This window comes from Myodes glareolus, chromosome 8, assembly GCF_982192425.1.
Source record: "Myodes glareolus chromosome 8, mMyoGla1.1, whole genome shotgun sequence".
NCBI lineage: Eukaryota > Metazoa > Chordata > Mammalia > Rodentia > Cricetidae > Myodes > Myodes glareolus.
Window position 1 is genome coordinate 109,768,350 of NC_142033.1, and position 119,861 is coordinate 109,888,210.

The 119,861-nt window shown below is 45.7% G+C and overlaps 5 protein-coding genes and 1 non-coding gene across 15 annotated transcripts in view; 3 read left to right on the plus strand and 3 right to left on the minus strand.

The window, feature by feature from the left end:
- Rab11b (RAB11B, member RAS oncogene family) overlaps window positions 1–2,764 on the plus strand; it is a 12,510-nt gene extending 9,746 nt beyond the window's left edge. For both annotated transcript variants that reach the window (XM_048430081.3, XM_048430082.3), the window contains exons 3-5: window positions 653–846; window positions 1,142–1,222; window positions 1,757–2,764. In XM_048430081.3, coding sequence (XP_048286038.1) covers window positions 653–846; window positions 1,142–1,222; window positions 1,757–1,902 — 421 coding nt within the window. In that variant the 3' untranslated portion in view covers window positions 1,903–2,764. The remainder of the gene's footprint in view (window positions 1–652; window positions 847–1,141; window positions 1,223–1,756) is intronic.
- Window positions 2,765–12,166: 9,402 nt separating this feature from the next.
- On the minus strand, window positions 12,167–12,269 carry LOC125397646 (U6 spliceosomal RNA). The gene has a single exon (XR_007231121.1). It is a non-coding gene; the product is annotated as a U6 spliceosomal RNA (small nuclear RNA).
- Window positions 12,270–17,733: 5,464 nt separating this feature from the next.
- Marchf2 (membrane associated ring-CH-type finger 2) lies at window positions 17,734–48,797 on the plus strand. Of its 5 annotated transcripts, XM_085692395.2 has the most exons (6): window positions 18,031–18,176; window positions 26,126–26,353; window positions 33,859–34,054; window positions 41,777–41,986; window positions 47,591–47,637; window positions 48,249–48,387. In XM_085692395.2, exons 1-5 carry the CDS (start codon window positions 18,157–18,159, stop codon window positions 47,615–47,617), a joined length of 681 nt encoding a protein of 226 aa, XP_085548521.2. In that variant the 5' UTR covers window positions 18,031–18,156; the 3' UTR covers window positions 47,618–47,637; window positions 48,249–48,387. The 5 variants fall into 5 exon arrangements, with proteins under 5 accessions (XP_048286026.3, XP_085548521.2, XP_048286024.3 ...); XM_048430069.3 differs by lacking the exons at window positions 18,031–18,176; window positions 47,591–47,637 and adding an exon at window positions 17,734–17,889 and having other exon boundaries at window positions 48,227–48,797; XM_048430067.3 differs by lacking the exon at window positions 47,591–47,637 and having other exon boundaries at window positions 18,035–18,176; window positions 48,227–48,797.
- Window positions 48,798–54,169: 5,372 nt separating this feature from the next.
- Hnrnpm (heterogeneous nuclear ribonucleoprotein M) lies at window positions 54,170–95,416 on the plus strand. Of its 3 annotated transcripts, XM_048430085.2 has the most exons (17): window positions 54,170–54,328; window positions 62,303–62,472; window positions 69,681–69,733; window positions 70,651–70,658; window positions 70,748–70,841; window positions 72,869–72,907; window positions 73,025–73,060; window positions 74,116–74,269; window positions 74,917–74,966; window positions 76,065–76,125; window positions 78,662–78,763; window positions 82,391–82,435; window positions 82,858–82,935; window positions 88,926–88,979; window positions 91,162–91,964; window positions 92,775–92,826; window positions 94,994–95,416. In XM_048430085.2, exons 1-17 carry the CDS (start codon window positions 54,216–54,218, stop codon window positions 95,155–95,157), a joined length of 2,076 nt encoding a protein of 691 aa, XP_048286042.1. In that variant the 5' UTR covers window positions 54,170–54,215; the 3' UTR covers window positions 95,158–95,416. The 3 variants fall into 3 exon arrangements, with proteins under 3 accessions (XP_048286042.1, XP_048286040.1, XP_085548520.1); XM_048430083.2 differs by having other exon boundaries at window positions 72,869–73,060; XM_085692394.2 differs by lacking the exons at window positions 54,170–54,328; window positions 62,303–62,472; window positions 69,681–69,733; window positions 88,926–88,979 and having other exon boundaries at window positions 70,640–70,658; window positions 72,869–73,060.
- A 584-nt stretch (window positions 95,417–96,000) lies between these two features.
- Window positions 96,001–103,307, minus strand: Pram1 (PML-RARA regulated adaptor molecule 1). The gene is made up of 10 exons (XM_048430089.3): window positions 103,217–103,307; window positions 99,610–101,113; window positions 99,467–99,527; window positions 99,317–99,393; window positions 96,956–97,013; window positions 96,755–96,860; window positions 96,468–96,630; window positions 96,353–96,386; window positions 96,241–96,275; window positions 96,001–96,159 (listed from the first exon to the last, which is right to left on the minus strand). Exons 1-10 carry the CDS (start codon window positions 103,217–103,219, stop codon window positions 96,122–96,124), a joined length of 2,079 nt encoding a protein of 692 aa, XP_048286046.1. The 5' UTR covers window positions 103,220–103,307; the 3' UTR covers window positions 96,001–96,121.
- A 6,198-nt stretch (window positions 103,308–109,505) lies between these two features.
- Window positions 109,506–112,844, minus strand: Znf414 (zinc finger protein 414). 3 transcript variants are annotated; one of them, XM_048430102.3, is made up of 7 exons: window positions 112,727–112,844; window positions 111,888–112,119; window positions 111,477–111,584; window positions 111,258–111,363; window positions 110,463–110,797; window positions 110,334–110,384; window positions 109,506–109,916 (listed from the first exon to the last, which is right to left on the minus strand). In XM_048430102.3, exons 1-7 carry the CDS (start codon window positions 112,727–112,729, stop codon window positions 109,588–109,590), a joined length of 1,164 nt encoding a protein of 387 aa, XP_048286059.1. In that variant the 5' UTR covers window positions 112,730–112,844; the 3' UTR covers window positions 109,506–109,587. The 3 variants fall into 3 exon arrangements, with proteins under 3 accessions (XP_048286059.1, XP_048286058.1, XP_085548523.1); XM_048430101.3 differs by having other exon boundaries at window positions 111,837–112,119; XM_085692397.2 differs by lacking the exon at window positions 112,727–112,844 and adding an exon at window positions 112,247–112,590 and having other exon boundaries at window positions 111,837–112,119.
- Window positions 112,845–119,861: the final 7,017 nt, after the last annotated feature.

The window sequence follows — 119,861 nt, forward strand, 5'->3', positions numbered from 1 at the left end:
TGACATGGGAGCTTGTAAGGGTATGTAGAGGTTGGACTGGAGTGTGGAGACCTAGATCAGGAAACAGAAAGGTACCCCGAGAGCCATGGGACCCACAGGCAGACCAGCACCCGGCCTGGGGCATAACCTGGCACTGAGGTTTTTACTGGGTAGACAGAGTCTGGCTTAGGCCTTCCAGTCTAGTCCAGCCCTGCTCAGGCAGCCCACCTGCGTTCCTGTCCTGGCTTTAGTATCCATCTGCATCACTGTAGCCTCCCAGTCGCTGAGACCACTAGCCTGCCTCTTATGCACCCTTCGCCACTGGCTGTCCCCCTCCCTTGTTTGCTGTGCTTTGCATTCCCTTCACACTGTGGCCTCCTCGTTGTCCTTCATCTCCACAGGCTGAACATGGTCTGTCTGTACAGTGGGCCTTGACGCTTCCCCATAGCTGCTGTATACTCTCCTTCTGTTGGTGGCCTTGGAGTGTCTTCTAGCCCTGAGCCCCAAATTCCCTTCTCAGCCTCTCCCACTTGTGTAGGTCCTCCTTCAATGATATAATGGCTGCCTTTTGTCTGGGCCCTATGCTTAGACCAAGAGGCCACTGTCCCCCAGGGTTCCCATGAGGCTGCTGCTGCCCTCCAGGCTGAGGTTCATGCCTGCTCCTACTCTGCAGGTACTACCGTGGTGCCGTGGGTGCACTGCTGGTGTATGACATCGCCAAGCACCTGACGTATGAGAATGTGGAGCGCTGGCTGAAGGAGCTGCGGGATCATGCAGACAGCAACATCGTCATCATGCTGGTGGGCAACAAGAGTGATCTGCGCCACCTTCGGGCTGTGCCTACTGACGAGGCTCGTGCCTTTGCAGGTGAGCTTGTGGTGGACATGCCAGTCAGTGGGACTGTGCTCTGAAAACCAAATGGATTCAGAGAATTGTCTAGAAGTCGGGTACCCATCTCCTCCAGTGTTCAGGTTCGTGGTCATAGTGCCTTTGTTCAACTTTTGTCCTTTGTCCCTGAGCAGGTAAGTTAACCTCTTTGTCCCACCCACTGGCAGCATTCTTCTCATATGGGTTTAGGCAGATGGGCAGGTATAGTCCTGGAAAGGGGTGTGGGGAGAAGGCTGTGGGAGCCAGATCCAAGAGACAATTTTCTCTTTTCCAGAAAAGAACAACTTGTCTTTCATTGAGACCTCAGCCTTGGATTCCACCAATGTAGAGGAAGCGTTCAAGAACATCCTCACAGGTGGGCCCAGTGTCTGCTTGGGTATAAGGATGGTACCCAGTGTGTAGGTGCACTGTAAACCCAGTTCAGACCTTCCATGTCCCACAGAGTCCAGACATATTTAGCCCTTGCTGGCACGTGGACACAGAGGTCCTCACCCAAGTCCTTGTGATAGACCCTTCTGGGGCTTCAGGGGAAGGAAGGAACCAGTAGCCTGGGCTAGCTAGGACCAGTTCTGTGATTTGCCCCTGCCCACTTGGCTGTGCCAGGGAATCTCCAGGAGCCCAGCCCCCAACACTGTTTTACCGTGATTTGGTAGAGTCCTTCACAGCATGGTGGGAATTGTCTTTATTTCCTGTTGCTATGATGAAATACTCCAAGGTACTTGAAACAGCTGGTCCTGTTATCACAGTCAGAAGAGCTGCTCCTCAGCTCCCTTTCTCCATTGTACACAGTCGAGCATCCCCCCAGAGAATGGTCTAGCCTGTGTCCTACAGAGAGGTAAAGTGCCTTGGGCAGGCACACAACTTGCTCACTACGTCCTCCCTGTTGCAGAAATCTACCGCATTGTGTCACAGAAGCAAATTGCTGACCGTGCGGCCCATGATGAGTCCCCTGGCAACAACGTGGTGGACATCAGTGTGCCACCCACCACCGATGGACAGAAACCCAATAAGCTACAGTGCTGCCAGAACCTGTGACCACCCTGCGCCTCCACCCAGCGTGCGTGCACGTCCTTGGTCCTCGGCCAGCCCCTCCGTGTCCTCCCGCCCCCCCCCTTGTCCCTCTAGGACAGGCTGCTCCCACCGTCCTCCTGCCAGCCCCCTGGCCCAAGAGGAGCAGGAGTCAAGGGGCCTCTCCTGTCCTGCCTGCTTGAGAGAAGCTAGAAGTCCCTTGCTTATGTGCCTGCTCTTCGGTATTGTGGGCATCTTGACAGGGTGGGGAGGTTGGTAGGATGGACAGGGCTTTCCAGAGGTAAGGAAGATGAGTGGAAGGAGCCGGCTTCTCCTGTTTTCCGTGACAGACTCCAGGGATCACCTCCTTCCCTCTCTGGCCAGTTGACCCAGCTGGCCCTGCATCCCCACCCCAAACCCTCTCTAAGCTGATACCCGAAGAGCCAGGCATCGGGCTGGGCAGGTGGACACTCTGGGCTCTGCCTCCTGCCTACACCACCATAGCCAGCGCCAGCACGGCCTCCAGCATTCCCAGGCCTGCGCACTCCTGCTCCTGCCTGTAGATTTGTGCTGGGAGAAGACCACTACCCCCGCCCCCACCGCCTCTCTCCATCTTCCTCTGCACGCAGCGCTCTCCCCTGCCCGTTCCCCCTTCTCTGTCTCGTCTACCTGTCTGGTCAGGAACCTGTCTGCAAGTGAAGCAATATCTCCGTGTTTTGTATATACAACTGCTCTTGTAGCCTTTGGTTTTTGTTATTGTAGAGAAACACAGATTCTTTATACACTTTGTAAAATTTACGCAAACCCCAGCTCTCGAACTCTTATTCTCCCTGTAGCCCCTGCACTGTTGCCCGTTACTAAAATGTATAAGCCAACTTCTGTACAGAAACCTGCCACTCAGCCTCTGTCTTCTTTCTCTTCACCAGGTGGTGCACCTGAGCTGGGGCCCCTTGATAGGTTAGTCCCCGCTGAAGGCAGTGGGTAGGCCTGCTGAACTTGCATACTAGGCTATAAGATGAGGATCCTGGGCCCCAAGGAGGGGAAGGTGAGTCTTATGCAAATGGCTCCTATAGTATGGAGGAAGGAGACACTGGTGACCTAAAGTGGCAGCCTTAGTGTAGAACAGTTGAGGGAGAAATACCTGTCTCTCCCAAATAGCTTGTATCTAGGATTGCCAGGTGTGAGGGCGCCCCCTGGTGTGGATGGGAGGCATGAGCATGCCATGGCTTGCCATTTCCTCCTGCCAACAGTGCTCTCTCTCCTCTGGGTCCTCGCAAAGGTTTGCCTGGTAACTGGGTGATGTCAGGTTCCCTCCCCACATGGCTCTCTTTACTCAGAACTGACACTTGATGGGGCGGTGGAAGATGCCAATTACTTGCAAAATGAGTGGCTCTTGATTTTCACTGCTTCTTCCCAGGACCCATTTCCCTTGTCCCTCTGCCCCAAGACTACATAGTAACAAGATGAGCCCTCCACCCCTGGAGGAAACCTTACAAGCCGAGTGCAGCCGCTGTTCTAGAAGCCCTAGCCTCTGGATGAAGAGAACCTGGGGACACTTTCCCTCTTTATTCTAGATGAATGTAGCCTCCTTGCGCGGGGAGTGGGGGGATTACAGACACATCTCTCTCATCTAAGCTGGTCACAGTGGCTCACACTTGGGAGGTGAGGTAGCTGGAGATTCCGTTCAAGGTCAGCGTCAGCTACATGAGATCCTGTCCAAGAAAGAAAAAAGGAAAAACCAAAGAGCTCAAGGAAGTTGGGGTGAATCCCCAGGACATGTCCCAAGCCGCTGATGTGAGGTGCAGGCTTGAGCAGAAGCAAACAGGAGGTGGCACCGTGGCTGACTGGCCTTAGGTCTCACTGTGGCCTTAGGTCTCACCGTGGCCGCCAAGGTAAACAAACAGGAGGTGGCACCGTGGCTGACTGGCTTTAGGTCTCACCGTGGCCGCCAAGGTAAAGCCAAAGGCACTGGGAGAGTTTAAGCAATGATGCCTGGAACCTAGTCAGTGAAAGAACCAACTTAGAAAGTCCTCTGATCTCCACAACACATAACTATATTTTTACCAAAATAACCAAAATTAGTCATTGGGCTGGGTAGATGGCTCTGGGTAAAGGTGCTGCAGAGTATAGCTGTCAGCACTCAGTGGATCCCAGAACCCACTGAAGGCTGCAGTCACTAATGCAACCCTTTGGGAAAATGAGAGGCAGAGACGGGATACTCACAAGTTGATGGGCCAGCTTCTGCAGGGGTAAAACAAAGACACCCTGTCTCAAACTATGTGGAAAGTGAGGGCTGTCTCAAAAAGTTGTCCTTCAATCTCAGTCCTTAGGAGGATTTCTATATTTGCACACAAATCACCCATGTGCAGTGTACATATACACAAATGTACACGCATGCACCCATATGCAGTATGCACACACAAATGTACCAACATGCAGTGTACACACAAGGACATTAACACACTATTGTTGGTTGCAGGAAGTAGAGAAATCAAGGTAGAACTGGACTGGAAGCTTCCTGTGTAGCTTTCATAGTGCCAGAAGTTACGTAGGCTGCCAGGGGAGAACTGTCGTCGATAGCCCAGTCTCTGGACGCCGCATGCTACAGTACTAACATGTGAGATATGCCCTGCCGGCACCATAGTGTAGCATGGCTTTATGGGTAGCAATTACTCTCTGATTAAATCTAAAGCCCCTTCCACAGAAGGCAATACACACTTAGTTCTGTAAGCCTAGTGAGAAGCCTGCAGCTGGGGATGTTACAGCTCTCATAGGGTGTCCATGGCTGCGTTCTCACACACCTGCATTCGCTCTCTTCCTCACATTCTCTCTTTCTCTGTCTCTTTTTCACACACATAAACACACACACACAAATAAGATTAGAGCAGGGCTGGAGAGAGAGCTCAGTGGTTAAGAGCACCGACTCTTCTTCCAGAGGTCCTGAGTTCAATTCCCAGCAACCACACGGTGGCTCACAAGCATCTATAATGAGATCTGGTGCCCTCTTCTGGGGTACACATGCAGGCATAATACTGTGTATGTAATAAAAAAGTAAATCTTAAAAAAAATAAGATTAGAGCACATAAATATTTGTTGTTTGGTCAAGCTTTCAGCTGCTGTGACCAGTAGGGATTAGACTAGAATTGGATTCAGAACATCAGGGCTAAGTCTTAGCCAAACATAAGGTTGGATGTGTTACAGAATTGGTAAGTTTGTAACTTAGTCCCCTATGTCATGCTGCATCAACAGACTGGACAGAGTAGTACCAAGATAACACATGAGAGACAAAAACCTTGCCCACACACAACAAACGGAACACTCAAGAAAGCCCACAGACTTGGGAGGCAGAAGCAGGAGAATCTCTGTGAATATGAGGTCAGCCTGGTCTACGTAGCAAGTTCTAGGACAGTTAGGACTACATAGAAAAAAAATAAGAAAAAAATATAAAACCCAAGATATAAAATTGTGGGGAAGCAGGTGCAGTGCGAAGAATCCTGAGCCTTGTGGCATAGCACTCCTGAGCAGAGGTTTCTCCTCAGCTTACCAGCCTACTCATTCTCAGGAGTGTTTTCTCTTTGTTATTTTGTTTTGTTGTTGAACATTTATTATGTGTGTGCCTGTTTTGCCACATGTATGTCTATTTACCACATGTGTGCAGGCTGCACAGAAGCCAGAAGAGGGCATCAGATTACTCTAGAACTGGAATTACAGGTGATTGTAAGCTGCCATGTCAATGGCTGGGAATTGAACCTGGGTCCTTTGGTAGAGCAGCCAGTGTTCTTAAATAATGACCCATCTCCAACCTACTTTCCGCTTCTCCATAAACTTCCTTTCTCTTTTTCTTTATCTCTTTATATATGTAGAGTTTGCAGTGTGTTATGGTGTATGTCTGTATGTGTGTGCAGATGCACATACCTGTGGCGGTACGACAGGCAGGCAACAGGTGTCTTCAGTCACTCACTGTTTGATTTATTTAAGGCAGAATCTCTCTCTGAATCTGGAACTGGCATTTTTTTTTTATTTTAAAACTAGGTTGGCAGCCAGCAAGCCCAAGCAATCTCCCTCTCCTTACAGCTTTTAGTGCTGTATTTATTGACATGTGCAAGATGAGACCTGGTTTGTTACATGGATGATGGGATGCAAATTTTGGTCTTCATGCTTACACAGCAAGTGCTCTTAACCACTAAGCCATCTTCCAATCCCAGATTCTCTCAATTATTCACCATATTTCTAGGTGCAATTCTTTGTCCTGGACAGTAGACCCTGGAAACCTCAGTGGGTGTCCTCAAAACTCTGATCCATACCTGAAACAATGTTAGTGGTGCTGGGAAGTATGGGCTGCCTTGACGACATGGCAGCTTCATAAGATGGAGACCCACCTTGGCACACAGTGTCTCGCCTTGCGGGTCTTTCTGCCACATCACACAGTTGTTTCTCTTCCCATTGTGTGGGTTCCAGGGTTTAAACTGAAGTTACGAGGCTTGGTGGCAGGCACCCTTACCTGCTAGATCGTCTAACTAACCCTACTCTTGACAACAGCCTGCTCATAAGTCCTAATACAGCAAAACAAAATGATCTTAGATGGCCAGTGTGGCCAGGGGTTTGATCGTATGTGTGCTGAGAGAGGCCATTCTGAGACAGGGAGCCAGATTTCCTGCAGTCAGAGAAGAGAGATTCTGGGATAACTTCTGACGCTGGCCGGTTTGATGTCACCTTGACCCAAGCTAGAGCCAACTGAAAGGAGGGAACCTCAATTGAGAAAATGCTTCCATGAGACCCAGCTGTAAGGCATCAGCATTGCTGTGATAACTACTGTGTGCATTTGGTAACATCTGTGTGCATGCACATGCTGCAGTGCAGATGTGGAGGTCAGACCACAACTATGAGTCAGTTCTCTTCTTTCACCTTCAAAAGAGGCAAGTGGTGTGAGGCTTTCGGTTCTCCAGGCCTGCCCCCAGTGACGCTGCACCACATAAACCTACCCAGATAATGTCATCACCTGGAAATCCAACGTCCAAATATCAGCGCCTATGGGGGACATCATTTAAACCACTGCACATGAATTCCAGCAATGAAATTTGAGTAGTCAGATGTATTAGTTACTTTTCTTTTGCTGTGATAAAACACCATCACCAAGACAACTTACAGAAGGAAGAGTTTCTTGTGGATTTACAATTCTAGAATGCTAGGAATCCATCATAGCTAGGAACATGGTAACAGACAGGCAGGCATGTCATTGGAGCAGCAGCTGAGAGCCACATCCTGATCTACAGACAGGAAGCAACACACTGGAGTGTTGCTATAGGTTCTTGAGCGTCAAAGCCTGAACCTAGTGATACACCTCCTCAATAAGGTCTCGCCTTCTAATCCTTCCCAAACAGTTCCACCAACTGAGGCAGAAGTACAAGCCTGTGGGCACCACTGTCATTAAAACTACTACTACTACTCTGTGTGTGTGTGTTCATGTGTTACATGGCAGGGTGCCCCACGTAACCTGGCACCTTCCCTTTGCTGAGGGTTCTTAGCTCACACTGGCTGCCACCAAAGTCCAGGAGATGTGCATAGCACTGGACTCAAGCCTGGGTCTCTGTGCTCCTAACAGCTTACTATTCCGATTACTACAAACCAAATGGCATTTGAGGTCAAACTAGAAGTGGATCAGTGTAGCCAAGAAAAATATGCAGAACCTACAGGGAGGAAGGGAACTTTAAGGCAGGGATGGGCGCCTTTAACCAAGAAGAAAAGCTGCCTGTGAGCAGGAGGGAAAAGGCCTGGGGGAGGGGTAGAGGAAACACTTCGTTTAACAAAAATAATTTGTTAAATCAGTTTATCTTGAAATAGTGACAACAGCTGGCCACACCTGTACTTCCACAACGTCCATCTTTCTCACACTGGAGAAGTAGACAATACAGTGTCTGGGCTGCCACCTGTGACCAAGTGGGTGTCCAAGGGCCATGCCACCATCGGAGTGGCCTGCTCTCCACCAGGGGCAGTGGTGACATCCAGGCCTGGCTCCTGCTGAGGACCACATCTGGGTCTGTGTTGCCACCAGAGCCATGCTGATCTGAGTGGCCTGTGCTTCCACCTGGAACCATGGTGCCATCTGGCTCTGAGCTGCTGTGGAGGGCCATGTCTGGGTCGCTGGTCCTGATGCAGCTCCTGTCTGGGTTGATGTCTGTGGCCTGCCTTTCCACAGAGGTATAGTTTTTTGTTGTTGTTTTGTTTGTTTGTTTGTTTTTACTCTTTGGGGTCCTACCACTCGACTCCCAAATAAATACTTGGAGACTTATTCTTACTTATGAATGCCTGACTTTATCTTGACTTCTTTCTAGCCTGCTTTTTGTTGTTGTTCAAGACAGGGTTTCTCTGTGTAGCTTTGGAGCCTGTCCTGGAACTCACTCTGTAGACCAGACTGGCCTTGAACTCACAGAGATCCTCTGCCTCTCCCTCCTGAGTGCTGGGATTAAAGGCGTGCTCCACCACTACCCAGCCCTAGCCAGATTTTTTAATTTAATTGTCCTGTTTCTCTTCTTCATTTTGCCTCTGGGCTTCTTACCTTTCTTTATTCTATGTCTTCCTTCTTCCACTGTGGGTAACTGTGTGACTGGCCCCTGGTATCCTTTTCTCTTTCTTCTTTTCTCTATCCTATCTTTTTTCTCTGTCTCCCATTTATTCTCTCTGCCTGGCAGCTACCTATTTCTCTCTCCTGCTTAGCTATTGGCTGTCAGCTCTTTATTAGATTAATCAGGGGTTTTAGGTAGGCAAAGTAACACAGCTTTACAGAGTTAAAGAATGCCACACATCTTTGCAACATTAAACAGATATTCCACAGCATAAATGAATGTAGCACATCTTCAGCTAATATTCCACAACACAGGGGGCCGTAGGAACCGTGCATGATGAAATCAGAGGGCCATACTGAGCTGGCCCTGCCCTTCGATGTTCCTGGAAAAGCTGGCCCTGCCACTCGATAGACACTGCAGCGAGAGAGCTGATCCCGACCCTCGCAGAAGAGCTACCCACCTGCACCCCACAGCCTCTGCACTCAGGAGAGATGGGCAGAGCTGACCCTGAAGACATGGGCATGGGAGAACTGGCTCCGCCCCTTACCCGAGGGGAGCAGCCTCAGTGGCCCAGATTGACCAGTTCGCCTACTATTGAGGCCCACATCCAGGACCCAGGTTGGCCCACTTATCATGGACCCGACCCCATCTATGACCTGCTGGAGCACATGAAGGAACTGATCCTGTGGAAAAATAAGCACAGAATCTCTACAACTTCTGGTGGCCTCGGGATAGCCAAGAAGAGTTTTGGTGAGGGTCCAGTGATGATGGTGTACCAGAAACCAGAGGCCTTGAACCAGACCGATGACTCATTGCAATGAACATTTGCAAGTAAAGCTGCCTGGGCTAAAGGGAATACCGTGTGACGCCCCACAGCTCCCAGTGCCGCTAAGATGAATGAACAGGTGTCGGAGAAGTGGGAAAGAGGAGCAAAGAGAACTTTTATTTGTCTTTTTGTTTTGTTATGGTTTTAATTTTTTAAATTTTCTTTTGGGGTGGGTGTTGGAAGAGTGAAGGGAAGATATAGAGGACTAGGAAATGGGCGGGATTGGGGTGTGTGATGTGAAATTCCAAAAAAAATCAATAGAGAAATTATTTAAAAAACCATCACATTGCCCATCAAAATACCAGCAAAATTCTTCAAAGACCTCAAAAGAAGGGTACTCAACTTCATTTGGAAAAGCACATAACCCAGGATAGCCAAAACAGTCCTGTACAATAAAAGAACTTCTGGAGGCATCACAATCCCTGACTTCAAACTCTACTACAGAGCTACAGTACTGAAAACAGCCTGGTACTGGCATAAGAACAGACAGGAGGACCAATGGAACAGAATAGAAGACCCAGATATCAATCCACACATCTTTGAACACCTGATATTTGATAAAGAAGCAAAAAATATCAAATGGAAAAAAGAAAGCATATTTAACAAGTGGTGCTGGCATAACTGGATATCAACATGTAGAAAAATGAAAATAGACCCATATCTGTCACCATGCACAAAACTCAAGTCCAAATGGACCAAAGACCTCAACATAAAGCCAGCCACACTGAACCTTGTAGAAGAGAAAGTGGGAAGTACACTTGAATGCATTGGCACAGGAGACCACTTCCTAAATAGAACCCCAGCAGCATGGACACTGAGAGAAACAATAAATAAATGGGACCTCCTGAAACTGAAAAGCTTCTGTAAAGCAAAGGACATGGTCAATAAGACAAAACGACAGCCTACAGAATGGGAAAAGATCTTCACTAACCCCCACATCAGACAGAGTTCTGATCTCCACAATATACAAAGAACTCAAGAAATTTGACACCGAAAGATCACATAATCCAATAAAAAAATGGAGTACAGACCTAAACAGAGAACTCTCAACAGAGGAATCTAAAATGGCTGAAAGACACTAAAGAAAATGTTCAACATCCTTAGTCATCAGAGAAATGCAAATCAAAACAACTCTGAGATTCCATCTTACACCTGTAAGAATGGCCAAGATCAAAAACACTGATGACAACTTATGCTGGAGAGGTTGTGGGGAAAAGGGAACACTCCTCCATTGCTGGTGGGAATGTAACCTGGTACAGCCCCTTTGGATGTCAGTGTGACGATTTCTCAGAAAATTAGGAAACAACCTTCGTCAAGACCCAGTAATACCACTTTTGGGTATATATCCAAAGGATGCTCAATCGTGCCACAAGGACAAGTGCTCAACTATGTTCGTAGCAGCATTGTTTGTCATAGTCAGAACCCGGAAACAACGTAAATGCTCCGCGATTGAAGAATGGATAAGGAAAATGTGGTACATTTACACAATGGAGTACTACACAGCAGAAAAAAATAACGACAGCTTGAATTTTGCAGGAAAATGGATGAAATTAGAAAACATTATTTTGAGTGATGTAACCCAGACACAGAAAGACAATTATCACATGTACTCACTCATAGGTGGTTTTTAAACATAAAGCAAAGAAAGCCAGCCGACAAACCACAATTCCAGAGAACGTAGACAACAATGAGGACACTAAGAGAGACTTACATAGATCTAATCTACATGGGAAGTAGAAAAAGACAAGCTCTCCTGAGTAAATTGGGAGCATGGGGACCTTGGTTGAAGGTTGAGGAGAAGGGGAGAGGCAGGGAGGGGAACAGAGAAAAATGTGGAGCTCAATAAGAATCAATTAAAAAAAATGCCTGACAATCTAGCCCTTGGTACTGGCAGAGAAAGTACTGAAAAAACCCATCACATTATTATTAATTGTACATATGTGTATGTGTGTATGTGGACCTGTGGTGGTGACATGGTGCACATGTGGAGGCCAGGAGACAACTTTCAAGAGTCATTTTTTTCTATCTGCTGTGAATGCTGGGGATGATCTCATTAGGCTTGTTCATCAAAGGCTGTACCCACTGACCCATCTTACCAGTCCTTCGTTTTTTAGGGAAAGTAGGAGGCAGGGGAAGCTCACACTGTAACTCAGACTAGAGCAGAGAGCGGTCCTGTTGTCTCTCCTTCAAGGGTGCTTGGATTATAGGTGTATTCCACTGGCCTGGTTTCACATTTTTGTCAGATTCAAAAGAAGCTCTGGACAAATGGCTATCTGTGGTGCCTATGAGCATCCCCCCAAGTCCATGCTGGCCTCCAAGCTCTCTGTCAACATCACAGATGCCGGTTACAGTGTCCACGCGGGTCCCCAGGCTCTCTCAACATCACAGATACTGGTTACAGTGTCCGCACTGGTCCCCAGGCTCTCTCAACATCACAGATACCGGTTACAGTGTCCATGCTGGTCCCCAGGCTCTCTGTCAACATCACAGATAACGGTTACAGTGTCCATGCTGGCTAACTGGCTCTTCTCACTCTGCCTCCTACCCTAAACTACTCCGCTCATGGACTTCCCTCCCACAGCTTTTCACCTCCTACAGCCCTGCCATTTCAGCCATGCACTCCCTTGGTCCCTCTTCTGTTGTCCTTCTCGTTTGGTTCCTCTTTTCTTGCCCATCTTGGTCTCCTTTGCTCCCCCTTTCTTCTCTTTCTTTCACTGCCTTTCAGCTCTCTTCTCATGGCTAAGTCCAGTCTGTGGGCCATGTTCAATCTACTACTTTCTCTGCCTGTTCCAGACACTTCCAGATGCCTCTGGCTGTACTCGCTCTCATATATAAAATGCAATCCTTCCCCTCAGCGGTGCTTGGCAGAGGGCAATGCCCTCAGTTTAGACAGTTTTTCCTTTTCAATATGGAATGCTTAATGAGTTTTCAGATCATCCTTGCTTGCAGGGGCCATCTTCTCTGTCTCGTTCTAATTTTAGTACAAGTACTGCTGAAACAAGAAACAGATCTGTGTGTGTGTGTGTGTGTGTGTGTGTGCGCGCGCGCGCATGTGCTGATGTGCCCTCCAGTCCTCATTTGAGGACAAGGACACCAGAGAACAACAACGTGGGGGTGTCCTGCTCTGTCACTCTTGTTCTGGAGGCAGGGTCTCTCACTGAACCTGGAAAAAGTCTGGCAGTCAGCAAGTGTGAGAGATCCTTTCATCTCCGCCCCGTTCCAGTGCTCCATTCCAGTGCTGAGGTTACAGACAGACACTATTATATGTGTTTACGTGGGTGCCTGGGTTCTTAGCCTATGCAGCAAGTGTTCTTAGCCACGGGTCATTTCCTAATGCCATATTTCAAATTTTTAACTTTTTTTTTTATTTTATGTGTATGAATGTTTTACCAACATGTATGTCTGTGCTCCACATGCATGCCTGGTGCCCACAGAGACTAGAATTATATTTAGACTGTGATGAGCTGCTGTGTGGATGCTGGGAATCCAACTTGAGTCCTCTGGAAGAGCAGCCAGTGCTCTTACCTGCCGAGCCATCTCTCCAAACCCCCACTTCCATTTTGATTTCTAAATAGTATTTGCCAGAGGCAGGGTGTACAAATCATCCTGAAACACCTTGCCGGGCCAGTAAGTAGGCAAGAGGGAATCAGAACACTTCTAGGAGCTATCCTAGCAGGACTGTGGATTCACAATACTTGATACAGAGAGGCACTGTGCTCTTCAGCTCACTAAGCCAGGATGGCCTTGAACTCACAGGCCTCCTCCCTCTACTTCTGGAGTGCCTGGGTGACAGCCACGTTCCACCACATCCAGTTTATGTGATGCTAGGGATGGACACAGGGTCATCACTTTTTTCTTTTCTTTATTTTTTCCTTTGTTTGAGACAGGGTCTCATGTAGCTCAGACTGACCTTTATTGTGTAGTCAAGGATGACCTTGAGGTTTTTATCTTCCTGCATCTATCTCCCAAATGTTAGGAATACCTGTGTACACCATAATGCCCAGTTCATACATATAGTGCAAAAGGTAGACCCCAAGGCTTGGCATGTGCTAGGCAAGCACTCTTATCACCTGAGCTACATCCTCATTTCCTCATCTTTTCTTTGCAAAATTAGTATGATTTGTTTTGTATGTCTCTGTCTCTGTCTTTGTCTCTCCCCCCCCCCCCTTAGTCCTAGCTGACCTGGAGCTCCCTGTAGACCGAGCTGGCCTTGGCTGGCCTTGGCTTTGCAGAAAGCAGTCTGCCTCTGTCTCCCCATTGGTGGGATTAAGAGCATGCATCACCATGCATGGCCCCAAAATGAATATATTTAATGAACTTGAGGGAATGGGAGCTTGAAGCTAAGCATTCAAAAAAAGATATACAAAGCTGGCATTATATACATATATAAAAAGATATAGTCTCTTTCCTGCTGCTTTTTTGGAGAATTGGGCTGGTCCTTGCCTTTCTTCCTCTTGCGCGCGCACACACACACACATACAATTGATAAATAAGTGTAATTTATAAATTTATAAATAAAGAAAGGATGTGAGTCTCTAAGACCATGTTTTCTTCCAGCCCTAAATTAAAAATAATGTCTTTGTGGGGCTGGAGTTAAGAGCACTTTCTGCTCTTGTACAGGACTCAGGTTAGATTCCCAGAACCCAAAGGGTAGCTCTCACAACGTTTCTAACCCTAGCTTCAGGGAATCTAATGTCTTCTGGATTCTACATCACTGCACGCACATGGCGTCCATGCATATACACAGGCAAAACTCTCATATAAAAATAATCTTAAAAAATTAAAATTGTCTCTGTCACAGAGCAGAGACAATGAAACAAGGCATCTAGCTTTTGGCTCAGATCTTCTGCGTCCCAGAAAAAGACCCCTGCACCCATATCACAGCTAAACTTACATTTGATCTAGGCTTTTCTCACAGATTTCTGTAAGGGGCTATACTCATGGTGAAGAGAAATTAGACCTCAAAATTGGCCAAAATACAAAAGGAAAATATTTTTAAAGACAGGGTCTGTAGTCTAGGTTGAACTTGAACCTGATCTATGGGTGAGGATGACTTTGAACTCCTGATTCTCTGCCTCAACTTTCCAAGTGATGGGACACTGACATTGGATACCATTCCCATAGCCCCTCACTGGGGGATTCTACACCTTGAACTTTATCACCTACCCCTACCTTTAAAAGATATCATCCAAACTTTGAAAGGGTTTTGGGAATTATATGATAGTACAAGGTTAACGTCAATTTTCTGATCTTGAAGGTTGTTTGCTGATTATATGGAAAAGTATTCTAATATTTAGGAAATGGCTGAGCCTGATAGCACCTAACTGCATTAGTGTGTAGGAGGCTGAGGCAAGAGAATTACCATAACTCAAGAGCAGCCTAGATTACATAGCAAGAGCCAGTCTCAAAAAACCCAAAGCAGGGCTGGGGCTGTAGCTCAGTGGGTTAGAGTACTCACCTAGCATGCATAAAGCCTGAGGCTCCATCTCCATCAGCAGAACCGGTGATATGATGCACGCCTGTCATCCCAGCCTGGGAGACATGAGATTCTGTCTCAGAAAAAGCAAACGAAACAACAAAACAAGAATAAAGAAGCTAATGTACAGCCCCACGAGGGCAATGTGTGTATCGTGGTAGACCAAGTGTATATTCAGAGAGGTAGAGGCAAGGGGACCGTAGTGAGGCAGAACGGGAAGGATTACATAATTACCTTGAATCAGTTATCCTTGGAGACAGTGAATAATGGCCAGAGTGGTGTCAAAGGCTGAGCAAGCGTTGTTCAGCAGATGTCCTTTCCAGTGTCCTCTGCAATCACTGTTGTTATGGTTGTTATGAGGCGTGGGTGAGTGAAGTGAGTGAAATACCCTCTTTTACAATTTCTAGATTTGTTTTTCTTTTCTTTTCTTTCTTTTCTTTGCTTTTCTTTCTTTCTTTTTTTTGGTTTTTGAGACAAGGTTTCCCTGTAGCTTTGGAGCCTGTCCTGGAACTAGCTCTTGTAGACCAGGCTGGCCTCGAACTCACAGAGATCCGCCTGCCTCTGCCTCAAGTGCTGGCAGTAAAAGCTGCTCCACCACACACAACCGGCATTTTAAACTCCTTTTTACCATTGTTGCTGAAACTGAACGGAAGTGCCTCCACATTGTTTCTGACAGCATTCATACTCAAGAAAAGTTACTAAAGCCAGGCCTGGTGACTCCTGCCAGCCGTGCTCACACTGGGAAACAGGAGTTCAAGGTCCTTGGCTGCATAGCCAGTTCAGTTCAGGGCTTCTTGAGAGCCTGTATCAAAAATCAAACCAAACAAAAACAGCAACAAAACAGAACTTGGGAGAGTAGCTGAGCACCTTCTCAGCAAAACAGAGGTCTATCCAAAGTCCTGTAATAGTAATAAATAATGATAAAGTGGGGGTATGGGAGCACCTGCCTGTAATCTCACACTTGCCAGGGTAAGGCAGCCGCCCCTGGACTACATAGCAAGACCCTGTTTCTAACCAACAAAAAATGATTCAAAGAATTGCTAATGCTTGTCTTATAATATTCATATTAGTTAATAGATCCCTAGGCTCTTGAGCGGTGCCTGGACCAAAATAATGCTACCTTCTGAATTTTGATCTCTCAATCAAAATTGTTTCTCTTGATATGGTCTCTTGTAGTCCAGGTTGACCTCAAATTTCCTATGTAGTTAACAGGTGACCTTGAACCTCCTGAGTGCTGATATTATAGGCACGTACCGTCATAATCCAGATTATATGGTGCTGGGGATCAATTTTAGGGCTTTATTTATTTATTTATTTATTTATTTATTTATTTTCCGAGACAGGGTTTCTCTGTGGGCTGTCCTAAAACTTGCTCTGTAGACCAGGCTGGCTTCAAACTCAGAGAGGTCTGCCTGTTTCTGCCTCCCAAGTACTGGGATTAAAGGTGTGTGCCACCACCACCACATGGTTCAAATTCAGGACTTTGTGTATGCTAGGCAAGTTCTACTAAGTGTCGTAGTTTTATTTGCTTGTGTATGTGTGTCTGAGTGTGTCACTGTGTGTTCGAGCAGAACAAACAAGTGTGTTGCTGGGTAGTGGCGCATGCCATTAATCGCAGCACTGGCGGATCTCTGTGAGTTCAAGATCAGCCTACAAGAGCTAGTTTCAGACAGGCTCCAAAGCAACACAGAGAAACCCTGTCTCGAAAAACAACAACAACAAAAAGGTTGTATGCATGGGTATCTCTCTTCTCACCTTATTCTCTTAAGGCAGGGTCTTTTAGTGGAACTAGTACTAAAGCGACAGTCAGTAAAGCCCCAGTCACTCTCATGTCTACACCACCCATATCACTGGGGTTACAGGAGTTCTAGACCTCGTTCATTTCCTTCCTTCCTTCCTTCCTTCCTTCCTGTTTGTTTGTTTGTTTTGTTTTGTTTTGAGACACAGTTTCCCTGTGTGGCTTTGGTGCCTGTCCTGGAATGGAACTAGCTCTCTTAGACTAAACTTGCCTTGAATTTACAGAGATCTGTCTGCCTCTGTTTTCTGCATACTGAGATTAAAGGTGGGAGCCACCACTGCGGGGCCCATTCATCTCTTTTATGTGGATACTGGGAACTTGAATTCTAACAGATCCTCATGTTTGCTAGGCAAGAGCTCTTGCGCAGCGAGCCATCTCCACAGCTTTTTCTGCCATCTTTCTTTCCTTTTTTTTTTTTTTTTTTGTTTTTTGAGACAAGGCTTCTCTTTGTAAGCACCTTGGCTGTCCTGGGACACCCTCTGTAGACCAGGCTGGCCTCGAACTTGCAGATCCCCCTATCTTTGCCTCCCCGAGTGCTGGGATTAAAGGCATGCGCTAACGCTGCCTGGCTTCTTGCTTCTTTTTTTTTTTTTTTTTCTTAATGTATCTCTTGCATGAATTAGTGACTAAAGATGTGGTCTTTAGTCTCCTCCACAACACCCTAATCCTTCTGGGCTGGTTCTGTGATCAAACCGTCTCCCCTTACCCTAGGATTGGTAAGTGTGATCAGGATGAATGTCCAGTAAACACAAAACCCTTGATTCAATTCTAGCACTCCATAGCTCTGGAAAGGTGGAGGACAAAGGATCAGAGAGGCTCAAGGTCATCCTCCGCTACAAAATGAGTTCGAGACTAGCCCGAGTCACACAAGTCTTCAAAAGAGACTGAAAAAAAAAGCGTAAAGCAGTCACTTGGCAACAGTCAAGTTCAGTTCTGTCGCGGCGTTGTTTACTTAAGCGCGCCTTTGTTCTGCAGCAGGCGCAGGCAGCAAATCTACAGCCCCGGCTTGTGACGGGGAGGAGCCGGGATGAGGCGGGACCCCCTTCTGGGGGCGGAGCCAGAACGCGGCAGAGGCGGAGCCAGAAGCTGCGGCGCCGCTGGGCCTGGACCGCCCAGGACGTCCCCGTTGCTACAGGCCCCACCTCCTGGGCGGGACGTGAACTCTGACTGGCAGATGTGGCTGAGAGGCGGTCTCTATTGGTTCGCCGTGCTGTCCGCTCGGCGGGCGGTGTCCGGACGCAGGTGCCGGCCGGAGCGGAGCAAGCAGCTGCTGACTGGCCGGGCCGGGCCGGGACCCGGGCCAGGGAGAACCGAGGGGCCTGCGCGGTCGCCCGGCCCGGCCGCGAATCAGGTAGGCACGGAACAGCGGGTCAGGCCCGAGTGCGCAGGCGGGTCCACTGATCCCGGGTTCGAGGCCCCGCCTCAGTACTCGGGTGGGACAGCTCGGTCTGTACTCTTGGCCTCAGTCCTGCTCAGGACGCAGGCACCTCAGTTTTCATGACGAGGTTGGTGAGAGATCTCGGTGTCTCGGCACGCAGTAAGAACCTCCGTGAGCCTCGATTTTCCCATCTGTGAAAAGTGGGTCATCCCAGAACCAAGCTGATTTAGGAGATGGCTGATGAAAGCGCTTGGCATACAGTAGGTGGTCAATAAGTGGCTAATGTCACTCTGTAACCCTCTTCATAAGGATTCTGGCTGGGTAATAATTAACATGATAAAGAGTTGGGCGCTTCACAAAAAGCAACTCAGAGTGCACTGTACTGAAAATGTTGTTTTTCAAACGCTAGTCAGGGACTGCCAAGATGGCTCAGCTGGTCAAGGTGCTTGCCCGAGTTCTGCCTCGAGGTCTCATGGCCAAAGAAAAAACTGATTTCAGAAAGTTGTTGTTTGAACTCCATAGGCCCATCCTTGCATGAGTACACCCGCATGCGTGTGCACAAACACACACACAAAATAAATAGAATCGAAGACAGTTTTTAAAAACTCTGTAGTCAGAGTTTATGTGGTTAGTGGGAAACATACTGGGTGAAAATACTAAAAATAATTCCTCTCGTCCAAATGAGCAAATTGAGGCTCAGTGAAGTTAAGGCTGTTGCCCCAGGCCATACAGCAAACAAGATGCAGTGCTTCTGGGATTAAAATTTAGTTTCTGGACTGGGGATGTAGTTCAGTACTTTCCTAACATGTACTCGGCCCTGGGTTCAATCCTCAGTACTGACACACACACACACACACACACACCAAAATAAAAAAAGAGACAGATGGGCCCAGAAAAACAAATTAACTTGAATCAGGACATACAGCATCAGTGACAGAGCCAGGATAAAGTGCCTAGGTCATATGGCCCATGGTGGCACAAGTCAGTTTTCTCAGGAACTTTGGAGGCTGAGGCAGGAAGAGTTCAAGGCCTGACTGAGTTTCTTAGTACAACCCTGGTTTTGTTTAGTGCTTTTTTTGAAAAAACTTATTTTTAATTTTTATTTTATCTTATTTTTGAGACAAGGATTTACTATGTAGCCTTGTCCTGGAACTCTACATGGAGACTAGGCTAACTATGAATTAATAGAAATTCAACTGCCTATGCGTCCGAAGTGCTGGGACTAATTGTATGTGCCACAATGCCTAGCCATTTTGTAAATTTATGTATATGTTCCTGTATGAATTTATGTCTATTATGTAAGAGCCCTCAGAGGCCAGAAGAGGGTGTTGGATCCCCTGGAACTGGAATTACAGGCAGTTGTGAGCCACCTTGTAGGTACTGGGAACCAAAACCAAACTTGTCCTCTGCGAGGGCAGCAAGTGCTTTCAACTGCAGACGCATCTCACAAGCCCCACGAGACTTTAAAATATTTGTTCATTTATTTGTTTTGTTTATATATGAGTTTGCGAGCCCTCACCTGCCACGGCTCATGTAGAGATCACAAGACACCTTTTGGGAGTCAACTTTTTTTCTTCTCCTACCGTGTGGGTTCCGGGGATTAAACCCAGCTCCTCAGGCTTGGCGGTGGCAAGCCCTTTACCCAAGGAGCCATCTCACCAGTCTTTAAGATAAAATTTAAAAAAAAAAAATTCAAAGAAAGCCCTGGAAGATGGGCACGGTGGCACATGGCTACATTCTGTGCAGGCACGCAGGAGAGTGTGCAGGGCTGCTGCAAGTGAGTGCAGCCAGGCACAGGGCCAGAGAGTGAGTCTGTGAGTCTCTAGTTGGAGAAAAGATGCTGCAGTGTAGCTCAGTGACTTACTTAACATGTTTGATGTTCTGGGTTCAATCTCCGTCATTATGGGTGCGGGACTCATGAAGCTCATTACCTTTTCCTGAGAATCTATAGGCAGATTATGGTTGCTGAGGGAGGGAGAGACATTCTCTTCAGTGATGTGACCACGGGTAATGTCCCCACTCCTGAAGTAAACCCTTACCCATGCTCCTGTTGACTCACTTTTTTCCAAAAAAGTAAAGAATCTGAGTGTGACGATGCATGCCAGTCATCCCAGCACACAGGAGGCTGAGGCAGGAAAATCACCAGAAATTCAAGGCCAGTGTAATTGCTATGTAATGAAACGCTGTCTCAAAAGCAAAACAAAGGAACAAAAACTAGGGGTTTGGAGAGTTGGTTAAAAATACTTGCTAAACTGAACGATATGATTCAGACCTTTAATCCTAGCACTCATGAGTCCGAGGCAAGCTGATCGCTATGAGTTCGAGGCTAGCCTGGTCTACAGAGGGAGTTCCAGAACTGTTACAGAGAGAAGCCCTGTCTCAAAAAACAAACAAACAAACAAAAAAACCCTCAAACAACAAAAACAAAAAAGAACCCTTGCTGCTCTTGCAGAGAACCTGGGATAAGTTCCCAGGGCCTTCATGATGGCTAAGAGCAATGTGTAACTCCAGTTCTAGGGAATTCAGTTTCCTCTCCTCTTCAAGCACCTACTGGACACACATAGTGTACTTACGTGCATGCAGGCCAAAACTCATACATGTAAAATAAAATTAATAAAACAATTAATAAAATTAATAAATAAAATTAAACAAGTCAGCCACAACAGAAAAGACCTAGTATCTCTTGTAGACCAGACAACTCACTGTACAGTTTAAGTTCAAATCCTGGCTCTGCCTCTTGCTAGCCGTGTGACCTTCTGAACTTTGGCCTCTTCTGCAATCAGTGAGACTAATTACTGGGCTTATGGTTTTGTTGTGCAGACCTGACGATTAGCCCTAGAACTGTTTCCCCTCTGAGGGCAGGCTAGCCTCTGGGGCTCATCTAACTGATTCTTCTGATCTGTTTCAGAGTAGGAACTGAGCTATGACTGCAGCAATACCACGTGCGGTCACCGTGCTAGATCTGGGTCTGGGTGTGGGGACAGCGGGACAAATGCCTGGCACAGTCCCTCTTTCTAGAGTTCACTGAAGACAGGCGTCTCAGGTCCATTAACAGGGACCTCATGCCACACGGGTCTGAGATAGGTACTCCAAGGATGTGACCTTTGTTTGAAGTTCAAATGTGGGCAGGTAGCTTGGCAGTCTAATATTGTGTGTATTGTGTATTTTTGAGACAGGGTCTCCTATAGCCCAGGCTGGCCTCAAACTCAGTATATAGCTGAGAATGACCTTGAACTTCTAATTCTCCTGCATGCACACCCTGAGTGCTGGAGTGACAAGTGTGTACCCCATACTCATTTTTTTCTGTTTGTTTTTGGTTTTGTTTGTTGTTTTGTTTTTATTTTTTGAGACAGGGTTTCTCTGTAGCTTTTGGAGCCTGTCCTGGAACTAGCTTTTGTAGACCAGGCTGGCCTGGAACTCAACAGAGATCCGCCTGCCTCTGCCTCCCGAGTGCTGGGATTAAAGGCGTGCACCACCACTGTCCGGCCCATACTCAGTTTTGTAAGGCCATGGGGAGCAAAGCTAGTGCTCTGTGTATACTAGACAAGAACACTACCAACTGAGTCACAAACCCACCTTAGTATCCAGTGTTTAATACATTTTTGCTGATGTTACTTTTAAAAATTTATTACATTTTCTGTGTGTGTGCGCATGTGTGTATGAGTTTTCTTCCACCATGTGGGTTCTGGGAACAGAATTCAGGTCATCGGTGCCCTTATCTGCTGAGCTATTTACTTGCTAATTTTTGTTTTGATTTTTGAATCAAGGACTTTTGTAGCCCTACCTGATTTCCAGTTCTCTCTGTAGCCAAAATAAATGTGAACTCTTGATTCTCCTGCCTTGGTGTCTAGAGTGCTGAAATCACAGGCATGTGCTACCTTGCCCAGCATTGCTGTAACTATTTTGGCAATTTATGAACTGGTATGAGCAGATTTACTAGTATTGGTGGGTCTCCCCCAATAGCAGGCAGGATAGCAAACGACGATGGCTCTTATAATGTCTGTCATCTTCTAGCACTTGGAAGACAGAGGCAGAGGATCAGGAACTAGCTAGCCTGAGCTGTATAGTGAGACCCTGTCACCAAGAAGAGAGAGAGAGAGAGAGCAAGCGAGCATTGGGGTGTAGTTCAGCTGGTAGAGTGTTTGCCTAGTATACACAAAGCCCTGGGTTCCATCCCCAAAACTACATGTACCAAAAATGGTATTCCTGAAATGGCAGTGTTTGAAAGGTGAAGGAATGAAGATCAAGAGTTCAAGGTCAGGGCTGCAAGGATGGCTCAGCGTTAAGAGCACTGGCTGCTCTTCCAGAGGACCTGGATTCAATTCCCAGCAACCACATGGCAGCTCAGTTCCAGGGGGTCTGATGCCCTCTTCTTGCCTCACAGGTACCAAGCTGTACAGGTGGTTCGAAGATACACGTGCAGACAAAATGCCTATACACATAAAATAAAATACAGATAATAAAACTTAAAAACATTAAAAATGATAGTTCTTTCATTAGATAGTGAATTTTAGGCCCGCCTTGAAACCCTGTCTCAGAAAGAAAGAAAAGAAAGGATAAAAAGAAAAAGAATGGAAGGAAAGGGAGAAAAATATAAAACAAATCATCATAAGTCGAGGTGGACTTTTTTCAGCATGCATTCTCAGAGGGCCCAGCACTTCCCCACCGATCTCTCAACTGTATATTGAGGTTGACGGAACATGAGCGTCCACAACCAGGCCGGCCTGGCTGATGCCCTGTGTCTGTTATCTCTGGTTCTCAGCCTTCCTCCTGCCTGTGTCTGACTGGGTTGATACTTGCTTATCTGACCTACGATGGCTCAGCTGTGGAAGCCGAGGAGGTCACGCTAGATTTTCAGCTGAGCTCTTCAGGGAAGAGCTGATCTGTCAGCTGACTGGCTGGGTGGAAAAACTCAGTTCATAATTTACGTTCCACGTCTTTGGGTCTCCAGTGTTCACTGGAGGACTGGTAAGAGCTGACTTGGGGCCAGGGTGGCCCTATCAGTTGGACCTTAGAAATATTGTTAGGGTTGCTGTGGTCTCTGGGTTTCACTCTTTGAGACAAGAGTCCTGGGTGTTGGGCAGATTGAAACCAGTGATCTTTGGTTCTGGATTGATGTCTAAGGAGCCTTCTGTTACTTTCAGGGATTTCTCAGAAGAGTCAGGTGTGATGCAGAGCTGAGGCTTAAGTTTAAGGTCTGCCTGGGCTACCGAGCAAGCTCCAGGCAGAGTCAGCCTGGGCGGCCTGGTGATACTCTAGCTAAATTAAAACGTTGCTACAGGGTAGCGAGAAACCTCATAGAGGCCTGAGTTTGAGTCCCAAAGCCGACCTGGTAGGCGAGAACTGACGCTGGCACTCGGTGAGCATCTCCTCTCTCCTCCATAAAGGAATGTAGTATAAAATTAACAACAAAAAAATTGAAAATCAAAAAGGAAAAGTTTTAAAGTGTTGGGGGGTTGTGGGGAGCTGGAAGTATAGCTTGGTAGCAGGGCGATTGCCTGGTAAGGCTGTCTCTAAGTTCATGTCCTGCTATGAGAAAGGAAAAACATTCTTCGAGAAAGTCACCCAGATTGGAAAGCTGGAGAAGAGGACAGGACTGCGCAGGGTTCCCTTTGCCTCATCGGACCCGAGGCCGAGGGCAGAATTCCACCAAAGTCATGTAGAGCAGACTTCCGAATGGCTACCTGAGGTATTCAGTATTTCCTGCATCCTCTTCTTGGGAACTGAGGACAGAGCGACTGGTCTTCTGGAGACACAAACATGTGTCATTTCCTTGATGAATTGAGGTCTCTAAGAGTGCACAGTCTGACAGAGGCCATGAGTCACAAGGGGCCTGAGTGACTCACCATTCTGGTGCAGTGCAAAACATTAAGTTTCATGTTCTCTCTCTCTCTCTCTCTCTCTCTCTCTCTCTCTCTCTCTCTCTCTCTCCTCTCTCTCTCTCTCTCTCGTCCCAGGCCCTCACTGGATTCCAGGCAGGTATTCTACCTCTGAGTCATACTCTCAGCCTCTTTAGATGCATTCTGCTTTCATTGAAGACAGCTTAATATGTTTTTAGCCAGTGTCAAGGATTTGGTTTTAGCTAGAACAGCACAATTCTGGCTGTGGAAAAAACTGACCCGGCACCCAGTAGGTGTGCAGCTGCTTTCAGTTGCCTTTCCTATGTGACATGGAGGTTGATTTGCAGGATTTGGAAGTGGGGCCATGCCTGGCTTTTCCTGGAAGACTGAGAGAAAACCCAACCAAACCCTAGCTGTCCTCCAAGCCTGGGCTAAATTGTGTATGCCACCTTGTAAAGTTTTTAGTATTTAAAGTATTTTAGATGCAAACAGATTCAGAGAGGCAAGTCTTAGAGCCCTGGCCTGGTGTCATTTCTGTTGCACTGATAAAATACCACGACAAAAGCAATTTAGGGGGGAAGAAAGGATTTATTCTAGGTCACAATTCCAGGTTACAAGCCGTCATTTCAGGGAAGTCACAGCAGCAGGAGCTGGAGGGAATTTGTCTTATCACGTTTATAATCAGGAGCAGAGAGCCTGGAGTGCACCAGGCTGGTACCCAGCTCACTCGCCCTCTTCTTTCGGTTCAGTGTGTGACCCACTTACATTCAGGGTGGGTTCCCACCTCAGCTAACCAATTAAATACCTAGGGCTAGGGCGGTGGTGACACACACCTTTAATCCCAGCGCTTGGGAGGCAGAGCCAAGTGGATCTCTGTGAGTTTGAGGCCAGCCTGGTCTACATAGTTCCAGGACAGCCAGGTGTACACAGTGAAAGCATGTCTCAGAAAAACCCTAAATAAAGCTGGGTGGTGGTGGTGCATGCTTTTAATCCCAACACTTGGGAGGCAGAGGCAGGCAGATCTCTGTGAGTTCAAGGCCAGTCAGGTCTATATAGTAAGTTCTAGGACAGCCAGGTCTACACAGAGAAACTTCATCAAAAAAATAAATAAATAAAGAGTGAACGAGGAAAATACCTAGGTAAGAGGAACTCCAGATGATGACCTGAGATCAACTCCCAGGAGCTGTCCTCTGACCTCTACACACATGCTGTGGCACATGTATGCCCACATACATAAACATACACAAAACAAAATATAATTTAAAAAGAAAAAGAAATCACTCAAAAGCACAACCACAGCCCAATCTGTAGGCGGAGGCCGCTTGTTCGTTCCTGGCTTCTCAGACCCGAAATAATTACACAAAACTGTATTAATTAAAGCACTTCTTGGGCAATCACTTAAGTGTATTTCTAACTAGCTCTGATATCCTAAACTAACCTATCTCCATTAATCTGTGCATCACCACAAGGTCATGGCTGCTGGCAGAGCTTCAGTACATCTGTTTCCTGTGGTGGCTCCGTGGCTTCTTTCTGACTCCACCTACTCTCTCTCTATATTTCTTTTAGCCTGGCTATATTCTGTTAAGCCATTGGCTGAAAGCAGCTTCTTTATTAGGCAGTAAAAGCAACACATATACAGAAGGACTTCCCACATCATTTCACCTTTTATATTCAAATAGAAAGGAAGGTTTTAACTTTAACATAGTAAAATTCATATAACAAAACAAGTATTAAGCTAGAATTACAGTTACTATATTTACAATATTATAATAATATATAAATTTAATTGTAAATATATTTATATATTATTACAGTATTGTAAATATAGTAACAATCTAGTCTAGACAACTCCTCATGAGAGCCCCTTCCCAATACCACATCCCAACCTGGTCTAGACAACTCCTCATGAGAGCCCCTTTCCAGGTGATTCTTGATTGTGTCAGTTTGACAACAAATAACCATCACAACAAGATGGGGCTCGAGCCAGGCATAGTCTAAAATCTAGCACTCAGAAGGCTTAGACCTTAAGTTCCAGGCTAGCATGACTGGCTGCACAAATAGAAGGACTTTACACCCTCAGAGCCCACGTCAAGACGGGCGCCATGAGCCTTCCATGTAATCCCAGTCCTCGTACAGGACAGGAGAGTCTCTGGAAGCAGGGGGTCAGCTGGCCTAGTGTGTACAGCAGAAAACAGGAGACTCTTTCAAACAAGGTGTTCTCAGACCTCTGACCTCTACTCATGTCCCTTGGTGCACACTCACTTGCTCTCACACACACAAGCATACATACCTCAGAAAAGAAGAGGGAACCCAACAGTTATTGCGACTCACTAATTTTGCCTTTGATCTCTCTGCTGGCCTCCCTCCAGGCTCTTGGGACCATGGGCCTCAGGCCCTGAGGACAGGAGGCGCCTTGTGGCCATGACGACAGGTGACTGCTGCCACCTCCCTGGCTCCCTATGCGACTGCTCTGGCAGCCCTGCCTTCTCCAAGGTTGTGGAGGCCACAGGCCTTGGACCACCCCAGTATGTGGCACAGGTGACCTCAAGGGATGGCCGGCTGCTTTCAACTGTCATCCGGGCTTTGGACACACCGAGGTGAGTATTGATCATTAGTACCCTGACTTCTGTTCATTTCTCTCTGGGGTGAGTGATTGTCTCCTCGTCTGAGGTCAGGGGTCCTGTCACTGAGAGAGCCAAAGGGATGGACATGCCAGAGAAAAGAAGCCAAATACTGAGACGGAGAGATGGAGTTGGAGAGATGGCTCAGTGGTTAAAGACCACTTGCTGCTCTTGCAGAGGACCAGAGTTCAGTTCCCGCACCAACAATGGACAGTTCAGAGCTATCTGAAACTCCAGCTCCAGGGGAATCCTATACTCTCTTCTGGCTTCCTTGGGAACTCCCTCCTCACAGAGACAAACAAATAATAAAAAGAAATATGTATTTTTAAAAAGAGACCAAATAGTTGGGTGTGGCGGAACATGTCTGTAAATGGGGCGAGGGAGATGGGCCAGTTGATCAAATGTTTGCTATGTAAGCTTGAGGACCTGAGGGTCATCCCTGGAGTGGATGTTAAAAGCTGGGCATGGTAGCCTGTATTGTAATCCCAGACCGGAGCTCTCTCAGCCAGCCTACCTTAACTGGTGAGTGCTAGGCCAGCTCGAGATGATACTTTAAAAGACAAGGTGGCCATCCCCTGATGTTGACCTCTGGCCTTCACACACACACACACACACACACAGGAGCAGGGTTTTTTTTTTTTTTTTTTTTTGGTTTTTTCGAGACAGGGTTTCTCTGTGGCTGTCCTGGAACTAGCTCTTGTAGATCAGGCTGGTCTTGAACTCACAAAGATCTGCCTGTGCCTGTCTCTGCCTCCCGACTGCTGGGATTAAAGGCGTGTGCCACCACCGCCCAGCAGGAACAGGGTTTTTCTTTGGGGCCACCAACCAGCTTCCAAATCATGCCATGGAAACTTCTTTTTTTTTTTTAATATTTATTTAATATGTATACAATATTCAGTCTGCATGTATGCCTGAAAGCCAGAAGAGGGCACCAGACTTCATTACAGATGGTTGTGAGCCATCATGTGGTTGCTGGGAATTGAACTCAGGACCTTCGGAAGAGCAGGCAATGCTCTTAACCTCTGAGCCATCTCTCCAGCCCCTGCCATGGAAACTTCTTATCAGTTATGAATGCTCAACCTTATCTTATGCTTATCCTACTAGCTTTTATGACTCAGCCTGTTTCTGTTCATCTCTGTTTTACATTGGGGCTTGTTACCTTTCTGTCCTGTGTGTATCCTGCTTTCCCTTGTGTCTGGCTGTCTGGTCGCTGCCTGTCTTCTGGACCCAGGTGTGTCCCTCCTTTTCCCCCTCATTTTCTCCTCCTCCTTCTCCTCTCCTTTGCCTAGATTTCTTCTATTTATCCTCTCTGTGCAGCAGCTCTGCCTGTCCCTCTCCTGCCTAGCGATTGGCCAGTCAGCTTTTTATTAGATCAATCAGTTGCCTTAGCCAAGCAAGGTGAAACAGATGCGGCACATCTTTACATAAACAAATGCAGCAAAACAAATGTAGCACACAGTTAAAATAATATTCCGCAGCATAAACAAATGAAACACATTTTTACATAGTTAAATATTCCACAACAGGAACACATACACACACACATGCTCATACAAAGCGTGAGTGTGGAGACACAGAGAGAGGTGGGTCAATGGGACGTGCTGGCCAACTAGTCTAGCCACTGAGAGACCTTGGCTTAAAAACTAAGATGGCAGCCAGCTAGATGGCTCAGTGGGTGAAAGCCTGCATTAGATCCCTGTGGTGCCCATGATGGAAGGAGACAATCAAGTCCTGAAAGTCATCCTCTGACCTCCAGATGTGTGCATGGCACACACATCCCCACCTGTCCACTCACACACACACAATAAATAGATAAAATGCAATTTAAAAAACAAGGTAGGCATCCCTAGGCCAGCGGGAGACCCTGTCTGATAACACGGTGGGTGGCTCCTGAAGAGAGGCAGCCAAGGACTCCACAGGCATGTGCACACGCACACATGCTCACCGGCAACCATCCACATACCTTCCATAAGCATGTTGTAAATCCTAGTACTGACTGCTGAGGCCGTCCTGGTCTGCACAGCAGTGTCTTTCCTAACAATTACTAGTAAATGAACACACTGGGGCTGGGGATTTGTCTCAGTGGTCAAATGCTTGCTTGGTATGAGCAAAGCACTAAAATTCCAGATGACTGTAGAAAATCTGAAGATCAAATGTTGAAGGTTGTTTCGTGAACTTTTAAACAAATGCTAGCTTCCTCCCTCGTCCCGAGACAGGGCACCAATGTCAAAGTAAAAGTTCAATCCACCAAAGTCTAGCTGTGAGAACCAGTGAGTTTACTGGGGCTACTTAGAGAGCTGAGTGGGTGGTTACATAGAGGAACACGGGTACCCCAGAATAGCTGCATCAACAGAAAGTCTTGCCCAGAGTGGATGATGACTTCCCCATAGCACCATAGATAGAGTCCCCTTTCATGATCCTCTTCTGCACTGTATTGTCTAACACCTCTTAGACCACAAGATCACGTGTAACTGTGAAACTGATGGGATATAGTTAGCAGCGAGAAGTCCAGGGACCCTCCCACCCTGTCCTTATAGGAGGGAAGACCAACAGTCTTCAACAGGATCTTGAAGGTTGTTTGCAAATAGCTCCAGCTGCTCTGGTGAAGATGGTGAAAGCTATTGTGCCCTGAGTATAGGGCGTTGGAGAAGCCATGCAGGGAGCGAGGAGTGTGGAGAACAGTGCCTGGACTGAGACTCCTGGATACCTTCCTCTCCCTGAGTGACCAGATCTCTAAAACAGCCACCCCCTTCTGGTCAGATTGTTCTGAGAATATGGTGTTACGGTCCTCAGAATGTGGTGGGTTTTGCTGCCTCTGTTCAGAATGAAGGTATGTTCTAAGGAGCCCACTGTAACTGAAAGGATCATAAGCTGAAAATACTGCGCTGGCAAGATGGCTCAGTGTGTAAAGAACTGGCCATGTGTGCCTGACTACCCGAGTTCAACCCCTGGAACACATATAAAGGTAGAAAAAGGAACCAGTCACACCAAGTTGGGTGGGAGAGACAGGCAGATAGTGAGATCTTGTTGACTAGCATACCAGCTCAGTTGAAAATGCACACTTGGAGTTTAGAAAGAAACTCTGTAGAGGAAGACACCTGAGATGGTGATCTGACCTGCACATGTGTGTTCCCAGGCACATGTGTCTGTCTGTCTGTCTGTCTCTCTCTCTCTCTCTCTCTCACACACACACACACACAGTGGTTAAAGCTCCTCCAGGCCTTCATTCCTCCCCTTTCCTTCCCTTCCCTTTTCTCTTTCCTTTCCCCTCTTTCCTTCCTTTTTTTTCCCCCTTGAGATAGGGTTTCATGTAACCCATTCTGACCCCAAGCTTGTTATGTTTGGCTGGCCTTGAGCTCCTGGTTTTCCTAACTCTGCCTTCTAGTATTGGGACCACAGATGTGCGCCACATTGTGCTGTGTGCTTGAACTTTTCAGCATCTGTAAAGTGGAAGCAGGTGAGCAGTCCTCTGAGGCTCACTGGGAGAGTGAGATGACTGAAGCCCAGCGTTGCACTTAGAATACAGCCTGTAGCCGTGGTTCTGGAGTCCAGGGGAGCCCAGTGGAGAGGCGCAGCAGACTGGAATGGGCTCAGGTCCAGCTGACTGCCAGTGAGACCCTGGTGACACACGCCTGGTATACCAAGACTGGAGAGGTAGACAGGGGAGCACCAGAAGTTCAAGGTTATTCTCAGTTATGGCAGCAAGTTAGAGGGCAACAAGGGCCACATGAGACCCTGTCTGAAAACCAATAAAAGACAGGCTGAAGTCAAGTGCGGTGGCGCATGTCTTTCATCCTAGCACTTGAGAGTCAGAGGCAGGCAGATCGCTATGAGTTCGAGGCCAGCTTGGTCTGCATAATGAGTTCCAGGACAGTCAGGGCAACATAATTTATTATTTATTTATTTATTTGTTTGTTTGTTTTTCAAGACAGGGTTTCTCTGCGGCTTTGGAGCCTGTCCTGGAACTAGCTCTTGTAGATCATGTTGGCCTTGAACTCACAAAGATCCGCCTGCCTCTGCCTCCCGAGTGCTGGGATTAAAGGTGTGCGCCACCACCGCCCGGCCCAGGACTACATATTTTAAAAATGCCTTTTTGTTTGTTTGTTTGTTTTGGTTTTTGGTTTTCAAGACAGGGTTTCTCTATGTGGCCCTGGAAACCATATCTTAAAATGAGTAAAAACAGGCTTGGAAAGATGATTCGGTGGGTGAAAGGCCTGCTATGCAAGCGTAAGGACTTGTGTTCAAATCCCCAGAGCCCGTGCAGGCATCCAGGTGTGATGTGCAGGCCTGCACATCTTTAACTCCTGCAGGGAGGTAAGGGTGGAGGCAGGTGAAGCCCCAGAAGCTCGGAGCAAACCTGACACATAGGAACACTGATCTGCCTCAGACAAGGTGGTGGGGGTTGTCCTCTGACCTCTACCCATGTGTCATGACACATACATCATACATATATATATACATATATACACATTCATATAAGATAAAGTAAATAGGAAAGCAAAATGCCCTCAGAAATGGCTCATACATGGAGAGTGTTCAGTAAACCATAGCGTGTGCCCTCTCTGCCTTTGTCAGAATTGCTGTTCCAGAGTTCCCAGGGCTTCCCAGAAGGAACTGAGCTGATGTGACTCTTAAGAGTCTTACTGCTTCCTTTCCCTGAGTTGGTTTCCAGAATGGGGAGCCCTTTCCTGTGAACTTTTATGTTTGTGTGAGTGTGTGTGTATGAATCAGAATGTGTAATTAGAAAGGCGCTGGGAATGCGTGTATGTGTGTGTGTGTGTGTGTGTGTGAGTGAGAGTTTGCTTGAGTGTGGGTACACACATGTGCAGTTGTGTGTCCATGTGTACATGTGTATATGGTGGTGAAAGGCTGACATCAGGAGTCTTTCTTGATCTCTTTTCAACACACAAGCACGCAATGCATGCACACATGCCACTGAGGCAGGGTTTCTGACTTCAACACACAGGTACCCAGTGCATGCACACATGCCACTGAGGCAGGGTTTCTGACTTCAACCCAGGGCTGGATGATTCTGCTAGAGTAGATGCCTAGCTTGTTCTGGGGACTCCATCTCCATCTTCTGGGAGCTGGGATTACATATAGGCCACCACACCCAACTGGTATTTGAGTGGGTGCTGAGGATCCAAATTCCAGTTCTTACGTTTGCACGGCAAACTCTTGACCCACTGAGCATCTCTTCAGTCTTGCCAGTTGCCTTTTGCAAAAGAAAACAGAATGTTAGAGATTGGGCTGAAAGGAAAGATGTGAGGTGAGCCCTGTCTCTTGGAAACTGGGCTGTTTGGCATTCCTGTTTGTTTTGAGACAGTTTCTCATGTAGCCCAGGCTGATTTCCAGCCTTGAATTCCTGGTCCTCTTGTCTCTGTCTCCAAAGTGCTAGATTTCCAGACGTGCCTGGTTTCTGCCTTTTTGGTGGTAGAGATGGGACCCAGGACGTCCTGACTACTAAGCAAACACTCTGCAACTGAACTCCAGCACAGCCCTCTCAGTAGCCAGGCTTCTACCACACAACCAGAAAGCTGGAGGAAAGGGCGCCCTCTCTCTCTCTCTCTCTCTCTCTCTCTCTCTCTCTCTCTCTCTGTGTGTGTGTGTGTGTGTGTGTGTGTGGCGTGGCGGTTCCCGACAATATGCTTTCTGGGCAGAAATGTTTAGAAAACAATGACTCATGTATTGGATAGCCCTTGGGCCCACTAAAGCCACTTCCTGCCTTCCGGAGCAGCCCCAGGAAGAACTCAACTTCCCTAGAGACTGGACTGTGATTAGAGACTCCCCCCAGTGGCTGTTATGGATGGTTTCTATGCCTATTCGCCATTCCACCCCTTGTCTACATTAGCCATGCACAGAAAAACAAATGAGTGATTTTCTTATGTGCATAGGTTTCTCAGACAGTGTGACCTCTAGGTATAGATAGAGCCAAGAGTTTTGATAATGTCTTTTAAAAAAAATCGTGCGTGTGGTGTGCATTTGTATATGTGTGTGATGTGTGTTAGTGTGTGTGTATCATCAAGTGTATATGTGTGTAGTTGTATTTGTGTGTGATATGTATTAATGTATTGTGTGTACTTTTGTGTGTGATAATGTGTTAGAGTATGTGTGTGTAATCATGTGTACATGTTGTGTATTAGTGTGTGTGTGATGTATGTTAGTATGTGTGTGTAATTATGTGATATGTGTTAGTGTATGTGTGTCATCAAGTGTGTTGCTGTATATGTGTGTAATTATACTTTTGTGTGATGTGTGTTAGTGTTTGTGAGTGTAATGCATGCATGATGTGTGTTAGTGTTTATGTGTATAATTGTGTGTGTGATGTGTGTTAGTGTTTGTGTGTGCTAGCATATGTGTGTAATATGTGTTAGTGTATATGTGTGTCATCATGTGTATATTAGTGTGTGTGTGTGTGATGTGTGTTAATGTATGTGTGTGTCATGGAGTTTGTTGCTGTATATGTGTGTAATTGTGTGTGATCGTGTGTGTGTATGGTGTGTTAGCATGTGTGATGTGTGTTATTGTATGTATGTGATGCATGTTAGTGTATGTGTATGTGTATGATCATGTATGAGCTGTAAAGGATTGTATTAGTTAATTTGTCTTGTTGCAACAAGAACAACTTAAGGAAGGAAAGGTTTGTTTTGGGTCGTAATTTCAAGCTACTGTCCGTCATGGCTGGGAAATCACAGTGGCACAAGCATCTGAGGTGACTGGTTACGTTGCACCCGTAGGGAGGAGTTTAGGGATCAAAGAGATGAATGCTTATATTCAATTTGCTTTTTCTTTTAAAAAATTGTAGTGTGCATGTGTGGGTGTGTGCACGTCCCGTGTGCATCCTGTGACGTACGTGTGGAGGTCAGGGAACAACTTGCAGGAGGCGGTTCTCTTCTTCCGCCATGTGGGTCCCAGGGATTGAGCTCAGGCCGTCAGATTTACCAGCAAGCACCTTTACTCATTGAGCCATCTTGTGTCCCTGCGTCCTTCCTTTTATTCAGTCCAGGACCCCAACCCATGGGAGGTATCATCCTTGTTTGGGATAGATGTTCCTACTTTTGTTAGCCTAACTTAGAAAAGCTCTTACAGACATACCCAAAGATGTCTCCATGATGTTCTACACAATGTCAGGTTGATAATATAAACAGTCAGAAGGACTACCAAGAGTGGATAGTTACATAGGAATATCATGATGGCTTTTCATCAAAAGAAGAGAACGTTAGGCAAGCAGGTGGACAGGATGCTTGCTCTTGGCTAAAAGGAGCCCGCAGTAGCTCTGAGGAGGGAACACATGGGCCTACCAATGGAAGTTTGCAAAAGCACCCGAGGAGAGGACCTCTAGAGCTGGGCTGCTGAAAGGTGAATAGAAGTTTACCAAGCAGCAACCTGGGGGCCACAGTAAGCTTGTAACCTAGCGAGTAGTGATGCCGGTATAAGTAAGAAACCCGTCGTTCACAAGTCTTACCTCTGTATCCCTCCAGTGACTGTCCCTTCTGCCGAATCTGCCATGAGGGAGCGAATGGGGAGAATTTGCTGTCCCCCTGTGGCTGCACCGGCACGCTGGGAGCTGTGCACAAGAGCTGCCTGGAGAAATGGCTGTCTTCCTCCAATACCAGCTACTGCGAGCTGTGCCACACGGAGTTCGCAGTTGAAAAGCGACCCCGACCTCTCACAGAGGTATATTGCTTAGGGGAGGCTGACCGTCCAGAGGAGACGAAGGGCATTTTGGGGACAGAGTTAGCAGTTGCTCAGGTCAGCCGGGAAGGCAACTATGTCCCTGCCAATGCTGGGAGGGATCTGCTGATGTGTGGGAACCTGAATGACCAGAGGTTGCAGGTTTGCAAACCTCTACCTGCCGTGCTTTCTGTCTGTCTCCATCTCTGTCTGTTTGTCTGTCTGTCTGTCTGTCTCTCCTCTCTGATTGTTTTGCTTTGTTTTGGAAGCAGGATCTCAGGTGTCCTAGGCTGTCCTCAAAGCAGCTTTTAGCTGAAGACGACTTTCCAGCCTGTGGCTATCCAGCCTCTACGTCCCCAGTGTGGAGTTACAGGCGGGCAGTGCTCCACATATGCTAGGCTTGCCCTCTACCAGCTGAACCACAACCCCAGCTCCAGTCAGCGCCACTCCCCTTTTAATACTACTTGGATTTGCTACTATCCTGTCTGTTTCCTGAGTGTTGGAATTCTAAGCATGTACCACCATGCAGGGCTGGTTTTTGCTTCTTTGAACTAGGGTATCATTTTAGCTCAGGGAGGCCAGGAACTCAGGCAATCCTTCTGCTTCAGCCTTTTGAGTGCCAGTATGACAAGGTATGAACCCTAGGGCAACCATTGTTAGTTCTTTTTATTTTTTTGAGAGAGTCTAATGTAGCCCAGGCTGGCCTACAGCTTGCTATACAACAGACTAGCCTTACACTCTTGATCCTCCTGCTTCTATCTTCCACATTCAGGGATTAACAAATGAGCTACCACACCCAGAATTTTTGTTTTATTTACTTTAAGACAAGGTTGCATTCTGTAGCGCTGGGTAGCCTGGAACTTGCTGTGTTGACCAGGCTGGCCTCGAACTATCTGTTATCTTCCTGCTTCAATCACCCTACAGTTTTTGAGGCCAGGTCTCTCTAAGTAGCCATTGAACTGACCTAGAACTCTCTATAAAGACCAGGCTGAGCTCACAGAGATCCACCTGCCTCTGCTTCCGAAGGGCTGGAATTAAAGGTGTGTACCACCATACCATCCTTTCCTTTCCTTTCCTTTCCTTTCCTTTCCTTTCCTTTCCTTTCCTTTCCTTTCCTTTCCTTTCCTTTCCTCTCCCCTCTCTCTTTTTCTTTCTTCTCCTTTTTTTATTTTTGTTGTTGTGTTTTTTGAGACAGGTCTTTCTGTGTATCCTTGACTGTCCTGAAACTCACTCTGTAGACCACACTGACCTCAAACTAAGAGATCTACCTGCCTCTGCCTCCCAAGTGCTGCAATTCAAGGTGTGTGCCACCACCGCCCAATTTATTTTCTTCTTAAAATTTTTTAAATATATTTTATGTGCATTGATGTTTTGCCATGGGTGTTGGGTTCCCTGGAACTGGAGTTACAGAAGTTGTGAGCTGCCATGTGGGTGCTGGGAATCAAACCCAGGTCCTCTGTAAGAGCAGTCAGTGCTTTTAACCACTGAACTATCTCTCCAGCCCCTTAAAAATATTTTAAAAATTAATTACATGCTGGGCGGTGATGGTGCATGCCTTTAATCCCAGCGCTTGGGAGGAAGAGGCAGGTGGAGCTCTGTGAGTTCGAGGCCAGCCTAGTCTACAAGAGCTAGTTCCAAGACAGATCCAAAGCTACAGAGAAACCCAGTCTCGAAAAACCAACCAAACAAACAAAATTTAATTACATGTGTGTGGCTCAGTGGGTCAGAGGACAACATCCACAAGTTAGTTATCTCTTTTCCCCATGTGGGACCTGGGATAGAGCTCAATTTGTCAGACTTGGTAAGTACCTTTCTTTACCTGCTGAACCATCTCACTAGCTTTTTCTTTCTATCATCCATCTGTCTATTTTCTGTATCATCTACTATCTATCTGTCTATCTACTATCTATCTGTCTGTCTGTCTGTCTATCTGTCTATCAATCATCTACCTGTCTACCTACCTATTATAGTCCCAGCTGACTCAAGGCTGGCTTAGAATCTCCTGTCTTAGCCTCCTTTGGGTGCTAGGGTTACAGGCATCTGCCACCAAGCTCAGATCACTAAGCATTTCTTTGAACACTTCTGGTATGCTCAGAGGTTGTCAGGTGCTAGGCCTTCCCAGTCACCAGCTCACAGTTGATAATGTCCTTGTGATCTCCAAACAGGCCAGTTGTTGGAACATTATAGAGTGTCTTAGTTCCTGTCCTGTTTGCTGTGGTAAAATACCTTGACAAAAGCAACTTAAATAGGAAAGACGTTACGACTCCCAGTTCCAGGTCACACGCCATCACCGCAGTGAAGCCTCATGGCAGGACTGTCCGTCTTAAGCACGTTAGCTGGTGCCACAGTGTCACGGTCCAGAAGTGGAAAGTAAGCAACACCAGTGTGCATGGCTCTCCTTTGCCCAGGCCGGCCTGTGAGAGGAGCCACCCGAGCTCCCAGAGTCTTCTCAACTCAGGTAACACAGGCAGGTCCACAGGCCACCTGATCTGGACAGTCCTTCCTTGAGACTCCTGTCCCAGGACTCCAGATTCTGTCAAATTGAGCGTTAACACTAAACATCACCGAAGGAAATGTTGAAGGAGAGGTGTGTGTGCAGCGCAACACTTGGGGGTCAAGAGTGGTCATAGGAGCTGGAAGTGTGTAAGTGCTTGCTATACAAACACATGGGTCTGAGTTCAAATCCCCAGAACCCACATAAAGCTAGGTGTAGTAGCTCATTTCTGTAATTCCAGTGTTCCTAGGGGAAGTTGGGAGGTGGAGACAGAATCCCCGGGAACTTACTGGCCAGCGAGTCTGGTTTACACAAGAGGAAAGCATCAGGGAGAATGTATCTCCAACATGCCTTCCTGTACTCAGACACAACACTCACGCCTTCCTGTGCTCATACACAACACACAAACATACACAAAGATTGAAGGTCTGTGCTCAAACATGCCTTCCTGTACTCATACACAACACACAAACATACACACAGGTTGAAGGTCTGTGGGTTGAGGGAGAGGCCTTGGCTGGAGGTGAGTCCCCAAGCTGAGACCTGAGGGATTAAAACAGGAATTTAGAGCCCCTAGGGAGAAGACAGTCTTTAGAGAACACAGCAGGTGTAGAGACCCTGAGGCTAGGAGAAGAGGTAGGAGTAGAACATAGTGGAATGCTTGCTTAGCATACGTGAGGCCCCGAGTTCAATAGAGTCCAATAAGAATCCCAACACTTGGGAGGTAGGTAGAGGCAAGGGGATTTGAAGTGGAAGGTCATCCTCAACTGCATGGGGGTTTGAAGCCACCCCGGGCCCCATGAGAGCGGCTGTGTGACACTGTTCTTGGAGATGTGTGAACAAACATCAAGAAGGCTGAGTGGTTAAAGTGCTTGCCGTGTAAGCATGAGGAACAGGACTTCACACCCCCTAGAATGCATGTAAATGTCAGGTAGGTGTGGCAGTTGCTGGTAATTACAGCCTCAGGAGGTAGACACAGGATCCCCAGAGCAAGCTGGCTAGCCAGACTATGTCCATGAGCTCTGCATTTGATTGAGAGAGCCTGCCTCAGTGAATAAGGTGGGGACAGACTGAGGATAATTCTCGACATCAACCTTCATATGATATGTGTGCGCATTCACACATGCACATACAGCACACACTCCCACACAGACACATGTGTGCACATGTGTACAACATACAAAAAAGGAATAAAAATATGGAGGGAAAGGGTGACTTCAAGAGAGATGACAGTGGTGACACCTGGCTTTGTGCATCGCACAGACATTTGGACTTTGGCCTGGTCATGATAGCTGGGATTGTGGTTGGATGTCCCCAGGTGCTTGCTGTTTTCATTGATGCCACCCTGGAAGATATCACTGGACTGAAGTGTGAGGAGCAATGTCTAGTCCTGAGACCCGGAAGTACTGCCCAGATCAGTAAAGACCACTATAGGTCACTCCCTCCACCAATGAGACAGTGAGAGGGACCAGTTTCTATATACATCATTTCCTCCCCTTGACTCAACTTGACATGCCAGTTTAAAGGGCCCTACCATAGGACTTTTGTGTCTGATGCTCCTCTAGTCTGCAGTCCTGTCTCCCTTCCTGTCCCTCTGTCCATCTGCTCTCTGGCCATCTGCCCCATTTTTAAAAATGACTTTATTCTGTGTGTGTGGGATATGCACACATGTGACACAGTACTCATGTGGAAGATGACTTGCAGGTAGTTGGTTCCTACCTTTATTTGGGTTCTGTCACATACACAGGTCATCAGCTTCATGTGGCAAATACTTTACCCACCAAACCATCTTGCGGTTCCCCAACTTTCCCTGTTTCCTATGTCCTTCACTAGCACAGAAGTGCAGGGACCCTTTCTGCTGCTTTCCTTGGATTTTATTTTTTATGAAATATGCTCATTTCCCTTGGCCTGCCATCTTCGGGAGGCTGTAAGATAGAGTAGCACCAGCCAGGTTCTAGTCCTGGCTGCCTTTGCAGGCTACAGGATGAAAACCCTTATCCAGAACGCTTGGGCTGGTTATGGTGGCACACACAGGTGGATATGCCAAAGAGTCAGAGACAGAAGGATCACACCAAGGCCTGGGATCTGTGGATCATCTGGTAGGTGACATAACATACATGAAGCCTTGGACCTTCATAAATCCCCGCATGGTGCCACGCACCTATAAATCCCGGCACTGCGAGGTGGTGGTAAGGGGATCAGAAGTTCAAGACCAGCCTTGCCTATATATGGTAGAGTTTGTCCAACCTAGTCTACATGAGACCCTGTCTTTAAAAAAAAAAAGCTTGGCACTAGAGTGGTTTTAGTTTTGAGAGTTCAGATTTTGGAGTGTTTTCATGAATACTTTGAGATATTCTGGGGTCCAAATTGAAAGGCAATCCATATTTCATTCATATATATATTACTCTCATCCTGAAATTAAGTTTATACAATATTTTAACTTTAATTAATTGTTTTCTTGTATTGCTGGAGTTGGAACCCAGCTTACTCACCTTAGGCAAGTACTCCCCACTGAGCTGTATCCCTAACCCATTGTGTCACTGAGTCAACAGTATCAGTTCTTTCTTTCTCTCTCTCTCTCTCCCCTACCTCTCTCTCTGGAGAGAGACGGCTCAGCAGAAAGATCACTTGTTGGTCTTTTGGAAGACTGAGGCTCACTTCCCAGCATCCATACCAGGTCGTTCACAAAACACTTGTAACTCTAGCTCCAGAGGATCTGACTCCCTCATCTGACCTTCATGGCACCCACATACATGTGTATAGATACACACATATGATGTGGGATGTCCTTCTGTATGTATGTTGCTTTTATTAGTTGATGAAAAAAGCTGTTTTAACCAATGGCTTAGCAGAATTTAGTCCAGCAGGAATAAATGTATATAGAGAGTAGCCAGAGACAAGGAGGTGCCATGTAACTGCCGAAACCTTACCATAGGCCACGGCCTTGTGGCAATACATAGATTAATAGGAATAGGTTAATTTAAGATATAAGAACTAACTAGGAACACGCTTGAGCTGTTGGCCAAACAGTGCTGTAATTAATATAGTTTTTGTGTGATTACTCAGGTCTGGGCCACTGGAGTGAGCAGTCTGTTTGCACACATGCACACCTGTATGTACATATGTAATGCACACATGCGCACCTGTATGTGCATATGTAACGCACACATGCGCACCTGTATGTACATATGTAATGCACACATGCACACCTGTATGTACATATGTAATGCACACATGCACACCTGTATGTACATATGTAATGCACACATGCGCACCTGTATGTACGTATGTAACGCACACATGCACACCTGTGTGTACATATGTAACGCACACATGTGCACCTGTATGTACATATGTAATGCACACATGCGCACCTGTATGTGCATATGTAACGCACACATGCGCGCCTGTATGTGCATATGTAACGCACACATGCGCACCTGTATGTGCATATGTAATGCACACATGCGCACCTGTATGTGCATATGTGAAATATTTAAATAGCAACCTTTTGTTGTTGTTGTTGTTTCTAAGACAGTGTTTCTCTGTGTGGTTCTGGCTGTCCAGGAACTGCCTGTGTAGACCAGGCTACTACTCCCCAGCACAGTTGTCAGTCCTCCTTTCTTCCTGTTGCTGTGATGAGATACCATGACCAAGGCAATTTATAGAAGGAAGAGTTTATTGGGGGCTTACAGTTTTGGAGGGTGAGTCCATGATCATCATGGTAAGGAGTGTGACAGCAGGCAGGTAGAGACCATTCATATCTGAGAGCTTACGTTTTACCTTCAAGTAGGAGACAAAGAGGGGACTAATGTGGGCTTTTGAAACCTCAAAGCCTGCCCAGTGACACATCTCCCAACTGGCCAGACCTCGTAATTCCCTAATAATTCCACCAATTGAGTACCAGATATCCAAATACATGAGCATATATGGGCCATTTTCATTCAAACACCACTCTACCTGTCTGTCAGTCTATCGAGGAAGGCTCTCATGTAGTCTAGCAGGACCTCAAACTTGCAGAGTCTGACCTTGAACTCATGATCCTTTTCTCTACGTTGCTCAAGTGTTGGGATTACAGGTGTGTGCCACCGCACCTCCACCTCCTCTGTTTCTTTCTTTTCTAGTGCGATGTTAGTAACAAGTGTTGTACCATTAAATTATATCCCCAGATATAGTATTTTAAATAATTTTGAGCTGGACATTGTAGGGACAGTTTCAATACTTGAAAGCAAGAGGTTCAGAAGTTCAAGGCCCACGTGGGTTGCATGCGACCCTGTCTCAGAAAACAATAATAACCCACCACGGTGGTGGTGGTGCTGGTGGTGATGTCTATATAAAACATATTTCATGGTGTGGAAGTTTCTACTTGTGCTATCATGATAGCATTTTAAAGATTTGTTCTTAAGCTGGATATAGGGGTGCTCACCCTTAATTTCAACACTGGGTAAGCAGAGATAGGAGGACTTCCATGAGTTTGAGGCCAGCCTGGTCTATGTTGTGAGTTCTAGGACAGCCGGGACTACATAGAGAGACACTGGCTCAAAAAGCAAGCAAAGAAACAAGTAAAGGATTTGTTTTTGTTTTTTATTTAGAGATATGTGTGTATGCCCGTGTCGTGTGTTCACTTGTGTGCAGCTGCCCGCAGAGGCCAGTAGAGGGCATGGGATGCCTGGAGCTGGAATTACAGGTGTTTGGTTGTGAGCTTTTGACAAGGATGGTGGGAACAGGACTCTCCTTTGGGAGAATGGCAAGGACTCCTATCTTCTGGCCCTGCTCGTCAGTTGACCTCCCCTACCGACCCATCATGCTGGTGTTTTGGAAGTTAAAGATTTTAGAACATTTTGGATTGTAGATTTTCTGAATAGAATGGTCAGCCTGCTCTGGTCATGTGAATTTGCATAAATGCATTAACTCCTCTGTTGCCTCTATTTGCCCATCAGTAAAATGAAGGTGAGTACTCAGCAGACTCAGTATTATTAAATTATGAACTAAATAACAATAATATTAAGGTATTATTATTTTTAAAAAATATGAATTTCCAGGCCTACAGCTGCACCTCTCCTGTCCCTTCTGCTCCACCCTCCACATGTAACAGCTCTCGCCCGTCTGCTCCACCCCTGCATATGTAACAGCTCTCGCCCGTCTGCTCCACCCCTGCATATGTAACAGCTCCCACCCGTCTGCTCCACCCCTGCATATGTAACAGCTCTCGCCCGTCTGCTCCCCTGCAGTGGCTGAAGGACCCGGGGCCTCGCACTGAGAAGCGGACGCTGTGCTGTGACATGGTGTGCTTCGTGTTCATCACACCGCTGGCCGCCATCTCAGGCTGGCTGTGCCTTCGAGGGGCCCAGGACCACCTCCGTCTGCATAGCCGGCTGGAGGCTGTGGGGCTCATTGCCCTCACCATCGCCCTCTTCACCATCTATGTGCTCTGGACACTGGTGAGTGGGCTCAGCCGGGGTCCCTGGCCTGTGTGTGAGTGTCGCTTCTGCTGGAGGCGGCCCCCTCAGCTCACCCTTGCTGTGGCTGCAGGTTGGCGCTGTCACACAGGTCCAGGGCACCCCCAGCCAACAGTGAACCTTTCACTCAAAGGGCACAAGGGCATCTAATCATGGTGGGTCAGAGGAGATGAAGGGGACAGACAGCAAAAGGCTGAGGCAAGGAAAAGATTGGAAGAGAGTGGGGCGGAGCAGATCCATATTAAGGAACTGAGTGCCAGTGAGACATCTCAGCAGTAAAGGAGCTGGCCCCAAGTTTGACCCCCTGAACCTGTGTGGTGGAGGTGAGGGCTGACTCCAAGCTGTTCTCTGTCCTCACAGAAAGGTGCCATGGCATATGCTGCCCCAGAAATAATTAAATAAAGGTAACAACAAAATAGAGATTTAAAACCTTCCAAAAAATATGAGACCCACCTCTCCCTACTGAATTGTTGACTACTTTAGCCTGGAGAAGGAAGAGACATTGTCTCCAGTCGTGTGCCCATGGCTGGGCCCACAAGGCTCTGTTGTGTACCCAAACCCATGAGCACACAGACGGCCTTCCTTTGTACTCAGTGTATCACAGAGCAAAGCAAAAAGACATGAGTGTGGGGAAAGACTTTGTAGGGAGCATGAGAGTGGGGTGAGGGTAATCAGAATGTATTATAGACATATATGAAACTGTAAAAGAAGAAATTTAGTTAATAAAAGGTTAAGAAGACAAAAGAGGGAGGGGGAATCTGGTCAGAATGTAGCTCGGTCGGTGGAGTGTTTCCCCAGTTTTGAATCCCAGTGCCATTCTCTCTGGTTTCCAGCTTTGGGAAGGTCAAGTCAGGAGGATTAGATGCTCACTGTTATCCTTTGCTACATAGTGAGATCATGGCTAGTCTGGGATACATGAGACCCAGTCTCAAAAAGAAAAGGAAGGAAAGGAGGGAGAGAAGAAGGTAAGGAGGAAAGGAAGGAAGGAAGGAAGGAAGGAAGGAAGGAAGGAAGGAAGGGAGGGAGGGAGGGAGGAAGAACAGAGAGAGGGAGAGAAGAGGAAGGAGGGAGGAAACGAGGGAGGGAGAGAAAGAAACTGAGAGCCCGTGCGATGGCTCAGCAGATAGAAACTCTTGCTGCTAAGTCTGATGACCAGATTTGATCCCTGGGACCCACACTGAGGGAGAGAACAGACTTCTGTAAGTTGTCCTCTGGCTTCCGCATGTGCACCCCACTCCACCCACACACAATAAATAGATGAAAAATGCAGAAGAAATTAAACCAGGGCTAGAGAGATTCCTCAGTGCTCCATGTACAAGGCCCTAGATTAATTCCCTAGCACCACAAACAAACAAAAAATAAGAAAAAAGTCAGCTGTGCTGATTTACACTGCCTGGAATCTCATACACAGGACTCTGAGGTAGGAGGATGGCTAACAAATTTAAGGCCAGTTTATGTTGAAACTCTGTCTCAATATAAATAAATAGATAGGGCTGGAGAGATGGCTCAGAGGTTAAGAGCGCTGACTGCTTTTCCAAAGGTCCTGAGCTCAATTCCCAGCAACCACGTGGTGGCTCACAGCCATTTATAATGAGATCTGCTGCCCTCTTCTGGTCTGCTGGTGTACATGCAGGCAGAACACTGTACGCGTAATAAATAATAAAGAAGAACTTAAATTTAATAAATAAATAAATAGACAAACAAATAAGTAAACAAGGGTAGGCATGGTGGGGCAAACCTTTTATCCCAGCATTTGGGAGGCAGAGACTGGTAGATCCCTGTGATCTAGAGCTCAGTGCCAGCCTGGTCTACACACAGAGTTCCAGAACAGCCAGGGTCACATAGAGAGACCCTGCCTCAAAAAGAAAAAACAAAATGAAAGGAGAGATATTAAGAACTTGACTGGGAGCTGGCAGTGATAGAGCATGAGTCCCCCAGGAGTTGGGAACCAGTGCGGGTACATGGATAGTCCCCCAGGAGTTAGGGACCAGTGTGGGTAACATGGTTAGTCCCCCAGGAGTTAGGGACCAGTGTGGGTACATGGATAGTCCCCCAGGAGTTGAGGACCAGTGCGGGTAACATGGATAGTCCCCCAGGAGGTAGGGACCAGTAACATGGGATAGTCCCATCCAAAGAACCTGAGTAGACACTGAGGGATTGGAGCCAAAATCCAGGACTGAGGAGTGACTCAGCTGATACAGCACTTGTGGAACATGCAGAAGCTTTGGGCTCCAGTCCCTAGCACTACAGTATACCAGCTGTGCTTACAAACACCTGAGGTGAGGCCTGCCTGGACTACATGAGACTCTGTCTCAAAAACACCAAAACAAAACAGGGCTGGCAAGAAGGCTGACTGAGTAAAAGTGCTCCTGGGCAAGCCTGGGACCCGCGTAGGTGGAAGGAGAAAGCTGACCGCACAGATCGGTCCTCTGGCTTTCACACGAAGGCCCCAACAAGGACAGCGAACTTTTTTTTTATGTTTTAAGACAAATAAGCCAGGAAAGATTGTATGAGGTGTATTGATTGAAAAATTGAGGGGTTGGGAGTGTGGAGCCATGCTAGAGCACTTTCCTGGCATGTATCAGGCTCTAGGTTCTATCCCTAGCACAAGAAATAAATAGCAAATGAATGTGTGTGTGGGGGGGTACCCTATAACATTTACTGGTTTCTATGTGTCTGTGAAAAAAAATTAATTTAAACTAAAAAGTAGTAGTGAGTTGGTGTTTGGTGGTTGAAGGCAATTTCCTTCAAGGCTGTCGAACTAAGTTCAGCCTCCCCGGGACCCACACAGTGGAGAGGGAGAGCCGATTCCTACAAGTTATCCTCTGATGTCCACACATGTGCACTAGTGCATGCACACGTACACACACACACACACACACACACACACACTATAAAATGTAGTAAGAATACATTTAAAAACTAGTTAAAAGGAAGAATAGAAGAGAATGGAGGCTGGGCAGTGGTGGCTCACGCCTTTAATACCAGCACTCGGGAAGCAGAGGCAGGCAAATCTCTGTGGGTTCGAGGCCAGCCTGGGCTTACAAGAGCTAGTTCCAGAACATGCTCCAAAACTACAGAGAAACCCTGTCTTGGGCTGGAGAGATGGCTCAGAGGTTAAGAGAACTGGCTGCTGTTCCAGAGGTCCTGAGTTCAATTCCCAGCAACCATATGGTGGCTCACAACCATATGTAATAAGATCTGGTGCCCAGAATACTATATATATAATAAATAAATTTAAAAAAAAACCTTGTCTAGAAAAACCAGAGAAAGAGAGAGAGAGAGAGAGAGAGAGAGAGAGAGAGAGAGAGAGAGAATGAATGAATGGAGAATGGAGACTGGAAAGGGGGGGAGAGGAACGTAGAGAACACTAAGACTATTACCGAAACAGAAAGTGATAAGATAAAGTAAGGGTGCCTCTAAAGCCAGCAGTGACAGCTTTGATCAGAGAGGAGTCCAGAGTCCTCGCATTCTCCGTTTGTCCAGCTATGGGCCATTCCTTGTATCAAGAAGTTGTTTCCAGATCAGTGGTAGATTTCATATGGAGCAGTAGAGACCCTTGGTTTCAAGCTAGCAGCACACACACACACACACACACACACACACACACACTTTTTAAACTTTTTAAAAGGTCACAATGGAATCTTATCCCCATCCCTCATGTTTTATGAGACAGAATCTCAGTCTAGGCTGGTCTTTTACTCTCTGTAATAGTCCTGCTCAGCCTTCCGTGTACTAGGATTACAGGCGCCAACTGCCGTACTCACATTGTTCAGTGCTGCTAAAGGCATCTTAAACACTGCCTGTTGTAGCAGGCTGCTTGTTTATTTCCTGCTGTCCATACCCGAAATAATCACACAGAAACTATATTAATTAAATCACTGCTTGGCCTATTACCTTTAGCTTCTTATTGGCTAGCTCTTGCATTTTAATTTAACCCATTTCTATTAATCTGTGTATCACCATGTGACTGTGGTTTACCAGCAAGGTTCCTTCTAACGTCTGTCTCTGGTGGGGCTACATGACTTCTCCCTGACTCCACCTCCTTTCTCCCAGCATTCAATTTAGTTTTCCCCACCTAGCTCTGTTCTGCCCTGCCTGGAACTTGATATGTAGATCAGTGTGGCCTGGAACTTACAGAAATCTACTTGCCTCTACCTCCCAAGTGATGGAATTAAAGGCATGAGCCTCCACTGTCTGGCATGATGCCCATGTTTTAAAAATAATTTTAAAATTACTTTGTGTGTGTGTGTGCTGGGTAGATGACAACATATAAAAGTTGGTGCTCCCCTTCTGTGTGTGTGTGTGTGTGCCGGGTAGATGACAACGTATAAAAGATGGTGCTCCCCTTCTGTGTGTGTGTGTGCCGGGTAGATGACAACGTATAAAAGATGATGCTCCCCTTCCACACTTTCTAGGTCCTGGTTCTCAGACTCAGGTTGTCAGGCTCAGTGGCCGTCTTAGAGTTGCTGTGAAGAGACACCACGCAGCCACTCTTCTAAAGGAAAACATTTGGTTGGGTGGCTTACAGTTTCAGAGGTTAGCCTGTTATCATCATGGTGGGCAGCAAGGCAACATGCAGGCAGATACGATTCTGGAGAAGGAGCTGTGAGTTCTTTTTGTTTGTTTGTTTGTTTTTGTTTTTTCAAAACAGGGTTTCTCTGTGGCTTTGGAGCCTGTCCTGGAACTTGCTGTGTAGCCCAGGCTGGCCTCGAACTCACAGAGATCCACCTGCTTCTGCCTCCTGAGTGATGGGGTTAAAGGTGTGCGCCACCGCCACCTGGCTGAGCTGCAAGTTCGTACATCTTGACTCACAAGCAACAGGAAGTGGTCTGAGACACTGGGTGATATCTTGAGCATATGTGAGACCTCAAAGCCCACCTCCTCAGTGACACACTTCGTCCAACAAGGCCACACTTCCTAATAGTGCCATTTCCATTGGGGGCCATTTCCTTTCAAACCGTCGCAGTGTCCTTTATCCACTGAGCTGTCTGGCCAGAACTCCACTTCGTATTTGAGACACAGTCTCTGTACTTGGAGCTCGCTGGCTTGGCTAGACTCGCAGGCCAGGGGCTGACTCCGACTCCCAACACTGGTGTTACATAGACATCTCCTGCTGCCCAACTTTTATGCATGCACTTGTACGGCAGACCCTTTATCAACTGAGCTGTTTCTCCAGTCAGGGTCCCATGTGACCAGGAAGACCTTAAACTCCTCATCCTCACATCTCTGCTTCCTAACTACTGGGATGTCATGTGTGCACCACCACATCTGGTTTATGTGGTGCTGTCATGGAATGCCGGGCTTCTTAAGTGATTGGCTACCACTTTCAACACTTCCCCAAACACTAGTGTACATTTTAAATTGTGTCTCTGTTGTCCACCTGCCTGTGCTTCCCGCTCCAGCACCCCTGGCCCTCATCTTTTTACTGTCTTCATAGTTTTTTTCTCTTGGAATGTCATGTACTTGGATTCAAACAGCATGTAGTCACTTCAGATCATCCTTTTTCACTTGTTTATGTGAATTTAACTTTTCTTCGTGCTGCATCATGGTTTGACAGCTCACTTTTGTTGTCCCATACTGCAGACTGAACCCAGGGCTCTCGCAGGCTGAGCAAGCCTGCCACTGCTGAGGTACATCCCCAGTCTTTTTATGTTGTTGTTTTGAGACAGTTTCTCACTAAGTTCCCCAGACAGGCCTTGAACTCACTCTGTTGTCCTAACAGACCTTAGACTTGCAATTGTCCTGTCTTAGTCTTCTGTGCAACTGGGGTCACATTCCTGCACTAGACTCCTTTTTTAATGGTGCTCAAGTTGGAATCCAGTGCCTCTCACATGCTGGATAGGCACATTACCCGAGTTGTAGCTCCAGCTCTCACTTCCTTTAGTCTGTGTGTGTTTATCCTCTTACCTAGGAAGGAACAGGTTGCTTCCAGGTTGGGCCACTGTGTGACTGCTCGGGGTTAAATAATCCCTAGAGACTGGTAGGACTCCATTCTCATCAGCTGTAGAAGGGGAGAGCCTTGCTTTATGCTGGGGTCAAGGTGGTGGAGTCCTCACTTTTATAGGACTCAAAACTTATCAGAGTATCCTCCAAGGACCAATGGGTGAGTGTATGTACAGTATACAGAGGTGCCAGATGTGTTACTGCTTCTAGGTTTGTGCCAGCCGCCCCCCCCCCGGGGGGGGTAGAAGCCTGTCTCTACCTTCTCACCCACTGCAGGGCTGCCTCCCCCCCCTTGCAGGTCTCTTTCCGATACCATTGCCAGCTGTACTCAGAATGGAGGAAGACCAATCAGAAAGTCCGACTGAAGATTCGGGAAGCAGATGGCTCCGAGGACCCCCACCACTCCTTGCTGGCTACTGGACTCTTAAAAAAGGTGGCAGAGGAGACCCCTGTGTGAAGCCCAGACTGGCAGAGCCCTGAGGTAGTGGAGAAACCAGAGGCAGATGACAATGCCTTGCTTTGGAAGGATGGAAGCTGCCTGACCTTTCATGCACAGCCACGATGCTTCTCAGGCAAAGAGCCACAGCAATCCCTGCTCTGTGCTCCTGGGTGAACGTATTTTCAAGGGTTTTATTTTACACATTATTGTACATGACAGGGACAGATGGACAGACCTGAGCTTTGGCTGCTTGTGTTAAGGGAGCCCGTTGGGCTGGAAGGTTCCAACAAGCTTCTTGCGCTACTGTGCACTGGCCAGCCTGCTTCACTGGCGCTCGTGACTTTATATAAAGTTGCACTGCATTTCAAACCCACCCCTGAGTGAATAAAAGGAGGCCTTGCTGGCTAACGTGGACTCCTCAGTTACATTTCTAAACTGCTCCAAGTGAGTGATTCTACGAGGGCAAAGAGGCGCAAACACTGGGCTTGTTCTGAGGGCTCTGTGATGAGGCTGCCTTGGTGTCTTTCCTTTTCTTTCTTTTTTCTTTCCTTTTCTTTTGTTTTTTTTTTTGGTTTTGTTTTGTTTTTGTTTTTTGTTTTTTTTTTTGGTTTTGTTTTGTTTTTTTGAGACAGGATTTCTCAGTGTAGCTTTGGAACCTGCTCTCCCTCTGTAGACCAGGCTGGCCTCCGGCTTGGAGATCCGCCTGCCTCTCTCTGCCTTCCGAGTGCTGGGGTTAAAGGTGTGTGCCACCACTGCCCGGCTTCCTTTCTTTTCTTATTTCTATGATAAACTACTCAGATAAAAGCAACTAAAATGGGGGTGCAGAGATGGCTCAGTGGTTAGGAACACTGGCCACTCTTGTAAAGGTCTGTGTTCAATTCCCAGCACTCATATGGCAGCTTGCAGTTATCCCTAATGCCAGTTTCAGGGGTCTAGTGCCGTCTTTTGTCTTCCACAGACACTGCCCACATGTGGTGCACATACAGACATGCAGGAAAAATACCCATACACATAAAATTTTTAGAAAGTCAGCTTAAGAGAGAAAGCATTAATTTAGCTCACAGCTCCAGGTACAGCCCGTCATGGAGGGGAAGTCAAGGCACAGTTGAGTCTTTCTGCATCAATCAGTGCAATCAAGATGATTCCCGGGGCCAGGCGGTGGTGGCGCACGCTTTTAACCCCAGCACTTGGGAGGCAGAGGCCAGCCTGGTCTACAAGAGCTAGTTTCAGGCCAGGTTCCAAAGCTATAGAGAAACCCTGTCTCGAGAAACCACAAAAAAAAAAAAAAAAAAAAAAAGTGTGCTTCCCCACAGTCATGTCCAGGGGCTCGTCTCACCAGGGACTCCTGGTTCTCTCAAGCTGACACGGAAGCCTAAGGATGAGGTGAAAGCCGAGTTTTAAATAAAGAACAGGATGCAGGGCCTGGGGAGACAACTCAGTGGTTAAAGGGCTTGCTACATGAACATGAAGAAGACCAGACTTCCTGAATATATAGATTTGGGGCTTGTTTACGTGTGTGTCCCTGGTGATGCTAGCCCAGCACCCAGGAGGTCCGAGAGCAAGCTAGCTAGCTAAAGTAGCCAGATGGACAAAGCTCTGAGCTCAGTGGATAAGGTGGAGAAGATGAGTGAAGACACCAGCGTTACCATGTGCACACAGGGGAAAAACAGAGCAGGAGAAGGGGGAGGTCGGAGGAAACCTCCTTAGGAGAGCAGGGTCTCTCCTTCCGCCTCCACATGGCCCCAGTGAGTAAACAGGTCTTCAGTTTTGCACAAGTGCGCTCACCCGTTCAGCCTCCACACTGGGCTGGGCAGGATTTATGATGAATGATCTTTTAAAAATTTTATTCTTTATGTGTATGAGTGTTTTGTTTTCCCCATATATATGACTGTACCATGTTCATGCAGTGCCCAAGGAAGCCAGAAGAGGGCAAGATACTCCTAGGAACTGGATGGAGTTCCAGGTGGTTGTGAGCTGGCATTACTAAAGGCATATAACACCATGCTTGGCAATATGTTTGTGTATACACACACATACATATATGTGTGCACGTATATATATGTACACACATATGTATGTATATATGTATTCATATATGTTTGTATATATATAATTTTATTTTATTGAGACATGGTCTTACTATGCAGTGAGATCTTACTGGCAATATATATTTGTATGTATATACACACACACACACACATATATATAAAATAATTATACTATTTATGTGTGTGTGTGTATTTTTTAATGGTACTGAGGATTGAAGTCAGAGCTTCACATAGTCTAGGCAAAAATCTCTATGGAATGATGCCCTCAGCAACAAATTACTTTAAGAATAAACAAAGTGGGAGAAGTGTGTGTTTGACAATTGGCTCAGTGGTTAAGAGCACTGGCTGCTCTTCTCAGCACTCATGTGATGGCTCACAACCAACTGTGACTCCAGTTTTGGAGGATTCAATATCCTCTTCTGTTCTCCACCGACACCAAGCGTACGAATGGTACCCAGAGACCCAGGTAGGCAAACACCCATACACACAGATCACAAAGGGCCTTTTGTGGTGGCTCATATCCTTAATCCCAGCACACAGAGGCAAAGGTAGGCAGATCTCCGTGAATTCGAGGGCAGTCTGAAATACTTAGTTCCAGGCTGGCCAGGGCTGTATAGTGAGACCATGTCTCAAGAAAATGGAATAAGCCATGTGTGGTGGCACATGCTTTTAGTATCTTTAGCACTCAGAAGACAGGGGCAGTAAGATCTCTGAGTTCAAGACTAGAATGGTCTACATAAGGAGTTCCAGAACAGCCTAAATAGAGAGAGCCTATTAAAAATCAAAATAAAATAATAACAAAAAAACCCACAAACCCTCAAAACTAAGCAAATTAACAACAATAACAGCAAAAACCAACATAAGAGTATACAGTGTAGCCCAATGTCACAAAACATGCTTAGCATGTAGGAGGACCTTGTTCCATTCCCAAAGGAAAAAGGTAAGGACAATTTCTGCTTACTTTGTATTCCCAATGAGCTCTATGTACTGAGGTCCTTTATACTCACTGATAACTAATGGTAATACTATCCACACTTACTGGGATTACCATGGATGAGACGCAATTCTAAACCTGGTTCACATCTCTTCTCTGGGGAAGGAACAGTTATCACTTCCATTTTAAAGGCGGGAAGACCGAGGCCCAATGTATAAAACTTTATCTGAAGTCCTACAGCTTTAGGAGCTGGGGATTCCAGGTTTGTACCCAACCCCCAAGCAGAAAGACGTAGAATGGGACCATAGTGGTAACAGCCTCTGTTGCTCCTTGTTCTCCTTCCTTTGTTTAGTTGGCCTCACCTCAATATGTAGCCCCTGTTGGCTGGCCTCAAATTTGTGGTAATGCTCTTGTCTCAGCCTCTCGAATACTGAGATTACAGGTATGGACCACCATGCTTGAGTAGCTCACCTTTGAGCTCTTGTTGCATACTGAGTTACTTATCAGTTAAGTGCACTTGGCATCTCCCTGCATTTAATGCCCAGGGCTGCTCTGAAAGGTGCTTTCTGGAGAGTCTTTTGTTTTTGTTTTCAAGACAGGGTTTCTCTGTAGCTTTGAAGTCTGTCCTGGGACTAACTCTTGTAGACCAGGTTGGTCTTGAATTCACAAAGATCCGCCTGCCTCTGCCTCCCGAGTGCTGGGATTAAAGACCACCACCACTCATCTTGGAGTGTCTTTTATTAACCCTGCTTTCAGATAAGCAAATGAACCTCAGATTATTATGCTCATCAGCATTCCCAATGAGTCCACTAGAGTATGGTCCTTCCTATTTTTTTTCTGCACTCATCCCTTGCCCAATACATAAGCTCATTCACAGGGCGGCACATAAAAACAGTATCTTGCCAGTTGGTGGTGCACACCTTTAATCCCAGCACTCGGGAGGCAGAGGCAGTTGGATCTCTGTAAATTCAAGGCCAACCTGATCTACAAGAGCTAGTTCCAGGACAGGCTCCATAGCTACAGATGAAACCCTGTCTCGAGAAAACCAAACCAAAGCAAAACAAAAAAAAAAAAAAACAGAAAACTATCTTATTGCCCTGACTGGAAAGGCAAGGGAAAGCCAGTTTTGCAGAAGGCTGAGACTCAGAGGCTGGGATCTGATTGGCCTGTAGTAGTAAGAGCAGGCTGGGAGACTTCATGGCTGGAACAGTACAGTTGAGGAGCAGAGCGAAGATGATCAGGTGATCTTATAGAAATTTATAAGGCACATTTGCTCTCCTGGCCTGCCAAACTTGGCACCGACTTCTCCTTATGCTAACTTTACACCTCTGGAGATGGTGTAAGGGTGCCTCAGGAGGTGCCATCAAGGAGACAGAAAGAAGTAAGGAGAGAGAAACAGCGAGGGAGAGAAGTAGGAAGAGGGAAAGAGGGGGCAGGGGAAAGGCTGGGAGGAAGGTTCTGTGTACATCTCTCCTAACACTTTGAATTGCATGGAAAATTTTAGTTTGATGTTAGCCTATCAAGAATTCTGCATACAGGACCGACGCTGTGGCTACCAAACTTGATAACTTGCATTTGATTCTCAGAACCCATTTGGTGGAAAGAGAAAACAACTCCAGCTTGCAGGCCGTGGAATGCTCAAAACCTGGCTTCAGTCACACACACACACACACACACACACACACACTAATAAAAAGTATTCCTGTCGACAGAATTTTTGTTTTCTTTCTGCTCTAGTTCCATTTAAAGAAAGCTGGTGTCTCCTTGACATGCCATGGCTGTTGTCACCCATGAAATCATAGAGTCACCCCTCCCCGAGGACCTATTGGTGGTAGTTGCTGGAGGAAGGGGGTGTCATTTTCTTCAGTAGTGTAGCCACTGTTTAGTTGCCCATGCTCAGGTAAATAAACCCAGCATCTACGCTCATGTAAGCGATCCTAACTCAGTAGGTCACAAACAACGACATGGAAGTGGGGAACTTGTTGGAAAGAAGGTTCAGTGGGAGGTAAATATGATAAAAAAAATATACAGTATAGTGTCAGGGATTGGAGCTGATAGAGTGCTTGCCTAGCATGTTAAAGTCCCTGGGTTCCATTCCTAGCACTGAACGAACGGAACATGGTTCCTCTAGTCTCTCATTCCAGCACTCAGGACGTGGAGGTGGGTAGTCAGATATTCAAGGCCAGATTCTGCTACACAGAGTTCCAGGCCAACACTGACTAGAAACCCTGTCTCAAAAAAAAAAAAAAAAAAAATTCCCTGCGGGGCATTGGTGGCACAGGTCTTTAATTCTAGCACTTGGGAGGCAGAGATCTCTGAGTTCCGAGGCCAGCTTGGTGTACAGAGTGAATTCCAGGGCAGCCAGGATTACACAGAGAAACCTCGCCTCGAAGGCCCGTCCCCACAAAGTCACAAGCAAACTCAAAATATATATGAAGTTATTAAAAAAAATAAATTAATAGCCAAATGTGGTGATGCATGTCTTTAATTCCTGTACTTGATAGGTAGGGGCTGGAGGATCTTCCAGGCCAGCCAGGGCTACGTAGTGAAACACTGCCTCAAAAAAAAAAAAAAAAAACAAGAAAAATTAATAAAACAGAAGAGGGGAAAAAAGTAAGCTGGAGTGGCTAGGTCAGTAGGCGCGCTCACAGCGGAGCCCACCAGGAGGCGTGGCCTGGGAGCCGGGGGCGTGGCCTGGGAGCCAGGGGGTGGGACCCGAGGCGAGTAGGAAGCGGGAGCAGGTCGCAGCACACGCAGGCGTTACTGGTCGTGCGGGGTCACGTGAGCGCGCAGGCGCAGTTCGGCTCGGCTCGCTCGCTCACACAAAGCCCAGACGCGGAGAAAATGGCGGCAGGGGTCGAAGCGGCGGCTGAAGTGGCAGCGACAGAGCCCAAAATGGAGGAGGAGAGCGGCGCGCCCTGCGTGCCGAGCGGCAACGGGGCTCCCGGCCCGAAGGGGTGAGTGTTCTAACAGCAGTTTGCCCTCCTCTACCCGCAGCCAGGCTTCTCCGCGGCTCCGTTAGGTGTGTTGGCTTCTTTCTCTTCCCCCCCATGGCGGCGCGGCGTCTGCGCAGGCCTCTCCCTGCCGAGAGGCGGCGGCGGCGGCGGCGGCCGTGACGACGAAGAAGCCAAGAGCGCCTGACGGGCCGGCCCTCTGCCGTCGGCGCTTGCCTCCCCTCAGCCTCCCCTGCTGGCCGGGCACCGTCGAGGCCTCAGGCCTCTGGGAGCAGTGATGGCGCGCAGCTCGCGCGAACCCCAGTCCCGCTTTCCACCCCTCCACATTACGACCCATGGTGCCGGGCTGCTCTCGTCTCAGTTTCTCAGATCCGCCAAGTTAGGGACGGGAGAGGGACGCGCCCGGTTATCACGTGTGCGAGCAGCCAACGGCGGCGGGACCGAGGAGGTGCCCGCTTGGGCCTCGTTGGAGGTTCCGAGAACCCCGGCGTGCAGCTCTCCTGCAGGAAGTGCGGGAGAATGGCCCCCGGACCCGGGTTCTGGCCTGGAGTCCTTCCGCCTCTTCCTAGCCCTTCTTCCTCTCGAGTGCGCAGTTGGTAACAGTGCTGATCCCTGAACAGAAATGATCCCTGCTTGCTCGTTGTTCATCCTTAGCGACAGGCATAGTGTGCGGGTGAAGGCACCTCTCGGGCTTTCAGGATTTCAGAAATCAGGCTAGCCAGACTTCGTCATCCCCTTTCCGGAATCCTGTTTGGGGTCTGACAAGAGTCCTCGGTTTGTTTTTGTAGGTTTATTAGCTTGGCCCGGTGAGGCCCAGCTTTTAGGGAGGGGGTTGAAACTGAAAGGCTCCAAAGAGCAAAGTGTGGCCAGGCTATATAGAGTGAGTTCAGTCAAGTTCCCATTCATTACTGGGAAATTGGGTGAGACCACGTCTCAGAAAGCGGTCTGGGAATCGAGGAAAGTAATAGAGCGGTACCCTGACTCTCTAAAGTGGCTAGATTCACATGGCGGACCTTCCTGGGCCAAATAAAAAGTTTTCTTGGAGGAGGAAAACCTCTGACTCTGCCGCTGTGGGACTCTGTTCACACTGATTTACCATTACTTGAGAAAGTGAGTAGAGAAACATTTTGGTTCCAAGACCAACAGCTTATGTTTCTGAATTTTGTCTGCCATCAGATTTGTAAGACTCCAGAAGCTTTAGGGTTCTAGGGGGGCTGAAAGTATTTAAACACTTGTTGATAAAAGCATTTACTAAGTAATGGCTACTTTGTTACTAGAGGAAATTCCAGATCTTTTATTTCAGGGAGAATTAAACACCATTGCTTAACTGGTTCATGCCTGTGATTTCAGCATTTGGGAGGCTGAGTTCCCCAGTTCCACCTACATAACAAGTTCAAGATTTGCCCAGGCTACATGAGCTTCTGTCTAAAAACTGACAAACCAAAAATGTGTGAACGTGTGATGTTATAGCTCATTAGGAGTGCCCAGGATGCACAAGGCCCTGGGTTCCATCCCACAGCACGGAAAGAAGAGAGAGGGGTCTCTCTTTTTTGTTTTGTTTTTCGAGACGGTTTCTCTGTAGCTTTGGAGCCTGTCCTGGAATTAGCTCTGTAGACCAGGCTGGCCTCGAACTCACAGAGATCCTCCTGCCTCTGCCTCCCAAGTGCTGGGGTTAAAGGCGTGCGCCACCACCACGTGGCTGAGGGGTCTGTCTTAAGTTAATCCCAACACTTTACTATGGGAAGTCTCAGTCTTTGAGTGTGTTCATTTTTACTTCCCTGTCCACCCCACTTGGATCCCAGGGTCTTGAGGATGCTAGGTGAGCACTCTTTCCTTTGAGCTACACCTCCAGTCAGTCTCACTCTTTTCAGCCTTTGCTGAAAAGATGCCTTGTAGTTTCCGATTTCCTTTCGCCTCCAATTTTTCCTATTCCCCCAGTTTTTGAGATAGATAACTGACTAGCTTTTAGAGAATACAGTGTGGACTTTGATAGCCTTGAATTTGGAACGATACCCCTGCTTCTGCCACCCAGTTACTGGAATCACTACCACTTCTGTCTCACCTTGTAGGCTTGCTGGTGGCCTTATTTGAAGGGCTTTAAGAAAAGTTACAGGATGAATTGCTGTTAGAACTTTTCTAGGGGAAAAGTTGAATTTGCCATAAAACACAGTACAGTTTTCAAATTTTCCACTGTCCATTTTCAAATAGATATCTTGTGATATCATTTGACAAAACAGTATGTGCTTAGGAAGTTTCTAAGATGAAATAACCTTTGTTGGAAATTACCTGAGTGGTCTGAGACTGGCTCAGTGGAGAATACTTGAGAAAGTGGCAGCACCTAAAACAGCTTTGTATTGGAAAACAGTGTTTTGTTTTATTTTCATGTGTGTATGTTACAAAATTCTTACGGTAAAACTAAAAGAATAGAGGAGTGTCTCCTCCCTACTTTTTGACTAGGAATCGAACCTGGATCTTCATGCTTATAAGGTAAGCACATTGCCTACTGAACCTCTCACCAACTGGTTTTTGTTTTTTTTATTAAAAATATGTGAGCCATGCAGTGGTGGCACACCTTTAATTTTAATACTCTGGAGGCAGAGGCAAGTGGATCTCTGAGTTTGAGGTCAACAAAGTGAGTTCCAGGACAGCCCACAGAGAAACTCTGTCTTGAAAAAAGAAAAGGGGAAAAAATATGAGTGAATGTTTTACCTGCATGTTTGTTTATACACTACATGCGAACAGAGCCCATGGAAGTCAGAAGAGAGCATCAGATCTCCTGGAACTAGAGTTACTAGCAATTATTAGCTGTCATGTGGGTGCTGGAACTTAAATCCAGGTCTTCTGGAAGAACAGCTAGTATTCCTTTTTTGTTTTTGTTTTTTGAGACTTTTAAAAAATTATTTATTTATTTATTTATTTATTTATTTATTTATTATACATGCAGTGTTCAGCCTCCATGTATGCCTGCAGGCCAGAAGAGGCCACCAGCTCTCATTACAGATGGTTGTGAGTCACCATGGGGGTGCTAGGAATTGAACTCAGGACCTCTAGAAGAGTACTCTTAGCCTCTGAGCCATCTCTCCAGCCCCAAGACTGTTACTCTGTACAGCTTTGGAGCTTGTCCTGGTACTAGCTCTGTAAACCAGGCTGGCCTTGGACTCAAAGAGATCCGCCTGCTTCTGCCTCACAAGTACTGGGGTTAAAGGCGCCGCCCCCAGCTCCCGGCACAGCTAGTATTCTTAACAGCTGGGCCATCCGTCTCTCCAACCCATTCATTTAGTTTTTGATGGTAGAGACTATCGATAGCATCCTGCATGCTAAGCAAACACTCCACCACTGAGCTACATACTGAACGAGAAGAAGCCTTTTTATTTTTTAAGTGTTAATGTGTATGCATGAAGGTGAGTGCCAGTGCTTGGAGGCAGGAAGAGGGTGTCAGATCACCTAGAGTTAAACAAAGTTGGGAACTATGGGTGCTCTTTAACCGTTGAGCTATTGTTGGGGTTTTTTTCACCCTTAGATCAGGTTGGCCTTGAATTCTGCTGCTTCCTTCTCCTGAGCGCTGTGATAATAGATGTGTACCATCATGCCCTGCTCTGTTTGCTGTACTTTGAAAGGTGATTGTATACTTGGTGAAAAGGATTTTTGAGGCACATTAGGACTGTTAGCTCAAGATTAGAATAGGAGACTCTGTATTATTTGAGTGTGTGTTGTCAGAGCTTTGCTGTTACTTTGCCCTTTTGGTTTTTTGTTTTTTCCTTACTAGGGAGGTAGATGCCGCCTGCAAAGATAAGCTTGCTTTTTACTGTTTTCCCCCCTTCCTTGAGGGTTTCCCAAATGGGCTCTCATATTACTCTTTAACACCTCAGAATTATTATTGGTGTGCTGTGTTCTGACTCTTTTGAATACTTGTAACTTGGTAGTTGTCCCCACTTATAAAGAGTATTATTCAGACTTTGATGTATGACCCTAGCTCTTAATTGCCTATAGAACTTGTCCTTACATACTTTGTTGTACTTAACATATATACCAACTTACTTTTGGTCCTAGTCCCCCGCCCCCTTTTTTTATAGGAATAGAGACAGTTTGCTTGTTTTTGTTGTTGAGACAGGTTCTCACTGTGGGTCAGGTTGGCTTCAAACTCAGATCCACCTTCATGTGCCTTCCCAGTACTGGAATTAAAAGTGTTCTTGACCATGCTGGGCAGAGATTATTTATTTGCGAAGAGAAACACTGCTGGACTAGTGAGCTGGGAAGAAAACATTCTCAAAAGCCCCAAACTGCTTTTGTTATGCTGTCTTTGTGGTTTTTTTCCCCCTTTGGTTTTGGGGTCTTGTTTTTGCTGTTTTGCTTTTTTGAGACAGGAGTCTTGACTGTCCTGAAACTTTGTAGACCAGGGTGGCTTGGAACTCAAAGAGATCCACCTGGCTTGTTTTGTTTTTAAGACAAGATCTTAAACATCTCTGGTTGGTCTTCTGCCCCTGCTTCCTGGATGCTGAGCATAGGGGTGCATACTACCACACATCCTTCTTGTTGATCCTCAGCAAGCCTGTGTGTTATTATGGATACAGGCTATAGGTTTGCTAGTAAAGGGCCACACTGGAAACGGGCTGAATTATGTGGTTCATTAAATGGATAATCTGTAGCTAGAAGAATGTTCCATTAAGAGTTCAGAATTTAAAAGACATCTGTGAAGATTGATTTATGAAAGAGTTTATTTTCAAGAGGGGAACATGGATTCTTGTCTCCGAAGATGTGATCAGAATTTCAGGGTATTGAGATTTATTTTTCTCCCCAAACTCTACTCTTCTCTTGATTGAGAAATCCCAAAAATAGTATGAGTAATAATTATGCCTAGCAGTGTCATAAGACATAAGAGATGTTAGGGAGACTAAAGGCACATAAGATTGTTAGGTCGAGATTAGATTAGGAGACTCAGTATTTGAATGTGTCCTGTCAGAGTTTTACCATTACTTTGCCCTTTGATTTTTTTTTTCCAAGTGGGTGCAAGTGGGTTTTGTTGTGGGTTTTTGTTTGTTTTGTTTTTGGTACTCATACAAACCAGGCTGGCCTGAAACTCAGAAATCCACCTTAGTCCTGGAATTAAAGGTATGTGCCACCATCCTTGCCAGTCTTGAGACTGTTTTAGTGTACTGAATAAAGTGGTCCTTTGTGGTTTATATAAATTTATATAAAGGCACTCAATCCTTTTTTTAATGTTTTCTTTATTATTTATTATGTGTACAGTGTTCTACCTGTATGTACACCTGCAGGCCAGAAGAGGAAACCAGATCTCATTACAGATGGTTGTAAGCCACCATGTGGTTGCTGGGAATTGAACTCAGGACCTCTGGAAGAGCAGTCAGTGATCTTAACCTCTGAGCCATCTCTCCAGCCCCGAAGGCACACAGTCTTTAAACAGCTGTTGATATAATGTCGTGAAGATACTTAACATTTATTATAAGGCCTTAGCAATATATTATGAGATATAATAATTTATTAAGACTATTAGAAAAGATTATTTTATTGGACTTGTTTAGAATTTTGGGTAATTGGGTGCCAGAATCTAGTTTTCTTTGGCAATTTGGTATTGAGAGTCAGTTACGTAAAGCACTTATTAACTGCCTTAGATTTAGATCTGCCTGTTATGTCTGCAGGTTCTTTGAAAGATTACAGATTTGTTAGTTTTTGTTAAAGTTACAAGTCAAACTACTGGCATATGTTGGAAAGTTTAACAAACATGAGAAGAAAGAGTAAAGTTTAACGCAGGTGTTCACAGTAGTTCCAGTGCTCAGTAGGTAGAACCAAGAGCTATGTATCATCTTTTCATTCTCTTTCTCCTTGTCCTGAACCGAGGGTCTTGCACTTGCTAGATCAGTGTTCTGTTCTTGAGTTAAATCACTAACTTTGTTTTTTGTTTTTTTCTAGTTTTTCGAGACTGGGTTTCTCTGTAGCTTTGGAATTAACTCTTATAGACCAGGCTGGCCTCGAACTCACAGAGATCCGCCTGCCTCTGCCTCATGAGTGCTGGGATCAGAGGTGCTGGCAGAGACAGTTTGTTCCCACTGCTCAGACCGGCAAGGTTCTGGCTGGCAGCTTGTGTCTTTCTCCTCTACAGGCTACATGGCTTCTCACTGACTCCACCTACTCTCTGTCTATATCTTCAGCCTTGCTATATTCTGTTAAGTCATTGGCTGAAAGCAGCATCTTTATTCATTAACCAATAAAAACAACACGTATATAGAAGGACTTTGCACGCCACCACCATCTGGCAACAGGGTTTTTTTTTTTGTTGTTGTTGTTATTGTTGTTGTTGTTTTCTGAGGCAGGATCTCATATAGACCAGCCTGGCCTCGACTCACAGAGATCATATCTCTGCCTCCTTTGTTCTGGGGTTAAAAGTATGTGCAGCCAGGGCTGGTTTACTCATTTTTCAGAGCAGATATTTTTAATTTTGAAGATCATTTTATCAATTTTGTGTTTTCAGATTGACATCCATTATGAGTTAATTTCGTATATGGATAGAGTTTATAAATGAAACTTTTATGTGAAGTTTGTAAACTAAATTTTGTTGTTGTTGTTGTTTTGTGGTTTTTTATTTTGTTTTGTTTTGAGGCAGGGTTTCTCTGTAGACCTGGTTGGCCTCTGATCCAGAGATCCACCTGCTTCTGCTGGGCTATGCCATCATAGCCCAGCTGAATTTTAAGTTTCTTGAATACTGTTTTTATTACCCAGACAGTTAACAGAGGCTATAAAATAGATATAATCTTGAATTGTCATTTTAAAATTGAAGATTCTTTTTGCCGCATTTACTTTATCAGTCTCACTTTCAGTATCTTCCAGATTTAGAATATTTATGCCTGCAAAGGGTCAGCAAGATGACTCAGACACAGTGGTTAAAACATGGTGAAAGTAGAAAACGGACTCCTAATAGTTGTTTCCTTACCACATGCTTTCCAGACAGCATGTATACTCATACATACAATAATTAAGAAAAAACAAAAAATTCTGTCTATAAGTCAGCACTCAGGTGGCAGAGTTCAAGTCCAACCTGGTGTTCATACCCAGTTCCTGATCATACAAGGCTCCATAGTGAGACCTTATCTCAAAAACAAACCAAAAAAAAAATCTTTCTATAAATACATATGTATTTTCTGCTTAAGAGGGGCGGTTTTAGTGTCAAGCATTATGGATCTGGATTTTTTAAATAATTTTTTTTTAAATTGAGACAGGGTTTCTTTTTATAGCTCTGGCTATCTTGAAACTCGAACTCTGTAGACCAGTCTGGCCTTGAACGCAGAGAACCAACTGGCTCTGCCTCCTGATTAAAGAGGTGCTGGGATTAAAGAGCTGTGTGCCACCACTGCCCAGCACTTACTGATTTTTTTTATGTAAACCTTTTAATACTTGGAATTTAAAAGAAATTTATATTTTAATACATTCCTATCCATAGAGCCTTTGGTGGGTGGTGACAAGTGAATTGATGTATAATTTAAGAACTTTTGTTTTGCCAAGAAACATTTAGAGATGCATCAGCAGATTGTGTTGTGTTAGGTGATGCACATGTGTGTGTCCCCCACTCCTGGGGGAGTTGGCCTCATGCCCTCCTTGTGTGTTATGCAGCATAAAGAGCCATACCTAAGCCTAGGATAGCACTCTTTTCTTGAGCCTGGGTTCTTGATAGGTGGGTTTGTTCTCATGTAACTGAGACTGACCCTGACGCCTTTTTCTAGATTTTGGGATTACAGGCATGTACTACTCCCAGTGTGTATGTGTATGTGTGTGTGTGGGAAGGACTAGGCTGTAAGGCATGCATAATTGCAAATATCTGCGCTGTGAAGACCTGTATTTGGAATGATCCAAATCAGAACCAGAATTGGCCTCGTGTCGCACATAACTGTGTGGGGTTATAAACTTGGTACCAGAGATAGTGACTTTTCCTTGTACTAACACAGAAACTTTTTCTCTTGAATTCAGTGAAGGAGAACGACCTACACAGAATGAGAAGAGGAAGGAGAAAAACATAAAAAGAGGAGGCAATCGCTTTGAGCCATATACCAATCCAACTAAAAGATACAGAGCCTTCATCACCAACATACCCTTTGATGTGAAATGGCAGTCGCTTAAAGACCTGGTTAAAGAGAAAGGTAAAGGCCCTGGTGATGGAGTAGGGTAAGAAGGTTGTATGCCATCCTCTGTGGCTAATCTGGTTTGGTTTGTTTTTGTTTTGTTTTGTTTTTTTGTCAGTGGAAGCTGCTCTAGGAAGAGCATGTGTTCTATTCAGGTTTAGAGCTACCCCTAGGTCCCCCACCCTTTTTTGTGTGTGTGTGTGTTGGTCCCCACGTGTTAAATAGAGTGATTTATATGGTCCCTTGACCTCTAAAAAATGATTTTACTGGCTTAAAATGGTTATTGGGACTTCAGTTAGGGTTGAGGGGAGTGTTATTATGTTAAGGACAATTACCGAAATCTTCACATTATTTTGTTTGTCTTGTGTGTGTGTGTGTGTTTTAATTCTATCTTTTAAGTTTATTAAAAGTCTGGTTAAGAGATAGTTTTAAATTTTGTGGGTGTCCTGGAGTCAAATTTTGGTGCCTGGAATGTCTGTTGCTCAGATTGTAAACTCTGCAATGGGATCTTCTGCTTTAACTTAAGCTCTTCTCTGAAGTCAGAGATGGACAGTAGGAGAGTTCAAATCATCTGTGCATGTGGTCCATGAGAGTATATGGTATCCTGGCCCAGGCATCCAAGTCAATCCTGGCCTAAGACAGGTCAAGCAACCAAGGGCCTCTGCCACCTGGAGGTCCCAGGGGACCGCCTTGCCTCTCCACATCGGTGCGTCGCCCTTTCCTGCACTGTTTGCTCTTGTCCTCCTTTCCTTCATGATTCTTAGCCCTGGTAGTGGTTCTCAGGACTGAAGAGATTGCAGGGTAGGGTGCCATGAGCTCCTGTTCTCACCCAAGGGAACCTAGGACCAAATCACCCTTAATGGAGTCTCTTTGAAGGACTGAAAGGTATTGGTTTTCTGGAACATTCATAATGAAGAGAGATTTGAGCTTGATTTGTCGAATGATTAATTCTAGTGACAAGATGCCACCTTGGAAGGCCCTTTGGTGTGTGTACTGGTGCCCCTGCATTGAGTTTTGAAACTTGAGTGGCCACTGCCATCATTATTCCATTACTTACTTGACCATAACATGAAAGAAGCACTAGGCACCGTGAACCTTCAGTCACATGTGCTGCTCCCATGTGGTATTTCTCAGATAAACAGATGAAAATGTTTTGGTGTGAGATTTGTTCCTGCCTTGATCAGCCAAATCATTCCTGTCAATCCTCCTAGAGCAAGAGTGAAGTGTCTTTGTCTGAGGGGTGTCATGTGGCACCCCAGATACAGTGTTCTTGGTTCTTTAGGACTGCTGCTTTAACACAAGCTTAGAATTTCTGTATAGTACAGTTGGATCTCATTCGAATTAGTTTTTGGGATAAACCCCAAATTTGTGTTCTTGTGATTTGGTTGAGCCACTGAATTGCTATGTCCATTGATAATAAGGTATAGTAAGTAGTTCCAAGAACCAGGAATGTGGCTTTGAAAATGCAATTGTTAGAGTTTTGTAAGGAGATTGCAGGCCAAACTACTTTCTCATTTTTAGGAGTGTGTGAACCAGTTTTGGGACATGATGGATAAAGTAGGTACATTTTTTACTGCTTTATCATTCAGTAATTCAGTTTTGGAAGCCATGAAGCTGGTAGCAGCAGCAGACATGACGTTTCTGGATGTAGAAGCAGTTCACCTCAATTTACTATTTTGTCCTGTATTAAGTGTGGAGCCAGCCTGGTGGTTTACTTGGATCCTTCCAAACTGGTTCTCATATTCCCCTGGCATACTGCCATTGATGTGGGTGCTCCTCCCTCTCAGTGTACTTTTGGTGGTGTAACTCAGAATTACAGGTGTGCAGTAAATCTTGTTTTTATTGAATGTTAAAATGTTCTTGTTTAGCCCTCCCCTGTACAGGTTAAACTGATTACTCTGCTGTCTAAGTAATTAACAGTATAGGATTGGGAATAAAGTGATTCATAGGAGAATGAATTTTTTCCTATAGTAACATTTAGGTTTAGTGTGCAAAGTTTAAAGATATTTACTATATTTACATATGTATGGCTTCGTTTGATTTTAAACATATGTTACTAGTTTATCTGTCCTTCCTGGTCTCTCTCTTTTTTTCCTGAAATGGTCTTACTGTGTAACTGGCTGTCTTGGAACTCATTTTGTGGACCAGAGTAGCCTCTGTGGAGACCATAGAGCTCCAAATGCCTCTGTCTCCAGAGTGCTGGAATTAAAGACATTAATTTAATGTGTTGTCAGAGAGTCCTATGTTTTTGGAAAGTAGCAGATAGAGGTACTTAAACCCTAAAAGGATTTCTTTCATGGTAACCATAGCTGAACAGATTACAGAGATATGAGCTGGTGTAATCAAAGCAGTTTTTCTAATCTGCAGTCTCCATTGAGACTCTGGCCTTATGGAATAAGGAATAAATTAGTTGTCTTCACCTCCAGTCTCTGTCATTGCAAGTGTATTTAATTTTTACCTGTTTTGCAGCATTTTAGGGTAGTCTGTTAATGATCTGGTAAAAACCTGGTCATGTACACTTTTTCCCCTTGAAAAGTGACACAAAACTTGTTTGATGGTGCTGTGGTGAAATCAGTATTGCCAGTTTTTAAGACAAGATTCATGGAAAATGTTTTTGTTTTTCTCTGAGCTATGGCGCTATTTTGCTCAATGAAGGTCCTGGGTTAAGATACTGTTTTTATATCTTGCTCATTGCTTGAATACCTACTCCCTGCTCCAGGGTGTCCCAGAAGAACAACATGAAGTTTTATTTGACTTTTATTTTATTTTATTTTATTTTGAGACAGTTTCTCATATATCCTAGGTTGCTTCGGACAAGTACTGTGGTGACAGGTGGCTTCCATAACTTGAGCATCCTTTTTTAATGGAGGCATTACAAGTAACAAATGTTTGTGGCACCATAGAGTTCTTGGATTGAAAATACAATTGGGAACCATTTTTACATGAGTTTAAAATAGAGGTTAAAGAACTATGTTTGAAAGTAACTTTCATTGTCCGTAGCTACTCAGAAAATGGGATACTGTCTTAAAAGTATTTCACTATAAGGATTGGGTACCAGAATGAAGATTTCTTTTAAACGAAAGGTGATTTATTTTTGTTTATTTTTCCATCTTAAAATAATGTCTGCCTGGTGATAATGGCTGCCATCTTTAATTCCAGCACTTTGGAGGCAGAGGCAGGTGTATCTCTTGAGTTTGAGGTCATCATGGTTTACAGATCCAAGTTCCAGGGTAGCCAGGGTTACACAGAGAAAACCTGTCTTAAAATAATAATAATATAATAATAATAATAATAATAATAGTCTTAAGTTAATTGGAGGAGCACTTAAAATCTTCAGAATGAAGACAATTGGGTGTTGGGCTTCCTGTTTCCTGGTCTGCCTAGTGAGCTAACAGTGTGGGGTTGGGGTAGCTGCCACTCAGGCAGGACTCAACTGCACTGTTGAATGAACACAGTGCTCAGTTTGAGGAAGAAAGTGAGTGATATAGTTTACTCTCAAATCCTAGTTTAACAGCAGTCAGTTTAATTTGTATAAACAAAGATTTCTTTAAGCCTTTAATCCATCTGTTATTATTTAATGATCATCACTTTGAGTAAATTTCAGATTGCTGCTGACATAAAACTGAGGCCCAGAGGGCATGTAGTCCAATAGAAAGCCTTTCATTGTGGGTTGTTGAGGCAAAGCTGCTTTCAATTTCAGTCAAGTCTCTGCCCAGTGCTCCTTTTCTTATTCTCCTGTTGGAAATTGAGCTGTTATTGTAAGTACTGCTGTTGGTCCCCAGCAGTGTGAAGCGTTCCTTCACTTGTTACTGTAGGAAGTAGAAAGTTTGCGCTTATCACCATGTATTTGGCTCAGTCAACTCATTGTATAGAATTGTTTCCCATATTTGAAGTTGTCTTCTTTTTTTCTTTTTGAGACAAGGCTTTCCTGTTAGACCAGACTGGCCTTGAGATCTACCTCCGTCCAAGGGCTAAAGGCATGTTCCCAGCTAAAGTTGTCTTTATGAAATGTATCTTTAATCTGTGCAATTTTCCCTTAGATTGACTGAATGATACTAAGAAAGCATGCTCAACAGTGTGTCTTGGTTTCTTTCATACACACTCCCCCGCTTTTTCCTTCCTTCCTTCCTTCCTTCCTTCCTTCCTTCCTTCCTTCCTTCCTTCCTTCCTTCCTTCCTTCCTTCCTTTTAAAAAAGGTGTCCACATAGTATGGTGGCACACTCCTGTAATCCCAGCACTTGGGAGGTGAATGCAGAAGGATTGAGAATTTATAGGCATGAGACCCTGTCCCAAAAAACAGCACAAGGATTGGCTCTTGAATCTCCACAACTAAAATACAGTAATCCCACTGGTCCTACAAGGAGATGGCAGAATCCTTAGAAGCTTACAAGCTACATTGGTGTATGCAGAGGCAAAAAATGAGATTTTACCATAATCAAGGTGGGAGGCAAGGACTAACATACCTAAGGTTGTCCTCTGACCTCCACAAAGGTGCTATGGAACACATTCCCCAACTCTCACTAGTGTGTGCGTATGTACACATACAAATAAAAAGATTCCAAGAAAGTTGAAAGGTCCTAGGTCCAATCCCTAGATTGGACAAACATACACACATGTATTTTCTTCAGGTTCTATATTCTCATTTCTTTTTTTATTTAGATACTTTGACATTTAAAGCTGCAGTAGGTTTGTCCTAACAGTCTACCTTTGGGATTCTGTGAGTTCTGTCCAACTTGGTGATCAAGGAGCTGTAGCATTTTTCAGTAACTTCAAGTTCCACTTGTGAGACTGCTGCTGCCCTCTGGTTTACCTCCTGACTCTTTAGCTGACAAATTCTGCTTTATAATCTGTGGCTAAGGTGGACTGACTACACAAAACAAATATTTGACATACTAGATAGAACAAAGAGGCTATTGTCTTGGGTGTGGGCAGGGTAGTTCAAGACAGGGTTTCTCTGTGTATCTCTGGCTGTCCTGGGATTCACTCTGTAGACCAGGCTGGCTCCAGACTCACAGAGCTCTGCCTGCTTCTGCCTCCCTAAGTGCTGGGATTAAAGGCATGTGCCACCACTGACTGGCTTCTATTGTTCTTTATTCTTCTGTTGTTCTATTCTTCTTTTTTAAAGCTTTCATGATTACCTTCCTCTAGAGAAGTGAGAATTAGAAGCAGGAATAACTACATGAAGTCTCTCGTGGTATCCAGATTGGAATATTACAAACTTGTTAGGATCATAGTAATTGCTGATGGTGCCCCAGTTTAGAAATACTTATTTCTGATACACAGAGAAAACATTTCTAAAAGGGAGATCATTTTTAATCAAACTTTAGAGCACATGACTGAAGCTGGGTGTGTGTCATCACTAGAATGTCAAGTGGAAAAAGCTATAATTTTCTTAACTTGGTATTTGTTACAATGGTTATGACTGTGGAAAAAGTTGGCTTTGGACTTTGTTGTTTTCTAGATTGCAATAACATTGTTTTGATTTAAGTGTCTTATGGACACAAGCTAGAACTTTCAAATGCAAAAGTCCTTGGATTCTGACAAACTTAAAAGTTGTCTTGAGGTTGATATTGTGATTCTTTTATTTAAGGTTATTGGACAGTAGTTGCAGCTGGAAGGAGATAAAACTTGTGATTTCTTCACTGGTTTGATACTAGGCATTTTTTTCATCAGAGGAGATAAGAGCTGTTGGTCCTTGAATGGCTGCTGTTGTTGAAATAACTGGCTTTTAATGTGGCTTCAGAAAGTGGTCATGGAGTTTTGGAACTGCTTTAACGTTTGTGAGGGTAAAATTAAAGCCAACCGTCCCTTGGCTGTGATAAGTTTTTTGTTTTTGTTGTTGTTGTTTGACTACACAAAATATGTACTCAAAGTCAACTGCAGTGGTCCCTCCCATTTCCTTTTTCTTTCTTTGCACTGATTCTCCTTGTTTTGTGCAAAGTATGAGTTCTATAACATTTCAGGAAAGGACAAGGAGGGTGAGGCTATAAAATAAACTTTGAGCATTTGGCCTTCAACCACTGTGCAACTCCATTAATAATACATTCTTAAAATGTTAATTTTATTTGTGAAATAATTTTGTTTTCCATTTTATCCAAAAAATCCCAATTCTAATTCCTTTGAACAAAGGAGTTGTAAGTAGGGAGAACCTGTCAAGGCCGTTAATGGGTTATATTTACCCTTATACTTTAATATCATAATCATCCTTCTAAGGAAAGAGTGATTGATTCCTAAGAAATCCTTCCCACCTCCTTTTTTAAACATTGGAAATGGGATTTAGAGGTTGTTTTCTACAAGTTAATGATTTGAGCCATCTTCAAGTTCAGCAGCCATTTGGTGGTTGTCTAGAAGAATTCTAACATCTGGTTATGGTGGTCGTGAACTGGCAATCCAAACCTTGAGGAAAGTCTGCGGGAATTTTGGAAATCTTTGCTATTTTTCCCTTTGCATGTAGCGTAGAATCATTGTACTCTCTTTATCTTGTTGCCAGCTGAGCCCCAAACTTGAATTTGTATCCTCTTTATGGGGATTTTAGAAAATGTAAGAATAAGGCCTGATGCTATTCTGCTTTATCAATTGTATAGTCAATATTTTTCCAAACATTGGTGCCTTGTACTATGTGCAGAATTCAGCTATAGAATTTGTGAGGCCTAGTACAAAAATGACAGTCCTCTTGTTAACATATTAGAAGTTTCAGTATGATGCTAAAAATCAGCACAGGGCTCTGTTCACAGTTTGCACACACAAAACTGGCCCTGAGGTGTGTGTCTGTATGCCTTTTGGTTTATGTATAGGCACATTCCTGTATTTGTGGCATGTGAGGTCAGTTCAGTGACATTGTGGTATATGTGGTGTTTATCTGACTTCACCATTAAGAGTAAAAATTCTTCTTCCCCTGAAAGTAAGGCTTGCAGAATTCTTTCCTGTAGATTTGGATTGCCTCTAGTCATGAGTGAGCGTTACAGATAGGGAAAGTGATAATGGAAATCTGTGGAAGTAGCGTGTTTGTGGTGGGAGGAAAACCAAGGACATATTGTTAATGAGTTTTCACCTATTTACTGCACACCTGTAATGCCTAGTTTGGTGGTTTAGAGAATATGGAGTGTTTCTGGGCTTTCTTAGAAGGCAGAGGCTCCATACAAGGTTGCTGATGATTGTTCTAAATTCCCATTGTTTTCTTGGCTTTTCTCCCTTGGTTTATGTGTCGTCTGGAAACTGATTTGTAGTTGGTGAGGTAACATACGTGGAGCTCTTAATGGACGCTGAAGGAAAGTCAAGGGTAAGTGTCTGAGAGAATTTCTTCTGTGGATTTACTACATGACAAATGTAACTGTATGGTGGCGTGGACTCGAATGAAATCAGGAAGGCAGTGAGTGCTCATGTTACTGTAGCCATGTTTGATTTTTGCCAACATTTCAGTAGGGTGGGAGGGGGCTTGTAAATGGGAGTCCCGCTTTTCCAAATGGCTGGCCAAAGAGCTTTCTGGTATTCTGTTTGGATGCCCAATTTGGATAACTGGGGACCAATAGCAGCATTGTCTCTTTGTTTAACAGGAATTGGCTGTGTGTGAATTATGCATGGAATTTTAGCGGTGGTATAATTAAAGTAAAAGTGTGTTCTTGTCTAGAAAATGTTATTCTTGGTTGTTTGCTGATTTGAAAGTTGTGTGAACCAAAGATTCTGAAAAGTAGCCTTTGTGCCAGTAAATTGTAAACCACACATTACAAACCTGAACGTTCAAAATTGGTCTAGTTTAATGAGAATATAAACTACTTTTTGTTGTGCAATAGAATGGCTTAGAATAATCAAAAGGACGAGCTTAGTTTATGGAAAGGATGGATTTAGTAGGAGTATGGTAAGGATTGATTGAGTACAGAGGGAAACAGATCGAAAGTTTGTGTGCTTTCTTGGAGAACCTGATTTAGGTCTGCTCATAACTTTTAACAGCTTTAGTGTAGTGCTGGTAATATGTAGGAAAAGGAGATGAAGGAGCCCCCAGTTTTTTACAAGGAAGGCTAGGTCATGCACTTCTGTCAGCTTCCCCTTAGAAGGATTAATTTTTTTAAAATCCTGGCTTTTGTTACATAAATCATTATCTTTAATTTGTTCTTAACTGTCATTGATATTTACTGTTTTGTTTTTTTTTTTCTTTTTCTCTCCCTTGCTCTTCTGACTGGTCTGTGGCCTCTTTCAAAGGGATGCGCGTAAGTATTACCTATTTATTCCTTACTGGAATTTGAATTTTCCAAGTTGTAGGACTGGTTTTATGTATTTACTTTTGACTCTTTTATAGTGTTGTTGAATTCAAGATGGAAGAGAGCATGAAAAAAGCTGCTGAAGTTTTAAACAAGCATAGTCTGAGTGGAAGACCACTGAAAGTCAAAGAAGTGAGCTCTTTTTTTTTCCCTCCCCTTGGTGTTGGTGATGGAACCCAGGGCCTTGTACATACTAAGAAAACAATTTGCCACTGAATTACACTCCCAGCTCAAAAGTAAGGTATAATTGTTTGGTGAAGATAAGAATGGTCCTTGACTAAAATTGATTGAGTAGGCCAATCTATTATTTTGGTTTATTTGGTTCTTTGTTCTTTTTAAGACAGGCCCTGTAGTCAAGACTGGCCTTGAACGGATGATCTTCCTGCCTTTCCTAACTGCTGGGATAGCAGCCACTTCTGCAAGAACTTTGTAACAGAGGTTGAGCAAATCCTGAGTAACCTAAATGACCACTCTTCAATCCTTGTTGTTTCAGGAATATATATATTCTGCGCCTCTGGTTTTTAGTATTGGAATTGTGTAAGAGAGTCTGAATGCTATCCTTGGCCCATCTTTTGTTTTTGTCATTGATGTTGTTTTTTGAGACAGTGTTGCTATAAAGCATTGCTTGGTCTCAAACTTGAGATCCTTCTGATCTTCTTTTTATTTTTGTTATGTGCATTGGTATTTTGCCATGGGTGCCATGTGAATGCTGGGAATTGAACCCGGGCCTCTTAGATACGAGCCATCTCTCCACTCCCCGTCTTTGAATTTTGTAAAATATTAATTTATTGCTCATCTCTATCAAATCCAAACCAAGTTCCAAGTTTCTTTTGTTGTTTTTTGTTTGTTTGTTGGTGCCAAAGATTGAACCCAGGGCTTTTTGCATACTAGGCAAGCATTCTGTCACTGAATTGTGTTTCTTGACCTCCAGCACTTTTTTATTTTCTAGGAGGATGTTGTTTTGTTAATATTACTGCCAATATTATTTACTTCCTTGACTCTGTGTGTGTTGGGGGAGAAAGTGATTTTAGGTATCTTGAGATTTCTTTGTTGTGTAGTTCAGGCTAGCTTATAACTCAGAATCATCTGCCTTACCTACCTGAGTGCTGAAATTAAAGGCAGGTGTCACCCTTCTTGACCTTTTTCTTTTTTGGAAGAAAGACAACTTACTTGGGACTTACAGGAAAGCATGGTAGTACCCTTATATACTTAGTATATAAGTCATTTCTTATGTGTTGCTGCTAAATGATGAGGCTGGGTTAGGAGTTATGGGAAGATGGTTCAGTGACTAGGAGCACCTGCTGCTTTTCCAGAGAGGGTCTGTGTTTGATTCCCAGCACCCAAATGCAGATGCTCATGACCACCTGTGTAACTCGAGCGTCAAGGAATCTGATGCCTCTTCTGGCCTCTCTTGGCATATCCACACACTTTAGTTAAATTGAAGATTGTTTCCTGCTTTTGATTTTTAGGTTTGTTTCTTATCTGTTGCTCTTCCTAGAATGCTTCTAGTTGCTGTGGTTCATTTCATCTTTTTAATAATTTAAGAAGTACCTTTCAAACAGTCTGTTTGTTTTGTTTTTATTCAGTGTTGAAAAGGGAAGTGCCTGTGCTTCTGCCGCTACTAAATTGTATCCTCAGACTTAGAAGAAAGACTAAATACACTGCTAGGGGCATCAGACTGGACTAAAGCAGAGTCCCACTTGAAGTTTTTTACCTTTTTTTGTTTGTTTGTTTGTTTGTTTTGTTTTCTGAGACAGGGTTTCTCTGTTGCTCGGAGCCTCTCCTGGAACTAGCTCTTATAGACTAGGCTGGCCTTGAACTCACAGAGATCCACCTGCCTCTGCCTCCCAAGTGCTGGGATTAAAGGCTTACCTTTTTATTTTGAGACAAGGATTCACTTAGCTGCCTAGGCTGGCTTTGAGTTGGATCTGTAGCTCAAGCAGGCCTTGAACTGCTTTAGCAGTTCTGAGTGTTGAGGTTACAGACCTTTAAATTATTGGTACTGGGGATTGCACTTGTGAATATTATGTAAACACTCTTATCGCTGAGCTGCACCCCAGTAGCAGAGAGCCTCCATAGTGGTGAAGGCAGCAGTTCCCACTAATCTCTGCAAGTCTGCTTCTACCTACTCTGGCTGTAACACTTTGTGCTTCTTTCAGGATCCTGATGGTGAACATGCAAGGAGAGCAATGCAAAAGGTGATGGCTACGACTGGTGGGATGGGTATGGGACCAGGTGGCCCAGGAATGATTAATATCCCACCCAGTATCCTAAATAATCCTAACATCCCAAATGAGATTATCCATGCATTACAGGCTGGAAGACTTGGAAGCACAGTATTTGTAGCAAATGTAAGTAAATGGGAACAGTCTCTGAAATAAAAAAACAGGGAGGGATGGAAATATGAAAACAGTGTGCATGTGGGGGGAAAAGTTAAGTTAAAGCAGAAAAATAGACTGATCTTGTCACTGTTAAACAAGTAATTTAAAGTAGGCTTAAGATAACTTTTTATTTTAAAGAAGACCTTTGTGCTGGTCTTTGTTCTCTTGTGACCACTACATTTGTGGCTTCAGGATTGACCTCGGTCCTTCTGAGGACTTGTTTACTAAAGTTTTCAGATGTTTACTAAAGCATTAGCTGGGTTTGCATCCTTATTGGGGTTTATTTACTGTAGTTTTTGGTACAGGACAAGAGTGGACAGAGCCAGTATATTCACAACTGTTTTGTCTGGAGTAAATGATGATATCTTTATCTTCTGCGAGGACAGATATGTTTAGAACAAAGTGGGTTCAGGACTGTTGCTAAGACAAAGTGGGGGTGACTTCTTTTATTCACTCATTTGCTCCCCCCCCCCCCCCGAGATAGAGTTTCTCTGTAGCTTTGGAGTCTGTCCTGGAGCTTACTTTGTAGACCAGGCTGGCCTCAACCTCAGAGATCCATCTGTCTTTGCCTCCTGAGTGCTGGTATTAAAGGTGTGCACCACCACTGCCTGGCTTCTTTCATTCATTCATTTTGGTTTTTAGAGACAGGGCTTCTCTGAATAGCCCTGGCTGTCCTGGAACTCACCCGGTAGATAGACAGGGTGATACCTGCTTTTGCCTCCTCCTGAGTGCTGGGATTAAAAATGTGTGCCACCCACCTCCTAGCTGACCCCCCCCCCTTTTTTTTAGGTGTCGTGGGGAAAGTGTTAGTTCAGTAAATATGAAGAAAGTTAAGATGTTCCATTTAAGAAGAGAAATAGTAAATAGCAGAATTAAGACCAAACTCTGCAATCATACTTGAAAAATTCTACTAAAGTTGATTTTCTTGTGAAGTCAGTCAAAGCAAGTCTTGTTAATAAGGTAAAAATGTCTTCTTTTTTCCCAAGAGGTTTACCTTGAGATTTTTATCCTCTTCTTTCACCTAGCTGGATTATAAAGTTGGCTGGAAGAAGCTGAAGGAAGTATTTAGTATGGCTGGTGTGGTGGTCCGAGCAGACATTCTAGAAGATAAAGATGGAAAAAGTCGTGGAATAGGCACTGTGACTTTTGAACAGTCCATTGAAGCTGTGCAAGCTATATGTATCCTTCTGTGGGAATTTAACTCATGGCTTACAGTGGCCACAGCACTGTTAGGCATTCATAGTCTTAAGTGTATTATAATAATAAGATAGAAATGACTATTTTCTCTGACTGGAGTGAATAAATTACAGAATCTGAAATTTTTCTGGAGTGGAACACAGATGGTTGGAGGGTGTGGTTGCATCGTAGGCACATGCAATGAATGGTATTTTCTGGTGTTTTCAGAGTAGTTTAGGAACTGGCTCACTTATTAGAACTAGGGCCTTTAATTTATTTATTATACCCTTATGGGCTCTGTCTCTGGAGTAGACATGATCTGAAGCCCCTATCTCCTTACCTTAAGCTTGCCCTGGGGTTATTTCTTTTTAAAATCATATGACTCCAGGAATTAAACTCGGGAGGCTATTCCTGGTCTTACCCAGAAAACATAATACTTCAGAAATGGTAGAACTCTTGGCATTGAACGCACAGAAAATTGCTGTAACTACTTACCAGAAAGATTTTGTAGTGTAAGATGATGAATAAAGCATCACACCTTAAGAGTTCAAGTTGCTCATAAATTCACTGGGAGGACTGGTAGTTATGGAGTTACTCCCTTTCAATCATTTTATCTTGTATGTTAGAAGTAGCCTTAATTGTAATACCAGCTATGTTTAATGGCCAGCTTCTGTTTGATAGACCAATGCACGTCAAAATGGTGAGTTACCAGGATGACTTTTTGTAATATGTTTTAATATGTTAGCAAAAAAAATTTACAAGAATGTAATTCTACTGTGCATCTAGCCCTTAAACTTAACCTACATATAATTGTTTAGTAGGCTGTAGAGTTATAAGCACCTTTGCTCATGCACATCTTGTCTGTAGATTTGTCTGGTTGACTGTTAAATGCTATGTTCAGGAAGACTGTTGAGTATTCTACTTGAACAAGTGATCAATTACAAAGAATCCTTTGCATATAGCTCCAGTTTTTAAAGTATTACATGCAGTGTTTCGTTAATATTGCATCTGTAGTGATCAAGTATTTGATTCAGACAGCCTTTAAAGGTCTATTGGAGTTCAGTTTTAATAAACAATAGACCTGCTATTGCATTGCCAAAGATAATGATTAATAGAAACAGTACTGGAAATGTTGATGGCAGGTCTGGTTAGGATTCAGATTCAGGAATAAGATAAAAGGAGTTATAAATTTTTGTTGTTTAAAACAAAAGTTTAATTCTTTGAATAGCTAGTGAATTTATAGTCCTCAAAAAACAGGAAAATACAGTTTGAGCCTCACTGGTACTTGTTGCTTAGGTCCTGTCCCAACTACCCGATAATACAAATGTGTTTTTATCCTGCTTATTGGCACAGAAGATTTAAAAAAAAAAAAAGCAATGTTCCCATATATCTCTTTGTGTTTAATATACTTATTCTGTGCCATAGTTTATTAACTGGTTGTGTAGTTTGTTTAAATTTTTTCTTTTTCCCTAGTGATAAGAATTGACACAGGGCCTTGCACTTGGTGTCGTACTTTCTGGGCTACATCTCTGAACTTGACTCTACTTTTATTGTTTGTATTTTTATTTGTTTGTTTTTGTGACAATTTCCTGTAATTCAGACTGGCCAGGAACTTGCCCTGTGTCCAAAGCTGGTTTCAAATTCCTGATTCTTCTTTCTTCTTAAGCCTCTTAAATCCTAGGATTCCAAGTGTGCGGCACAGCACCTGGTTTCTAGCCGGTTATTGGTAATTGCTTCCGTCTTTTGCTGGTGCTGGTACTGCAGTAGATGTTGAGATCTTTTTTTTTTTTTCCTTCAGGATGAGAGGGCCTTACCAAAGGGAGATTTTTTCCCTCCTGAACGACCACAGCAACTTCCCCGTAAGTCTTCCTTACTAGACAGGGAATGGTTACAGTTGTGTTTACTCTTGTGGGAGGTTAGCCTGGGGATCGTCTTGATCAGTGTGTCGGTCCTGTCACCCACCCCCCACCTCACACAGGGTTGTACTATACAGCCCTTGTTAGACATGTCTGTTTGCCTTTGCTTCCCAAGTGTTAGAATTCGTGGTGTGCACTGCTATGCATGTCTTGACCAGTCTTTTCTATAGATTTTCAGGGTAAGACATGAGTAGAGAAATTCACAACAAGCTTTGGATACTGGCGCTGGCTCAGAGGGTAACGGCATCTGAACAAAAGCCTGATGACTTGAGTTCAGTCCCTGGAACCCACGTGGTGGAGGAAGAGGACTGACCCTACAGTTGTCCTCTGCCTGTGCACCAAGACATGCGTGCTCTCTGTGGTCTGGATGACCCTTACTGCCTTATATATTTGAGTGTTGGGTTCCCGGTTAGTAGGGAAGGATTATGTGGTGTGGCCTTTTGGAGGTGGTATATCACTGGCTTTAAGATTTCAGGGGCCCACAACATTCCTAGAGCGCTACTTGTAGAAATGTGAACTTTTATTAACTACTTCTCTAGCGCCATGTCTTCCTTTCTGCTGCCACACTTCTTGCTGTAATTGTCATAGAGTCTAATCCCCTGGAATCATGAGCCCCCAAATTAAATACTTTCTTGTATAGGTTGTCTTGGTCCCTGTCTCTTATTACGGGAATAGAAAAAGTACCTAAGGTATTCTTGTATCTCACATACAATTCCATTTAGCTAGCTAGCTGGCTATCTAATTTATGGGAAGGGCTCTTGGATTACACTGTGGCAAGGCAGGCTGTGCGGATGTAGAGAGCAAAATTAGGCACTTTGAAAGTGACTTGGGGTAGTTGAACAAACAAATTACAAAAGTAATGAATGCCAAGTTGCCCTGGATTTTGCTTTACGGTCTAGCAGTTCCCCTTTCAGGTATGTTCCAAAGGTGAAAACTGTTATGTCCACATGAAGAAATGATACATAAATGCTTAGAATAGCATGACTCAATAGTCAAAAAGTCAAGCCAGGCTTGATTGTACATACTTGTTATGACACTCAAGAGTCTGAAGCAACTGAATAATTAGTTCAAAGCCTGCATAGATACACAGATAGATCCTGTTTCAAAAGGAGGAGGTGGGTATTGGAAGGTGATCCATTAGCTTATGAATAGATGAATAAAATCTGGCAGATTCTATTGATGTAATAGTACTTAGTCAAAAAAGAAAAAGGAAGAAGGAAATGCAGACATGATGCAGTATGCAGTACAGATAAACCTTGATTCTAACTGCAAGCAGTGCCCAGAACAGGTGAATCTAAAAGGCAGCAAATAGTTCAGTGCTACCAGGGATGAAGGCTTTTTGGAGTGACAAAAAAAGTTAATGAAATTGCAATGATTGCTAGCTTGAAAGAGGCCTGTGGCTTTAAGAAGAGATCAGAACTTCAGGTGTGATGCTCAGTGGTTGGGTGCTTGGCTAGGGGTTCATATTGCCCAGCACCCAAAAAGGGGTCAGGGAGATGAAGATGGCTTGTCTGTAGAAAGGACCGTATTTTCCTTACCACCCCATGTTCGCTGTTTTTCTTGTTGATGCTTGTTCTAGAGGTAAAGGAGCACTGGGCCCCAGGGAGCCCATTATCCTGGTTCTTGGTCTCTTGGCGTGGTTCAAGGGTTGACCTTAGAGCTTTGAGTGCTTTAGAGCAGTCAGCCTTGATGATTTCTTCGAGCTGTTGCCATGCAATTAAAAAACCTAGTTGTTAGCCAGATTAAATACCTAGGGCCTGTCGTGGATTTTTGTTACCTCTATTTAAGTACCAGACTTGAGTGGCTGTTTTCAGATACCAGTCTGTATTCTTGTGTTCCTGCTTGAGTTTGTGATACATGGCAGTGAAGATACACTGGGTGTCAGGTTAGTAATTCTTGAGGTAGTGGCACAAATCTGTGAGGGGTGAGGGAGAAAGGTTAGAACTCTTTAGAAAAAATAGGCTGGGGAGGGTCAGGTATTCTACATAGCTTTAATTCCAGTATTCAGAAAGCAGAGACGTATGGATCTTTGTGAGCTTGAGGCCATACAGGGCAACATAGTAGGCTATGATAATTTTTTATGTATTTATTTAATGCACTTACTTGTTTTCTGTATGTGTATTCATTTGCGTGGACTTGTAGGTCAGAGGACAAGTTGTGGGTGTCAGCTTTCTCCATCACATGGATTCTGGAGGTCAGACTCGGGAGTTAGTGCCTTTACCCCTAAGCCATTTTGCCAGGATGTGAAATGAGTTGTTGGCTGCCCTTATTGTTTAAGTACATATTACGTACCCTAGTCAGACTGTGTGTAAAAAAGTACTCCTTCATAAAGAGGTGTATAGGTGTTGAAGTCAAGTTAGACTCTGGGCTAACATTGCCAGAACATCGCGGTTATCTTGCCTCTCTGGGGGGGGGGGGGGGAAGTCACCATATTTTGAAAAAGGGAATCCATACTCCTGACTTTCTCTGCTTCTTCCAGATGGACTTGGTGGTATTGGCATGGGGTTAGGACCTGGAGGGCAGCCGATTGATGCCAACCACCTGAACAAAGGAATTGGAATGGGAAATCTAGGGCCCGCAGGTGAGAATTGTTGTGCACCTATACTGGAGATAACTGGGGAAATCCGGTGTAGTAAAGTCCACTATCTGGGTAGTAGAACCTGGAGTTTCTCAGAGAGGATAAATGCCTCTTCATCCTCGTGTTTACGAAAGCAGTGTTGTTTTATTGAGTTAAAAAAAAAATTTAAGCAGCTATGTCTCCTCATCTTAGCCTCATGATAACTTTTGAGCAAAGATGGTTCATTCAGTAAAAGGAGGCAAGATAGAGAGTTGTCTCAACCAAGGTCACACTGAGAAACAATGCAGGCTGCTGGCTGCGGGGCCACAACTGCCATTGGCACCCTAAGTCTGTCAAGAAGACCATTTTGCTCCTGATGTTGACATGGCTTTTTCTAGAATTGTGGGCAATGATAGAGTAAAAGGAGTTTGAAAAACGTCTACGTATGACAAAACTCGGGTCACAGGAAGATGAAGAAAACCTAACGAGTGAAAGCTTAGCTATGTTCACTTTTAAGTTTGTATGTAATATATATCTATGCTATTAAAGCATATTTGATTCTTTTGCTGAATCTAGACTTGGGCCGTTCTTAGAATCATTTGAAGAGGTGATGCCGATGCTCCTTTGTCTCATCACTGTCAGTTTAGCACATTCCTGGTCTCATGGCTCTTCCCTTCACAGCACACCCTGTAACATGGAGGGTTGGGCGCCATCTGTAACATGAGGGGCCTGCTTTTTGGATTGGCCAGGCAGGCAGTATAGGCGGGAAAGCCAGGCAGGAAGTAGAGACTGGGAGTATTCTGGCAAACAGGAAGCTTCCTCCACAGTTCTGCCCAGACCACCAGAGAGGAAAGATGTAAGCTGCCCAGCTGAGAAAGGTACTGAGCCGTGTGGCTAACGTAGATAAGGATAATGGGGTAACATAAGTTATAAGAACTAATAAGTAGCCTGACCTAATGGGCCAATCAGTTTATAACCTAATGTAGACTCTGTGTAGTTCTCTTTGGGACTTGCCGACTGTGGGCTACTTGGCGGGACAGAAACCCCAACAAGCGTTTTATTAAAATATAATTGACAGAATACAGATAATTCTCCCGCACCATTTCCCTCTTTTTTTTTTTTTTAAACAAAGGAAAATACCCATAGTCCATTTGCTGGGAATGTGGGCATAGTATTTCAGGCTACTTCCTGCTGGTTGGGGGGCACTGATAATCTTATGGGGACCTAAAGAAAATTTAGAGTTATAATCAAGTCCTGACTGAAGTATCCTGGGAGTCTTGATCATCTCAGGCAGCAGTCTTGAATCTGTTCTGGATGTAGAACTCTGTCATCTGGGCCATCTGTTCCTATCGGAGATTTCTCAGGTGGTCTTCCTTTTTCGAACCTGGTTTTTCTTAACTCAGAATGAATCCACAGCCTCTCATTTTCTGTGGAAACAAAAGCAAAATCTCTTCTCCAAAGTAACACGCCTTTTGACTTCAGTTTTGAAGCCAAGGTATTTTCAAATACCTATCTTGGATTAATTCAGCAGCATTTATAAGCAAATATCTTTTAGCAGCTGTTGCTCCTTCCTCAGCATTCAAACCATTCAAAGAGAGCATAATAACACACAGTATCAAGATTCTCTGTGCATTTTCCATCTTTACGTGGCTTTATTTTAACCTCTATTTCTTTTATTTTTACTTTTACTTTTTGAGACAGGTTCTCTGTATATCTTTGTCCTGGAATAACTCTGTAGACCAGGCTGTCCTCGAACTCACAGAGACCCCTCTGTCCTCTGCCTCCCCAGTGCTGGGCTCAAAGGTGTATGCTACCACACCTTGAATTCAGAGATCCTTCTGTCTCTGCCTCCCAGGCACTGGATTTAAAGGTTACCACACCTTGAAGTCACAGAGGTCAATGTACCTCTGCCCCTTGAAGTCACAGAGGTCAGTATGCCTCTGACTCCCAGGCATTGGGATTAAAGGTGTGTACCACCAACTACTCCCTTTTTTCTTTTTTACTTCTAAGAACTTTAACCTTTAGCCTGCATATATTTTCAACACATAGTAAACCATTTAGAGGTTTTTTTCATCTTTGAATCTCTCTTTACCGTATCTCTCTTTTTCTGACTACATGAGCCTTTAATTTACTAAGCAATATGGAGAGCCGTGGCTTTGACGGCTAGATCCATCCCATTCCTTAGCTCTCCAGCCTCATGGCGGAGGTACCGCTGGAGCCATTTTTCTTGCCACAACTCTGTGATGCTTCAAGGTCCCTGCCAGCAAGCAAGCTGTAGCATTCTGCTCACAGACCACACTCAGTTGGACTGCCTGCCTAAAAGAGTCAGAGTTTGCCCTGGCAGGACAGCCCAGAAAGTCAGCGTTTTAAACAGCGTGACTTTTTTCCTGCTACTGCTGAAAACTGAAAAGCATGCGTTCAACTTTTCATCAACACCATTTAAGTATTTCGTGGCAGGACCTCTTAATGAGCTGCAGGGTTTTGCAGCTAAAGTTGAGTCAGGAAGCCTCTCCTAGATGAGAGCCTCTAGCAAGCAGAGCAGACCCGAGAAATTGCTGCTACCATACCAAGAAAACATGCTTTACTTTATTCTTTCCCAAGCTTTCTCAGGCTTTCTGTGGATTCAGTTATCCACGTGGGCACCATCTGTAACACGAGGGGCCGGCTTGTTGGGGTTTCTGTCCCACCCAGTACCCCACAGCTGGCCAGTCCCAAAGAGAATTACACAGAGTCTACATTAGGTTATAAACTGATTGACCTATTAGGTCAGGCTACTTATTAGTTCTTATAACTTATGTTACCCCATTATCCTTATCTACGTTAGCCACACGGCTCAGTACCTTTCTCAGCTGGGCAGCTTACATCTTTCCTCTCTGGTAGTCTGGACAGAACTGTGGAGAGAGCTTCCTGTTTGCCAGAATACTCCCAGTCTCTTTGCTCCACCTCTACTTCCTGTCTGGCTTTCCCTCCTATACTGCCTGCCTGGCCAATCAGCGTTTTATTAAAATATGATTGACAGAATACAGATAATTCTCCGGCACCAACACCCTTTCTGATTGAGAATATGGGAGCAAGATTTTGTATTTTAGAAGCTACATTATTGTTGTTGTTATTATTATTGTTTACATATTGCTTTTAAAGAGGGTTTATTCTTTTTTTTAATATTTATTTATTACGTATACAATATTCTGTCTACATGTATGCCTGCAGACCAGCAGAGGGCACCAGACCTCATTACAGATGGTTGTGAGCCACTATGTGATTGCTGGGAATTGAACTCAGGACCTTTGGAAGAGCAGGCAATGCTCTTAACCGCTGAACCATCTCTCCAGCCCTCTATAACATTCTTAAAAGTGAAAGTTTACATACTTTGTGCTTGATCATTATATTTTATATTTAATGGTGTCTGGCTTGGTCACTTAATGAGACTACATGGACTGTGATTTTAAGCCACGTTTAAACTTAGTTTGTGTAAAGTTTTTTCTTGAAATAATGATACTTACAGTTGAAGTGGTGGCCACCCCACCTTTAATGAAATATAATAACATCAGAGAGTTTTGTGTTCATTTATTGTTTTGGCATTTTATGCTTTTAAAGCTTAAATATTACTATTTTGACATAAATTTTGTTTGCATTGACTTTCTTTTAAAGGAATGGGAATGGAAGGCATAGGATTTGGAATAAATAAAATTGGAGGTAAGATTTAAAATGAAGTACATGTATAATTATTTTTATTTTGTTTTCCTCTCATTTTCTTGCCTTCGAAGCTGCATGGCATTCTTCCTTTGATTTTTAGAAGTTTGAGTCTAGGAATTACTTATTTGTTCATTATTCATTCCAATGGGTGTTGGCTTTGGTTCTGGCTTTCTTACTAGCTAGCTAGCTCTGTGACCTTGGGCAAATAGTTCCATCTCTTTGGGCTCCTTTTTGCTTATTCACTGAGGGGATTGGATCACACCACCTTTTAAAAAAGGGAACCAACTCTTTTTTTCACCTCACCCAAAAGCTCTAAAGTTTGGTAAGCTCTTGACACAAATGCCAAAAATGAAACATAAAAACCCTCTTCCTTGCCTAATGAATGTGAATAGGCTTATTGGGATGACATTAACTTCTTACAGGCATGGAAGGACCCTTTGGTGGTGGTATGGAAAACATGGGACGATTTGGATCTGGGATGAACATGGGCCGAATAAATGGTAAGAATAGCATTTCCTCTAGCTTGTGTCTTGTCTGTCCTTTGTAGCTAAGGGCTTCTTGCTGTCCTTTAGACTGTAAACCTGCTGTGTATAATTACTATTTTTTTTTCCCCACTTAATCACATACTTTTTAAAACTGCTAAAAATGGTAGACTTAGCTAGACCTGGTTCCCTTGAATGTAGCCAGCATATCAGAAGCAATAAAATTTTCAACTTCCTTGCTGCCTATAGCGAACACATAAACAACAGTGGTCATGCTTTGCACATCTAAAATGTCTTCCAGGGACTGGAGAGGTAGCTCAGCTGTTGAGAGGACACACAGCTCTTGCAGTGGGCCTAGATTTAATTCCCAGCACCCACATGATGACTCACAACTCTCTGTAATTTCAGTTCCAGGGAATCTGACAACTTCTGTTAAGCTCTGTAGGTTCTGAGTGTTGATGTGCGTGTGCATGTGCACACACATAATTTGTGTATATGAGTGCTCTGTCTGCATGCAAGAGAGGGCATCAGATCCCACTATAGATAGTTCTGAGCCACCATGTGATTGCCTGGAATTGAATTCAGTACCTCTGGATGAGGAGCCAGTGCTCTTAACCACTGAACCTCCAGCCCCTGGTGTTTTAAAGGATGCTTTTCAAAATGCCCTTGACTTGGAATGTTCTTTCTTGATCTCTTTTGCTGATGGCTCTCAAGTTGTGGTCAGAATAATTTATAAACTCTAGTTATGTAACACATCTTAATATCCCTTACAACCTTGTAATGAATATAACCCTAGTGTTAGAGTATTAATGGTGTGTTAATATCACCTTGCTATCCTTGTTTGGTTTACTTAATGTTATGTTCATGAATTCCACCATGGACCTCTCCCCAAGTTCATTATTTCATAGAGGGTCACAGTATCCCCTAAACACAAATGTTCCTGAAGTCAGAGACACAGAAGACATAGCAGGAGTGGCTAAATGTATGCTTGACCTGGCCCACTGAGGACTGTTCCACCCCATAACTGCTAGTATACTCTTAAAATTTCTGTGGACAAGACAAACTCCTCCGTCAGTGTATTAAGGTATCACACTTGATTGCTTCTGTTGTTGGAGAGAATTAATTTCTTGATGATACTAGTTACAAGGGAGTGGCACCCTTCATCAGTCCTGAGACACAACTCTTGGGGGTTGTTGTTTGCTCAGTTGATAAGATCAAGGTCATGTGTTTCTAAGTACAGAAAAGGTTCAGAAATCCTTTAACTTTAGAGCGCCAAGGTCACACGATGCTGACCACATCAACTTGCTAACTTTTTTACTTGGCCTTCTGTAGACAGTTCTGACCTATTGCTGGATCATAATGGTTGGTAGAATCTTTGTTGTTCTTTTCTAATCAGTGGGATTTTGAGTTGCCCAATAGTTACTGATGAAGTCACATTAGTTGCAACAAGACCTCAGATAACTACCTACTATACAGTTGGGTTTGAACAGTGTAGGAATGGATTCTTGGCTCTACTTGAATTAATGAGATCCCATTATTTAAAAATGTGGGCATTTTGATTTAATTGATAATCATTATGCAGCCCTTTTGGTCCCATGTACTGATTATTGACATTATACAGATAGATTCTCAGGCCAGTGAATCAGTGTATAGATAAAGTCATGGCAATGTTAGTGAGATAACAGAACAACATTTCATAATAAATTTCATTTTTTATAAGTAAAATTGGGACCACAAGAAGACCCTGTTAACACACGGATGATAGAGGCCTATACCTATGTATTAAGGCCTGCGTTAGACTTAACTTTCTTGCCTTCCATCTTCACGCTCAAATTGGACACGTTTGAAAAATGAAAAAGACTGATCTATGGGCTGTACCTGGGTTGGTTCAAGCTGTAGTTCCACCTTTGCCCAGAGTCTTTTATTAAATTGTTAACAGGTTGGTAAGATGGCTCCGCAGGTAAAAACATTTGCTGCTGAGCATAATAAACTGAGTTCCATTCTCAGGGTCCATGTGGTAAGAAGAAAATTGACTTCCACAAGTTGTTCTATGATAACTTGCCCATGCACTCACATACACACAGTCTAAATAAGTAAAATGTGAAAGTATATCTAAGCCTGCTGCATCTCTAATTGTTTATTTCCTTGAAAAGATCAGGCTGAAAGCTGCTTGCAAGCAAACTTTTACACTAAAAGGTACCTACTGCACAGCATCAATTGCCTGGTGTTCCCAAGGGGGAAAGTAATACTGTTTTTATTTCCCTTCATGTGGGCTTAGAACCCAGTGCCTCATGTATGCCAGGCAAACTTACCATGGATTCATACTCCCCTATCCAATACTACTAGATTTTCCGACAGCCTCTCAGTAGAGAAGGAAAGCAAAGTGGTAACACATTTGTATCTTGCATGAGAGAGATGGGCATATATGTATAGGAAAAAAGTAGGCAGTGATAAGAGTCACACAAAAGGTTTTGTTTTTTTAAGTTTATTTAATGAATGTATCTGTGTATGTGTGTACATCATATGTGTGGCTGGTGCCTTTGGAGGTCAGTAGAGGGTGTTGGATCTATTGGAAATTGAACAGACAGTTATAAGTCTATGCTGCTAGGAAGCGAACCTAACTCCTCTGCACTTAACCACTGAGCCATCTCTCCAGCCCCATGAAAGACTATCTTAGGCAGGTATCCACTGTGGTTGGCCTCCCCTGCCCCCAACAGAACTTCTGCATGTTTTAAGACATTGTAAAGGATGACAGATAGCTTAGAGCAGTATTAATAGTGCTGTAAAGTCAGATGGGTAGAAGTTTGTATCCAGACACTTTTCTCCATTTAGTTTGCCTTTGCCTTGTGCTTACCAGGCGTGTGATTTTGGTAGTTACTAAGGGATTCGAGCCTCATTTTCTTTATGTAGAGGAAGTGGTGGTTGTGAGTGTATTGGTGAGATAACAGCTTTTGGTTAGATGTCTGTTAGTGCCTAGTAGATGGTACCTTCTGCTCTGTATAAGAGACTTCTCTGTAGCCTGCCTTTGAATCTCTACCCACTGTGTACTTGTGGCAGAAGTTGTAGATTTGTCCTCAGGCATTGTGTGCAGTGCCTCCCATCTTTAAGGAATAAGGGGGAGTGGGCAGTTTCCTATAGAAGAGCTTTAGTCACTGACTTCATGTAACTTACTTGTCTGTAGCTCTTAATATTTAAAGCATATGATGTTACTAGGAAGGTCTAGGATGATATTTTTTTCACAGAGATGGAGTATGGTATATGTGAAAGAAACTTTACCAAAAATGAGACTGCCTTGGAGCTTTGGAGAACCCCTTAACGGGAAATGGATAAGAAGGTTCCATGGGCTCCATGTTGGCAGTATCCACTTTTGGGCATACAGGTAGGTTGTGGAGGCCCAGCTTATCCCAATACAATGGATTCTTTTCCTAGGCAAACTGCCAATTTTTGTGTCTTGTTGATATTAGCTGTGTTCTTAAAAATGTTTAAAGACCCTAGGAAGATTGTCTTCAAATACCTAATTCAGGTAAACATTCCAGCTCTACAGGTTGTTTTTATTAATTGTAATTTATGTGTATAGGTGTTACCTGCATGTGCCACTTTCATTCCTGGTACCTAAGGAGGCCAGAAGGCAGTGTCAGAGCCCTTGGAACTGGAGTTAAAGAGTGTGAGATGCCTTGTGGGTGCTGGGAATTGAACCCTTGGACCTCTGGAAAAACAACCAGTGATCTTAACCACTGAGCCATCTCTTCATCATGGTTTTCTTAAGTCTAACCCAACTTGGTTGTAGTGAAGATAGATGCACATATTAACTTTGACTTATATATGTGAATCTGCAAGGGTGTAGGGGACTAGAGAGAGAAGACAGGGGCTTTAAGGGAGAGCAGTACATGTGATGTATATGAAGTTGGAAGGGTTTTAGCATCCTAGGGAGGGAGAGTTGAGTGAAAGGTCAAGCAAAACCTAGTAGGTATAAAAATGGATAAGGAAATCCCTGCTTGGTTTGTTAATAAATAAAGAAAGAGTAAAATTAAATAAAGGCATCTACATTTGAAAAAGGTGAAACGGTTTTACTTTTTCTTAACTTGGTTGCTCTGAGTATCTGACTAGGATGATTACATTTCTTATTGCCTCTGCTAAATTTGTTTCTATGTCTAGAATAGTCTTGTATTAAAGATATGTTTTAAAACACTGTCTTGGTGCCATGTCAGTGACCAAAAGAAAACGACATGATGTTATGTTCAGAATCTTCCATCATTTTGCAGTTCTGTTGCCTGCCTCTCACCTATGTGACAAGCATGTCAACCTTTCCTATCCTGAAGTGATCTGTGAGGGTACTTCTCATGGCAACAGGAAGTTTGTCCTGTCCTGACGTAGATGGAAACATTATCTGCACTGCCCCTTGCTAGCCCTTCTACTGTGCCACCCCCCCCCCTTTTTGACTAATACTATTTAGTCTTTGAATCTAACTTTTGGGGGGATGCTGTCCTGCCTTTCCTGGTAGGCAGGCCTCTGCTTTATTCTGGCTATTCCAACGCAGATGGACCAGTGTATAATGTCCTTGAATAACACAGCATCACAGGCTTTCCCTTCTGACTGACACAGAAACTTGGTCGTACCACACTAAGTTCACAAAAGCTGTACAGGAATATCTTCTGTCTACCAGGTACTGTGGAACTGGATTCGCAGCTCAGACACCTTCTCAAAACTGTGCTGAAGTAGGCAGCCAATTAGGCACCCACAACATGCATGCTGTAGTTTTTTTCACAGGTCTAGAAGGCTAATTATTCCGTTTCTTCATCAACAGTCAGGGTGGTACACTCAAATAATCTTCTCCCAGTACCTTGCAAATACTGTCCATACTTTCATGCATCCTGCATAAATGACCATGGTGACTTCCGTTACCTCTGCTCTTTTTGGTTTTTTGAGACAGGGTTCTCTGTAGCTTTGGAGTCTGTCCTGGAACTAGCTCTTGTAGACCAGGCTGGCCTCGAACTCACAGAGATCCGCCTGCCTCTGCCCTCCCGAGTGCTGAGATTAAAGGTGTGTGTCACCACTGCCCGGCACCTCTCCTCTCTTATAATAAACACTACATAGTAGTAGGTGTTCCCCAACTAAAAGGAAATGGCAGAGTCTCTAGTGACAGTGGTCTTCAGGAGTGGCAGAGGTTACAATGGGTAGGGGTTCCTTCTGTCCTATCAGATGCCTACTGTTGGCAAGGATGCTCTTAAGATTGCTATGGCCACACACCCACAGAAAACGCATCTGCTTCTGTACATCATTCCGTAAAAGTTTGCAAACAATTCTGACAGCTGGGAAGTCCTGTGATTGATGGTTAAAGACCTCTTTTCTGCTTGTAGCTCTCTTCTCACATGATAGAAGCTAAAACCTTAATTTCTGAGGATGCTATTAATGATAGTGGCAGACTTTAAGGAAGGTTGGGTGTTTTCTTGACGGGACAATGGGGCAGGGAAATAATTCTCCTGTGTCTTTGTCAACATCACATCCTGCTTGCTCCTTGGGTACTGATGGTTCTCACTTCCTGGTTCTATACAACTACAGCTTTATTTTGTGGTGCAGAGAAGGGTGAATCTGTGCAGGCAGGCTTCAGGCTTCTGAGTAGAAGACATAGAAAGGCCTGGGTTTCCTGCTCATTGGGAAAGCCTCGATACTGAGTGTCCAGAACACCTCTAGAAAACTGCTGCTGAGCAAGGGTTGAGGGCCCTCTTCTCCTGTCTGAGTTTAGCTCATTAATGCACACCATCTCTCTGCTGGAATGAATTTGCAGGCACCCCTGTAAACTGGGCCTGACTCTGAAGCTATAAGGAGCCCTAGCGTTGTGGCTTTCCTGTTTTCTGTAAAATGATTTTGTTTATGTGTGTTTCTTAAACCCCTTTCCTTTTCTTTAAAAGGGAATGAAAATAAAAAACTATTATGCTTCCAGAATGTAATAGGAAGGTTTCTGTTACAGAAAATTTTGACTAATTATTTTTTCTTCCTGATTTCCTTAGAAATCCTAAGTAATGCACTGAAGAGAGGAGAGATCATTGCAAAGCAGGGAGGAGGTAGGATCACTTAGCTTGATATTCTGATTCATCATTGTTGTTGTTGTTGTTGTTGTTGTTAGAACAGGCATTTAATGGGGACTCAACAGTAGTGTGGCAAAACATGGGCTCTGACACAGACTACCTAGGGTCGGAGCAATTGCTGCCTTTCCATAGCTGTGTGGCTTGTGGTGAGTGACAGTATCTACATTTGTAGTGCTCGACTTTAAAATGGGGGAACAATAGGTTTCACCTCAGAGGCATGTAAAGAGCCAGTGCATGTAAAAACTTTTAAAACTGAAAAGTGTACCACCTAATACATGATAAATGCTTGTTGAAACACGCATGTGTGTTCATTAGAAAGAGTCAAGGAATGAATATCTATAGGCCCAGTGTCCATTGATGAATACTGCAAACATTTTGGTATATGTTCTTACATGATAGTTTTATGAGCACTTATAATTAACTGTACCATTTTTTAAAAAAGATATGATTGTGTGTTATGTAAAGGAATGTGCACATGAGTACAGGTGCCAGTAGACACTAGAGGCAGGGAACTGTAGGTGGTTGTGAGCTGTGTGATGCTGGGAACTGAATGAACTATGAGCTAGCTCTCCAGCCCTAACTGTACCTTTTAAGCACCCCCCCCCTTTTTTTTCTCCAGCCTTCAAGTTTGGCTTTCCTTTGGCAGCCCACTTGCCAGGCATTTCTATGGGAGCTCTGCTTAGGTCTTTCCTGGTTTGCTACTGTTGGCATGGGGCTGCCAGCATCATTGCTACAGTATATGTCAAGCCAGAACCTGTTTTCCTCTTGCAGTGTGAAAAAGTTGCTTTCTGAGCTATCTCTATTCTGAAACACTAACATTCTTGAAGTTGTGCGTGTGCATGTGCGTGCGCTGCATTTTAGCCACAGAAGTGGGCACAGAGAAGTGAATTGACTTGTGCCAGGCCATATAACTTTAGAGTTACATACTGTTACAAAAATTGCTGATTGTTCTCTTGTTGAAAACCCTCCCCCCCCCCCGCCCCCAACAAAGTTTCTCTGTAGCTTTGTAGCCTGTCCTGGAACTAGCTCTTATAGACCAGGCTAGCCTTGAACTCACAGAGATCTGCCTCCCAAGTGCTGGGATTAAAGGCATGTGCCACCATCACCCGGCTTGAATTTTACATTTTGGGTCAATAGTAGGCTAACCATTGGTTAGACTGCCGTGTTGAGTGGTGGGCACTACGAAATTTCGGTTTTGAGCTCTGCATGGTGAAGTGATGGGTCATGGCTTTGATAGAGCCATACCTTCCCTGTCCAGGGTTGCAAACACCATGGTTGAGTGTCATTGTGCACTGGTCATTGACCCTGCCTTGCTATCAGCATCTTTCTTCCAAAGCCAATAAAATAAATATACACAAGCTGTCAATTTCTTGCACAGAAGGAAAGGTCCCAAGAAATGACCAGTTTGTGTGCGTGTGTACACGAACTTTACCTTCTGCTTACATGGCTGTGTAGTCACTGTGCCCTGGAAGTGCTAAGGAAATGGCAGCCAGACTGGCTGTCAGCAGGGTGTCTTAAGAGGAACAAGTTGAAAGAGGATAAAGGTTGTAAGTGGCTTTGGATTGTCTCCATGTAACTTACCAGTTACCATGAGTTACTGAGTATAAAGTTTTGCGTGCTTCTTTGAGAGGGTTTCTCAATGTCTGCTGATGAAGAAACTAAAGTTTTCAGGAATTGATATGTGACTCAGGTTTGTCATAGGTACCAGCATGAAGGTGAAGTTTTTTTGGTTTATGATGGGTGTTGTTTTTGTTTGTTTGTTTGGTTTTTGTTATTTTGTCTTTTTTTTTTTTAACCCCCTCTTGAGGCAGGGTTTTTTTTCTGTGGTATAGCCTTGGCTGCCCTGGAACTCAGTTTGTAGACCAAGTCAGCCTCTGCCCCAGTGCTGTTGTTAAACCGGTGCGTTACTACCACCTAGTGAGGGTGAATTTTTATTACTTAAATTTTATTGTGAAATTTGTACCTGTGCTGTGGAGTGGAAAGGATGATTGTGGAGATCTTGTTGCTAACATTGGGTTTTCTTAATAATTTATTTTGAGTATGACTTCCTGATTTGTGATTGAACTTGGGATCTGAAGTGCCCAGCCAGGCATGCATTGGTATATGAATGCCTACACAAGTCCCTGACTTCCACTTGTACTTTTTATTCCTGTTTCAGGTGGAGCTGGAGGCAGTGTCCCTGGGATCGAGAGGATGGGCCCTGGCATTGACCGCATTGGCGGTGCTGGCATGGAGCGCATGGGCGCAGGCCTAGGCCATGGCATGGATCGAGTGGGCTCTGAGATTGAGCGCATGGGCCTGGTCATGGACCGCATGGGCTCAGTTGAGCGCATGGGCTCTGGCATTGAGCGCATGGGCCCACTAGGTCTTGACCACATGGCCTCCAGTATTGAGCGCATGGGCCAGACCATGGAGCGCATTGGCTCTGGCGTGGAGCGCATGGGTGCCGGCATGGGCTTTGGCCTGGAGCGAATGGCCGCGCCCATTGACCGAGTGGGCCAGACCATTGAGCGTATGGGCTCTGGTGTAGAGCGCATGGGCCCAGCCATTGAGCGTATGGGCCTGAGCATGGATCGCATGGTGCCCACAGGCATGGGGGCCGGCCTGGAGCGCATGGGCCCTGTGATGGATCGAATGGCCACCGGCCTGGAGCGCATGGGCGCCAACAACCTGGAGCGCATGGGCCTGGAGCGCATGGGAGCCAACAGTTTGGAGCGTATGGGCCTGGAGCGAATGGGCGCCAACAGCCTGGAGCGCATGGGCCCTGCCATGGGCCCGGCATTGGGCGCTGGCATTGAGCGAATGGGCCTGGCCATGGGTGGCGCTGGAGGTGCTAGCTTTGACCGAGCCATTGAGATGGAGCGGGGCAACTTTGGAGGAAGCTTCGCAGGTTCCTTTGGCGGAGCTGGAGGCCATGCACCTGGAGTAGCCAGGAAGGCTTGCCAGATATTTGTGAGAAATGTAAGTGGTTCTTCAGGAGCTCCTCAGTGTTGTTGTGAATGAATGGTGGGGAGATCAGTGGGCTGAGTGATGTAGACCAGAGGGATGTCTGCTGAAGGGAGAACTGGGCAGCATGGGGAATATAACTTGTCCATCCCCAAAACTGAACTGGAGATTGAGTGTTTACAGAAGGAATAGTCCCAGGGCCAGGCATGATGGCCCATTCTTTTAATTCCTGCACTCTGGAGGTAAAGGTTAGGTGGGTCTCTGTGAGATCTAGGTTAACAAGAGCTGCCAAGTGAGACCCTGTCTCTAAAACACAAAGAAACAAAATTATAGTCTTTCATTTGTCTGGGATATGTGGGTCAATAGAGTAGACTGGGCTCTAAAGGTTTGTGGTTTCTGATTCCCTTGGCTTGAGGGACACTTTAGTCTTGGCACAGTGATTCAGAGAAAGGTGGTTATGATAGAATTATATTTTGTCAGTAGATTATGGGTTGCCCACTTAGCTCTTAGGATATACCCATAAGCTAGGGATTTGTTTTCTTCTCTGCTGATTGTCATAAAGAAGTCAGCCAGACTCTGATGAGAAGTGGAGATTTTTTTGGAATTGGGGGTACTGGGGATGGGTCCTGGCATTGACCCCATTGGTGGTGCTGGCATGGAGCACATGGGTGCTCTAGGGTTATACACATACTAGGCAAATCGCCCTGCACCTAAGCTACACCCCCAGCCCATGGAAACCTTCAAATCGTAATCTTGTATTTATTGTGATGTCTGTACACTGAGATTTGGTTGCATCACAGATTAGTCTGCTCTCTTTTTCCTCAGCTCCCATTTGATTTTACATGGAAAATGCTAAAAGACAAATTCAACGAATGTGGTAAGTGTCTGTTTGAGAAAGACTGTCTGTGCATTTCTGTGTTGTGGCTTGTTGGTGATGCTGTTGAGTTGTAGCAGTGAAGCTTCCTTCCTAGCCTTAGCCACTGTCTATGGGCTCTCGAGTGTCCATGGCCTTGCCATTGTTCTGCCTCTGCAGCTATGTAGGCAGGTGTTGGGTGTCCTGGTTTGTGTCATGCCATGTGCTCATTTCATCTGTCCTGTTCCTCTCTAGTTAGTTTTTGAGACAGTCTCTCTGTCTCTGCTACAACTTAAGCTGGACTTGAGTTCATGATTCTTTTCCCTCTCAGGCCTTTCATGTTCTGACTCTACGGGCAAATGCCGCCACTGTTTTCTCAGTTTCTGAGAGAAGGCAGTATTGTCATCTTTTTACATAAGAGTCAGCAAAGCCACTTTCCTAAGGTCACAGATTTATAAGAAGCAAAAACAAAAGAAGTAAATCCAAGACAAGTTGCTTTCCCCCATGAAGCCCATAGCTGGTTTAGTTGCCCAGAGTACTCATATGCTCAGCAGTTATGGGTCTGGTCTGGGCACACAGGATAGACTGAAAGTCTCTGTGGATTCATAGGCACACCTATGCAACCTTTCTGGAAAGCTTCCTTGGTGACCACGATGCAGTCTTCCCGTACCATTGCACGTTCTCAGTTAAGCTCAATCAAAACACCTGTTTCTTGTTTCCTCATTTAGAAATGGCTCAGCATTCAGAAGTAGTGCTGTCCCCTGGTTCTAACTAGATACTCAAAAAGCTCAGATTGGAACATGCCACTCTCTCCACCTCTGAGAAAAATGCAAACTCAAAATCTTCTGGAAACTTATCTCCCTACTGCCCTTGAACTTGCCAGAAGACTACCTTCCCTTTTCCCTACTGTTTTGTCCTTCCCTTTTTTCCTTTTTGAGATAGGATCCAACTAGCCCAAATTGACTACAAAGTCATTATGTAGCCAAGAATGATCTTGAACTCTCAGGTTTTTGGTTTTGATTGGTTTGTTTGTTTGTTTGTCTTGTTTTGTTTTCTTTTGCCTTGCTTTTGTTGTTGTTGTTGTTGTTGTTGTTTTAACATTGGGTCTCTTGAACTCAGAGTGGCCCTTAAACTTACTATTGTATAGCCAGAAAATAACCTTGAACTTCTAACTCCTGAATGCTGGGATTACAGGGGTGTGCCACTGTGCCTGGTTTGTATAAGTGCTAGGACTCAAACCCAGAGTTTTGTGCATGCTAAACAAGCACTGTATACACTGAGCTACAACCTCAGTGACTTTGAACTCTTGATTCTCCTACCTCCACTTCCCAAGGGCTGGGATTCCAGGTGAGCTGCCTTTCTCTTCTCCTTTCTGTCTTCCCTCCTTTAGTTCTGTCTTGTCATTCCCTTCTTTTGAGCCTGGGTCTTGCCATGTAGCTCCAGTCTGGCCTAGAACTCAAAATCTTGCTTTAACCTCTCAAGTGCTGGGTTGCAGATGTGTACCATTGTGTCCTGCTTTGGCAGGCATGTTTTCTGATGAATTGCTTGTTAATATCTTTCACAACTTTATCATGAGTAGCCACTGGAGTGTCATCTCTCCCAAGCCATTATTATTATTAGCACAAGAATTATGGGCCCTAACAGCACTAATGTGTCTTTGACTTCTGCTCTATTATAGACCCATTTCTTTTGTGCTTGACACATACCTGGGTACTTAATAACCTGGGTGCTTAATATGTCTATGAATGGATATGTGTAAGCTACTCACTAGGTGTACCTGGCTTACATTAGGGCAGTGTAGAAGTATTATATTGGCAGTGGCCTTGTGACCAGATAGTAGTATTCAACAATCAAGCCTCTAGAATTCTAAACAAAAGTTGACTCCACATAGGCCCCTCTCCGTGTAACTTGCTGGAGCAGAAAGGTGAACATTTGAAGCTGCTTGGCAAGTTCTTCACAGCAGCTTAGGCTGTTGTCCTGCTTGGAGAACAATGGCAATAGAGTGGAGAGGGCTGTAGTTGCTGGCGCCATACGTGGTGTTCTGAGCATTCGCTTCATGCGCAAGGGCCTCTCTCCTTTTTGACTCTGTCACCGAAATCCAACAGGTGATCTGGACTGAGTGGAGCCCAGACTGAGGCTGAGCTCTGGGTTTGCCTGATGCGTGTGGTCTCTTCTTCCCTCCCTGTGCCAGGCCACGTGCTGTACGCCGACATCAAGATGGAGAACGGAAAGTCCAAGGGGTGCGGTGTGGTTAAGTTTGAATCTCCAGAGGTGGCTGAGAGAGCCTGCCGGATGATGAATGGCATGAAGCTGAGTGGCCGAGAGATTGATGTTCGAATCGATAGAAATGCTTAAGCAGTTGCCTTTTTTAAACATCAATACCAGACCTCTGAATTTGTATTTTTTCTTGTTAACCATTTTAATTTGTTGGCTGGATGTATAAAGATGTTTAAAAAATTCAGTTGCTTTTTGGGGTGATCTGAATTAATATTTTAATGATTGGGGTTCCATTTGACTGTTTGCATTGAGATTGCAATGTGCACAATTTTTTTTGTAGTTGTGGCATCTTGTTGACATCAAATATGACTTTGATAATAAATACCAGTTCCTGAAAGTGGCCTCCTTTTTTTGTGTGTGTATCTGTTGTAGAGGTGGCCATCTGAGTTCTGCGAGACTGGGGCAGCTTGTACTTCTTCCTTCCTGGGAGCTGTGACCTCCAGGGATCTTACTCATTGCTGTTGTCTGTGGACTCCACTGTTTGGAGAGCAGACCCTAGTTATAGTAGGAACACTAGTGGATCTTCCCTGGGGTGACAATAACAATCCCGAAAATCATCCTGTGGCTTTATTCTGTGAGTCCCAGACACTGAGTGAAGCTCACTTCAATTTGGCTTTTTGTTCAAGACCACTAAGAATGTCACTATTTGGGAAATACTTCATACTGATGTCTTGTTAGGCAGGAGTTCCACCAGTGAAGGGCTGTTATAGACTCACTTGACAACACAAATGCCTGAAGCCTACAAGGAATTTTGGGATACAGCTACTGGTCATCTAGGATATGTATGGGTGCATCTTCAGCAGCTCCTTTCCTATTGGGTGGGCATTTGATTTTTCTTTGTTTCACCTTTGGTGTCCCTTGCATGTGCCTGTGTTCTGCTGTGTGTTCTAGTCAGTAAGAAGAGGACAAGAAACAAACAAGGATGTTTTAAAGAGGGGTTTTATGTGGGCATGTTGGGTATCTGTTTGCCAGGCTGGGATCCAGGGCTCCTGGGTGAGCAGTGGCTGGGCTGGTGGTTCTGGAACCCACCTGTCTGTCTGCCTTACTGTCCCTGAGGAAATGGTTGGTTGTCCAGAGGGTCTGCAAAGAAGGATGAATTCAAGTGATCCTGTGCCACAGAGGCATGATAACAAGTATCCCCGTGGGATTCACTGCACATACCCCAGAAGCTGACATCATCGTATACTTCTGTTTCCCTGGCAGAGAGCACAGTATTGTCAATAGGAGCCAACCTTGGTGTTCCCCATTCCACCCAGGCAGGACCAGTACTTACAAGGGCAACAGTACAGTTCTGGGTACATAGCCATCTGCAGGGGAGAACAGATAAAATGGATTCTCATCTTTAGCACTCTCACTCCTTTCCCTAGATGTGAACCAAACACACTTACACTTGCCCTTGGGGTCCCGGCACAGCATCTCATCCTTGTTAGTAAACTCGATCACCTCCAGGATTTCTCCACGCCGGATACCCAGGTGCTTGCCACCCCCACGCCGGGTCTTGGCATTGGGGTCAATCATCATCTTTGTTTGAATCACAATCTCACCTTCAAACTTAAGGAACATCATGTTAACATGTTAAGACTTTCTGTATCTGCTGTTACCTTGGTTTCTTACCCTGGATGTAAATCATGGGCCTTGGGTACCAGTCATCCCAGGACTCACTCAGTGTTCTCACCTTGAACTTCTTTCTAAACTCTCGCTCAGCTTTCTCTGCCTTCCTGATCTGTTTCAGCAGCTTGGGGTCTGTGGATGGCAGCTGCTGTAGCTGAGTAGCATTCTTCCTAGAAGACCCAGACGTTGGAGTACTTACGAGTAAGAAGTATCCTCTATTAGAGTCCCAGATCTCAGCCCAAATCACCCCATTTGCCCCATGTACCTGAGCTCAGCGTCCTGCTGAGGCCATCTGGTGGCTTGCTGGGTAGACTGCACTTCATCTGAGGGCATTGGACAGAGTCAGGACAAAGGTCCCTAGCTCTTTATCTACCCTAGTGACTTGATGGGTTGAGTTTGCTCTCTGGATCCTCAGGGCTTCCCTGAATTGACCACTCTTCTTGTGTACTTTTCTCAGGGTTCATCAGTCCTTGTGGGTAAGGTTTGTTTTGGTGAGGAAAATAAAGACTGAGAAGTTGGCTAACTGTCTAAAATTGTAGAGATGGGATGGATTTGTAGGCCTTTGTGTTTGGTTTTTGTTCTCGAACTATATAGACTAGGCTGTCCTAGATCTATCTGCCTCTGTCTCCCTGAGTGCTAGTATCAAAAGCTGTGGCCACCATGATCAGCCCATAAGTCGTAGACTTTGGGAGCCATTTTTCTTCTACCTCCCAGAATATGTTGGGAGTTGTGATAAAATTTTGGATTCAGAACTAAAAACAAATAATTACATTGTAGCCATCCATAGCTTGCCTCTAAGGAGGAGCAACCAGGGTGGAGTTTTTTGGTTGGTTGGTTGGTCTTTTGAAGACAGGGTTTCTCTGTGTAGACTTGACTGTTCTGGAATCCACTCTGTAGACCAGGCTGGCCTTGAACTCAGGTCCACCTGCCTTTGCCTCCCAAATGCCGGGAAAGGCACACACCACCACCACGTCCCTGGGGTGGAGTTCTTAGCCTGAACCTTCTGCCGCTGAGACTGAATGGTAGGGTTTCCCAGAGGGTTGACTTGTATCACTTCCCAGCAGTAGGACAGGCTTCCAGAATAAGACCAACTGTTGGCTGGAGGCTTGGGTGACAGCCTCTTCAAGATCGGGGTTAGTGAGGATCTGAATCAGAGGTCCCATTTTGTTGATGACCCAAATGTCACTTTGGACCAACTATCCTTTCTGATTATAGCCCACAGAGGGGTGACTGTCATACTAAGTCAGTGATAAGCTTGATTTCTACTCTGTAGGCAGAGATCTGGGTCCTACTCAACCTGTACTGCACCTGCTTTTTCTCATGATCTGCCTCAGCCTTGAGTGGTCTCACAGCTAGAAGCAAACTTGACTGTGACAGTACTGGGCTCTCTAGTTCTGGGTCATCCTGCAGCTTGTTCTGAGCAGGCCACTGGTGGTCTACATATAATCCTGGAAAGGCTGAACCCTGGCCTTCCTTGTGAGTTCCCAATTGACAAAAGATGTGGGGGGGCTGCCATGTTTCAAAGGAACCAAAGAATAGGTGGTCCCCAGGCCACTCTGGTACTAGAAAGATGACTCTGAAATACTCAGAACGGACTTTGAGAGGCTCTGCGCCACAGGGAGGCTCACACATTGCACTGAAAGGAGAAATTCAGGGGTCTGATGTTTGATCATGATCTTGAACCGTGACCCCTCCCCCAAGTATAGAGCTCCCCCTCCACAGAAGCACTATGGGCATTCTCTTGATGAACCAGGAGAAGCAAACAAAAAGGACCCAGAAAGGAGCAAGGGCTGGAGAATTTGAAAGCATCTGGCTTTGTATCAGGACCTCCAGCATCCCAAGGCCAAAAGACCCTCCTAGGAGCCCTAGTAAGCTAGTAAAATGGAATAGCTGGTGGGTGGGGGCGCTTAGCTGGCTAGGCCTAGTCTCAGATCCTTGAACATCCTTATTGGCAATGGGGTAACTCCCTTGGCTACAAATCATCAAAGCTCGTTCATAAAACCCCATGCTGTTGCCATAGAGACACCAATCGTGGAGCCCCTCAGACTGACTTAGAATAAAGGAAAACCTGCTGCTGCATGTATACATTTTGCTGGTACATTCTCTTGAGATGAACTGCAAGGAACCTGGTGGGTGGCATTTGCTTTGGTTGTTTGCAGGGTCTCATCCAGGCTGGTCTTGGTTGCTGAGTAGCCAAGGCAGATCATCCTGCTGCCTAAATGCTGGAGTTACAGGTGTACATTGTAATTAACCTTGCCCAACTTTGGAACCTGATGCCTTCCTTATCCATGATCCTGCATGACTCCTCTGCACGAGTGCTAGGGTATATGAAAGGAGCATGCCACTCATTCCCTGCCTGATACACCATCTTGTCTGGTTTGCCAACTATGGTTTCTGTAATTCTTCCATTGTTGTCCAGGCCTCTTGTCACCTGACTTGACCATGCTTCTACCTACAGAAAGCTTGGCTTCTTGGGTGCCTCTGGGCTTCCCCTTCCTTACCATCTGGCCCAGCAGCATCCAGTCTGGTCTGGGTCACTGTGTTCTTAAACTTGGATCATGCGAGCATGCCTTTGTAACTAATATTTCATGGGTACCCAAGCCAACCACCTAGACCACCTACAAACCTCTGCCTCTGGGGCTGAGACTAGAGTCACTTGTGGCTTCCACAGCATCATACAGCTCATAGATCTCGTCCGGGTTCCTGCAAGGATACGTGAGGTGAGGGCCTCCTTTAGCCTTACACCCATGCCTGGCCCCTTTCTCCCAACACTCACTGCAGGATCTGTTGAGGTTGGGCTGGGAAGTGGGTCCCAGAAGAGCCAGTCTTCAGTACAGCTGTGGAAGAGAGGACGGGAAGGAAGTGGCCCTACCCAGATATTTTCCCCCTCCTCTGTCTGAACCACCTACTCTAACTCACCTGTGGCTGTTGCTGAGGCTCTCCGGAAGCTTTGGATATTGATGGGGACAGGTGGTAATGGGGGCTTGGCTGGAGGAGATCCCAGGCTGCTGGCTGAAGGCAAAGGCCTTCGCTGGGGCGGGTGCTGGACTTGGAAGTCTTCTGATCTCCAATTGGGTGTCCGAGAGACTCCATACCCAGGGCTGAGGGGGAACTGGGGGCTGAAACCCTCAAAGGCAGAGGCCAGGGAGCACTCAGATACTGAACCAGGAAGTTTGGGCTTTCTGGGCAGACCCTTGGGAAAGTCAGGCTGGAAGAACTTGCCATGTTGAGGCTGCAGAAACTTCTTGGGGAGTGAACTGAACTCAGGCTCTGAGGATGTTCTAGGGAGATGACCCAGTTCCCGCTGCGAGGGCTTCTTAGAAAGCACTTTGGGGGCTGGCTGCTGAGGCTTCTTGGGAAATTTGCAGACTTCGGGCTCCGAGGATGTCCTGGTAAGGTCACTTAGCTGGAGCTGTGGATGCTTCTTGGGCAGTGCCTGGAAGTCCGGCTGCAGGGAGTGAGATGGGGGATTACATGACTCAGGCTTCCAAGAGGGTGTCTGGGGGACCTCATAGGACATGGGCTGCTGTGGAGACTTTGTGTAACCAGTGGCCTGAAGAGATGGAGATTTCTTGAAATTCTCACTGAGCTCAGACTGCAGGGACTTCTTGGGAAAGGTACTGACATCAGGCTCTGGCGAGTGGGGGTAAAACTCACTGGACCCAGGCTTGGATGTCTGAGGAACTTCGCTGGACTCTACCTGTGTCAGGGACGTCCTAGAGGAACCAGCAGCCTGAGGCTGCAGTGGCTTCTTGGGAAAAGTACTGGACTCAAATGACAAGGACTTCAGAGGGGCCTCACTGGACTCGGGCTTCCAGAACTTCTTGGGAAATGTGGTAGGTTTGAGCTCTACTGGGGGTCTGGCAGGATTGCTGAGCTCAGATTTCAGGGGCTTCTGGGTAGGTATACTAGGCTCCTGGGATGCCTCAAGCTGTGGAGACTTCTTGGTGAGTTCACCAAACTCGAGTTTGGGAAGCTTCTTGGGGAGATTAGTGAACTCAGGCTGTGAGGGCTTAGGGAGGCTGGCAAACTGGGGCTGTGGGGGCTTCTTGGAATCTGTGAACTCAGCCTGTGAGGGCTTCTTGAGACCAGTGAACTCTGGATGTGGAGGCTTCCTTGGGAGATCTCTGAGCTCAGACTGTAGAGGCTTCTTGGGCTGCTCAGTGAACTCAGGCTGCGGTGACGTTCTGAGAACTGACTGTGAGGTCCTGGGGATGTCAGCAAACTGCAGCTGCAGGGGTTTCAAGGACACTGTACTGAGCTCAGACTGTGAGGCCTTCTTGGGCTGCTCACTTAACTCAGTCTGTGGAAACTTCTTCAGGAGTTTGTTGAACTCAGGCTTTATGGGTTTTCTGGATGGTTCTCCAGGCTCTTGAGAGGCCTGGAACTTAGCTTGGAGGTTTCGGAAGTCCTGATTGCTTCCCTAAGAAGACAGATTATTCAGGAAGAGTCTCATACAAGAAAGCAGATGGAGAAACAACTAGGTACTTACAGATAGAGTTGGTCAAAGACATACAAACCCATCACCCTCCCTTTCCCTTTGGCTCCCATTCTACCACTGCTTCTTCCTCAACCTCAGCTCTACCTCAGCCAGCTTCTCTTTTTGGGTAAGAACTATTCCTCAGGTTCCTGGAAGCCACACACCCCTGACTCCTCCGCCTAAGCTGGGTCTAACCTCATCTCTAACAGGACCTAGCTCCTGATGCCTCTCTACTAGCCCATGGCCCCCACATGGTGCTTCCCAATACCTTAAACTTTTGCCCCCTGCCTGACCACCAGGTTCTCCCCAGCCTGTTTTGTTCTGATTTCAAAATACATCCGGAATCCAACCACTTCTCACTATCACCCCAGCTGGAGGAGCTATCCCCATAGCCCTGAACACTGTAATGGGCTCTAAAGGAGGCCTGCTGAATCTCTCCGTTCCCAACCTCTCAGTTTTCATTTCTCCAGGGAAAGCAAAAACTTTCTCATAGCTTCTGTCATGTTTGTAATGCACACATCTCAATACACGGGTCTGTCCTCTTCTTCCTCCATGTCTTTGCGACAATACTTCTTAAGGAGACAACCCTATTTTAAATTAATTTCCCCTGCCCAGTTGTCCACCTTCACTGCCCTTCCTAACTGTTCTCTTTATATCTCCCATCACCTATCAAATTTTTTATATTAGTTCTGCTGTAATGTCTTTATACCAGGTTGTTTTGGGGTTTTGTATTTTTCTAGTGTTGGGGATGGAGCCCAGTACTTTGCTAAGCAAGCTCTGTGACATTGAGCCACACCACATCACTGACTAGCGTTTTTGTCTTGTTTGTTTATTGAAGCAGGGTCTCGTATATCCCAGGCTGGCCTCACACTTGCTATGTAGCTGAGAATAAGCTCCTTATCCTCCTGCCTCCACCTCCCACATGCTGGGATTAAGGTGTGTGCACCACACCCAGTTTGACTAAACTGTTAAAGTTCTAGTTGGGAAGATAAAAAGATTGTTCAGTAGGCAAAGTATTTGTCATGAAAGTCTGACTACCTGAGTTCTATCCTCAGTATCCATCCATTAAAAAAAGCCAGGAGCAGCACTTGGAGAGGCCTTGAGAGAGGATCCTCTAGGGCTTGCTGGCTAGCCAGGCTAGCTAAGTCAGCAGGCTACAGTTAGAGACCCTGTCATGAAAATGAAGTCATCAAGGAAGACCCAACCTTCACATACATCTAGATCATCAGTGACTTCCCAGTGCCTGGCACATAGTAGGTACTCAGTAAATATTTACAGAAATGAAAGTCTAAGCAGAACTACAAAGACAGGCAGACATACATTCAGTCTAAGATGTGGGTATACACAGGAAGGCTCACAACACACACAACCAGCACGCAGACTCTCCACATGAGCACATGTACTGTATGGTAGGTTCAGAACATTCTGGTGCTCTCAGAGCTGGCCATATGCCATAGGTTACAGGTACAAGTGGATAACAAGGCAGTACCTGCTCTGAGGGGCCTCTCAGCCTGCCTTCATCTAGGACAGGGAGGGCAGAATTGTGGGAGCCTATCTGAGATGGAGGGATTCCGAAACACCTCTGGGAAGGAAGCAGTTCTTTCCTAGAGTCAGACATTTCTTTGTTGAGTTAAGGCAACAACTCTAGATAGAGATACGGAAGGTTAGCAGAGCATAGCTTGGATGACTGGCTGGGAGCAGGGTGGTGGTGGAGAGGGAGGCTGGGGCAGGAGGCGCATGACCCAGTTATTGACCCCACAAGAAGCCTCTGTTCTCATCCCAGATGCTGACCTGGGGTGAGGAGATGGCATTCCAGGCAGACAGCCTGCCCCGCCTGCAATCACAGATCCAAGCCTGGTCCACAAGAGCTCAAGCTATGCCTTGGCTGTTCTCTACCTTTGTCTGCAGCATTCCGTCGCAACACTCTTGCCAGCTCTATTCTGCCAAGCTACCCATGGGGCCTATTTACCAGTTTCTCAGTTTTTGCTTGTGCCCCTTGTTTCTGTCCGGAATGGACTTCCACTAGGGGCTTGGGGACTCACTCACCATAGCTTCAGGGGGTGATGTGGCTTCAGGGGGTGAGTGGGCTCTGAGTTTAGGCTGCTGCTTTGAGGAAGTATCTGTGGTTTCTGCTCCACTGGCTGACACATCAAGTAGTGGCTGTTGGGGTGGGGAGGGCAGAGGAGGAAGGAGGCGGAGATGGCCCGTCTGTCCCCTCCTTGTTCCTGCCTGCCTACTATTGTCCCCAAGCTCAGGTCAACATACCTAAGCACATCTCTAATGCACACAGTTACTAGCCGTCACTAGCCTCTTGATTCCCTATTGTCCCCTTTACTCTTAACACTTTGGGGTCTCCAAAGAAGCAGGCCAAGCCCAAACTCAGGACAGCCACAGGGACAGAGTACCCGAGTGGGGATGTTACGGTTTGCTCTGGGGCTTAGGAAGTCTCTGAAAAGAATTAGAGCTAGGATATGGCTGGTGCAATGGTGAGGACATATCTGTCGTCCTGTGTTGCTTCATCTACCTTCCTTGTTTCAACATATGTACTCTCAACAGGACTTCCCTATTCAGGTAACAAATGCCCCTGCAGCCAGGCCTGGGTACCCAGCATAAGGCTCAACTGGGAGAGATTGGGATAGGGTGGGGTATAAGAATGAATGGCAGCAGATACTCAAGGATAGCGCTGTTGGAGGAGTGCACATTATAAGACAAAGAGAAAGTAAAACAAAACAAAAACAAAACCGCTGGATAGACCACGTAAAGGAAGACTGTGGAACCTTGGGTATGACAATAACCAGGCATCTAAGACTGCCAGGATAGGGACAACTGGAGAACGGCCATAAACTGGCCGCCCATGCAAGTTTAAGCATTGCCATTGATGATAATGTTAAAGATTTGCCACTGAGGTGAGGGAATATCATTGCCCCTGGGGAGGCAGGGGTCTTTAAGGACACATCAAGTTCCCAGTGGTTAAAGGAAGTAGAGGGGGAAGAAACCAGAAGACTGGGTTGCAAGAAAATGGAAACGGCCCTTGAGAGCCCAAAGAAGGACCAAGGTAGATGCAGGTAAAGGGGAGTCCTGATGGCCAGATTCAGTCCACAGGAACAAAACACTCAGGAGAGATATGATTCTCAGTTTGGAAACAGTTTCTTGAGCTGTTAACAGAAGGATCTCTTCCAGAGACTATGGCTCACCTGTCTGGGATGTGGTCTGAACAAGAGGATTATTTGGACCCTGGCAGGGTGGTTTCAGGACACAGGTGAGTGTAAGTGTGTTGATGTCATTGGAGTCACTCTGATACAAAGCACATGTTCTAAGCCCCTGGAGCAGAGGTTGGGGTTCCGTACAAATCTAAGGCCAGCCTAATCTACCCAGTGAGTTCTAGGCAGGTCAAGTTGTATAGTGAGACCCTGATTCAAAAAATGAAAGAAACTTCCTCCCAAAAGTGCATTTTCTAGTCAGGTATAGTGGCACACGTCTGTAATCTCAGTACTTTGGAGACTGAAGGCAAAAGGATCTTAAGTGCATGTCCAGCCTCAGGCTACAAAGTTGAAACCTTGTCAGTAGCGCATAGTGTGACCTTTACCCCAGCACTTGGGCAGAGGCAGACAGATCTCTGCTCTGTGAGTTCAAGGCCAGCCAGGGTTACATAGTGAGACTCTGTCTCAAAAAAGAAACAAAAAAGTTGAGACCCCGCTGAAGCAAAATCTGTTCAGTAAATCTGAGGTTTTAGCTCTGTTGATAGCTACTTGTATAACATGCACAAAGCCTTGGGTTTGAGTTACAAAATCACATAAAACAGCACTTGAGTGGCACACGCCTTTAATCCCAGCACTCAAGAGGCAGAGGCAGGTGAATCTCTATGAGTTTGAGGCCAGCCTGATCCACAGAGCTAGTTCCAGGACAGCCAGGGCCACATAGACCCTGTCTCAAACAAAAACCAGCACTTGGGAGTTGAAGACAGGAGGATCAGAAAATCCCATAGTTTGAGGTCATCATGGTTTACATAGTACCAATCCAGCAAGAGACACAGTGAAACCTGGTCTTAAAAACAAAATGTTTTTGCTTAGGTGACAAGTCTGCTATTGCGTGGTATGAGACCGGTGGGGTAGCAAGAACATGTTTAACTCTTGGGAATAGACCAAACTGTTCAGGCAGGGGGACAAGCATCCAGATTCTGATGCCTCTGTATTTCCATACTGGGCCATAGTTCCCAGAGATTATTACAGGAGTCTCAGGTGGACAGGGATTACCAAGTCTGGGTTTTTGAGTTTCCAGAATCATGGTGAGTGGAGTCTGTAGGGATATGAAAGAAGTCATGCCTATAATCCCAGCTACTAGGGAGGATGAGGCAGGTGGATTACAGATTCAATTCAGGTTTGCTAATTGAGTGAAGAATGGGCCAGTGAGATGGCTTGGATGGTGGTGGTAAAGACACTTGTTATATAAGCCAGATGACCCAAGTTCGATTCCTGGAGCCCACATGAGGTGGCGGTGAAGAAGCAGCTTCAACAGCTATCCTATGTGTGATACACAACATGCGCACACACAACAGCTGTCCTCTGTGTGATACACAACATGCGCACACACAACAGCTGTCCTATGTGTGACACACAACATGCGCACACACAACAGCTGTCCTATGTGTGATACACAACATGCGCACACACAACAGCTGTCCTCTGTGTGATACACAACATGCGCACACACAACAGCTGTCCTATGTGTGACACACAACATGCGCACACACAACAGCTGTCCTATGTGTGACACACAACATGCGCACACACAACAGCTGTCCTATGTGTGATGCACAACATGCGCACACACAACACACATGTACTGACCGAGAAACACACGTAGGCAATCAAAGCCAGCACAAGTAAAAGGCCTAAATGACTGCTGGTGATCCCCCAGACTGTCCACTCTGGAGCCTGGGGGACTGAGCAAGGATGCATGCAAGGTGATCTGTGGGCTCCCAGCATGGCCGCCAAGGGTCTCCCCAATCTGTGTGGCCTGCATGACCGTGACCAGGTGGCTCAAACTAAAGTATGGAGCCAGACGCCTGAAATGATTGAAGGCCAAAGAAATGATCACGGTGTGTCTGGAGCAGTCAAGAGTTCTTTGAAAGAGAGGCTGCAGCCCAGGTTGCTGAAATATGAGAGCTGGAATTCAGGACCATGGCCACTTTCCACCTCTTTCAGCCAGGGTAATGATATCTGGTATCACTCAGGTGACAAAACTGTGGCTACTGCCTAGCAGTAGCTCGCGCCACCTTGCCCTGCAGACAAGTCTCCAGGAGTTTGCTCAGTCTGTTCAAGTCAACCTCCGCCTCTGAGCACTTGCTCAGGCAGAATACTCTGTAGGGTCCCGGCTTGAGGTTGGGAATTATGGGAGTTATGGGGGTCGGGTGGGGAGGAGGCGAGGGTGTTTCAGCAAAGCTTCTCAGAAGAACAAAGGTTAGGTATGTGAAAAGCAGGGAGGATAATAGGCTAGTGAATGGGGTGTGGTGGAAGTTCTATAGTTTCCTGGTATCTGTCCTCAGTACTCAGTTCCTGGGACAAGAATCACTGAGCAGACATCCCCAAATCTCGTAGTCTCTCCAAAGTGCGAGCATTATGTCATCCACTTTATTGTGTGTGTGTGTGTATGAATCTGTGCTTATGTTTGCAGAGGCCAAAGGTTGCCATCAGGTGTCTTCCTTTATTCTCCAACCTAGTTTTTGAGACGAGGTCTCTCACAAAACCTGAAGCTCACTCTTTGGCTAGCCTGGCTGCTAGGAGGTCCCAGGTACCCGCCTGTCTCTCCACGTCCCACTAATCACTTGCTATTTATTCTTTTACTTTGGCTTAATAAATTCACTTATTCAAAACCAAAAATATGGCTGTTGTATTTCATTCTCTAGAGCCTACAAACAGTGAAGTTGGGTAGAGAAGGCAGGACTGTGACAGTGATGTAGGGCCTGGAGTACCCAACTCATCTGGTGACTGTGTCCTGGCTGCAGACATCAGGAAAGGAGGTGATAGAGGATAATTCTGATCAGAGTTAGCATACAAGGGAATAGTAAGTGGGACAAGCTGGGGTGGGACCAAGGAGGTCTTTCAGTTTTTCTTCTCCAGATTCTTATGTTTCCCAGAAGCAGCAGTTGTGAGGAGTTATGGCCATAGAGGAATATGAGGAGATTTGAGAATTCCTTTGGGCTGCTAGAACAGGATCTGTGTTCGCGTGTATTGTCTGTGGGGGAGTACACATAACGAAGCCAGCACATGTGGAGATCAACATAGGATGCCTTCCTCAGTCACTTTCTTTTGAAACAAGGTCTTTCAACAGAACCGTTAACTCAATTTTTCAGCTAGACTGCCTGGCAACTAAGGCCCCCCAGGACCTGGCTCTCTCTGCCCCTTCACCCCCTGCCACATGCCCAGTTTTAAAGTGGGTGCTGGGAACCTGAACTCAGATCTTGGTTGTACCTAGTATAACATCTCTCCAGCCCCAAACAGGAGTCTCTATCCAGGTAGTAGGAGGTCCCCCGAGCAGGGCTGGTGAAAGACTGCTTTCACGGGTCCTCTGATGGCTGGAGCTAGACAAGAGGCATGACCTGTCTGGCGTGTGTGTGTGTGCGTGTGTGTGTGTGCGTGCGTGTGTGCGTGTGTGCGTGTGTGTGTGCGTGTGCGTGTGTGTTCCATAATAGCTGGGATGACCTTGAATTTCTGACCCTCCAGACTCTACTCCCCACTCAGGTCTGAAATGAATGCCTCCATCAGCACTCCTGGTGTTGGTGCTAGGGATAGAACCCATAGCTTTGTGCAGGCTAGGCAAGCACTTACTGAGCTACATCTCCATCCTTGGTACATTCTTAGACAGGACCCTCCAACTCTCTAGAGCTGGGAATGGGGCAGACGCCAGCACCTGAAGAGGGTCTGCAGATGAAGATGAAGTTCAGCTCTCCAGCCGGGCGGTGGTGCACACGCCTTTAATCCCAGCACTCGGGAGGCAGAGGCAGGCAGATCTCTGCGAGTTTGAGGCCAGCCTGGTCTACAAGAGCTAGTTCCAGGACAGGCTCTAAAACTACAGTGAAACCCTGTCTCAACAAAACAAAAAAAATCTTTTTGAGCTGGAGAGATGCCTCAGAGGTTAAGAGCACAGGCTCTTACAAGAGGTCCTGAGTTGAATTCCCAGTGACCACATGGTGGCTCACAGCCATCTATAATAAGATCAGGCATATATGCAGTCAGAACACTGCATATAATATAAATAAATAAATCTTTTAAAGTAAGTTCAGTTCTCCATCCAGCTCTGCCTGCCTCAACCACAGCCACCAAGGCTTTTTACTCCTGCGAACCCCTTGGTCTCAGAATCAGGAGGCTCTAATATATGATAGCTCAGAGCTTACTCACGTCTAGCTTTCCACAAAGCCTTCCTAATTCTTGATATTTAAAAAAAGAAAACACAATTTTTTTTTTTTGGTCTTGCTATGTAGCCCAGGTTGGCCTTGAACTTAAAAAAAAGAAAAGCAATCCTCCCATCTCTGCTTCCTAAGCGCATGAATGTACCACCATGCCTTGGAGTTCTTTTTCCCCTCTTCTGTTTTACTGTGTAGCTTGGCTGGAACTTGTCACTTATATCTAGCCAAATGCTGGGATTAAAGGTGTGGCCACCAGGCTTTAGGAGGGCAACTTTAGAGTTGATTTTCCTTCCCACCTCACTGATGGTTCTCAGTTCACACTGACGTTCTCAGGGTTGCTTGTGCAAGCACTTGAACATGATGAGCATCTTACCGGTCCCATGTTTTATTTTTCAAGATGGCTTTCGATGAACTAGCCCTGTATAAACTCAGAGATCTGCCTGTCTCTGCTTGCTTGTTTTTTGTTTTTTAAATGAAGGAAAACAACTGAAAATTCCATCTTATCTGGTTTCTGGAAGTTGTGGAACAGAATGGTGGGCACTGTCTGCCCCTACCTATAGCTGACTAGTGTTGCACTGAGCTGGAGACCTGGGTTCCAGGGCTGAGGTGCCAGGTAGACAGTAACAAAAGTACTGAGGGGTCAGGTTCTGTGAAGCCAATTCTAAGTCTCCCCCATGGTGTGTTAGCACCCTGGACCCAGTAGGTGGCAGCCTACTGCTTATTTGAGGGGAGGGCAGGAGAAGAGTTCACCCTCATTCTGCTCTTGCAGGAGACTCAAGTTTGGTTTCCAGCACCCACAAGTGCTGGGGACCTCACATCCTTTTCTAATCTCCCTGGGCATTGCACCCATGTTTACACACATACACACACAATAAATAAAAACAAATCTTATCTGAGGGGCAAGGGACCTAAGACACAGCACAGGCTGGCTCATCTTGCCTCCTTTATTGTCCCCCCCTCTCAAATTACAAAAATCTCTGCAGGCTCTCCCACCCAGCCCAACACAGCTGGTTCAGAACTGTGAGAAAACGGGAAGCTCCCCCTCTGACAGTTGTGACACCACAGGAGCAAATGGGATTGGCTCTGTGTGGAGCTGAGGAGGCGGCAGCTGAGCCTGGGCCTCACCTCTTGCCTCGGGCTCCATGCTCAAGCATTCCTCAGCCTTACCCACCCGGGTGTCAGCACGAAGGGACTCAGGCGCCAGGTCTGTGGGGGTGCTGGGGCAGTGGTCCTGAAGGTGTAGTGTCATGGTGGGCCGTGAGGCCGTGGAGAAGTCACATTGCATGCACGAGTAGCGGCCACGCGTGTGTTCCCACACGATGCGACTGGGGGCCACGTACCCTGCAGGCAGGCAGGCCGTGGTCAGGCCCGGGTTCCACCCCAGAGGACCTTTCCACAGGGATGGTGGATGTCGGCCAGGGCAAATTACACTTTTCCCTACGTTCATCCCCCTCAGCTTCCAGGGTCCAGGGAGTTGGGTCCTTTCTCCTGGGCTTGACTGCCAATTACTGAAGGCACCAAGTTTGGCTCCCATCCCTGGACCTCTGCAGGAGAGGACCACTCAGATATGGATAAGGCGCAAGTTTTTACACAACGCCGACGCAGATGAAGGTATAGGTGCCAGGCATTTTAAAGGTAAAAATCATGTATTTCAAAGGACAGGCACGGCTGCTTTCGAGCATTCACAGGGCCAAGGGCCAGCGCAGGGCACAGGAATGAAGGCCCCTCCACCCTGCCCTGGTCGTCACCTGCACGCACCTGAGGGCGCATCGGAGCCGCCCTGAGGTCTTCTGGGACTTCCGGCAGCACCTGCAGGAAAGAGGTAGATAAAGTTCAGAATAAAGGTGGGCCCAACCAGCTTTGCAGGCAACTGGTTCCCACACTCACCTTGACTCTTTTTCCAGATGGCAGTGCTGGAGGCTGGAGGTCCTGGAGCAGCAGCCAGGAAAGGGCGCAGTCGTGGGGGACTCAGTCCAAAGGGCGCAGGGTTCAAGTAGGGAAGGAAGGGCCCAGTGGGGGCAGAGGTGAAAGGCTCAAGTAGTGGAAATGGCAGGCTCAGAGTCGATGAAGGGTCGGAGTCTGCGGGGCGCTCGGGCACGGGTGGCTCTTTGTCCAGGGCAGGGGGTGGTGGTGGGACTGGGCTCTGAGCATGCTCTGCACAAACATGCAGATGCTTGAAGAGGGAGCGGTGAGTGCGGAAGCGCAGGAGGCAATTCTCACACCTGGTGGTAGACACAGGGCTGAACTGTCTCCTGGGCAACAATAGGAAGGGGCCTAGCCATTGCTACCCAGGGACCAGGATGTGGGAAGGGTATCTAGGTTGAAATCTCTGTGACTCTGTGCCCAAGTGAAGGAGCTTGCTCTACAAGCCTTCCCTTATGGAAGTCTTGATCCTTCCGGACCTCTCCAGCTCAGAGCCTCAAGCTCTGACTTTCCTTGGGCAGCCAGTTTTCCATATAAGAAGTGAGATGGAACCGGACAGAACCACAGCATGTATACCTTGCCACTCCAGCTGATCCTTCAGTCAGAGCGACGTACCCTCATTCACATCCATCCTCCACGCACTGCTGGGGTTGGTTTCCCAGACTACATTCGTGTCCCAACCCGCCCCCTACTCCTCCACACAGACTAGAAACGGCTAAAGATCTGGGATCAGCAGAGGGGGGAAGGTCAAGGTCTCACTTGAAGTAGCGATTGGGCTTGTAATGCAGCTTGCCGTGGGCCACCAGCTCCTGCATGCTGGGGAAACTCTCGGTGCAGCTCACGGCTGAGCATCGGAAGAGTTTGCCTGGTAGGGATGAAGGGCAGGTGTGGCGTGGGGTGGTTAAGACTGACCCTGGTGAGGGGAGGTCTCTGTGTCTTCCACCCTAACCTGCCTCACTATCACCGATCCTCTCTTACCTTCCAGTGATTGTGTGGGCGGGCAGTGGGTACGGAGATGCTGTGCCAGATCACGAATACTGGGGAAACTGAGGCAGCAGCCAGGGCTAGAGCAGGGTATCTGTTTTCCTACAGAATAAATGGGTGTCATCAATTTTTCCTTACTGACCCCCCATTCTCAAAGCCTTGAACAAGTCCCCCTCCCCCCACTACTAGAATAAATTGCCTGGAAAGGCTGGATAGGTTTGAATGTTACACCTGACAGAGCCTTGATGCTCAGTAAATGGTAAGGAATCCTCCTAGATGGGATACCAGGTAATTCCTGATCCTGCACTATCTCAGTCCTACCGAAGGACCTATGAAGGCCCCATCACAGATCACCTGGGGGTGGACGTCGTCTGGGCAACCTCAGCTCCTCATTGGTCCCCACACCTGTGCTGGTTGAGCCCGGCTGGCAAGTGTCTGGGGCTGCAGAGGCAACCTGCTGCGGAGGTCCTCCACGGTCCCACACTGGTGGTATGGGTGTCGGGTTAGGGCCTGGCTCCTCCACGGAGGAGAACGTGGCTGTAGCTACCACATCTGGAGACGCCACCTCCTTGTCGTGCTCACTGGAGCTGGACTCTGCAGTGGCTAGCATGTCCGGGCTGGGCTTGGACGGTTCCTCCTGGAGCAAGAAGTGGCTAGAATAAGGCTGGGATCAGAGTCTGCCTAGGACAGAGGGAAGTCTTTCCATTCCTAAGGCCCACAAGACTCAGGGTTTCTAACTCCCTCTCAGCCCCAACAGATATTACCCAGCCATTCCACTTTCTGAGTCACCAGCAAGATGAGTTATGGGAGGTGAGGGCAGTCTGAGCTACGGTCTCCTAATTTCAGTTGCAGAAGAAGGTATATATCAGGGATTATGCATAAAAGAGCATCGTTAACATCCCTTCTGCAACTCTGCCAGGAGAAAGGCACCATGGGGCGGAGGCGTGGCCTAGGAAAGTGGGCGAGGGTCCGGCCTGGGAGCAACCTGGAAAATGCTGCAGGGCCTACATTGCTGGCCGAGCTAGGGCCGTGCAGGCGACCTAGGAAATGCTCAGGGCCAGGATGTGTGAAGTTTAGGGGCCGATCTCGAGCAGAGTGGGCGTGGCGGGGCAGACCGCCCGCTAAGTGACAGCGGCGGGCGGGGACCTGGATATAGGGGCGGGGTTGATTGGGGGTGCACGCAGGACCGCTCCCTGTCAGTTCCCGCTGCTCCTCCGTGCCCGCGTGCCGGATGCCACGCTCACCATCCTCCCCTCAGCTCGACCTCTGGTTCGGGTGCCTTCGGTGGCTCCGGCTCCAGCATCGGCGACTTCCTCGGCGACGCGGGGTCTCGATCACGTCGGCGCCATTTTTTCCGCATCTCAGATCTCGCGAGATCTGGGGTGTGACCTAATCCTGAGTGCTTCTAGGAGGAGGGGCTGTCGCTAGCCTGCTGCAGGTGAGCTGTTTGTAACAGTAACTGCAAAAGCTCCTACCTGAGAAATCTCTCCAGGCCCTAGCGTCCTTGCCTGCAAAATGAGCACCTCCATTCTTTCCCTGGATGCCCCATAACCAACTCTGGAAAGGCAAAAAGCAGTACTTTTTCTTCTTTTTGTATACAAAGTCAGGTTGACTTCAAACTTTCAGTCTTCCCACCTCAGCCTGTCAGACGAGTGTTTCCATACTGTTTGCTTTTAACTGGCTTACTTTTCTTTGAAAATTGACAACAGATCCCCCCACCTTACTTCTACTACTACTACTACTATTATTATTTTATTATTGGTCTGGGTTGTTCTTGCACAGGGGTTGACCTTGAACTTGGATGCTCCCACACTGGGTTTTAGGTGGTAGTAAGTGTCGAACCCAGAGTTTTCATGTGTGCTAGGCAAACACTCCACAAACTAAGCTACATCCTTAGTGATACACAGACACATATGAATCTATGTATGCACAGATGTGAGCCTCCATAAGGAGACCCAAAGTAAACATTGCCTTCCTCAGTTGCTCTACACTTTATTTATTGAGGCAATGTCTTTTACTGAAGCTAGAGCTTACCAGTTCCCACTAGTGCAACTTGCCAGAAGATTCTCTGTGTCCACCTCCCAAGTGCCCCAATTACAGGTAACTGCTACATCTTCCACCCAGAGTGCCAGGGATCAAAATTCTTCCTCATTTATATGAATTCTGTGAGTATGAACCCTGATCCCTCATGTCTGCACAGAACTTCCTAGCAAGTTCAAATTTTTCAGTGCATCCAAGTGTGCAGTAAGAATGAATCTGTTGGGGCTTGAGAGATGGCTCAGTGGTTAAGAGCACTGACTGCTCTTCCAGTGGACCCAGGTTCAATTCCCAGCACCCACATGGCAGCTCACAGCTGTCTGCTACTCCTGTTCTAGGAGATCCAATGCCTTCACACGGACATACACGTGGGCAAAACACCAATGTACATGAAAATGAAAAACATGAATAAATCTGTTGTAGTAGCCTAGTTCAGAACTGTGGTCTCAGGTTTAGTGAATAGGTAAATCCCACAAGTAGCCAGGTGTGAACACGAATCCCAAGTGCACTGGTGTTGTGCAATGAGGTTTCCCGCCCATCCTACCTCTCATAAGTGCACACTATGTGCCAGGAAGGGACAGCAGTGCTGCTCTTGGGAGGCTGGAGTCAGCCACTGGACACAGAGTGACAATAACCAACAACAGCAGAGAACTGGAAACAACAGAAGTGCTGTGGGACTGACGAGTCGGGGAAACTTGTCTGAGCGGGGACTGAGCTGTGCCTCAATGCCTGGGAAAGCAGAGCACTCTGGGAAGCTGGCAAGGCTACAGTGAGGAGATCACTCCACTGTGGAAACAGAACGGAGACATGGTGTGGAGGCCAGGAAGAGAACGAAGGCCCCGTGAGAGGTGGAAATGAGAGAAAATGTGGTTTCTGATGCTGTCACTGATGAATATTATTTTTCCATTTTCATGTGTGTGTTGCATGTATATGTGCATGCATGTTAGTGAAGGAGTTTCATGTGGGCACATGTGTGTGGGTACATGTGGGTATATGTGCACACGTGTGTGGGTACATGTGTACCTGGTTGCTTATACATGTGAAGGCTGGAGGTTCGTGTGGTGACACTTTGTCCATATTCAGTGAGACTGAACCTCTTGATAAAACCCAGATCTCACCAATATGGCTAGTCATGCTCTGGAGATCCTCGGTCTCCACCATCTGAGGCTGAAGTTACAGAAAGGCCATAGTGTCTACCTGGCATTTACCTAATATCTGGGGTTCATTACTTAGGACTTCATGCTTCTGTGGCAGGTGCTGTTGTGTGACAAATACCTTTTCTAGGGACACACAAACATGTTTACTCACCTTAGATAGGGAGCCCACTTTGGTGAACCAAGAGGTTTACTGTGGTTACTTATAGGAATATGTGCAAGGGGTCACTTACAGAAGCAGAAAGGACTCACAAACAGCTGCATCACCAAAGCCCACCCCTTAATATGTGACCGTGCACAAAGGCTGGAACCTGGAGCACACTGTGCGCAGCTCAGCAGCTTGGAGGATGTCCTTTCCAAGTGACTTAGTTGGTCTTATTTGCAGACTGACTTTTGTGAAAGTGGTTCTCAGCAACCTGTGTTGTTTACTCTGGCAGGGAGAGGGCCTTATGAATTTGGTTAGTTTCAGGGACGTCCTGAAGCTATTTTGAATTGTTGACCTTCTGGCTTTAGGAGTTTCCCTACCGGGTGGGGGATGGAACAGTTACTTACGCTGGGGAAGGCACAGCTTCTCTTTCTGGTGATCATTTGGAGGATGGGTTTTGGGGTAGTTGATAAAGTAGAATTTAGATCTCAGATTGCTATGCATTCAAGATTTCAAGAGATGTTTATTGAGTCATAAACAACTGTAGACTTTATATGCAGCATATTTCTAAGTAAACTAAGAGTCTGTATGTGCCGCTTAGGCAAAGAAGATGGTTAGAAGACATTTAGAAACTGAGAAAGATGAGGGCTGGAGAGATGGCTCAAAGGTTGAACTCTTGCAGAGAACCCAAGTTCACATGGCTGCTCACAAATATCTCTAACTCGAGTTCCTGAAAATTGGCATGTCTTCTGCTGACACTTGTACTCAACACAGATACACACACACATATAGATAAATAATAAAATAAATCTTAAAAAATAAACTAAAACTGAGAAAGGGGTTGGGGAGGCCATTTAGTTAGTAGTCTGCTTGGCTAACATGCACAAAGCCATAGTTTTGTCCCTAGACTCACACAAGCCACCTGTGGTAGTGCACTTGTCCTAGAATCACACAAGCCACCTGTGGTAGTGCACTTGTCCTAGAATCACACAAGTCTCCTGTGGTAGTGCACTTGTCCCTAGAATCACACAAGTCTCCTGTGGTAGTGCACTTGTCCCTAGAATCACACAAACCACCTGTGGTAGTGCACTTGTCCCTAGAATCACAAACCACCTGTGGTAGTGCACTTGTCCCTAGAATCACACAAGTCTCCTGTGGTAGTGCACTTGTCCCTAGACTCACACAAGCCACCTGTGGTAGTGCACTTGTCCCTAGACTCACACAAGCCACCTGTGGTAGTGCACTTGTCCCTAGAATCACACAAGTCACCTGTGGTAGTGCACTTGTCCCTAGACTCACACAAGCCACCTGTGGTAGTGCACTTGTCCCTAGAATCACACAAGTCACCTGTGGTAGTGCACTTGTCCCTAGAATCACACAAGTCACCTGTGGTAGTGCACTTGTCCCTAGAATCACAAACCACCTGTGGTAGTGCACTTGTCCCTAGAATCACACAAGTCTCCTGTGGTAGTGCACTTGTCCCTAGACTCACACAAGTCTCCTGTGGTAGTGCACTTGTCCCTAGAATCACACAAGTCTCCTGTGGTAGTGCACTTGTCCCTAGACTCACACAAGTCTCCTGTGGTAGTGCACTTGTCCCTAGAATCACAAACCACCTGTGGTAGTGCACTTGTCCCTAGAATCACACAAGTCTCCTGTGGTAGTGCACTTGTCCCTAGAATCACACAAGCCACCTGTGGTAGTGCACTTGTCCCTAGAATCACACAAGTCTCCTGTGGTAGTGCACTTGTCCCTAGAATCACACAAGTCTCCTGTGGTAGTGCACTTGTCCCTAGAATCACACAAACCACCTGTGGTAGTGCACTTGTCTCCCCAGCTCTGGAAGTGGAGGCGAGAACGTCAGGAACTCAAGGTCATCTTCAGCTGTACATAGAATTCAGTCCTCTTCTGTGCCATGTGAGATCCTGTCTCAAAAAACTAAAACAAGCCAGGAATGTTTAATCTTTAATTCCAATATTTGGGAGGTAGAAGCAGTCTCATCTCTGCGAAAAGGCCAGCCTGCTTTACCTAAAAGTTCCAGGCTAGCCAGGGCTACCAAGGGAGACCATATCTCATGAACAAACAAACCAGAAATCTCCAAGTAACACCTCCCCCAACAATAGCAACAAATCCAAGAGGAGACCCAAAGACATAGCACAGTGCAGGGATTATAGTATGTCACCAAACTCAGCCTTTGGCAGATTCTGTATTACTGGGATCACAGATGTGTCACCATGTGTGCCTAGTAAGAGCCTTTTTTAAAAGAGAGGATCTGGGGCCGGAGAGATGGCTCAATATACAAACGAAACACTCATATGCCTAAGATGAAATAAATATACTTAAATTTTTTTTTTTTTGAAAACAAAAATAACCAGGCAGGGTCTCCCGAATTGGCCAACATACAGAGAATAAGAGACTGTTGACTATTCAGCTCTAAGTGGCGCCCGTCTGTTAGACCTCTCCCTCCAGGGTCATCTTCTCAGAAGAAATACCAGAAAGAGTGTAGGAATCAGAGATGGAAGGTAGCATCAAAGGAGCAGTGACCCCTGGTAGGTTGACCACACACCAAGGCAGGCCCCATTTCCAAGAATAAAGAGACAATACAAGCTAGATTTGATGGCAAAATTCAAGAAAAGAAAGAAAGATCTTCAGGTTTATTTGACATGGATGGGAGGGTGAAGAGAGAATGGTTGTGGGAGCAGCTGGAGATGTTGGTGAATATGTTTAAAATATGTGTGTGAGATTCACAACTGTGGAGCCGAGGATAACTTTGAATTGGGATTGTAGTACATTTGCTGTGTGCTGTACTGGGGACCCAACCTGGGGCTTTGTGCATTTAGCCAAGCACTTGACCAGCTGGCCTGGAGTCCCAGCCTCTTTTTGTTGCAAGGTGGAGAGGTGTGTTTATGCTGGGAAGGAAGAATGGGGTGAGGCTGAGGAAAGAGCAGCGCCACAAGGAAGGGGGTGGAGGGGCCGGATGTAAGATACTTTGTGAAAGAACCCACAGGATGTGGGAGCTGAGGTTTGAGGTAACAACGGTTCACAGTCTGGAGCTGTCCCTTAGAATTTATCCAGGCCCAGTTTTTTTCTCCAATTCCAGCACCCTGTCCAGCACTTCTCAGGAGCCTCCCTTCCTCTGAGTCGGGTATCCTCCATGCCAGTGGAGCCAGGGCTATGCCTGCAAATTGCTAGGAAGGGAGAACAATCTGCGTGGTGAGCTTGAAGGGAAAGAATGAAAACCCCTCTGTCTCTTCTCCTCCCCGACCGCCGCCTCCTCTTTCTTTTATGTAGTTCAGGCTGCCTCAAAGTTGCTTTGTAGCCAAAATGACTTTGCACTTTTTTGAGACAGGGTTTCTCTCTGTAACAGTCCTGGCTGCCCTGGAACTCACTTTGTAGACCAGGCTGGCCTGGAACTCACAGAGATCCAGGTGTCTCTGCCTCCCAGGTGCTAAAGACGTGCGCCACCACTGCCTGGCATCTTCCACTCTTGATTCTGCTTTCACCCTCTGAGTGCTGGGATGAGAGCGGGTTTATGCAGTGCTCGGAATGGAACCCAGGACTTTCTACATGAGCTACTTTCCTCAACCTCGCTTTTCTTCTTCTCGTCTGTTCCCTTTCCTTCCTTTTATTTGTCTCTTCCCTCCTTCCGTTTCTGTGGGAGCTGAGAATGCAGGCCATTTCCCACATTTGTCTGAGTATCTGGGAGACGAACTGGTGCATCTGGCACGGTCGCCTATCTCCTTTGATAGAAAAGCAAACCTGGCGCCATCCTCAGAGTGGTCAGGATAGGCTGCTAATGTCATTCTGCTTCTTCTGTTGTAATGATGAGGTCACCTGGGGAAGAGGTGTTTTCAGCCCACCTGACAAAATGAACATAAGCAAGCCATGACTTAAGTCATCCCCGCTGCCTAGGAAACAGAATGCCAATGAGGTTTTTGTTACCCCCACCCTAGTCTACATTGATATAAAAGCTGTTTGAAAAATAAACGCAGGTGATTTCAGGATTTAATGATCACTGAAACTCCCTCCCCGAACTGTCGTGTGAATTGTGTCTTTAATATTCCAACGCCTCTACTCTGGTAAGAAATGATTTCTGTTGGGCTAGTCCTTGACACGTTTCACTGCTAGGTTGGAACCCAGGCCTTCATGCGTGCTCAGCAAACACTACCAACTACGCTACATCCCCAGCCCTTTCCTTTTGGTTGTTTTTGGGTTTTTTTGGTAAGGAAAATTTATTTATTTAAAAGTTGCAATTAATTTTTTTTGCTATGTGTGTATGGGCAAGCATGTACCATGTTGTGCATTTAGAGGTCAGAGGACAGCTGGCAGAAATTAGTTCTCTTCTCCCATCATGTGGGTCCTCAACATGGAGCACATGTTGTCAGTATTGGCAGGAAGTACCTCTACTTGCTGAATCATCCGCTGGTCTTAAACAATTTATGTACTATTATTGTAAATATTTTCATTCCTATTTATGTATATAAGTGTTTTGCCTACATGTGTGTATGTGTACCCCGTGTGTGCCTGGTGCTCAGGGGAGCCAGACGAAGGTGTTGGATACCCTGAGACTGGAGTTATGGATGGTTGTGAGCCACCTTGTGGGTACTAGAAATCAATCCCTGGTCCTCTACAAGAGCAGTCAGTGCTCTTAACCACCAAGCTATCTCTGCAGCCGCCTGTTTGTTGTTAGCAGGAGGGGAGTTGGAAGACCAAAGTTTTGCATAGTTGGTTCTCCCCGTCCAATTTACGCGGGTGCTGCCAGGAGTGAACAGTGGCACACTGGCCTGCTGGACATCTCACCGGGCACACTGGCCTGCTGGCCTCTCACCGGGCACACTGGCCTGCTGGCCTCTCACTGGGCACACTGGCCTGCTGGCCTCTCACTGGGCACACTGGCCTGCTGGACATCTCACCGGGCACACTGGCCTGCTGGCCTCTCACCGGGCACACTGGCCTGCTGGACATCTCACCGGGCACACTGGCCTGCTGGACATCTCACCGGGCACACTGGCCTGCTGACCTCTCATTGGGCACACTGGCCTG

What these genes read in the sequence shown, in the direction of transcription:
- Pram1 (XM_048430089.3), bottom strand. An exon ending in AGCCTCAGCAACAGCCACAG is followed by an intron (nt 99,528 to 99,609) that starts GTGAGTTAGAGT and finishes TCTCTTCCACAG; the next exon opens with CTGTACTGAAGACTGGCTCT. An exon ending in CCGGGACCCCAAGGGCAAGT is followed by an intron (nt 96,387 to 96,467) that starts GTAAGTGTGTTT and finishes TCTCCCCTGCAG; the next exon opens with ATGGCTATGTACCCAGAACT.
- Marchf2 (XM_048430067.3), top strand. Translation starts at nt 18,157, where the DNA reads ATGAAAGCGCTTGGCATACA. An exon ending in ATGAAAGCGCTTGGCATACA is followed by an intron (nt 18,177 to 26,125) that starts GTAGGTGGTCAA and finishes GCCTCCCTCCAG; the next exon opens with GCTCTTGGGACCATGGGCCT. An exon ending in CGGGCTTTGGACACACCGAG is followed by an intron (nt 26,354 to 33,858) that starts GTGAGTATTGAT and finishes GTATCCCTCCAG; the next exon opens with TGACTGTCCCTTCTGCCGAA.
- Hnrnpm (XM_048430083.2), top strand. Translation starts at nt 54,216, where the DNA reads ATGGCGGCAGGGGTCGAAGCGGCGGCTGAAGTGGCAGCGACAGAGCCC. An exon ending in GCACAGTATTTGTAGCAAAT is followed by an intron (nt 73,061 to 74,115) that starts GTAAGTAAATGG and finishes TCTTTCACCTAG; the next exon opens with CTGGATTATAAAGTTGGCTG. An exon ending in TGAAGCTGTGCAAGCTATAT is followed by an intron (nt 74,270 to 74,916) that starts GTATCCTTCTGT and finishes TTGTAATACCAG; the next exon opens with CTATGTTTAATGGCCAGCTT.
- Znf414 (XM_048430101.3), bottom strand. An exon ending in CAGACGACGTCCACCCCCAG is followed by an intron (nt 111,585 to 111,836) that starts GTGATCTGTGAT and finishes TTTATTCTGTAG; the next exon opens with GAAAACAGATACCCTGCTCT. An exon ending in CGGCTCCGATGCGCCCTCAG is followed by an intron (nt 109,917 to 110,333) that starts GTGCGTGCAGGT and finishes GCCTGCCTGCAG; the next exon opens with GGTACGTGGCCCCCAGTCGC.